At 50.7% G+C, this 134,428-nt stretch overlaps 47 non-coding genes across 47 annotated transcripts; 43 read left to right on the forward strand and 4 right to left on the reverse strand.

The window, feature by feature from the left end:
* Nucleotides 1-319: 319 nt before the first annotated feature.
* On the forward strand, nt 320-406 carry trnay-gua (transfer RNA tyrosine (anticodon GUA)). Its single transcript is given in 2 exon segments — nt 320-356; nt 371-406. It is a non-coding gene; the product is annotated as a tRNA-Tyr (tRNA).
* A 594-nt stretch (nt 407-1,000) lies between these two features.
* On the forward strand, nt 1,001-1,087 carry trnay-gua (transfer RNA tyrosine (anticodon GUA)). The gene is given in 2 exon segments: nt 1,001-1,037; nt 1,052-1,087. It is a non-coding gene; the product is annotated as a tRNA-Tyr (tRNA).
* A 595-nt stretch (nt 1,088-1,682) lies between these two features.
* On the forward strand, nt 1,683-1,769 carry trnay-gua (transfer RNA tyrosine (anticodon GUA)). Its single transcript is given in 2 exon segments — nt 1,683-1,719; nt 1,734-1,769. It is a non-coding gene; the product is annotated as a tRNA-Tyr (tRNA).
* Nucleotides 1,770-2,364: 595 nt separating this feature from the next.
* trnay-gua (transfer RNA tyrosine (anticodon GUA)) lies at nt 2,365-2,451 on the forward strand. Its single transcript is given in 2 exon segments — nt 2,365-2,401; nt 2,416-2,451. It is a non-coding gene; the product is annotated as a tRNA-Tyr (tRNA).
* Nucleotides 2,452-3,046: 595 nt separating this feature from the next.
* Nucleotides 3,047-3,133, forward strand: trnay-gua (transfer RNA tyrosine (anticodon GUA)). Its single transcript is given in 2 exon segments — nt 3,047-3,083; nt 3,098-3,133. It is a non-coding gene; the product is annotated as a tRNA-Tyr (tRNA).
* Nucleotides 3,134-3,728: 595 nt separating this feature from the next.
* trnay-gua (transfer RNA tyrosine (anticodon GUA)) lies at nt 3,729-3,815 on the forward strand. Its single transcript is given in 2 exon segments — nt 3,729-3,765; nt 3,780-3,815. It is a non-coding gene; the product is annotated as a tRNA-Tyr (tRNA).
* Nucleotides 3,816-4,410: 595 nt separating this feature from the next.
* On the forward strand, nt 4,411-4,497 carry trnay-gua (transfer RNA tyrosine (anticodon GUA)). Its single transcript is given in 2 exon segments — nt 4,411-4,447; nt 4,462-4,497. It is a non-coding gene; the product is annotated as a tRNA-Tyr (tRNA).
* A 594-nt stretch (nt 4,498-5,091) lies between these two features.
* On the forward strand, nt 5,092-5,178 carry trnay-gua (transfer RNA tyrosine (anticodon GUA)). The gene is given in 2 exon segments: nt 5,092-5,128; nt 5,143-5,178. It is a non-coding gene; the product is annotated as a tRNA-Tyr (tRNA).
* Nucleotides 5,179-5,773: 595 nt separating this feature from the next.
* trnay-gua (transfer RNA tyrosine (anticodon GUA)) lies at nt 5,774-5,860 on the forward strand. Its single transcript is given in 2 exon segments — nt 5,774-5,810; nt 5,825-5,860. It is a non-coding gene; the product is annotated as a tRNA-Tyr (tRNA).
* A 595-nt stretch (nt 5,861-6,455) lies between these two features.
* Nucleotides 6,456-6,542, forward strand: trnay-gua (transfer RNA tyrosine (anticodon GUA)). Its single transcript is given in 2 exon segments — nt 6,456-6,492; nt 6,507-6,542. It is a non-coding gene; the product is annotated as a tRNA-Tyr (tRNA).
* A 594-nt stretch (nt 6,543-7,136) lies between these two features.
* Nucleotides 7,137-7,223, forward strand: trnay-gua (transfer RNA tyrosine (anticodon GUA)). The gene is given in 2 exon segments: nt 7,137-7,173; nt 7,188-7,223. It is a non-coding gene; the product is annotated as a tRNA-Tyr (tRNA).
* Nucleotides 7,224-7,818: 595 nt separating this feature from the next.
* trnay-gua (transfer RNA tyrosine (anticodon GUA)) lies at nt 7,819-7,905 on the forward strand. Its single transcript is given in 2 exon segments — nt 7,819-7,855; nt 7,870-7,905. It is a non-coding gene; the product is annotated as a tRNA-Tyr (tRNA).
* Nucleotides 7,906-8,499: 594 nt separating this feature from the next.
* On the forward strand, nt 8,500-8,586 carry trnay-gua (transfer RNA tyrosine (anticodon GUA)). Its single transcript is given in 2 exon segments — nt 8,500-8,536; nt 8,551-8,586. It is a non-coding gene; the product is annotated as a tRNA-Tyr (tRNA).
* Nucleotides 8,587-9,181: 595 nt separating this feature from the next.
* On the forward strand, nt 9,182-9,268 carry trnay-gua (transfer RNA tyrosine (anticodon GUA)). Its single transcript is given in 2 exon segments — nt 9,182-9,218; nt 9,233-9,268. It is a non-coding gene; the product is annotated as a tRNA-Tyr (tRNA).
* A 595-nt stretch (nt 9,269-9,863) lies between these two features.
* Nucleotides 9,864-9,950, forward strand: trnay-gua (transfer RNA tyrosine (anticodon GUA)). The gene is given in 2 exon segments: nt 9,864-9,900; nt 9,915-9,950. It is a non-coding gene; the product is annotated as a tRNA-Tyr (tRNA).
* Nucleotides 9,951-11,227: 1,277 nt separating this feature from the next.
* trnay-gua (transfer RNA tyrosine (anticodon GUA)) lies at nt 11,228-11,314 on the forward strand. Its single transcript is given in 2 exon segments — nt 11,228-11,264; nt 11,279-11,314. It is a non-coding gene; the product is annotated as a tRNA-Tyr (tRNA).
* A 595-nt stretch (nt 11,315-11,909) lies between these two features.
* trnay-gua (transfer RNA tyrosine (anticodon GUA)) lies at nt 11,910-11,996 on the forward strand. Its single transcript is given in 2 exon segments — nt 11,910-11,946; nt 11,961-11,996. It is a non-coding gene; the product is annotated as a tRNA-Tyr (tRNA).
* A 1,959-nt stretch (nt 11,997-13,955) lies between these two features.
* trnay-gua (transfer RNA tyrosine (anticodon GUA)) lies at nt 13,956-14,042 on the forward strand. The gene is given in 2 exon segments: nt 13,956-13,992; nt 14,007-14,042. It is a non-coding gene; the product is annotated as a tRNA-Tyr (tRNA).
* A 595-nt stretch (nt 14,043-14,637) lies between these two features.
* trnay-gua (transfer RNA tyrosine (anticodon GUA)) lies at nt 14,638-14,724 on the forward strand. Its single transcript is given in 2 exon segments — nt 14,638-14,674; nt 14,689-14,724. It is a non-coding gene; the product is annotated as a tRNA-Tyr (tRNA).
* A 1,277-nt stretch (nt 14,725-16,001) lies between these two features.
* On the forward strand, nt 16,002-16,088 carry trnay-gua (transfer RNA tyrosine (anticodon GUA)). Its single transcript is given in 2 exon segments — nt 16,002-16,038; nt 16,053-16,088. It is a non-coding gene; the product is annotated as a tRNA-Tyr (tRNA).
* A 1,277-nt stretch (nt 16,089-17,365) lies between these two features.
* trnay-gua (transfer RNA tyrosine (anticodon GUA)) lies at nt 17,366-17,452 on the forward strand. Its single transcript is given in 2 exon segments — nt 17,366-17,402; nt 17,417-17,452. It is a non-coding gene; the product is annotated as a tRNA-Tyr (tRNA).
* A 1,959-nt stretch (nt 17,453-19,411) lies between these two features.
* On the forward strand, nt 19,412-19,498 carry trnay-gua (transfer RNA tyrosine (anticodon GUA)). The gene is given in 2 exon segments: nt 19,412-19,448; nt 19,463-19,498. It is a non-coding gene; the product is annotated as a tRNA-Tyr (tRNA).
* Nucleotides 19,499-20,093: 595 nt separating this feature from the next.
* On the forward strand, nt 20,094-20,180 carry trnay-gua (transfer RNA tyrosine (anticodon GUA)). The gene is given in 2 exon segments: nt 20,094-20,130; nt 20,145-20,180. It is a non-coding gene; the product is annotated as a tRNA-Tyr (tRNA).
* Nucleotides 20,181-22,139: 1,959 nt separating this feature from the next.
* Nucleotides 22,140-22,226, forward strand: trnay-gua (transfer RNA tyrosine (anticodon GUA)). The gene is given in 2 exon segments: nt 22,140-22,176; nt 22,191-22,226. It is a non-coding gene; the product is annotated as a tRNA-Tyr (tRNA).
* A 1,277-nt stretch (nt 22,227-23,503) lies between these two features.
* On the forward strand, nt 23,504-23,590 carry trnay-gua (transfer RNA tyrosine (anticodon GUA)). Its single transcript is given in 2 exon segments — nt 23,504-23,540; nt 23,555-23,590. It is a non-coding gene; the product is annotated as a tRNA-Tyr (tRNA).
* A 595-nt stretch (nt 23,591-24,185) lies between these two features.
* trnay-gua (transfer RNA tyrosine (anticodon GUA)) lies at nt 24,186-24,272 on the forward strand. The gene is given in 2 exon segments: nt 24,186-24,222; nt 24,237-24,272. It is a non-coding gene; the product is annotated as a tRNA-Tyr (tRNA).
* Nucleotides 24,273-24,867: 595 nt separating this feature from the next.
* On the forward strand, nt 24,868-24,954 carry trnay-gua (transfer RNA tyrosine (anticodon GUA)). The gene is given in 2 exon segments: nt 24,868-24,904; nt 24,919-24,954. It is a non-coding gene; the product is annotated as a tRNA-Tyr (tRNA).
* A 595-nt stretch (nt 24,955-25,549) lies between these two features.
* trnay-gua (transfer RNA tyrosine (anticodon GUA)) lies at nt 25,550-25,636 on the forward strand. The gene is given in 2 exon segments: nt 25,550-25,586; nt 25,601-25,636. It is a non-coding gene; the product is annotated as a tRNA-Tyr (tRNA).
* Nucleotides 25,637-26,231: 595 nt separating this feature from the next.
* trnay-gua (transfer RNA tyrosine (anticodon GUA)) lies at nt 26,232-26,318 on the forward strand. The gene is given in 2 exon segments: nt 26,232-26,268; nt 26,283-26,318. It is a non-coding gene; the product is annotated as a tRNA-Tyr (tRNA).
* A 595-nt stretch (nt 26,319-26,913) lies between these two features.
* Nucleotides 26,914-27,000, forward strand: trnay-gua (transfer RNA tyrosine (anticodon GUA)). Its single transcript is given in 2 exon segments — nt 26,914-26,950; nt 26,965-27,000. It is a non-coding gene; the product is annotated as a tRNA-Tyr (tRNA).
* A 595-nt stretch (nt 27,001-27,595) lies between these two features.
* On the forward strand, nt 27,596-27,682 carry trnay-gua (transfer RNA tyrosine (anticodon GUA)). The gene is given in 2 exon segments: nt 27,596-27,632; nt 27,647-27,682. It is a non-coding gene; the product is annotated as a tRNA-Tyr (tRNA).
* A 595-nt stretch (nt 27,683-28,277) lies between these two features.
* On the forward strand, nt 28,278-28,364 carry trnay-gua (transfer RNA tyrosine (anticodon GUA)). The gene is given in 2 exon segments: nt 28,278-28,314; nt 28,329-28,364. It is a non-coding gene; the product is annotated as a tRNA-Tyr (tRNA).
* A 595-nt stretch (nt 28,365-28,959) lies between these two features.
* On the forward strand, nt 28,960-29,046 carry trnay-gua (transfer RNA tyrosine (anticodon GUA)). The gene is given in 2 exon segments: nt 28,960-28,996; nt 29,011-29,046. It is a non-coding gene; the product is annotated as a tRNA-Tyr (tRNA).
* Nucleotides 29,047-29,641: 595 nt separating this feature from the next.
* Nucleotides 29,642-29,728, forward strand: trnay-gua (transfer RNA tyrosine (anticodon GUA)). The gene is given in 2 exon segments: nt 29,642-29,678; nt 29,693-29,728. It is a non-coding gene; the product is annotated as a tRNA-Tyr (tRNA).
* A 1,277-nt stretch (nt 29,729-31,005) lies between these two features.
* On the forward strand, nt 31,006-31,092 carry trnay-gua (transfer RNA tyrosine (anticodon GUA)). Its single transcript is given in 2 exon segments — nt 31,006-31,042; nt 31,057-31,092. It is a non-coding gene; the product is annotated as a tRNA-Tyr (tRNA).
* Nucleotides 31,093-31,687: 595 nt separating this feature from the next.
* On the forward strand, nt 31,688-31,774 carry trnay-gua (transfer RNA tyrosine (anticodon GUA)). The gene is given in 2 exon segments: nt 31,688-31,724; nt 31,739-31,774. It is a non-coding gene; the product is annotated as a tRNA-Tyr (tRNA).
* A 595-nt stretch (nt 31,775-32,369) lies between these two features.
* On the forward strand, nt 32,370-32,456 carry trnay-gua (transfer RNA tyrosine (anticodon GUA)). The gene is given in 2 exon segments: nt 32,370-32,406; nt 32,421-32,456. It is a non-coding gene; the product is annotated as a tRNA-Tyr (tRNA).
* A 1,277-nt stretch (nt 32,457-33,733) lies between these two features.
* Nucleotides 33,734-33,820, forward strand: trnay-gua (transfer RNA tyrosine (anticodon GUA)). Its single transcript is given in 2 exon segments — nt 33,734-33,770; nt 33,785-33,820. It is a non-coding gene; the product is annotated as a tRNA-Tyr (tRNA).
* A 595-nt stretch (nt 33,821-34,415) lies between these two features.
* Nucleotides 34,416-34,502, forward strand: trnay-gua (transfer RNA tyrosine (anticodon GUA)). Its single transcript is given in 2 exon segments — nt 34,416-34,452; nt 34,467-34,502. It is a non-coding gene; the product is annotated as a tRNA-Tyr (tRNA).
* A 595-nt stretch (nt 34,503-35,097) lies between these two features.
* Nucleotides 35,098-35,184, forward strand: trnay-gua (transfer RNA tyrosine (anticodon GUA)). The gene is given in 2 exon segments: nt 35,098-35,134; nt 35,149-35,184. It is a non-coding gene; the product is annotated as a tRNA-Tyr (tRNA).
* Nucleotides 35,185-36,461: 1,277 nt separating this feature from the next.
* Nucleotides 36,462-36,548, forward strand: trnay-gua (transfer RNA tyrosine (anticodon GUA)). The gene is given in 2 exon segments: nt 36,462-36,498; nt 36,513-36,548. It is a non-coding gene; the product is annotated as a tRNA-Tyr (tRNA).
* Nucleotides 36,549-37,143: 595 nt separating this feature from the next.
* Nucleotides 37,144-37,230, forward strand: trnay-gua (transfer RNA tyrosine (anticodon GUA)). Its single transcript is given in 2 exon segments — nt 37,144-37,180; nt 37,195-37,230. It is a non-coding gene; the product is annotated as a tRNA-Tyr (tRNA).
* Nucleotides 37,231-37,825: 595 nt separating this feature from the next.
* trnay-gua (transfer RNA tyrosine (anticodon GUA)) lies at nt 37,826-37,912 on the forward strand. Its single transcript is given in 2 exon segments — nt 37,826-37,862; nt 37,877-37,912. It is a non-coding gene; the product is annotated as a tRNA-Tyr (tRNA).
* Nucleotides 37,913-44,324: 6,412 nt separating this feature from the next.
* On the reverse strand, nt 44,325-44,396 carry trnae-cuc (transfer RNA glutamic acid (anticodon CUC)). The gene has a single exon. It is a non-coding gene; the product is annotated as a tRNA-Glu (tRNA).
* Nucleotides 44,397-44,997: 601 nt separating this feature from the next.
* On the reverse strand, nt 44,998-45,069 carry trnae-cuc (transfer RNA glutamic acid (anticodon CUC)). Its single transcript has one exon. It is a non-coding gene; the product is annotated as a tRNA-Glu (tRNA).
* Nucleotides 45,070-77,191: 32,122 nt separating this feature from the next.
* On the reverse strand, nt 77,192-77,263 carry trnae-cuc (transfer RNA glutamic acid (anticodon CUC)). The gene has a single exon. It is a non-coding gene; the product is annotated as a tRNA-Glu (tRNA).
* A 1,274-nt stretch (nt 77,264-78,537) lies between these two features.
* trnae-cuc (transfer RNA glutamic acid (anticodon CUC)) lies at nt 78,538-78,609 on the reverse strand. The gene has a single exon. It is a non-coding gene; the product is annotated as a tRNA-Glu (tRNA).
* Nucleotides 78,610-134,428: the final 55,819 nt, after the last annotated feature.

Raw genomic sequence — 134,428 nt, forward strand, 5'->3', positions numbered from 1 at the left:
CATTCCTTCAACCTACACAGCCCAGCATGTGGGTGGGGGGGGGACCTTCCAGAGTCTTGTAGTGGACTTGGTGTGCAAGAAAGCACACACTTCCCTGACCGGGAATCGAACCCGGCCGCAGCGGTGAGAGCGCCGAATCCTAGCCACTAGACCACCAGGGCCACCGTTTTCAGCTACGTCTGAAAGGAAGGAGATAGGATTAAGTTCAGGGGCTAGGGCTAGGCTTTTGCCGGATGTACTCGCTCTACAATCATAGGAGTGCATGAGAGTCTGTCCTAAACGCACTTGTCAGTTTTCAGTCCAACCCTTTAGCATAGCACCTTCGATAGCTCAGTTGGTAGAGCGGAGGACTGTAGTTGTTAATAAGGCGATCCTTAGGTCGCTGGTTCAAATCCGGCTCGAAGGAGACTTTTCTTTTCCCTCGTGCCACTGCGGGATATCATGGCCAGGTGCCTGCCTGCAGATGCACTGGCATGCCAGAGTGCAATATGCTGAAGGCAGTGACGGATCATTTACATTGTTCCATTCAAATTTCTCAAACTTTATCTTGCCTCCCTAAAAGACTTGCAGACTTGAAAACATAAAGCCACGCTGGTGTGGGTGTGTGGAGGTGGTGAATGAGGCAGCAACGTGTCGTTTAGAAGTTTGGCAAAAAAGGAAGTAGCAGAAGGAGGACGCTTTTCATTCCTTCAACCTACACAGCCCAGCATGTGGGTGGGGGGGGGGCCTTCCAGAGTCTTGTAGTGGACTTGGTGTGCAAGAAAGCACACACTTCCCTGACCGGGAATCGAACCCGGCCGCAGCGGTGAGAGCGCCGAATCCTAGCCACTAGACCACCAGGGCCACCGTTTTCAGCTACGTCTGAAAGGAAGGAGATAGGATTAAGTTCAGGGGCTAGGGCTAGGCTTTTGCCGGATGTACTCGCTCTACAATCATAGGAGTGCATGAGAGTCTGTCCTAAACGCACTTGTCAGTTTTCAGTCCAACCCTTAACATAGCACCTTCGATAGCTCAGTTGGTAGAGCGGAGGACTGTAGTTGTTAATAAGGCAATCCTTAGGTCGCTGGTTCAAATCCGGCTCGAAGGAGACTTTTCTTTTCCCTCGTGCCACTGCGGGATATCATGGCCAGGTGCCTGCCTGCAGATGCACTGGCATGCCAGAGTGCAATATGCTGAAGGCAGTGACGGATCATTTACACTGTTCCATTCAAATTTCTCAAACTTTATCTTGCCTCCCTAAAAGACTTGCAGACTTGAAAACATAAAGCCACGCTGGTGTGGGTGTGTGGAGGTGGTGAATGAGGCAGCAACGTGTCGTTTAGAAGTTTGGCAAAAAAGGAAGTAGCAGAAGGAGGACGCTTTACATTCCTTCAACCTACACAGCCCAGCATGTGGGTGGGGGGGGGACCTTCCAGAGTCTTGTAGTGGACTTGGTGTGCAAGAAAGCACACACTTCCCTGACCGGGAATCGAACCCGGCCGCAGCGGTGAGAGCGCCGAATCCTAGCCACTAGACCACCAGGGCCACCGTTTTCAGCTACGTCTGAAAGGAAGGAGATAGGATTAAGTTCAGGGGCTAGGGCTAGGCTTTTGCCGGATGTACTCGCTCTACAATCATAGGAGTGCATGAGAGTCTGTCCTAAACGCACTTGTCAGTTTTCAGTCCAACCCTTTAGCATAGCATCTTCGATAGCTCAGTTGGTAGAGCGGAGGACTGTAGTTGTTAATAAGGCGATCCTTAGGTCGCTGGTTCAAATCCGGCTCGAAGAAGACTTTTCTTTTCCCTCGCGCCACTGTGGGATATCATGGCCAGGTGCCTGCCTCCAGATGCACTGGCATGCCAGAGTGCAATATGCTGAAGGCAGTGACGGATCATTTACACTGTTCCATTCAAATTTCTCAAACTTTATCTTGCCTCCCTAAAAGACTTGCAGACTTGAAAACATAAAGCCACGCTGGTGTGGGTGTGTGGAGGTGGTGAATGAGGCAGCAACGTGTCGTTTAGAAGTTTGGCAAAAAAGGAAGTAGCAGAAGGAGGACGCTTTACATTCCTTCAACCTACACAGCCCAGCATGTGGGTGGGGGGGGGACCTTCCAGAGTCTTGTAGTGGACTTGGTGTGCAAGAAAGCACACACTTCCCTGACCGGGAATCGAACCCGGCCGCAGCGGTGAGAGCGCCGAATCCTAGCCACTAGACCACCAGGGCCACCGTTTTCAGCTACGTCTGAAAGGAAGGAGATAGGATTAAGTTCAGGGGCTAGGGCTAGGCTTTTGCCGGATGTACTCGCTCTACAATCATAGGAGTGCATGAGAGTCTGTCCTAAACGCACTTGTCAGTTTTCAGTCCAACCCTTTAGCATAGCACCTTCGATAGCTCAGTTGGTAGAGCGGAGGACTGTAGTTGTTAATAAGGCGATCCTTAGGTCGCTGGTTCAAATCCGGCTCGAAGGAGACTTTTCTTTTCCCTCGTGCCACTGCGGGATATCATGGCCAGGTGCCTGCCTGCAGATGCACTGGCATGCCAGAGTGCAATATGCTGAAGGCAGTGACGGATCATTTACATTGTTCCATTCAAATTTCTCAAACTTTATCTTGCCTCCCTAAAAGACTTGCAGACTTGAAAACATAAAGCCACGCTGGTGTGGGTGTGTGGAGGTGGTGAATGAGGCAGCAACGTGTCGTTTAGAAGTTTGGCAAAAAAGGAAGTAGCAGAAGGAGGACGCTTTTCATTCCTTCAACCTACACAGCCCAGCATGTGGGTGTGGGGGGGGCCTTCCAGAGTCTTGTAGTGGACTTGGTGTGCAAGAAAGCACACACTTCCCTGACCGGGAATCGAACCCGGCCGCAGCGGTGAGAGCGCCGAATCCTAGCCACTAGACCACCAGGGCCACCGTTTTCAGCTACGTCTGAAAGGAAGGAGATAGGATTAAGTTCAGGGGCTAGGGCTAGGCTTTTGCCGGATGTACTCGCTCTACAATCATAGGAGTGCATGAGAGTCTGTCCTAAACGCACTTGTCAGTTTTCAGTCCAACCCTTTAGCATAGCATCTTCGATAGCTCAGTTGGTAGAGCGGAGGACTGTAGTTGTTAATAAGGCGATCCTTAGGTCGCTGGTTCAAATCCGGCTCGAAGAAGACTTTTCTTTTCCCTCGCGCCACTGTGGGATATCATGGCCAGGTGCCTGCCTCCAGATGCACTGGCATGCCAGAGTGCAATATGCTGAAGGCAGTGACGGATCATTTACACTGTTCCATTCAAATTTCTCAAACTTTATCTTGCCTCCCTAAAAGACTTGCAGACTTGAAAACATAAAGCCACGCTGGTGTGGGTGTGTGGAGGTGGTGAATGAGGCAGCAACGTGTCGTTTAGAAGTTTGGCAAAAAAGGAAGTAGCAGAAGGAGGACGCTTTACATTCCTTCAACCTACACAGCCCAGCATGTGGGTGGGGGGGGGACCTTCCAGAGTCTTGTAGTGGACTTGGTGTGCAAGAAAGCACACACTTCCCTGACCGGGAATCGAACCCGGCCGCAGCGGTGAGAGCGCCGAATCCTAGCCACTAGACCACCAGGGCCACCGTTTTCAGCTACGTCTGAAAGGAAGGAGATAGGATTAAGTTCAGGGGCTAGGGCTAGGCTTTTGCCGGATGTACTCGCTCTACAATCATAGGAGTGCATGAGAGTCTGTCCTAAACGCACTTGTCAGTTTTCAGTCCAACCCTTTAGCATAGCACCTTCGATAGCTCAGTTGGTAGAGCGGAGGACTGTAGTTGTTAATAAGGCGATCCTTAGGTCGCTGGTTCAAATCCGGCTCGAAGGAGACTTTTCTTTTCCCTCGTGCCACTGCGGGATATCATGGCCAGGTGCCTGCCTGCAGATGCACTGGCATGCCAGAGTGCAATATGCTGAAGGCAGTGACGGATCATTTACATTGTTCCATTCAAATTTCTCAAACTTTATCTTGCCTCCCTAAAAGACTTGCAGACTTGAAAACATAAAGCCACGCTGGTGTGGGTGTGTGGAGGTGGTGAATGAGGCAGCAACGTGTCGTTTAGAAGTTTGGCAAAAAAGGAAGTAGCAGAAGGAGGACGCTTTTCATTCCTTCAACCTACACAGCCCAGCATGTGGGTGGGGGGGGGGCCTTCCAGAGTCTTGTAGTGGACTTGGTGTGCAAGAAAGCACACACTTCCCTGACCGGGAATCGAACCCGGCCGCAGCGGTGAGAGCGCCGAATCCTAGCCACTAGACCACCAGGGCCACCGTTTTCAGCTACGTCTGAAAGGAAGGAGATAGGATTAAGTTCAGGGGCTAGGGCTAGGCTTTTGCCGGATGTACTCGCTCTACAATCATAGGAGTGCATGAGAGTCTGTCCTAAACGCACTTGTCAGTTTTCAGTCCAACCCTTTAGCATAGCACCTTCGATAGCTCAGTTGGTAGAGCGGAGGACTGTAGTTGTTAATAAGGCGATCCTTAGGTCGCTGGTTCAAATCCGGCTCGAAGGAGACTTTTCTTTTCCCTCGTGCCACTGCGGGATATCATGGCCAGGTGCCTGCCTGCAGATGCACTGGCATGCCAGAGTGCAATATGCTGAAGGCAGTGACGGATCATTTACATTGTTCCATTCAAATTTCTCAAACTTTATCTTGCCTCCCTAAAAGACTTGCAGACTTGAAAACATAAAGCCACGCTGGTGTGGGTGTGTGGAGGTGGTGAATGAGGCAGCAACGTGTCGTTTAGAAGTTTGGCAAAAAAGGAAGTAGCAGAAGGAGGATGCTTTTCATTCCTTCAACCTACACAGCCCAGCATGTGGGTGGGGGGGGGGCCTTCCAGAGTCTTGTAGTGGACTTGGTGTGCAAGAAAGCACACACTTCCCTGACCGGGAATCGAACCCGGCCGCAGCGGTGAGAGCGCCGAATCCTAGCCACTAGACCACCAGGGCCACCGTTTTCAGCTACGTCTGAAAGGAAGGAGATAGGATTAAGTTCAGGGGCTAGGGCTAGGCTTTTGCCGGATGTACTCGCTCTACAATCATAGGAGTGCATGAGAGTCTGTCCTAAACGCACTTGTCAGTTTTCAGTCCAACCCTTAACATAGCACCTTCGATAGCTCAGTTGGTAGAGCGGAGGACTGTAGTTGTTAATAAGGCGATCCTTAGGTCGCTGGTTCAAATCCGGCTCGAAGGAGACTTTTCTTTTCCCTCGTGCCACTGCGGGATATCATGGCCAGGTGCCTGCCTGCAGATGCACTGGCATGCCAGAGTGCAATATGCTGAAGGCAGTGACGGATCATTTACACTGTTCCATTCAAATTTCTCAAACTTTATCTTGCCTCCCTAAAAGACTTGCAGACTTGAAAACATAAAGCCACGCTGGTGTGGGTGTGTGGAGGTGGTGAATGAGGCAGCAACGTGTCGTTTAGAAGTTTGGCAAAAAAGGAAGTAGCAGAAGGAGGACGCTTTACATTCCTTCAACCTACACAGCCCAGCATGTGGGTGGGGGGGGGACCTTCCAGAGTCTTGTAGTGGACTTGGTGTGCAAGAAAGCACACACTTCCCTGACCGGGAATCGAACCCGGCCGCAGCGGTGAGAGCGCCGAATCCTAGCCACTAGACCACCAGGGCCACCGTTTTCAGCTACGTCTGAAAGGAAGGAGATAGGATTAAGTTCAGGGGCTAGGGCTAGGCTTTTGCCGGATGTACTCGCTCTACAAACATAGGAGTGCATGAGAGTCTGTCCTAAACGCACTTGTCAGTTTTCAGTCCAACCCTTTAGCATAGCATCTTCGATAGCTCAGTTGGTAGAGCGGAGGACTGTAGTTGTTAATAAGGCGATCCTTAGGTCGCTGGTTCAAATCCGGCTCGAAGAAGACTTTTCTTTTCCCTCGCGCCACTGTGGGATATCATGGCCAGGTGCCTGCCTCCAGATGCACTGGCATGCCAGAGTGCAATATGCTGAAGGCAGTGACGGATCATTTACACTGTTCCATTCAAATTTCTCAAACTTTATCTTGCCTCCCTAAAAGACTTGCAGACTTGAAAACATAAAGCCACGCTGGTGTGGGTGTGTGGAGGTGGTGAATGAGGCAGCAACGTGTCGTTTAGAAGTTTGGCAAAAAAGGAAGTAGCAGAAGGAGGACGCTTTACATTCCTTCAACCTACACAGCCCAGCATGTGGGTGGGGGGGGGACCTTCCAGAGTCTTGTAGTGGACTTGGTGTGCAAGAAAGCACACACTTCCCTGACCGGGAATCGAACCCGGCCGCAGCGGTGAGAGCGCCGAATCCTAGCCACTAGACCACCAGGGCCACCGTTTTCAGCTACGTCTGAAAGGAAGGAGATAGGATTAAGTTCAGGGGCTAGGGCTAGGCTTTTGCCGGATGTACTCGCTCTACAATCATAGGAGTGCATGAGAGTCTGTCCTAAACGCACTTGTCAGTTTTCAGTCCAACCCTTTAGCATAGCACCTTCGATAGCTCAGTTGGTAGAGCGGAGGACTGTAGTTGTTAATAAGGCGATCCTTAGGTCGCTGGTTCAAATCCGGCTCGAAGGAGACTTTTCTTTTCCCTCGTGCCACTGCGGGATATCATGGCCAGGTGCCTGCCTGCAGATGCACTGGCATGCCAGAGTGCAATATGCTGAAGGCAGTGACGGATCATTTACATTGTTCCATTCAAATTTCTCAAACTTTATCTTGCCTCCCTAAAAGACTTGCAGACTTGAAAACATAAAGCCACGCTGGTGTGGGTGTGTGGAGGTGGTGAATGAGGCAGCAACGTGTCGTTTAGAAGTTTGGCAAAAAAGGAAGTAGCAGAAGGAGGACGCTTTTCATTCCTTCAACCTACACAGCCCAGCATGTGGGTGGGGGGGGGGCCTTCCAGAGTCTTGTAGTGGACTTGGTGTGCAAGAAAGCACACACTTCCCTGACCGGGAATCGAACCCGGCCGCAGCGGTGAGAGCGCCGAATCCTAGCCACTAGACCACCAGGGCCACCGTTTTCAGCTACGTCTGAAAGGAAGGAGATAGGATTAAGTTCAGGGGCTAGGGCTAGGCTTTTGCCGGATGTACTCGCTCTACAATCATAGGAGTGCATGAGAGTCTGTCCTAAACGCACTTGTCAGTTTTCAGTCCAAGCCTTAACATAGCACCTTTGATAGCTCAGTTGGTAGAGCGGAGGACTGTAGTTGTTAATAAGGCGATCCTTAGGTCGCTGGTTCAAATCCGGCTCGAAGGAGACTTTTCTTTTCCCTCGTGCCACTGCGGGATATCATGGCCAAGTGCCTGCCTGCAGATGCACTGGCATGCCAGAGTGCAATATGCTGAAGGCAGTGACGGATCATTTACACTGTTCCATTCAAATTTCTCAAACTTTATCTTGCCTCCCTAAAAGACTTGCAGACTTGAAAACATAAAGCCACGCTGGTGTGGGTGTGTGGAGGTGGTGAATGAGGCAGCAACGTGTCGTTTAGAAGTTTGGCAAAAAAGGAAGTAGCAGAAGGAGGACGCTTTACATTCCTTCAACCTACACAGCCCAGCATGTGGGTGGGGGGGGGACCTTCCAGAGTCTTGTAGTGGACTTGGTGTGCAAGAAAGCACACACTTCCCTGACCGGGAATCGAACCCGGCCGCAGCGGTGAGAGCGCCGAATCCTAGCCACTAGACCACCAGGGCCACCGTTTTCAGCTACGTCTGAAAGGAAGGAGATAGGATTAAGTTCAGGGGCTAGGGCTAGGCTTTTGCCGGATGTACTCGCTCTACAATCATAGGAGTGCATGAGAGTCTGTCCTAAACGCACTTGTCAGTTTTCAGTCCAACCCTTTAGCATAGCACCTTCGATAGCTCAGTTGGTAGAGCGGAGGACTGTAGTTGTTAATAAGGCGATCCTTAGGTCGCTGGTTCAAATCCGGCTCGAAGGAGACTTTTCTTTTCCCTCGTGCCACTGCGGGATATCATGGCCAGGTGCCTGCCTGCAGATGCACTGGCATGCCAGAGTGCAATATGCTGAAGGCAGTGACGGATCATTTACATTGTTCCATTCAAATTTCTCAAACTTTATCTTGCCTCCCTAAAAGACTTGCAGACTTGAAAACATAAAGCCACGCTGGTGTGGGTGTGTGGAGGTGGTGAATGAGGCAGCAACGTGTCGTTTAGAAGTTTGGCAAAAAAGGAAGTAGCAGAAGGAGGACGCTTTACATTCCTTCAACCTACACAGCCCAGCATGTGGGTGGGGGGGGGACCTTCCAGAGTCTTGTAGTGGACTTGGTGTGCAAGAAAGCACACACTTCCCTGACCGGGAATCGAACCCGGCCGCAGCGGTGAGAGCGCCGAATCCTAGCCACTAGACCACCAGGGCCACCATTTTCAGCTACGTCTGAAAGGAAGGAGATAGGATTAAGTTCAGGGGCTAGGGCTAGGCTTTTGCCGGATGTACTCGCTCTACAATCATAGGAGTGCATGAGAGTCTGTCCTAAACGCACTTGTCAGTTTTCAGTCCAACCCTTAACATAGCACCTTCGATAGCTCAGTTGGTAGAGCGGAGGACTGTAGTTGTTAATAAGGCGATCCTTAGGTCGCTGGTTCAAATCCGGCTCGAAGGAGACTTTTCTTTTCCCTCGTGCCACTGCGGGATATCATGGCCAGGTGCCTGCCTGCAGATGCACTGGCATGCCAGAGTGCAATATGCTGAAGGCAGTGACGGATCATTTACACTGTTCCATTCAAATTTCTCAAACTTTATCTTGCCTCCCTAAAAGACTTGCAGACTTGAAAACATAAAGCCACGCTGGTGTGGGTGTGTGGAGGTGGTGAATGAGGCAGCAACGTGTCGTTTAGAAGTTTGGCAAAAAAGGAAGTAGCAGAAGGAGGACGCTTTACATTCCTTCAACCTACACAGCCCAGCATGTGGGTGGGGGGGGGACCTTCCAGAGTCTTGTAGTGGACTTGGTGTGCAAGAAAGCACACACTTCCCTGACCGGGAATCGAACCCGGCCGCAGCGGTGAGAGCGCCGAATCCTAGCCACTAGACCACCAGGGCCACCGTTTTCAGCTACGTCTGAAAGGAAGGAGATAGGATTAAGTTCAGGGGCTAGGGCTAGGCTTTTGCCGGATGTACTCGCTCTACAATCATAGGAGTGCATGAGAGTCTGTCCTAAACGCACTTGTCAGTTTTCAGTCCAACCCTTTAGCATAGCACCTTCGATAGCTCAGTTGGTAGAGCGGAGGATTGTAGTTGTTAATAAGGCGATCCTTAGGTCGCTGGTTCAAATCCGGCTCGAAGGAGACTTTTCTTTTCCCTCGTGCCACTGCGGGATATCATGGCCAGGTGCCTGCCTGCAGATGCACTGGCATGCCAGAGTGCAATATGCTGAAGGCAGTGACGGATCATTTACATTGTTCCATTCAAATTTCTCAAACTTTATCTTGCCTCCCTAAAAGACTTGCAGACTTGAAAACATAAAGCCACGCTGGTGTGGGTGTGTGGAGGTGGTGAATGAGGCAGCAACGTGTCGTTTAGAAGTTTGGCAAAAAAGGAAGTAGCAGAAGGAGGACGCTTTACATTCCTTCAACCTACACAGCCCAGCATGTGGGTGGGGGGGGGACCTTCCAGAGTCTTGTAGTGGACTTGGTGTGCAAGAAAGCACACACTTCCCTGACCGGGAATCGAACCCGGCCGCAGCGGTGAGAGCGCCGAATCCTAGCCACTAGACCACCAGGGCCACCGTTTTCAGCTACGTCTGAAAGGAAGGAGATAGGATTAAGTTCAGGGGCTAGGGCTAGGCTTTTGCCGGATGTACTCACTCTACAATCATAGGAGTGCATGAGAGTCTGTCCTAAACGCACTTGTCAGTTTTCAGTCCAACCCTTTAGCATAGCACCTTTGATAGCTCAGTTGGTAGAGCGGAGGACTGTAGTTGTTAATAAGGCGATCCTTAGGTCGCTGGTTCAAATCCGGCTCGAAGGAGACTTTTCTTTTCCCTCGTGCCACTGCGGGATATCATGGCCAGGTGCCTGCCTGCAGATGCACTGGCATGCCAGAGTGCAATATGCTGAAGGCAGTGACGGATCATTTACACTTTTCCATTCAAATTTCTCAAACTTTATCTTGCCTCCCTAAAAGACTTGCAGACTTGAAAACATAAAGCCACGCTGGTGTGGGTGTGTGGAGGTGGTGAATGAGGCAGCAACGTGTCGTTTAGAAGTTTGGCAAAAAAGGAAGTAGCAGAAGGAGGACGCTTTACATTCCTTCAACCTACACAGCCCAGCATGTGGGTGGGGGGGGGACCTTCCAGAGTCTTGTAGTGGACTTGGTGTGCAAGAAAGCACACACTTCCCTGACCGGGAATCGAACCCGGCCGCAGCGGTGAGAGCGCCGAATCCTAGCCACTAGACCACCAGGGCCACCGTTTTCAGCTACGTCTGAAAGGAAGGAGATAGGATTAAGTTCAGGGGCTAGGGCTAGGCTTTTGCCGGATGTACTCGCTCTACAATCATAGGAGTGCATGAGAGTCTGTCCTAAACGCACTTGTCAGTTTTCAGTCCAACCCTTTAGCACAGCACCTTCGATAGCTCAGTTGGTAGAGCGGAGGACTGTAGTTGTTAATAAGGCGATCCTTAGGTCGTTGGTTCAAATCCGGCTCGAAGGAGACTTTTCTTTTCCCTCGTGCCACTGCGGGATATCATGGCCAGGTGCCTGCCTGCAGATGCACTGGCATGCCAGAGTGCAATATGCTGAAGGCAGTGACGGATCATTTACATTGTTCCATTCAAATTTCTCAAACTTTATCTTGCCTCCCTAAAAGACTTGCAGACTTGAAAACATAAAGCCATGCTGGTGTGGGTGTGTGGAGGTGGTGAATGAGGCAGCAACGTGTCGTTTAGAAGTTTGGCAAAAAAGGAAGTAGCAGAAGGAGGACGCTTTACATTCCTTCAACCTACACAGCCCAGCATGTGGGTGGGGGGGGGACCTTCCAGAGTCTTGTAGTGGACTTGGTGTGCAAGAAAGCACACACTTCCCTGACCGGGAATCGAACCCGGCCGCAGCGGTGAGAGCGCCGAATCCTAGCCACTAGACCACCAGGGCCGCCGTTTTCAGCTACGTCTGAAAGGAAGGAGATAGGATTAAGTTCAGGGGCTAGGGCTAGGCTTTTGCCGGATGTACTCGCTCTGCAATCATAGGAGTGCATGAGAGTCTGTCCTAAACGCACTTGTCAGTTTTCAGTCCAACCCTTTAGCATAGCACCTTCGATAGCTCAGTTGGTAGAGCGGAGGACTGTAGTTGTTAATAAGGCGATCCTTAGGTCGCTGGTTCAAATCCGGCTCGAAGGAGACTTTTCTTTTCCCTCGTGCCACTGCGGGATATCATGGCCAGGTGCCTGCCTGCAGATGCACTGGCATGCCAGAGTGCAATATGCTGAAGGCAGTGACGGATCATTTACATTGTTCCATTCAAATTTCTCAAACTTTATCTTGCCTCCCTAAAAGACTTGCAGACTTGAAAACATAAAGCCACGCTGGTGTGGGTGTGTGGAGGTGGTGAATGAGGCAGCAACGTGTCGTTTAGAAGTTTGGCAAAAAAGGAAGTAGCAGAAGGAGGACGCTTTACATTCCTTCAACCTACACAGCCCAGCATGTGGGTGGGGGGGGGACCTTCCAGAGTCTTGTAGTGGACTTGGTGTGCAAGAAAGCACACACTTCCCTGACCGGGAATCGAACCCGGCCGCAGCGGTGAGAGCGCCGAATCCTAGCCACTAGACCACCAGGGCCACCGTTTTCAGCTACGTCTGAAAGGAAGGAGATAGGATTAAGTTCAGGGGCTAGGGCTAGGCTTTTGCCGGATGTACTCGCTCTACAATCATAGGAGTGCATGAGAGTCTGTCCTAAACGCACTTGTCAGTTTTCAGTCCAACCTTTTAGCATAGCACCTTCGATAGCTCAGTTGGTAGAGCGGAGGACTGTAGTTGTTAATAAGGCCATCCTTAGGTCGCCGGTTCAAATCCGGCTCGAAGGAGACTTTTCTTTTCCCTCGTGCCACTGCGGGATATCATGGCCAGGTGCCTGCCTGCAGATGCACTGGCATGCCAGAGTGCAATATGCTGAAGGCAGTGACGGATCATTTACATTGTTCCATTCAAATTTCTCAAACTTTATCTTGCCTCCCTAAAAGACTTGCAGACTTGAAAACATAAAGCCACGCTGGTGTGGGTGTGTGGAGGTGGTGAATGAGGCAGCAACGTGTCGTTTAGAAGTTTGGCAAAAAAGGAAGTAGCAGAAGGAGGACGCTTTACATTCCTTCAACCTACACAGCCCAGCATGTGGGTGGGGGGGGGACCTTCCAGAGTCTTGTAGTGGACTTGGTGTGCAAGAAAGCACACACTTCCCTGACCGGGAATCGAACCCAGCCGCAGCGGTGAGAGCGCCGAATCCTAGCCACTAGACCACCAGGGCCACCGTTTTCAGCTACGTCTGAAAGGAAGGAGATAGGATTAAGTTCAGGGGCTAGGGCTAGGCTTTTGCCGGATGTACTCGCTCTACAATCATAGGAGTGCATGAGAGTCTGTCCTAAACGCACTTGTCAGTTTTCAGTCCAATCCCTTAGCATAGCACCTTCAATAGCTCAGTTGGTAGAGCGGAGGACTGTAGTTGTTAATAAGGCGATCCTTAGGTCGTTGGTTCAAATCCGGCTCGAAGGAGACTTTTCTTTTCCCTCGTGCCACTGCGGGATATCATGGCCAGGTGCCTGCCTGCAGATGCACTGGCATGCCAGAGTGCAATATGCTGAAGGCAGTGACGGATCATTTACATTGTTCCATTCAAATTTCTCAAACTTTATCTTGCCTCCCTAAAAGACTTGCAGACTTGAAAACATAAAGCCACGCTGGTGTGGGTGTGTGGAGGTGGTGAATGAGGCAGCAACGTGTCGTTTAGAAGTTTGGCAAAAAAGGAAGTAGCAGAAGGAGGACGCTTTACATTCCTTCAACCTACACAGCCCAGCATGTGGGTGGGGGGGGGACCTTCCAGAGTCTTGTAGTGGACTTGGTGTGCAAGAAAGCACACACTTCCCTGACCGGGAATCGAACCCGGCCGCAGCGGTGAGAGCGCCGAATCCTAGCCACTAGACCACCAGGGCCACCGTTTTCAGCTACGTCTGAAAGGAAGGAGATAGGATTAAGTTCAGGGGCTAGGGCTAGGCTTTTGCCGGATGTACTCGCTCTACAATCATAGGAGTGCATGAGAGTCTGTCCTAAACGCACTTGTCAGTTTTCAGTCCAACCCTTTAGCACAGCACCTTCGATAGCTCAGTTGGTAGAGCGGAGGACTGTAGTTGTTAATAAGGCGATCCTTAGGTCGTTGGTTCAAATCCGGCTCGAAGGAGACTTTTCTTTTCCCTCGTGCCACTGCGGGATATCATGGCCAGGTGCCTGCCTGCAGATGCACTGGCATGCCAGAGTGCAATATGCTGAAGGCAGTGACGGATCATTTACATTGTTCCATTCAAATTTCTCAAACTTTATCTTGCCTCCCTAAAAGACTTGCAGACTTGAAAACATAAAGCCACGCTGGTGTGGGTGTGTGGAGGTGGTGAATGAGGCAGCAACGTGTCGTTTAGAAGTTTGGCAAAAAAGGAAGTAGCAGAAGGAGGACGCTTTACATTCCTTCAACCTACACAGCCCAGCATGTGGGTGGGGGGGGGACCTTCCAGAGTCTTGTAGTGGACTTGGTGTGCAAGAAAGCACACACTTCCCTGACCGGGAATCGAACCCGGCCGCAGCGGTGAGAGCGCCGAATCCTAGCCACTAGACCACCAGGGCCACCGTTTTCAGCTACGTCTGAAAGGAAGGAGATAGGATTAAGTTCAGGGGCTAGGGCTAGGCTTTTGCCGGATGTACTCGCTCTACAATCATAGGAGTGCATGAGAGTCTGTCCTAAACGCACTTGTCAGTTTTCAGTCCAACCTTTTAGCATAGCACCTTCGATAGCTCAGTTGGTAGAGCGGAGGACTGTAGTTGTTAATAAGGCCATCCTTAGGTCGCCGGTTCAAATCCGGCTCGAAGGAGACTTTTCTTTTCCCTCGTGCCACTGCGGGATATCATGGCCAGGTGCCTGCCTGCAGATGCACTGGCATGCCAGAGTGCAATATGCTGAAGGCAGTGACGGATCATTTACATTGTTCCATTCAAATTTCTCAAACTTTATCTTGCCTCCCTAAAAGACTTGCAGACTTGAAAACATAAAGCCACGCTGGTGTGGGTGTGTGGAGGTGGTGAATGAGGCAGCAACGTGTCGTTTAGAAGTTTGGCAAAAAAGGAAGTAGCAGAAGGAGGACGCTTTACATTCCTTCAACCTACACAGCCCAGCATGTGGGTGGGGGGGGGACCTTCCAGAGTCTTGTAGTGGACTTGGTGTGCAAGAAAGCACACACTTCCCTGACCGGGAATCGAACCCGGCCGCAGCGGTGAGAGCGCCGAATCCTAGCCACTAGACCACCAGGGCCACCGTTTTCAGCTACGTCTGAAAGGAAGGAGATAGGATTAAGTTCAGGGGCTAGGGCTAGGCTTTTGCCGGATGTACTCGCTCTACAATCATAGGAGTGCATGAGAGTCTGTCCTAAACGCACTTGTCAGTTTTCAGTCCAACCTTTTAGCATAGCACCTTCGATAGCTCAGTTGGTAGAGCGGAGGACTGTAGTTGTTAATAAGGCCATCCTTAGGTCGCCGGTTCAAATCCGGCTCGAAGGAGACTTTTCTTTTCCCTCGTGCCACTGCGGGATATCATGGCCAGGTGCCTGCCTGCAGATGCACTGGCATGCCAGAGTGCAATATGCTGAAGGCAGTGACGGATCATTTACATTGTTCCATTCAAATTTCTCAAACTTTATCTTGCCTCCCTAAAAGACTTGCAGACTTGAAAACATAAAGCCACGCTGGTGTGGGTGTGTGGAGGTGGTGAATGAGGCAGCAACGTGTCGTTTAGAAGTTTGGCAAAAAAGGAAGTAGCAGAAGGAGGACGCTTTACATTCCTTCAACCTACACAGCCCAGCATGTGGGTGGGGGGGGGACCTTCCAGAGTCTTGTAGTGGACTTGGTGTGCAAGAAAGCACACACTTCCCTGACCGGGAATCGAACCCAGCCGCAGCGGTGAGAGCGCCGAATCCTAGCCACTAGACCACCAGGGCCACCGTTTTCAGCTACGTCTGAAAGGAAGGAGATAGGATTAAGTTCAGGGGCTAGGGCTAGGCTTTTGCCGGATGTACTCGCTCTACAATCATAGGAGTGCATGAGAGTCTGTCCTAAACGCACTTGTCAGTTTTCAGTCCAATCCCTTAGCATAGCACCTTCAATAGCTCAGTTGGTAGAGCGGAGGACTGTAGTTGTTAATAAGGCGATCCTTAGGTCGTTGGTTCAAATCCGGCTCGAAGGAGACTTTTCTTTTCCCTCGTGCCACTGCGGGATATCATGGCCAGGTGCCTGCCTGCAGATGCACTGGCATGCCAGAGTGCAATATGCTGAAGGCAGTGACGGATCATTTACATTGTTCCATTCAAATTTCTCAAACTTTATCTTGCCTCCCTAAAAGACTTGCAGACTTGAAAACATAAAGCCACGCTGGTGTGGGTGTGTGGAGGTGGTGAATGAGGCAGCAACGTGTCGTTTAGAAGTTTGGCAAAAAAGGAAGTAGCAGAAGGAGGACGCTTTACATTCCTTCAACCTACACAGCCCAGCATGTGGGTGGGGGGGGGACCTTCCAGAGTCTTGTAGTGGACTTGGTGTGCAAGAAAGCACACACTTCCCTGACCGGGAATCGAACCCGGCCGCAGCGGTGAGAGCGCCGAATCCTAGCCACTAGACCACCAGGGCCACCGTTTTCAGCTACGTCTGAAAGGAAGGAGATAGGATTAAGTTCAGGGGCTAGGGCTAGGCTTTTGCCGGATGTACTCGCTCTGCAATCATAGGAGTGCATGAGAGTCTGTCCTAAACGCACTTGTCAGTTTTCAGTCCAACCCTTTAGCATAGCACCTTCGATAGCTCAGTTGGTAGAGCGGAGGACTGTAGTTGTTAATAAGGCGATCCTTAGGTCGCTGGTTCAAATCCGGCTCGAAGGAGACTTTTCTTTTCCCTCGTGCCACTGCGGGATATCATGGCCAGGTGCCTGCCTGCAGATGCACTGGCATGCCAGAGTGCAATATGCTGAAGGCAGTGACGGATCATTTACATTGTTCCATTCAAATTTCTCAAACTTTATCTTGCCTCCCTAAAAGACTTGCAGACTTGAAAACATAAAGCCACGCTGGTGTGGGTGTGTGGAGGTGGTGAATGAGGCAGCAACGTGTCGTTTAGAAGTTTGGCAAAAAAGGAAGTAGCAGAAGGAGGACGCTTTACATTCCTTCAACCTACACAGCCCAGCATGTGGGTGGGGGGGGGACCTTCCAGAGTCTTGTAGTGGACTTGGTGTGCAAGAAAGCACACACTTCCCTGACCGGGAATCGAACCCGGCCGCAGCGGTGAGAGCGCCGAATCCTAGCCACTAGACCACCAGGGCCACCGTTTTCAGCTACGTCTGAAAGGAAGGAGATAGGATTAAGTTCAGGGGCTAGGGCTAGGCTTTTGCCGGATGTACTCGCTCTACAATCATAGGAGTGCATGAGAGTCTGTCCTAAACGCACTTGTCAGTTTTCAGTCCAACCCTTTAGCACAGCACCTTCGATAGCTCAGTTGGTAGAGCGGAGGACTGTAGTTGTTAATAAGGCGATCCTTAGGTCGTTGGTTCAAATCCGGCTCGAAGGAGACTTTTCTTTTCCCTCGTGCCACTGCGGGATATCATGGCCAGGTGCCTGCCTGCAGATGCACTGGCATGCCAGAGTGCAATATGCTGAAGGCAGTGACGGATCATTTACATTGTTCCATTCAAATTTCTCAAACTTTATCTTGCCTCCCTAAAAGACTTGCAGACTTGAAAACATAAAGCCACGCTGGTGTGGGTGTGTGGAGGTGGTGAATGAGGCAGCAACGTGTCGTTTAGAAGTTTGGCAAAAAAGGAAGTAGCAGAAGGAGGACGCTTTACATTCCTTCAACCTACACAGCCCAGCATGTGGGTGGGGGGGGGACCTTCCAGAGTCTTGTAGTGGACTTGGTGTGCAAGAAAGCACACACTTCCCTGACCGGGAATCGAACCCGGCCGCAGCGGTGAGAGCGCCGAATCCTAGCCACTAGACCACCAGGGCCACCGTTTTCAGCTACGTCTGAAAGGAAGGAGATAGGATTAAGTTCAGGGGCTAGGGCTAGGCTTTTGCCGGATGTACTCGCTCTACAATCATAGGAGTGCATGAGAGTCTGTCCTAAACGCACTTGTCAGTTTTCAGTCCAACCTTTTAGCATAGCACCTTCGATAGCTCAGTTGGTAGAGCGGAGGACTGTAGTTGTTAATAAGGCCATCCTTAGGTCGCCGGTTCAAATCCGGCTCGAAGGAGACTTTTCTTTTCCCTCGTGCCACTGCGGGATATCATGGCCAGGTGCCTGCCTGCAGATGCACTGGCATGCCAGAGTGCAATATGCTGAAGGCAGTGACGGATCATTTACATTGTTCCATTCAAATTTCTCAAACTTTATCTTGCCTCCCTAAAAGACTTGCAGACTTGAAAACATAAAGCCACGCTGGTGTGGGTGTGTGGAGGTGGTGAATGAGGCAGCAACGTGTCGTTTAGAAGTTTGGCAAAAAAGGAAGTAGCAGAAGGAGGACGCTTTACATTCCTTCAACCTACACAGCCCAGCATGTGGGTGGGGGGGGGACCTTCCAGAGTCTTGTAGTGGACTTGGTGTGCAAGAAAGCACACACTTCCCTGACCGGGAATCGAACCCGGCCGCAGCGGTGAGAGCGCCGAATCCTAGCCACTAGACCACCAGGGCCACCGTTTTCAGCTACGTCTGAAAGGAAGGAGATAGGATTAAGTTCAGGGGCTAGGGCTAGGCTTTTGCCGGATGTACTCGCTCTACAATCATAGGAGTGCATGAGAGTCTGTCCTAAACGCACTTGTCAGTTTTCAGTCCAATCCCTTAGCATAGCACCTTCGATAGCTCAGTTGGTAGAGCGGAGGACTGTAGTTGTTAATAAGGCGATCCTTAGGTCGTTGGTTCAAATCCGGCTCGAAGGAGACTTTTCTTTTCCCTCGTGCCACTGCGGGATATCATGGCCAGGTGCCTGCCTGCAGATGCACTGGCATGCCAGAGTGCAATATGCTGAAGGCAGTGACGGATCATTTACATTGTTCCATTCAAATTTCTCAAACTTTATCTTGCCTCCCTAAAAGACTTGCAGACTTGAAAACATAAAGCCACGCTGGTGTGGGTGTGTGGAGGTGGTGAATGAGGCAGCAACGTGTCGTTTAGAAGTTTGGCAAAAAAGGAAGTAGCAGAAGGAGGACGCTTTACATTCCTTCAACCTACACAGCCCAGCATGTGGGTGGGGGGGGGACCTTCCAGAGTCTTGTAGTGGACTTGGTGTGCAAGAAAGCACACACTTCCCTGACCGGGAATCGAACCCGGCCGCAGCGGTGAGAGCGCCGAATCCTAGCCACTAGACCACCAGGGCCACCGTTTTCAGCTACGTCTGAAAGGAAGGAGATAGGATTAAGTTCAGGGGCTAGGGCTAGGCTTTTGCCGGATGTACTCGCTCTACAATCATAGGAGTGCATGAGAGTCTGTCCTAAACGCACTTGTCAGTTTTCAGTCCAACCCTTTAGCACAGCACCTTCGATAGCTCAGTTGGTAGAGCGGAGGACTGTAGTTGTTAATAAGGCGATCCTTAGGTCGTTGGTTCAAATCCGGCTCGAAGGAGACTTTTCTTTTCCCTCGTGCCACTGCGGGATATCATGGCCAGGTGCCTGCCTGCAGATGCACTGGCATGCCAGAGTGCAATATGCTGAAGGCAGTGACGGATCATTTACATTGTTCCATTCAAATTTCTCAAACTTTATCTTGCCTCCCTAAAAGACTTGCAGACTTGAAAACATAAAGCCATGCTGGTGTGGGTGTGTGGAGGTGGTGAATGAGGCAGCAACGTGTCGTTTAGAAGTTTGGCAAAAAAGGAAGTAGCAGAAGGAGGACGCTTTACATTCCTTCAACCTACACAGCCCAGCATGTGGGTGGGGGGGGGACCTTCCAGAGTCTTGTAGTGGACTTGGTGTGCAAGAAAGCACACACTTCCCTGACCGGGAATCGAACCCGGCCGCAGCGGTGAGAGCGCCGAATCCTAGCCACTAGACCACCAGGGCCGCCGTTTTCAGCTACGTCTGAAAGGAAGGAGATAGGATTAAGTTCAGGGGCTAGGGCTAGGCTTTTGCCGGATTTACTCGCTCTGCAATCATAGGAGTGCATGAGAGTCTGTCCTAAACGCACTTGTCAGTTTTCAGTCCAACCCTTTAGCATAGCACCTTCGATAGCTCAGTTGGTAGAGCGGAGGACTGTAGTTGTTAATAAGGTGATCCTTAGGTCGCTGGTTCAAATCCGGCTCGAAGGAGACTTTTCTTTTCCCTCGTGCCACTGCGGGATATCATGGCCAGGTGCCTGCCTGCAGATGCACTGGCATGCCAGAGTGCAATATGCTGAAGGCAGTGACGGATCATTTACATTGTTCCATTCAAACTTCTCAAACTTTATCTTGCCTCCCTAAAAGACTTGCAGACTTGAAAACATAAAGCCACGCTGGTGTGGGTGTGTGGAGGTGGTGAATGAGGCAGCAACGTGTCGTTTAGAAGTTTGGCAAAAAAGGAAGTAGCAGAAGGAGGACGCTTTACATTCCTTCAACCTACACAGCCCAGCATGTGGGTGGGGGGGGGACCTTCCAGAGTCTTGTAGTGGACTTGGTGTGCAAGAAAGCACACACTTCCCTGACCGGGAATCGAACCCGGCCGCAGCGGTGAGAGCGCCGAATCCTAGCCACTAGATCACCAGGGCCACCGTTTTCAGCTACGTCTGAAAGGAAGGAGATAGGATTAAGTTCAGGGGCTAGGGCTAGGCTTTTGCCGGATGTACTCGCTCTACAATCATAGGAGTGCATGAGAGTCTGTCCTAAACGCACTTGTCAGTTTTCAGTCCAACCTTTTAGCATAGCACCTTCGATAGCTCAGTTGGTAGAGCGGAGGACTGTAGTTGTTAATAAGGCGATCCTTAGGTCGCTGGTTCAAATCCAGCTCGAAGGAGACTTTTCTTTTCCCTCGTGCCACTGCGGGATATCATGGCCAGGTGCCTGCCTGCAGATGCACTGGCATGCCAGAGTGCAATATGCTGAAGGCAGTGACGGATCATTTACATTGTTCCATTCAAATTTCTCAAACTTTATCTTGCCTCCCTAAAAGACTTGCAGACTTGAAAACATAAAGCCACGCTGGTGTGGGTGTGTGGAGGTGGTGAATGAGGCAGCAACGTGTCGTTTAGAAGTTTGGCAAAAAAGGAAGTAGCAGAAGGAGGACGCTTTACATTCCTTCAACCTACACAGCCCAGCATGTGGGTGGGGGGGGGACCTTCCAGAGTCTTGTAGTGGACTTGGTGTGCAAGAAAGCACACAATTCCCTGACCGGGAATCGAACCCGGCCGCAGCGGTGAGAGCGCCGAATCCTAGCCACTAGACCACCAGGGCCACCGTTTTCAGCTACGTCTGAAAGGAAGGAGATAGGATTAAGTTCAGGGGCTAGGGCTAGGCTTTTGCCGGATGTACTCGCTCTACAATCATAGGAGTGCATGAGAGTCTGTCCTAAACGCACTTGTCAGTTTTCAGTCCAATCCCTTAGCATAGCACCTTCGATAGCTCAGTTGGTAGAGTGGAGGACTGTAGTTGTTAATAAGGCGATCCTTATGTCGTTGGTTCAAATCCGGCTCGAAGGAGACTTTTCTTTTCCCTCGTGCCACTGCGGGATATCATGGCCAGGTGCCTGCCTGCAGATGCACTGGCATGCCAGAGTGCAATATGCTGAAGGCAGTGACGGATCATTTACATTGTTCCATTCAAATTTCTCAAACTTTATCTTGCCTCCCTAAAAGACTTGCAGACTTGAAAACATAAAGCCACGCTGGTGTGGGTGTGTGGAGGTGGTGAATGAGGCAGCAACGTGTCGTTTAGAAGTTTGGCAAAAAAGGAAGTAGCAGAAGGAGGACGCTTTACATTCCTTCAACCTACACAGCCCAGCATGTGGGTGGGGGGGGGACCTTCCAGAGTCTTGTAGTGGACTTGGTGTGCAAGAAAGCACACACTTCCCTGACCGGGAATCGAACCCGGCCGCAGCGGTGAGAGCGCCGAATCCTAGCCACTAGACCACCAGGGCCACCGTTTTCAGCTACGTCTGAAAGGAAGGAGATAGGATTAAGTTCAGGGGCTAGGGCTAGGCTTTTGCCGGATGTACTCGCTCTACAATCATAGGAGTGCATGAGAGTCTGTCCTAAACGCACTTGTCAGTTTTCAGTCCAATCCCTTAGCATAGCACCTTCGATAACTCAGTTGGTAGAGCGGAGGAATGTAGTTGTTAATAAGGCGATCCTTAGGTCGTTGGTTCAAATCCGGCTCGAAGGAGACTTTTCTTTTCCCTCGTGCCACTGCGGGATATCATGGCCAGGTGCCTGCCTGCAGATGCACTGGCATGCCAGAGTGCAATATGCTGAAGGCAGTGACGGATCATTTACATTGTTCCATTCAAATTTCTCAAACTTTATCTTGCCTCCCTAAAAGACTTGCAGACTTGAAAACATAAAGCCACGCTGGTGTGGGTGTGTGGAGGTGGTGAATGAGGCAGCAACGTGTCGTTTAGAAGTTTGGCAAAAAAGGAAGTAGCAGAAGGAGGACGCTTTACATTCCTTCAACCTACACAGCCCAGCATGTGGGTGGGGGGGGGACCTTCCAGAGTCTTGTAGTGGACTTGGTGTGCAAGAAAGCACACACTTCCCTGACCGGGAATCGAACCCGGCCGCAGCGGTGAGAGCGCCGAATCCTAGCCACTAGACCACCAGGGCCACCGTTTTCAGCTACGTCTGAAAGGAAGGAGATAGGATTAAGTTCAGGGGCTAGGGCTAGGCTTTTGCCGGATGTACTCGCTCTGCAATCATAGGAGTGCATGAGAGTCTGTCCTAAACGCACTTGTCAGTTTTCAGTCCAACCCTTTAGCATAGCACCTTCGATAGCTCAGTTGGTAGAGCGGAGGACTGTAGTTGTTAATAAGGCGATCCTTAGGTCGCTGGTTCAAATCCGGCTCGAAGGAGACTTTTCTTGTCCCTCGTGCCACTGCGGGATATCATGGCCAGGTGCCTGCCTGCAGATGCACTGGCATGCCAGAGTGCAATATGCTGAAGGCAGTGACGGATCATTTACATTGTTCCATTCAAATTTCTCAAACTTTATCTTGCCTCCCTAAAAGACTTGCAGACTTGAAAACATAAAGCCACGCTGGTGTGGGTGTGTGGAGGTGGTGAATGAGGCAGCAACGTGTCGTTTAGAAGTTTGGCAAAAAAGGAAGTAGCAGAAGGAGGACGCTTTACATTCCTTCAACCTACACAGCCCAGCATGTGGGTGGGGGGGGGACCTTCCAGAGTCTTGTAGTGGACTTGGTGTGCAAGAAAGCACACACTTCCCTGACCGGGAATCGAACCCGGCCGCAGCGGTGAGAGCGCCGAATCCTAGCCACTAGACCACCAGGGCCACCGTTTTCAGCTACGTCTGAAAGGAAGGAGATAGGATTAAGTTCAGGGGCTAGGGCTAGGCTTTTGCCGGATGTACTCGCTCTACAATCATAGGAGTGCATGAGAGTCTGTCCTAAACGCACTTGTCAGTTTTCAGTCCAACCCTTTAGCATAGCACCTTCGATAGCTCAGTTGGTAGAGCGGAGGACTGTAGTTGTTAATAAGGCGATCCTTAGGTCGCTGGTTCAAATCCGGCTCAAAGGAGACTTTTCTTTTCCCTCGTGCCACTGCGGGATATCATGGCCAGGTGCCTGCCTGCAGATGCACTGGCATGCCAGAGTGCAATATGCTGAAGGCAGTGACGGATCATTTACATTGTTCCATTCAAATTTCTCAAACTTTATCTTGCCTCCCTAAAAGACTTGCAGACTTGAAAACATAAAGCCACGCTGGTGTGGGTGTGTGGAGGTGGTGAATGAGGCAGCAACGTGTCGTTTAGAAGTTTGGCAAAAAAGGAAGTAGCAGAAGGAGGACGCTTTACATTCCTTCAACCTACACAGCCCAGCATGTGGGTGGGGGGGGGACCTTCCAGAGTCTTGTAGTGGACTTGGTGTGCAAGAAAGCACACACTTCCCTGACCGGGAATCGAACCCGGCCGCAGCGGTGAGAGCGCCGAATCCTAGCCACTAGACCACCAGGGCCACCGTTTTCAGCTACGTCTGAAAGGAAGGAGATAGGATTAAGTTCAGGGGCTAGGGCTAGGCTTTTGCCGGATGTACTCGCTCTACAATCATAGGAGTGCATGAGAGTCTGTCCTAAACGCACTTGTCAGTTTTCAGTCCAACCCTTTAGCATAGCACCTTCGATAGCTCAGTTGGTAGAGCGGAGGACTGTAGTTGTTAATAAGGCGATCCTTAGGTCGCTGGTTCAAATCCGGCTCGAAGGAGACTTTTCTTTTCCCTCGTGCCACTGCGGGATATCATGGCCAGGTGCCTGCCTGCAGATGCACTGGCATGCCAGAGTGCAATATGCTGAAGGCAGTGACGGATCATTTACATTGTTCCATTCAAATTTCTCAAACTTTATCTTGCCTCCCTAAAAGACTTGCAGACTTGAAAACATAAAGCCACGCTGGTGTGGGTGTGTGGAGGTGGTGAATGAGGCAGCAACGTGTCGTTTAGAAGTTTGGCAAAAAAGGAAGTAGCAGAAGGAGGACGCTTTACATTCCTTCAACCTACACAGCCCAGCATGTGGGTGGGGGGGGGACCTTCCAGAGTCTTGTAGTGGACTTGGTGTGCAAGAAAGCACACACTTCCCTGACCTGGAATCGAACCCGGCCGCAGCGGTGAGAGCGCCGAATCCTAGCCACTAGACCACCAGGGCCACCGTTTTCAGCTACGTCTGAAAGGAAGGAGATAGGATTAAGTTCAGGGGCTAGGGCTAGGCTTTTGCCGGATGTACTCGCTCTGCAATCATAGGAGTGCATGAGAGTCTGTCCTAAACGCACTTGTCAGTTTTCAGTCCAACCCTTTAGCATAGCACCTTCGATAGCTCAGTTGGTAGAGCGGAGGACTGTAGTTGTTAATAAGGCGATCCTTAGGTCGCTGGTTCAAATCCGGCTCGAAGGAGACTTTTCTTTTCCCTCGTGCCACTGCGGGATATCATGGCCAGGTGCCTGCCTGCAGATGCACTGGCATGCCAGAGTGCAATATGCTGAAGGCAGTGACGGATCATTTACATTGTTCCATTCAAATTTCTCAAACTTTATCTTGCCTCCCTAAAAGACTTGCAGACTTGAAAACATAAAGCCATGCTGGTGTGGGTGTGTGGAGGTGGTGAATGAGGCAGCAACGTGTCGTTTAGAAGTTTGGCAAAAAAGGAAGTAGCAGAAGGAGGACGCTTTACATTCCTTCAACCTACACAGCCCAGCATGTGGGTGGGGGGGGGACCTTCCAGAGTCTTGTAGTGGACTTGGTGTGCAAGAAAGCACACACTTCCCTGACCGGGAATCGAACCCGGCCGCAGCGGTGAGAGCGCCGAATCCTAGCCACTAGACCACCAGGGCCGCCGTTTTCAGCTACGTCTGAAAGGAAGGAGATAGGATTAAGTTCAGGGGCTAGGGCTAGGCTTTTGCCGGATGTACTCGCTCTGCAATCATAGGAGTGCATGAGAGTCTGTCCTAAACGCACTTGTCAGTTTTCAGTCCAACCCTTTAGCATAGCACCTTCGATAGCTCAGTTGGTAGAGCGGAGGACTGTAGTTGTTAATAAGGCGATCCTTAGGTCGCTGGTTCAAATCCGGCTCGAAGGAGACTTTTCTTTTCCCTCGTGCCACTGCGGGATATCATGGCCAGGTGCCTGCCTGCAGATGCACTGGCATGCCAGAGTGCAATATGCTGAAGGCAGTGACGGATCATTTACATTGTTCCATTCAAATTTCTCAAACTTTATCTTGCCTCCCTAAAAGACTTGCAGACTTGAAAACATAAAGCCACGCTGGTGTGGGTGTGTGGAGGTGGTGAATGAGGCAGCAACGTGTCGTTTAGAAGTTTGGCAAAAAAGGAAGTAGCAGAAGGAGGACGCTTTACATTCCTTCAACCTACACAGCCCAGCATGTGGGTGGGGGGGGGACCTTCCAGAGTCTTGTAGTGGACTTGGTGTGCAAGAAAGCACACACTTCCCTGACCGGGAATCGAACCCGGCCGCAGCGGTGAGAGCGCCGAATCCTAGCCACTAGACCACCAGGGCCGCCGTTTTCAGCTACGTCTGAAAGGAAGGAGATAGGATTAAGTTCAGGGGCTAGGGCTAGGCTTTTGCCGGATGTACTCGCTCTGCAATCATAGGAGTGCATGAGAGTCTGTCCTAAACGCACTTGTCAGTTTTCAGTCCAACCCTTTAGCATAGCACCTTCGATAGCTCAGTTGGTAGAGCGGAGGACTGTAGTTGTTAATAAGGCGATCCTTAGGTCGCTGGTTCAAATCCGGCTCGAAGGAGACTTTTCTTTTCCCTCGTGCCACTGCGGGATATCATGGCCAGGTGCCTGCCTGCAGATGCACTGGCATGCCAGAGTGCAATATGCTGAAGGCAGTGACGGATCATTTACATTGTTCCATTCAAATTTCTCAAACTTTATCTTGCCTCCCTAAAAGACTTGCAGACTTGAAAACATAAAGCCACGCTGGTGTGGGTGTGTGGAGGTGGTGAATGAGGCAGCAACGTGTCGTTTAGAAGTTTGGCAAAAAAGGAAGTAGCAGAAGGAGGACGCTTTACATTCCTTCAACCTACACAGCCCAGCATGTGGGTGGGGGGGGGACCTTCCAGAGTCTTGTAGTGGACTTGGTGTGCAAGAAAGCACACACTTCCCTGACCGGGAATCGAACCCGGCCGCAGCGGTGAGAGCGCCGAATCCTAGCCACTAGACCACCAGGGCCACCGTTTTCAGCTACGTCTGAAAGGAAGGAGATAGGATTAAGTTCAGGGGCTAGGGCTAGGCTTTTGCCGGATGTACTCGCTCTACAATCATAGGAGTGCATGAGAGTCTGTCCTAAACGCACTTGTCAGTTTTCAGTCCAACCTTTTAGCATAGCACCTTCGATAGCTCAGTTGGTAGAGCGGAGGACTGTAGTTGTTAATAAGGCGATCCTTAGGTCGCTGGTTCAAATCCGGCTCGAAGGAGACTTTTCTTTTCCCTCGTGCCACTGCGGGATATCATGGCCAGGTGCCTGCCTGCAGATGCACTGGCATGCCAGAGTGCAATATGCTGAAGGCAGTGACGGATCATTTACATTGTTCCATTCAAATTTCTCAAACTTTATCTTGCCTCCCTAAAAGACTTGCAGACTTGAAAACATAAAGCCACGCTGGTGTGGGTGTGTGGAGGTGGTGAATGAGGCAGCAACGTGTCGTTTAGAAGTTTGGCAAAAAAGGAAGTAGCAGAAGGAGGACGCTTTACATTCCTTCAACCTACACAGCCCAGCATGTGGGTGGGGGGGGGACCTTCCAGAGTCTTGTAGTGGACTTGGTGTGCAAGAAAGCACACACTTCCCTGACCGGGAATCGAACCCGGCCGCAGCGGTGAGAGCGCCGAATCCTAGCCACTAGACCACCAGGGCCACCGTTTTCAGCTACGTCTGAAAGGAAGGAGATAGGATTAAGTTCAGGGGCTAGGGCTAGGCTTTTGCCGGATGTACTCGCTCTACAATCATAGGAGTGCATGAGAGTCTGTCCTAAACGCACTTGTCAGTTTTCAGTCCAACCCTTTAGCATAGCACCTTCGATAGCTCAGTTGGTAGAGCGGAGGACTGTAGTTGTTAATAAGGCGATCCTTAGGTCGCTGGTTCAAATCCGGCTCGAAGGAGACTTTTCTTTTCCCTCGTGCCACTGCGGGATATCATGGCCAGGTGCCTGCCTGCAGATGCACTGGCATGCCAGAGTGCAATATGCTGAAGGCAGTGACGGATCATTTACATTGTTCCATTCAAATTTCTCAAACTTTATCTTGCCTCCCTAAAAGACTTGCAGACTTGAAAACATAAAGCCACGCTGGTGTGGGTGTGTGGAGGTGGTGAATGAGGCAGCAACGTGTCGTTTAGAAGTTTGGCAAAAAAGGAAGTAGCAGAAGGAGGACGCTTTACATTCCTTCAACCTACACAGCCCAGCATGTGGGTGGGGGGGGGACCTTCCAGAGTCTTGTAGTGGACTTGGTGTGCAAGAAAGCACACACTTCCCTGACCGGGAATCGAACCCGGCCGCAGCGGTGAGAGCGCCGAATCCTAGCCACTAGACCACCAGGGCCGCCGTTTTCAGCTACGTCTGAAAGGAAGGAGATAGGATTAAGTTCAGGGGCTAGGGCTAGGCTTTTGCCGGATGTACTCGCTCTGCAATCATAGGAGTGCATGAGAGTCTGTCCTAAACGCACTTGTCAGTTTTCAGTCCAACCCTTTAGCATAGCACCTTCGATAGCTCAGTTGGTAGAGCGGAGGACTGTAGTTGTTAATAAGGCGATCCTTAGGTCGCTGGTTCAAATCCGGCTCGAAGGAGACTTTTCTTTTCCCTCGTGCCACTGCGGGATATCATGGCCAGGTGCCTGCCTGCAGATGCACTGGCATGCCAGAGTGCAATATGCTGAAGGCAGTGACGGATCATTTACATTGTTCCATTCAAATTTCTCAAACTTTATCTTGCCTCCCTAAAAGACTTGCAGACTTGAAAACATAAAGCCACGCTGGTGTGGGTGTGTGGAGGTGGTGAATGAGGCAGCAACGTGTCGTTTAGAAGTTTGGCAAAAAAGGAAGTAGCAGAAGGAGGACGCTTTACATTCCTTCAACCTACACAGCCCAGCATGTGGGTGGGGGGGGGACCTTCCAGAGTCTTGTAGTGGACTTGGTGTGCAAGAAAGCACACACTTCCCTGACCGGGAATCGAACCCGGCCGCAGCGGTGAGAGCGCCGAATCCTAGCCACTAGACCACCAGGGCCACCGTTTTCAGCTACGTCTGAAAGGAAGGAGATAGGATTAAGTTCAGGGGCTAGGGCTAGGCTTTTGCCGGATGTACTCGCTCTACAATCATAGGAGTGCATGAGAGTCTGTCCTAAACGCACTTGTCAGTTTTCAGTCCAACCTTTTAGCATAGCACCTTCGATAGCTCAGTTGGTAGAGCGGAGGACTGTAGTTGTTAATAAGGCGATCCTTAGGTCGCTGGTTCAAATCCGGCTCGAAGGAGACTTTTCTTTTCCCTCGTGCCACTGCGGGATATCATGGCCAGGTGCCTGCCTGCAGATGCACTGGCATGCCAGAGTGCAATATGCTGAAGGCAGTGACGGATCATTTACATTGTTCCATTCAAATTTCTCAAACTTTATCTTGCCTCCCTAAAAGACTTGCAGACTTGAAAACATAAAGCCACGCTGGTGTGGGTGTGTGGAGGTGGTGAATGAGGCAGCAACGTGTCGTTTAGAAGTTTGGCAAAAAAGGAAGTAGCAGAAGGAGGACGCTTTACATTCCTTCAACCTACACAGCCCAGCATGTGGGTGGGGGGGGGACCTTCCAGAGTCTTGTAGTGGACTTGGTGTGCAAGAAAGCACACACTTCCCTGACCGGGAATCGAACCCGGCCGCAGCGGTGAGAGCGCCGAATCCTAGCCACTAGACCACCAGGGCCACCGTTTTCAGCTACGTCTGAAAGGAAGGAGATAGGATTAAGTTCAGGGGCTAGGGCTAGGCTTTTGCCGGATGTACTCGCTCTACAATCATAGGAGTGCATGAGAGTCTGTCCTAAACGCACTTGTCAGTTTTCAGTCCAACCCTTTAGCATAGCACCTTCGATAGCTCAGTTGGTAGAGCGGAGGACTGTAGTTGTTAATAAGGCGATCCTTAGGTCGCTGGTTCAAATCCGGCTCGAAGGAGACTTTTCTTTTCCCTCGTGCCACTGCGGGATATCATGGCCAGGTGCCTGCCTGCAGATGCACTGGCATGCCAGAGTGCAATATGCTGAAGGCAGTGACGGATCATTTACACTGTTCCATTCAAATTTCTCAAACTTTATCTTGCCTCCCTAAAAGACTTGCAGACTTGAAAACATAAAGCCACGCTGGTGTGGGTGTGTGGAGGTGGTGAATGAGGCAGCAACGTGTCGTTTAGAAGTTTGGCAAAAAAGGAAGTAGCAGAAGGAGGACGCTTTACATTCCTTCAACCTACACAGCCCAGCATGTGGGTGGGGGGGGGACCTTCCAGAGTCTTGTAGTGGACTTGGTGTGCAAGAAAGCACACACTTCCCTGACCGGGAATCGAACCCGGCCGCAGCGGTGAGAGCGCCGAATCCTAGCCACTAGACCACCAGGGCCGCCGTTTTCAGCTACGTCTGAAAGGAAGGAGATAGGATTAAGTTCAGGGGCTAGGGCTAGGCTTTTGCCGGATGTACTCGCTCTGCAATCATAGGAGTGCATGAGAGTCTGTCCTAAACGCACTTGTCAGTTTTCAGTCCAACCCTTTAGCATAGCACCTTCGATAGCTCAGTTGGTAGAGCGGAGGACTGTAGTTGTTAATAAGGCGATCCTTAGGTCGCTGGTTCAAATCCGGCTCGAAGGAGACTTTTCTTTTCCCTCGTGCCACTGCGGGATATCATGGCCAGGTGCCTGCCTGCAGATGCACTGGCATGCCAGAGTGCAATATGCTGAAGGCAGTGACGGATCATTTACACTGTTCCATTCAAATTTCTCAAACTTTATCTTGCCTCCCTAAAAGACTTGCAGACTTGAAAACATAAAGCCACGCTGGTGTGGGTGTGTGGAGGTGGTGAATGAGGCAGCAACGTGTCGTTTAGAAGTTTGGCAAAAAAGGAAGTAGCAGAAGGAGGACGCTTTACATTCCTTCAACCTACACAGCCCAGCATGTGGGTGGGGGGGGGACCTTCCAGAGTCTTGTAGTGGACTTGGTGTGCAAGAAAGCACACACTTCCCTGACCGGGAATCGAACCCGCCTGCAGCGGTGAGAGCGCCGAATCCTAGCCACTAGACCACCAGGGCCACCGTTTTCAGCTACGTCTGAAAGGAAGGAGATAGGATTAAGTTCAGGGGCTAGGGCTAGGCTTTTGCCGGATGTACTCGCTCTACAATCATAGGAGTGCATGAGAGTCTGTCCTAAACGCACTTGTCAGTTTTCAGTCCAACCCTTTAGCACAGCACCTTCGATAGCTCAGTTGGTAGAGCGGAGGACTGTAGTTGTTAATAAGGCGATCCTTAGGTCGTTGGTTCAAATCCGGCTCGAAGGAGACTTTTCTTTTCCCTCGTGCCACTGCGGGATATCATGGCCAGGTGCCTGCCTGCAGATGCACTGGCATGCCAGAGTGCAATATGCTGAAGGCAGTGACGGATCATTTACATTGTTCCATTCAAATTTCTCAAACTTTATCTTGCCTCCCTAAAAGACTTGCAGACTTGAAAACATAAAGCCATGCTGGTGTGGGTGTGTGGAGGTGGTGAATGAGGCAGCAACGTGTCGTTTAGAAGTTTGGCAAAAAAGGAAGTAGCAGAAGGAGGACGCTTTACATTCCTTCAACCTACACAGCCCAGCATGTGGGTGGGGGGGGGACCTTCCAGAGTCTTGTAGTGGACTTGGTGTGCAAGAAAGCACACACTTCCCTGACCGGGAATCGAACCCGGCCGCAGCGGTGAGAGCGCCGAATCCTAGCCACTAGACCACCAGGGCCGCCGTTTTCAGCTACGTCTGAAAGGAAGGAGATAGGATTAAGTTCAGGGGCTAGGGCTAGGCTTTTGCCGGATGTACTCGCTCTGCAATCATAGGAGTGCATGAGAGTCTGTCCTAAACGCACTTGTCAGTTTTCAGTCCAACCCTTTAGCATAGCACCTTCGATAGCTCAGTTGGTAGAGCGGAGGACTGTAGTTGTTAATAAGGCGATCCTTAGGTCGCTGGTTCAAATCCGGCTCGAAGGAGACTTTTCTTTTCCCTCGTGCCACTGCGGGATATCATGGCCAGGTGCCTGCCTGCAGATGCACTGGCATGCCAGAGTGCAATATGCTGAAGGCAGTGACGGATCATTTACATTGTTCCATTCAAATTTCTCAAACTTTATCTTGCCTCCCTAAAAGACTTGCAGACTTGAAAACATAAAGCCACGCTGGTGTGGGTGTGTGGAGGTGGTGAATGAGGCAGCAACGTGTCGTTTAGAAGTTTGGCAAAAAAGGAAGTAGCAGAAGGAGGACGCTTTACATTCCTTCAACCTACACAGCCCAGCATGTGGGTGGGGGGGGGACCTTCCAGAGTCTTGTAGTGGACTTGGTGTGCAAGAAAGCACACACTTCCCTGACCGGGAATCGAACCCGGCCGCAGCGGTGAGAGCGCCGAATCCTAGCCACTAGACCACCAGGGCCGCCGTTTTCAGCTACGTCTGAAAGGAAGGAGATAGGATTAAGTTCAGGGGCTAGGGCTAGGCTTTTGCCGGATGTACTCGCTCTGCAATCATAGGAGTGCATGAGAGTCTGTCCTAAACGCACTTGTCAGTTTTCAGTCCAACCCTTTAGCATAGCACCTTCGATAGCTCAGTTGGTAGAGCGGAGGACTGTAGTTGTTAATAAGGCGATCCTTAGGTCGCTGGTTCAAATCCGGCTCGAAGGAGACTTTTCTTTTCCCTCGTGCCACTGCGGGATATCATGGCCAGGTGCCTGCCTGCAGATGCACTGGCATGCCAGAGTGCAATATGCTGAAGGCAGTGACGGATCATTTACATTGTTCCATTCAAATTTCTCAAACTTTATCTTGCCTCCCTAAAAGACTTGCAGACTTGAAAACATAAAGCCACGCTGGTGTGGGTGTGTGGAGGTGGTGAATGAGGCAGCAACGTGTCGTTTAGAAGTTTGGCAAAAAAGGAAGTAGCAGAAGGAGGACGCATTACATTCCTTCAACCTACACAGCCCAGCATGTGGGTGGGGGGGGGACCTTCCAGAGTCTTGTAGTGGACTTGGTGTGCAAGAAAGCACACACTTCCCTGACCGGGAATCGAACCCGGCCGCAGCGGTGAGAGCGCCGAATCCTAGCCACTAGACCACCAGGGCCACCGTTTTCAGCTACGTCTGAAAGGAAGGAGATAGGATTAAGTTCAGGGGCTAGGGCTAGGCTTTTGCCGGATGTACTCGCTCTACAATCATAGGAGTGCATGAGAGTCTGTCCTAAACGCACTTGTCAGTTTTCAGTCCAACCTTTTAGCATAGCACCTTCGATAGCTCAGTTGGTAGAGCGGAGGACTGTAGTTGTTAATAAGGCGATCCTTAGGTCGCTGGTTCAAATCCGGCTCGAAGGAGACTTTTCTTTTCCCTCGTGCCACTGCGGGATATCATGGCCAGGTGCCTGCCTGCAGATGCACTGGCATGCCAGAGTGCAATATGCTGAAGGCAGTGACGGATCATTTACATTGTTCCATTCAAATTTCTCAAACTTTATCTTGCCTCCCTAAAAGACTTGCAGACTTGAAAACATAAAGCCACGCTGGTGTGGGTGTGTGGAGGTGGTGAATGAGGCAGCAACGTGTCGTTTAGAAGTTTGGCAAAAAAGGAAGTAGCAGAAGGAGGACGCTTTACATTCCTTCAACCTACACAGCCCAGCATGTGGGTGGGGGGGGGACCTTCCAGAGTCTTGTAGTGGACTTGGTGTGCAAGAAAGCACACACTTCCCTGACCGGGAATCGAACCCGGCCGCAGCGGTGAGAGCGCCGAATCCTAGCCACTAGACCACCAGGGCCACCGTTTTCAGCTACGTCTGAAAGGAAGGAGATAGGATTAAGTTCAGGGGCTAGGGCTAGGCTTTTGCCGGATGTACTCGCTCTACAATCATAGGAGTGCATGAGAGTCTGTCCTAAACGCACTTGTCAGTTTTCAGTCCAATCCCTTAGCATAGCACCTTCGATAGCTCAGTTGGTAGAGCGGAGGACTGTAGTTGTTAATAAGGCGATCCTTAGGTCGTTGGTTCAAATCCGGCTCGAAGGAGACTTTTCTTTTCCCTCGTGCCACTGCGGGATATCATGGCCAGGTGCCTGCCTGCAGATGCACTGGCATGCCAGAGTGCAATATGCTGAAGGCAGTGACGGATCATTTACATTGTTCCATTCAAATTTCTCAAACTTTATCTTGCCTCCCTAAAAGACTTGCAGACTTGAAAACATAAAGCCACGCTGGTGTGGGTGTGTGGAGGTGGTGAATGAGGCAGCAACGTGTCGTTTAGAAGTTTGGCAAAAAAGGAAGTAGCAGAAGGAGGACGCTTTACATTCCTTCAACCTACACAGCCCAGCATGTGGGTGGGGGGGGGACCTTCCAGAGTCTTGTAGTGGACTTGGTGTGCAAGAAAGCACACACTTCCCTGACCGGGAATCGAACCCGGCCGCAGCGGTGAGAGCGCCGAATCCTAGCCACTAGACCACCAGGGCCGCCGTTTTCAGCTACGTCTGAAAGGAAGGAGATAGGATTAAGTTCAGGGGCTAGGGCTAGGCTTTTGCCGGATGTACTCGCTCTGCAATCATAGGAGTGCATGAGAGTCTGTCCTAAACGCACTTGTCAGTTTTCAGTCCAACCCTTTAGCATAGCACCTTCGATAGCTCAGTTGGTAGAGCGGAGGACTGTAGTTGTTAATAAGGCGATCCTTAGGTCGCTGGTTCAAATCCGGCTCGAAGGAGACTTTTCTTTTCCCTCGTGCCACTGCGGGATATCATGGCCAGGTGCCTGCCTGCAGATGCACTGGCATGCCAGAGTGCAATATGCTGAAGGCAGTGACGGATCATTTACATTGTTCCATTCAAATTTCTCAAACTTTATCTTGCCTCCCTAAAAGACTTGCAGACTTGAAAACATAAAGCCACGCTGGTGTGGGTGTGTGGAGGTGGTGAATGAGGCAGCAACGTGTCGTTTAGAAGTTTGGCAAAAAAGGAAGTAGCAGAAGGAGGACGCTTTACATTCCTTCAACCTACACAGCCCAGCATGTGGGTGGGGGGGGGACCTTCCAGAGTCTTGTAGTGGACTTGGTGTGCAAGAAAGCACACACTTCCCTGACCGGGAATCGAACCCGGCCGCAGCGGTGAGAGCGCCGAATCCTAGCCACTAGACCACCAGGGCCGCCGTTTTCAGCTACGTCTGAAAGGAAGGAGATAGGATTAAGTTCAGGGGCTAGGGCTAGGCTTTTGCCGGATGTACTCGCTCTGCAATCATAGGAGTGCATGAGAGTCTGTCCTAAACGCACTTGTCAGTTTTCAGTCCAACCCTTTAGCATAGCACCTTCGATAGCTCAGTTGGTAGAGCGGAGGACTGTAGTTGTTAATAAGGCGATCCTTAGGTCGCTGGTTCAAATCCGGCTCGAAGGAGACTTTTCTTTTCCCTCGTGCCACTGCGGGATATCATGGCCAGGTGCCTGCCTGCAGATGCACTGGCATGCCAGAGTGCAATATGCTGAAGGCAGTGACGGATCATTTACATTGTTCCATTCAAATTTCTCAAACTTTATCTTGCCTCCCTAAAAGACTTGCAGACTTGAAAACATAAAGCCACGCTGGTGTGGGTGTGTGGAGGTGGTGAATGAGGCAGCAACGTGTCGTTTAGAAGTTTGGCAAAAAAGGAAGTAGCAGAAGGAGGACGCTTTACATTCCTTCAACCTACACAGCCCAGCATGTGGGTGGGGGGGGGACCTTCCAGAGTCTTGTAGTGGACTTGGTGTGCAAGAAAGCACACACTTCCCTGACCGGGAATCGAACCCGGCCGCAGCGGTGAGAGCGCCGAATCCTAGCCACTAGACCACCAGGGCCACCGTTTTCAGCTACGTCTGAAAGGAAGGAGATAGGATTAAGTTCAGGGGCTAGGGCTAGGCTTTTGCCGGATGTACTCGCTCTACAATCATAGGAGTGCATGAGAGTCTGTCCTAAACGCACTTGTCAGTTTTCAGTCCAACCTTTTAGCATAGCACCTTCGATAGCTCAGTTGGTAGAGCGGAGGACTGTAGTTGTTAATAAGGCGATCCTTAGGTCGCTGGTTCAAATCCGGCTCGAAGGAGACTTTTCTTTTCCCTCGTGCCACTGCGGGATATCATGGCCAGGTGCCTGCCTGCAGATGCACTGGCATGCCAGAGTGCAATATGCTGAAGGCAGTGACGGATCATTTACATTGTTCCATTCAAATTTCTCAAACTTTATCTTGCCTCCCTAAAAGACTTGCAGACTTGAAAACATAAAGCCACGCTGGTGTGGGTGTGTGGAGGTGGTGAATGAGGCAGCAACGTGTCGTTTAGAAGTTTGGCAAAAAAGGAAGTAGCAGAAGGAGGACGCTTTACATTCCTTCAACCTACACAGCCCAGCATGTGGGTGGGGGGGGGACCTTCCAGAGTCTTGTAGTGGACTTGGTGTGCAAGAAAGCACACACTTCCCTGACCGGGAATCGAACCCGGCCGCAGCGGTGAGAGCGCCGAATCCTAGCCACTAGACCACCAGGGCCACCGTTTTCAGCTACGTCTGAAAGGAAGGAGATAGGATTAAGTTCAGGGGCTAGGGCTAGGCTTTTGCCGGATGTACTCGCTCTACAATCATAGGAGTGCATGAGAGTCTGTCCTAAACGCACTTGTCAGTTTTCAGTCCAATCCCTTAGCATAGCACCTTCGATAGCTCAGTTGGTAGAGCGGAGGACTGTAGTTGTTAATAAGGCGATCCTTAGGTCGTTGGTTCAAATCCGGCTCGAAGGAGACTTTTCTTTTCCCTCGTGCCACTGCGGGATATCATGGCCAGGTGCCTGCCTGCAGATGCACTGGCATGCCAGAGTGCAATATGCTGAAGGCAGTGACGGATCATTTACATTGTTCCATTCAAATTTCTCAAACTTTATCTTGCCTCCCTAAAAGACTTGCAGACTTGAAAACATAAAGCCACGCTGGTGTGGGTGTGTGGAGGTGGTGAATGAGGCAGCAACGTGTCGTTTAGAAGTTTGGCAAAAAAGGAAGTAGCAGAAGGAGGACGCTTTACATTCCTTCAACCTACACAGCCCAGCATGTGGGTGGGGGGGGGACCTTCCAGAGTCTTGTAGTGGACTTGGTGTGCAAGAAAGCACACACTTCCCTGACCGGGAATCGAACCCGGCCGCAGCGGTGAGAGCGCCGAATCCTAGCCACTAGACCACCAGGGCCACCGTTTTCAGCTACGTCTGAAAGGAAGGAGATAGGATTAAGTTCAGGGGCTAGGGCTAGGCTTTTGCCGGATGTACTCGCTCTGCAATCATAGGAGTGCATGAGAGTCTGTCCTAAACGCACTTGTCAGTTTTCAGTCCAACCCTTTAGCATAGCACCTTCGATAGCTCAGTTGGTAGAGCGGAGGACTGTAGTTGTTAATAAGGCGATCCTTAGGTCGCTGGTTCAAATCCAGCTCGAAGGAGACTTTTCTTTTCCCTCGTGCCACTGCGGGATATCATGGCCAGGTGCCTGCCTGCAGATGCACTGGCATGCCAGAGTGCAATATGCTGAAGGCAGTGACGGATCATTTACATTGTTCCATTCAAATTTCTCAAACTTTATCTTGCCTCCCTAAAAGACTTGCAGACTTGAAAACATAAAGCCACGCTGGTGTGGGTGTGTGGAGGTGGTGAATGAGGCAGCAACGTGTCGTTTAGAAGTTTGGCAAAAAAGGAAGTAGCAGAAGGAGGACGCTTTACATTCCTTCAACCTACACAGCCCAGCATGTGGGTGGGGGGGGGACCTTCCAGAGTCTTGTAGTGGACTTGGTGTGCAAGAAAGCACACACTTCCCTGACCGGGAATCGAACCCGGCCGCAGCGGTGAGAGCGCCGAATCCTAGCCACTAGACCACCAGGGCCACCGTTTTCAGCTACGTCTGAAAGGAAGGAGATAGGATTAAGTTCAGGGGCTAGGGCTAGGCTTTTGCCGGATGTACTCGCTCTACAATCATAGGAGTGCATGAGAGTCTGTCCTAAACGCACTTGTCAGTTTTCAGTCCAACCCTTTAGCATAGCACCTTCGATAGCTCAGTTGGTAGAGCGGAGGACTGTAGTTGTTAATAAGGCGATCCTTAGGTCGCTGGTTCAAATCCGGCTCGAAGGAGACTTTTCTTTTCCCTCGTGCCACTGCGGGATATCATGGCCAGGTGCCTGCCTGCAGATGCACTGGCATGCCAGAGTGCAATATGCTGAAGGCAGTGACGGATCATTTACATTGTTCCATTCAAATTTCTCAAACTTTATCTTGCCTCCCTAAAAGACTTGCAGACTTGAAAACATAAAGCCACGCTGGTGTGGGTGTGTGGAGGTGGTGAATGAGGCAGCAACGTGTCGTTTAGAAGTTTGGCAAAAAAGGAAGTAGCAGAAGGAGGACGCTTTACATTCCTTCAACCTACACAGCCCAGCATGTGGGTGGGGGGGGGACCTTCCAGAGTCTTGTAGTGGACTTGGTGTGCAAGAAAGCACACACTTCCCTGACCGGGAATCGAACCCGGCCGCAGCGGTGAGAGCGCCGAATCCTAGCCACTAGACCACCAGGGCCACCGTTTTCAGCTACGTCTGAAAGGAAGGAGATAGGATTAAGTTCAGGGGCTAGGGCTAGGCTTTTGCCGGATGTACTCGCTCTACAATCATAGGAGTGCATGAGAGTCTGTCCTAAACGCACTTGTCAGTTTTCAGTCCAACCCTTTAGCATAGCACCTTCGATAGCTCAGTTGGTAGAGCGGAGGACTGTAGTTGTTAATAAGGCGATCCTTAGGTCGCTGGTTCAAATCCGGCTCGAAGGAGACTTTTCTTTTCCCTCGTGCCACTGCGGGATATCATGGCCAGGTGCCTGCCTGCAGATGCACTGGCATGCCAGAGTGCAATATGCTGAAGGCAGTGACGGATCATTTACATTGTTCCATTCAAATTTCTCAAACTTTATCTTGCCTCCCTAAAAGACTTGCAGACTTGAAAACATAAAGCCACGCTGGTGTGGGTGTGTGGAGGTGGTGAATGAGGCAGCAACGTGTCGTTTAGAAGTTTGGCAAAAAAGGAAGTAGCAGAAGGAGGACGCTTTACATTCCTTTAACCTACACAGCATGTGGGTGGGGGGCTTCCAGAGTCTTGTAGTGGACTTGGTGTGCAAGAAAGCACACGCTTCCCTGAGCGGGAATCGAACCCGGGCCGCGGCAGTGAGAGCGCCGAATCCTAGCCACTAGACCACCAGGGACACCGTTTTCAGCCACGTCTGAAAGGAAGGAGATAGGATTAAGTTCAGGGGCTAGGGCTAGGCTTTTGCCAGATGTACTCGTTCTACAATCATAGGAGAGCATCCGAGTCTGTCCTAAATGCACTTGTCAGTTTTCAGTCCAACTCTTTAGGCTAGCGCCTTTGATAGCTCACTTGGTAGAGCAGAGGACTGTAGTTGTTAATAAGGCAATCCTTAGGTCGCGGGTTCAAATCCGGCTCGAAGAAGACTTTTCTTTTCCCTCGCGCCACTGCCGGATATCATGGCCAGGTGCCTGCCTGCAGATGCGCTGGCATGCCAGAGTGCAATCTGCTGAAGGCAGTGACGGATCATTTACACTGTTCCATTCAAATTTCTCAAACATTATCTTGCCTCCCTAAAAGACTTGCAGACTTGAAAGCATAAAGCCACGCTGGTGTGGGTGTGTGGAGGTGGTGAATGAGGCAGCAACGTGTCGTTTAGAAGTTTGGCAAAAAAGGAAGTAGCAGAAGGAGGACGCTTTACATTCCTTTAACCTACACAGCATGTGGGTGGGGGGCTTCCAGAGTCTTGTAGTGGACTTGGTGTGCAAGAAAGCACACGCTTCCCTGAGCGGGAATCGAACCCGGGCCGCGGCAGTGAGAGCGCCGAATCCTAGCCACTAGACCACCAGGGACACCGTTTTCAGCCACGTCTGAAAGGAAGGAGATAGGATTAAGTTCAGGGGCTAGGGCTAGGCTTTTGCCAGATGTACTCGTTCTACAATCATAGGAGAGCATCCGAGTCTGTCCTAAATGCACTTGTCAGTTTTCAGTCCAACTCTTTAGGCTAGCGCCTTTGATAGCTCACTTGGTAGAGCAGAGGACTGTAGTTGTTAATAAGGCAATCCTTAGGTCGCGGGTTCAAATCCGGCTCGAAGAAGACTTTTCTTTTCCCTCGCGCCACTGCCGGATATCATGGCCAGGTGCCTGCCTGCAGATGCGCTGGCATGCCAGAGTGCAATCTGCTGAAGGCAGTGACGGATCATTTACACTGTTCCATTCAAATTTCTCAAACATTATCTTGCCTCCCTAAAAGACTTGCAGACTTGAAAGCATAAAGCCACGCTGGTGTGGGTGTGTGGAGGTGGTGAATGAGGCAGCAACGTGTCGTTTAGAAGTTTGGCAAAAAAGGAAGTAGCAGAAGGAGGACGCTTTACATTCCTTTAACCTACACAGCATGTGGGTGGGGGGCTTCCAGAGTCTTGTAGTGGACTTGGTGTGCAAGAAAGCACACGCTTCCCTGAGCGGGAATCGAACCCGGGCCGCGGCAGTGAGAGCGCCGAATCCTAGCCACTAGACCACCAGGGACACCGTTTTCAGCCACGTCTGAAAGGAAGGAGATAGGATTAAGTTCAGGGGCTAGGGCTAGGCTTTTGCCAGATGTACTCGTTCTACAATCATAGGAGAGCATCCGAGTCTGTCCTAAATGCACTTGTCAGTTTTCAGTCCAACTCTTTAGGCTAGCACCTTTGATAGCTCAGTTGGTAGAGCAGAGGACTGTAGTTGTTAATAAGGCGATCCTTAGGTCGCGGGTTCAAATCCGGCTCGAAGAAGACTTTTCTTTTCCCTCGCGCCACTGCCGGATATCATGGCCAGGTGCCTGCCTGCAGATGCGCTGGCATGCCAGAGTGCAATATGCTGAAGGCAGTGACGGATAATTTACACTGTTCCATTCAAATTTCTCAAACTTTATCTTGCCTCCCTAAAAGACTTGCAGACTTGAAAGCATAAAGCCACGCTGGTGTGGGTGTGTGGAGGTGGTGAATGAGGCAGCAACATGTCGTTTAGAAGTTTGGCAAAAAAGGAAGTAGCAGAAGGAGGACGCTTTACATTCCTTTAACCTACACAGCATGTGGGTGGGGGGCTTCCAGAGTCTTGTAGTGGACTTGGTGTGCAAGAAAGCACACGCTTCACTGAGCGGGAATCGAACCCGGGCCGCGGCGGTGAGAGCGCCGAATCCTAGCCACTAGACCACCAGGGACACCGTTTTTAGCCACGTCTGAAAGGAAGGAGATAGGATTAAGTTCAGGGGCTAGGGCTAGGCTTTTGCCAGATGTACTCGTTCTACAATCATAGGAGAGCATCCGAGTCTGTTCTAAATGCACTTGTCAGTTTTCAGTCCGACCCCTTAGCATAGCACCTTCGATAGCTCAGTTGGTAGAGCAGAGGACTGTAGTTGTTAATAAGGCGATCCTTAGGTCGCGGGTTCAAATCCGGCTCGAAGAAGACTTTTCTTTTCCCTCGCGCCACTGCCGGATATCATGGCCAGGTGCCTGCCTGCAGATGCGCTGGCATGCCAGAGTGCAATATGCTGAAGGCAGTGACGGATAATTTACACTGTTCCATTCAAATTTCTCAAACTTTATCTTGCCTCCCTAAAAGACTTGCAGACTTGAAAGCATAAAGCCACGCTGGTGTGGGTGTGTGGAGGTGGTGAATGAGGCAGCAACGTGTCGTTTAGAAGTTTGGCAAAAAAGGAAGTAGCAGAAGGAGGACGCTTTACATTCCTTTAACCTACACAGCATGTGGGTGGGGGGCTTCCAGAGTCTTGTAGTGGACTTGGTGTGCAAGAAAGCACACGCTTCCCTGACCGGGAATCGAACCCGGGCCGCGGCAGTGAGAGCGCCGAATCCTAGCCACTAGACCACCAGGGACACCGTTTTCAGCCACGTCTGAAAGGAAGGAGATAGGATTAAGTTCAGGGGCTAGGGCTAGGCTTTTGCCAGATGTACTCGTTCTACAATCATAGGAGAGCATCTGAGTCTGTCCTAAATGCACTTGTCAGTTTTCAGTCCAACTCTTTAGGCTAGCGCCTTTGATAGCTCACTTGGTAGAGCGGAGGACTGTAGTTGTTAATAAGGCAATCCTTAGGTCGCGGGTTCAAATCCGGCTCGAAGAAGACTTTTCTTTTCCCTCGCGCCACTGCCGGATATCATGGCCAGGTGCCTGCCTGCAGATGCGCTGGCATGCCAGAGTGCAATCTGCTGAAGGCAGTGACGGATCATTTACACTGTTCCATTCAAATTTCTCAAACATTATCTTGCCTCCCTAAAAGACTTGCAGACTTGAAAGCATAAAGCCACGCTGGTGTGGGTGTGTGGAGGTGGTGAATGAGGCAGCAACGTGTCGTTTAGATGTTTGGCAAAAAAGGAAGTAGCAGAAGGAGGACGCTTTACATTCCTTTAACCTACACAGCATGTGGGTGGGGGGCTTCCAGAGTCTTGTAGTGGACTTGGTGTGCAAGAAAGCACACGCTTCCCTGACCAGGAATCGAACCCGGGCCGCGGCAGTGAGAGCGCCGTATCCTAGCCACTAGACCACCAGGGACACCGTTTTCAGCCACGTCTGAAAGGAAGGAGATAGGATTAAGTTCAGGGGCTAGGGCTAGGCTTTTGCCAGATGTACTCGTTCTACAATCATAGGAGAGCATCCGAGTCTGTCCTAAATGCACTTGTCAGTTTTCAGTCCAACTCTTTAGGCTATTGCTTTGATAGCTCAGTTGGTAGAGCGGAGGACTGTAGTTGTTAATAAGTCAATCCTTAGGTCGCGGGTTCAAATCCGGCTCGAAGAAGACTTTTCTTTTCCCTCGCGCCACTGCCGGATATCATGGCCAGGTGCCTGCCTGCAGATGCGCTGGCATGCCAGAGTGCAATCTGCTGAAGGCAGTGACGGATCATTTACACTGTTCCATTCAAATTTCTCAAACATTATCTTGCCTCCCTAAAAGACTTGCAGACTTGAAAGCATAAAGCCACGCTGGTGTGGGTGTGTGGAGGTGGTGAATGAGGCAGCAACGTGTCGTTTAGATGTTTGGCAAAAAAGGAAGTAGCAGAAGGAGGACGCTTTACATTCCTTTAACCTACACAGCATGTGGGTGGGGGGCTTCCAGAGTCTTGTAGTGGACTTGACGTGCAAGAAAGCACACGCTTCCCTGAGCGGGAATCGAACCCGGGCCGCGGCAGTGAGAGCGCCGAACCCTAGCCACTAGACCACCAGGGACACCGTTTTCAGCCACGTCTGAAAGGAAGGAGATAGGATTAAGTTCAGGGGCTAGGGCTAGGCTTTTGCCAGATGTACTCGTTCTACAATCATAGGAGAGCATCCGAGTCTGTCCTAAATGCACTTGTCAGTTTTCAGTCCAACTCTTTAGGCTAGCACCTTTGATAGCTCAGTTGGTAGAGCAGAGGACTGTAGTTGTTAATAAGGCGATCCTTAGGTCGCGGGTTCAAATCCGGCTCGATGAAGACTTTTCTTTTCCCTCGCGCCACTGCCGGATATCATGGCCAGGTGCCTGCCTGCAGATGCGCTGGCATGCCAGAGTGCAATCTGCTGAAGGCAGTGACGGATCATTTACACTGTTCCATTCAAATTTCTCAAACATTATCTTGCCTCCCTAAAAGACTTGCAGACTTGAAAGCATAAAGCCACGCTGGTGTGGGTGTGTGGAGGTGGTGAATGAGGCAGCAACGTGTCGTTTAGAAGTTTGGCAAAAAAGGAAGTAGCAGAAGGAGGACGCTTTACATTCCTTTAACCTACACAGCATGTGGGTGGGGGGCTTCCAGAGTCTTGTAGTGGACTTGGTGTGCAAGAAAGCACACGCTTCCCTGAGCGGGAATCGAACCCGGGCCGCGGCAGTGAGAGCGCCGAATCCTAGCCACTAGACCACCAGGGACACCGTTTTCAGCCACGTCTGAAAGGAAGGAGATAGGATTAAGTTCAGGGGCTAGGGCTAGGCTTTTGCCAGATGTACTCGTTCTACAATCATAGGAGAGCATCCGAGTCTGTCCTAAATGCACTTGTCAGTTTTCAGTCCAACTCTTTAGGCTAGCGCCTTTGATAGCTCACTTGGTAGAGCGGAGGACTGTAGTTGTTAATAAGGCAATCCTTAGGTCGCGGGTTCAAATCCGGCTCGAAGAAGACTTTTCTTTTCCCTCGCGCCACTGCCGGATATCATGGCCAGGTGCCTGCCTGCAGATGCGCTGGCATGCCAGAGTGCAATCTGCTGAAGGCAGTGACGGATCATTTACACTGTTCCATTCAAATTTCTCAAACTTTATCTTGCCTCCCTAAAAGACTTGCAGACTTGAAAGCATAAAGCCACGCTGGTGTGGGTGTGTGGAGGTGGTGAATGAGGCAGCAACGTGTCGTTTAGAAGTTTGGCAAAAAAGGAAGTAGCAGAAGGAGGACGCTTTACATTCCTTTAACCTACACAGCATGTGGGTGGGGGGCTTCCAGAGTCTTGTAGTGGACTTGGTGTGCAAGAAAGCACACGTTTCCCTGACCGGGAATCGAACCCGGGCCGCGGCAGTGAGAGCGCCGAATCCTAGCCACTAGACCACCAGGAACACCGTTTTCAGCCACGTCTGAAAGGAAGGAGATAGGATTAAGTTCAGGGGCTAGGGCTAGGCTTTTGCCAGATGTACTCGTTCTACAATCATAGGAGAGCATCTGAGTCTGTCCTAAATGCACTTGTCAGTTTTCAGTCCAACTCTTTAGGCTAGCGCCTTTGATAGCTCACTTGGTAGAGCGGAGGACTGTAGTTGTTAATAAGGCAATCCTTAGGGCGTGGGTTCAAATCCGGCTCGAAGAAGACTTTTCTTTTCCCTCGCGCCACTGCCGGATATCATGGCCAGGTGCCTGCCTGCAGATGCGCTGGCATGCCAGAGTGCAATCTGCTGAAGGCAGTGACGGATCATTTACACTGTTCCATTCAAATTTCTCAAACATTATCTTGCCTCCCTAAAAGACTTGCAGACTTGAAAGCATAAAGCCATGCTGGTGTGGGTGTGTGGAGGTGGTGAATGAGGCAGCAACGTGTCGTTTAGATGTTTGGCAAAAAAGGAAGTAGCAGAAGGAGGACGCTTTACATTCCTTTAACCTACACAGCATGTGGGTGGGGGGCTTCCAGAGTCTTGTAGTGGACTTGGTGTGCAAGAAAGCACACGCTTCCCTGACCGGGAATCGAACCCGGGCCGCGGCGGTGAGAGCGCCGAATCCTAGCCACTAGACCACCAGGGACACCGTTTTCAGCCTAGTCTGAAAGGAAGGAGATAGGATTAAGTTCAGGGGCTAGGGCTAGGCTTTTGCCAGATGTACTCGTTCTACAATCATAGGAGAGCATCCGAGTCTGTCCTAAATGCACTTGTCAGTTTTCAGTCCAACTCTTTAGGCTAGCACCTTTGATAGCTCAGTTGGTAGAGCAGAGGACTGCAGTTGTTAATAAGGCGATCCTTAGGTCGCGGGTTCAAATCCGGCTCGAAGAAGACTTTTCTTTTCCCTCGCGCCACTGCCGGATATCATGGCCAGGTGCCTGCCTGCAGATGCGCTGGCATGCCAGAGTGCAATCTGCTGAAGGCAGTGACGGATCATTTACACTGTTCCATTCAAATTTCTCAAACATTATCTTGCCTCCCTAAAAGACTTGCAGACTTGAAAGCATAAAGCCACGCTGGTGTGGGTGTGTGGAGGTGGTGAATGAGGCAGCAACGTGTCGTTTAGAAGTTTGGCAAAAAAGGAAGTAGCAGAAGGAGGACGCTTTACATTCCTTTAACCTACACAGCATGTGGGTGGGGGGCTTCCAGAGTCTTGTAGTGGACTTGGTGTGCAAGAAAGCAGACGCTTCCCTGACCGGGAATCGAACCCGGGCCGCGGCGGTGAGAGCGCCGAATCCTAGCCACTAGACCACCAGGGACACCGTTTTCAGCCACGTCTGAAAGGAAGGAGATAGGATTAAGTTCAGGGGCTAGGGCTAGGCTTTTGCCAGATGTACTCGTTCTACAATCATAGGAGAGCATCCGAGTCTGTCCTAAATGCACTTGTCAGTTTTCAGTCCAACTCTTTAGGCTAGCGCCTTTGATAGCTCAGTTGGTAGAGCGGAGGACTGTAGTTGTTAATAAGGCGATCCTTAGGTCGCGGGTTCAAATCCGGCTTGAAGAAGACTTTTCTTTTCCCTCGCGCCACTGCCGGATATCATGGCCAGGTGCCTGCCTGCAGATGCGCTGCCATGCCAGAGTGCAATCTGCTGAAGGCAGTGACGGATCATTTACACTGTTCCATTCAAATTTCTCAAACATTATCTTGCCTCCCTAAAAGACTTGCAGACTTGAAAGCATGAAGCCACGCTGGTGTGGGTGTGTGGAGGTGGTGAATGAGGCAGCAACATGTCGTTTATAAGTTTGGCAAAAAAGGAAGTAGCAGAAGGAGGACGCTTTACATTCCTTTAACCTACACAGCATGTGGGTGGGGGGCTTCCAGAGTCTTGTAGTGGACTTGGTGTGCAAGAAAGCACACGCTTCCCTGAGCGGGAATCGAACCCGGGCCGCGGCGGTGAGAGCGCCGAATCCTAGCCACTAGACCACCAGGGACACCGTTTTCAGCCACGTTTGAAAGGAAGGAGATAGGATTAAGTTCAGGGGCTAGGGCTAGGCTTTTGCCAGATGTACTCGTTCTACAATCATAGGAGAGCATCCGAGTCTGTCCTAAATGCACTTGTCAGTTTTCAGTCCAACTCTTTAGGCTAGCACCTTTGATAGCTCAGTTGGTAGAGCGGAGGACTGTAGTTGTTAATAAGGCGATCCTTAGGTCGCGGGTTCAAATCCGGCTCGAAGAAGACTTTTCTTTTCCCTCGCGCCACTGCGGGATATCATGGCCAGGTGCCTGCCTGCAGATGCGCTGGCATGCCAGAGTGCAATCTGCTGAAGGCAGTGACGGATCATTTACACTGTTCCATTCAAATTTCTCAAACATTATCTTGCCTCCCTAAAAGACTTGCAGAATTGAAAGCATAAAGCCACGCTGGTGTGGGTGTGTGGAGGTGGTGAATGAGGCAGCAACGTGTCGTTTAGAAGTTTGGCAATAAAGGAAGTAGCAGAAGGAGGACGCTTTACATTCCTTTAACCTACACAGCATGTGGGTGGGGGGCTTCCAGAATCTTGTAGTGGACTTGGTGTGCAAGAAAGCAGACGCTTCCCTGAGCGGGACTCGAACCCGGGCTGCGGCGGTGAGAGCGCCGAATCCTAGCCACTAGACCACCAGGGACACCGTTTTCAGCCACGTCTGAAAGGAAGGAGATAGGATTAAGTTCAGGGGCTAGGGCTAGGCTGTTGCCAGATGTACTCGTTCTACAATCATAGGAGAGCATCCGAGTCTGTCCTAAATGCACTTGTCAGTTTTCAGTCCAACTCTTTAGGCTAGCGCCTTTGATAGCTCAGTTGGTAGAGCGGAGGACTGTAGTTGTTAATAAGGCGATCCTTAGGTCGCGGGTTCAAATCCGGCTTGAAGAAGACTTTTCTTTTCCCTCGCGCCACTGCCGGATATCATGGCCAGGTGCCTGCCTGCAGATGCGCTGGCATGCCAGAGTGCAATCTGCTGAAGGCAGTGACGGATCATTTACACTGTTCCATTCAAATTTCTCAAACATTATCTTGCCTCCCTAAAAGACTTGCAGACTTGAAAGCATGAAGCCACGCTGGTGTGGGTGTGTGGAGGTGGTGAATGAGGCAGCAACATGTCGTTTATAAGTTTGGCAAAAAAGGAAGTAGCAGAAGGAGGACGCTTTACATTCCTTTAACCTACACAGCATGTGGGTGGGGGGCTTCCAGAGTCTTGTAGTGGACTTGGTGTGCAAGAAAGCACACGCTTCCCTGACCGGGAATCGAACCCAGGCCGCGGCAGTGAGAGCGCCGAATCCTAGCCACTAGACCACCAGGGACACCGTTTTCAACCACGTCTGAAAGGAAGGAGATAGGATTAAGTTCAGGGGCTAGGGCTAGGCTTTTGCCAGATGTACTCGTTCTACAATCATAGGAGAGCATCTGAGTCTGTCCTAAATGCACTTGTCAGTTTTCAGTCCAACTCTTTAGGCTAGCGCCTTTGATAGCTCACTTGGTAGAGCGTAGGACTGTAGTTGTTAATAAGGCAATCCTTAGGTCGCGGGTTCAAATCCGGCTCGAAGAAGACTTTTCTTTTCCCTCGCGCCACTGCCGGATATCATGGCCAGGTGCCTGCCTGCAGATGCGCTGGCATGCCAGAGTGCAATCTGCTGAAGGCAGTGACGGATCATTTACACTGTTCCATTCAAATTTCTCAAACATTATCTTGCCTCCCTAAAAGACTTGCAGACTTGAAAGCATAAAGCCACGCTGGTGTGGGTGTGTGGAGGTGGTGAATGAGGCAGCAACGTGTCGTTTAGAAGTTTGGCAAAAAAGGAAGTAGCAGAAGGAGGACGCTTTACATTCCTTTAACCTACACAGCATGTGGGTGGGGGGCTTCCAGAGTCTTGTAGTGGACTTGGTGTGCAAGAAAGCAGACGCTTCCCTGAGCGGGAATCGAACCCGGGCCGCGGCGGTGAGAGCGCCGAATCCTAGCCACTAGACCACCAGGGACACCGTTTTCAGCCACGTCTGAAAGGAAGGAGATAGGATTAAGTTCAGGGGCTAGGGCTAGGCTTTTGCCAGATGTACTCGTTCTACAATCATAGGAGAGCATCCGAGTCTGTCCTAAATGCACTTGTCAGTTTTCAGTCCAACTCTTTAGGCTAGCACCTTTGATAGCTCAGTTGGTAGAGCAGAGGACTGTAGTTGTTAATAAGGCGATCCTTAGGTCGCGGGTTCAAATCCGGCTCGAAGAAGACTTTTCTTTTCCCTCGCGCCACTGCCGGATATCATGGCCAGGTGCCTGCCTGCAGATGCGCTGGCATGCCAGAGTGCAATCTGCTGAAGGCAGTGACAGATCATTTACACTGTTCCATTCAAATTTCTCAAACATTATCTTGCCTCCCTAAAAGACTTGCAGACTTGAAAGCATAAAGCCACGCTGGTGTGGGTGTGTGGAGGTGGTGAATGAGGCAGCAACGTGTCGTTTAGAAGTTTGGCAAAAAAGGAAGTAGCAGAAGGAGGACGCTTTACATTCCTTTAACCTACACAGCATGTGGGTGGGGGGCTTCCAGAGTCTTGTAGTGGACTTGGTGTGCAAGAAAGCAGACGCTTCCCTGAGCGGGAATCGAACCCGGGCCGCGGCAGTGAGAGCGCCGAATCCTAGCCACTAGACCACCAGGGACACCGTTTTCAGCCACGTCTGAAAGGAAGGAGATAGGATTAAGTTCAGGGGCTAGGGCTAGGCTTTTGCCAGATGTACTCGTTCTACAATCATAGGAGAGCATCCGAGTCTGTCCTAAATGCACTTGTCAGTTTTCAGTCCAACTCTTTAGGCTAGCGCCTTTGATAGCTCAGTTGGTAGAGCGGAGGACTGTAGTTGTTAATAAGGCAATCCTTAGGTCGCGGGCTCGAAGAAGACTTTTCTTTTCCCTCGCGCCACTGCCGGATATCATGGCCAGGTGCCTGCCTGCAGATGCGCTGGCATGCCAGAGTGCAATCTGCTGAAGGCAGTGACGGATCATTTACACTGTTCCATTCAAATTTCTCAAACATTATCTTGCCTCCCTAAAAGACTTGCAGACTTGAAAGCATAAAGCCACGCTGGTGTGGGTGTGTGGAGGTGGTGAATGAGGCAGCAACGTGTCGTTTAGAAGTTTGGCAAAAAAGGAAGTAGCAGAAGGAGGAAGCTTTACATTCCCTTAACCTACACAGCATGTGGGTGGGGGGCTTCCAGAGTCTTGTAGTGGACTTGGTGTGCAAGAAAGCAGACGCTTCCCTGAGCGGGAATCGAACCCGGGCCGCGGCGGTGAGAGCGCCGAATCCTAGCCATTAGACCACCAGGGACACCGTTTTCAGCCACGTCTGAAAGGAAGGAGATAGGATTAAGTACAGGGGCTAGGGCTAGGCTTTTGCCAGATGTACTCGTTCTACAATCATAGGAGAGCATCCGAGTCTGTCCTAAATGCACTTGTCAGTTTTCAGTCCAACTCTTTAGGCTAGCACCTTTGATAGCTCAGTTGGTAGAGCAGAGAACTGTAGTTGTTAATAAGGCGATCCTTAGGTCGCGGGTTCAAATCCGGCTCGAAGAAGACTTTTCTTTTCCCTCGCGCCACTGCCGGATATCATGGCCAGGTGCCTGCCTGCAGATGCGCTGGCATGCCAGAGTGCAATCTGCTGAGGGCAGTGACAGATCATTTACACTGTTCCATTCAAATTTCTCAAACATTATCTTGCCTCCCTAAAAGACTTGCAGACTTGAAAGCATAAAGCCACGCTGGTGTGGGTGTGTGGAGGTGGTGAATGAGGCAGCAACGTGTCGTTTAGAAGTTTGGCAAAAAAGGAAGTAGCAGAAGGAGGACGCTTTACATTCCTTTAACCTACACAGCATGTGGGTGGGGGGCTTCCAGAGTCTTGTAGTGGACTTGGTGTGCAAGAAAGCAGACGCTTCCCTGACCGGGAATCGAACCCGGGCCACGGCGGTGAGAGCGCCTAATCCTAGCCACTAGACCACCAGGGACACCGTTTTCAGCCACGTCTGAAAGGAAGGAGATAGGATTAAGTTCAGGGGCTAGGGCTAGGCTTTTGCCAGATGTACTCGTTCTACAATCATAGGAGAGCATCCGAGTCTGTCCTAAATGCACTTGTCAGTTTTCAGTCCAACTCTTTAGGCTAGCACCTTTGATAGCTCAGTTGGTAGAGCAGAGGACTGTAGTTGTTAATAAGGCGATCCTTAGGTCGCGGGTTCAAATCCGGCTCGAAGAAGACTTTTCTTTTCCCTCGCGCCACTGCCGGATATCATGGCCAGGTGCCTGCCTGCAGATGCGCTGGCATGCCAGAGTGCAATCTGCTGAAGGCAGTGACGGATCATTTACACTGTTCCATTCAAATTTCTCAAACATTATCTTGCCTCCCTAAAAGACTTGCAGACTTGAAAGCATAAAGCCACGCTGGTGTGGGTGTGTGGAGGTGGTGAATGAGGCAGCAACGTGTCGTTTAGAAGTTTGGCAAAAAAGGAAGTAGCAGAAGGAGGAAGCTTTACATTCCTTTAACCTACACAGCATGTGGGTGGGGGGCTTCCAGAGTCTTGTAGTGGACTTGGTGTGCAAGAAAGCACACGCTTCCCTGACCGGGAATCGAACCCGGGCCACGACAGTGAGAGCGCCGAATCCTAGCCACTAGACCACCAGGGACACCGTTTTCAGCCACGTCTGAAAGGAAGGAGATAGGATTAAGTTCAGGGGCTAGGGCTAGGCTTTTGCCAGATGTACTCGTTCTACAATCATAGGAGAGCATCCGAGTCTGTCCTAAATGCACTTGTCAGTTTTCAGTCCAACTCTTTAGGCTAGCGCCTTTGATAGCTCAGTTGGTAGAGCGGAGGACTGTAGTTGTTAATAAGGCAATCCTTAGGTCGCGGGCTCGAAGAAGACTTTTCTTTTCCCTCGCGCCACTGCCGGATATCATGGCCAGGTGCCTGCCTGCAGATGCGCTGGCATGCCAGAGTGCAATCTGCTGAAGGCAGTGACGGATCATTTACACTGTTCCATTCAAATTTCTCAAACATTATCTTGCCTCCCTAAAAGACTTGCAGACTTGAAAGCATAAAGCCACGCTGGTGTGGGTGTGTGGAGGTGGTGAATGAGGCAGCAACGTGTCGTTTAGAAGTTTGGCAAAAAAGGAAGTAGCAGAAGGAGGACGCTTTACATTCCTTTAACCTACACAGCATGTGGGTGGGGGGCTTCCAGAGTCTTGTAGTGGACTTGGTGTGCAAGAAAGCAGACGCTTCCCTGAGCGGGAATCGAACCCGGGCCGCGGCGGTGAGAGCGCCGAATCCTAGCCACTAGACCACCAGGGACACCGTTTTCAGCCACGTCTGAAAGGAAGGAGATAGGATTAAGTTCAGGGGCTAGGGCTAGGCTTTTGCCAGATGTACTCGTTCTACAATCATAGGAGAGCATCCGAGTCTGTCCTAAATGCACTTGTCAGTTTTCAGTCCAACTCTTTAGGCTAGCACCTTTGATAGCTCAGTTGGTAGAGCAGAGGACTGTAGTTGTTAATAAGGCGATCCTTAGGTCGCGGGTTCAAATCCGGCTCGAAGAAGACTTTTCTTTTCCCTCGCGCCACTGCCGGATATCATGGCCAGGTGCCTGCCTGCAGATGCGCTGGCATGCCAGAGTGCAATCTGCTGAAGGCAGTGACAGATCATTTACACTGTTCCATTCAAATTTCTCAAACATTATCTTGCCTCCCTAAAAGACTTGCAGACTTGAAAGCATAAAGCCACGCTGGTGTGGGTGTGTGGAGGTGGTGAATGAGGCAGCAACGTGTCGTTTAGAAGTTTGGCAAAAAAGGAAGTAGCAGAAGGAGGACGCTTTACATTCCTTTAACCTACACAGCATGTGGGTGGGGGGCTTCCAGAGTCTTGTAGTGGACTTGGTGTGCAAGAAAGCAGACGCTTCCCTGAGCGGGAATCGAACCCGGGCCGCGGCAGTGAGAGCGCCGAATCCTAGCCACTAGACCACCAGGGACACCGTTTTCAGCCACGTCTGAAAGGAAGGAGATAGGATTAAGTTCAGGGGCTAGGGCTAGGCTTTTGCCAGATGTACTCGTTCTACAATCATAGGAGAGCATCCGAGTCTGTCCTAAATGCACTTGTCAGTTTTCAGTCCAACTCTTTAGGCTAGCGCCTTTGATAGCTCAGTTGGTAGAGCGGAGGACTGTAGTTGTTAATAAGGCAATCCTTAGGTCGCGGGCTCGAAGAAGACTTTTCTTTTCCCTCGCGCCACTGCCGGATATCATGGCCAGGTGCCTGCCTGCAGATGCGCTGGCATGCCAGAGTGCAATCTGCTGAAGGCAGTGACGGATCATTTACACTGTTCCATTCAAATTTCTCAAACATTATCTTGCCTCCCTAAAAGACTTGCAGACTTGAAAGCATAAAGCCACGCTGGTGTGGGTGTGTGGAGGTGGTGAATGAGGCAGCAACGTGTCGTTTAGAAGTTTGGCAAAAAAGGAAGTAGCAGAAGGAGGAAGCTTTACATTCCCTTAACCTACACAGCATGTGGGTGGGGGGCTTCCAGAGTCTTGTAGTGGACTTGGTGTGCAAGAAAGCAGACGCTTCCCTGAGCGGGAATCGAACCCGGGCCGCGGCGGTGAGAGCGCCGAATCCTAGCCATTAGACCACCAGGGACACCGTTTTCAGCCACGTCTGAAAGGAAGGAGATAGGATTAAGTACAGGGGCTAGGGCTAGGCTTTTGCCAGATGTACTCGTTCTACAATCATAGGAGAGCATCCGAGTCTGTCCTAAATGCACTTGTCAGTTTTCAGTCCAACTCTTTAGGCTAGCACCTTTGATAGCTCAGTTGGTAGAGCAGAGAACTGTAGTTGTTAATAAGGCGATCCTTAGGTCGCGGGTTCAAATCCGGCTCGAAGAAGACTTTTCTTTTCCCTCGCGCCACTGCCGGATATCATGGCCAGGTGCCTGCCTGCAGATGCGCTGGCATGCCAGAGTGCAATCTGCTGAGGGCAGTGACAGATCATTTACACTGTTCCATTCAAATTTCTCAAACATTATCTTGCCTCCCTAAAAGACTTGCAGACTTGAAAGCATAAAGCCACGCTGGTGTGGGTGTGTGGAGGTGGTGAATGAGGCAGCAACGTGTCGTTTAGAAGTTTGGCAAAAAAGGAAGTAGCAGAAGGAGGACGCTTTACATTCCTTTAACCTACACAGCATGTGGGTGGGGGGCTTCCAGAGTCTTGTAGTGGACTTGGTGTGCAAGAAAGCAGACGCTTCCCTGACCGGGAATCGAACCCGGGCCACGGCGGTGAGAGCGCCTAATCCTAGCCACTAGACCACCAGGGACACCGTTTTCAGCCACGTCTGAAAGGAAGGAGATAGGATTAAGTTCAGGGGCTAGGGCTAGGCTTTTGCCAGATGTACTCGTTCTACAATCATAGGAGAGCATCCGAGTCTGTCCTAAATGCACTTGTCAGTTTTCAGTCCAACTCTTTAGGCTAGCACCTTTGATAGCTCAGTTGGTAGAGCAGAGGACTGTAGTTGTTAATAAGGCGATCCTTAGGTCGCGGGTTCAAATCCGGCTCGAAGAAGACTTTTCTTTTCCCTCGCGCCACTGCCGGATATCATGGCCAGGTGCCTGCCTGCAGATGCGCTGGCATGCCAGAGTGCAATCTGCTGAAGGCAGTGACGGATCATTTACACTGTTCCATTCAAATTTCTCAAACATTATCTTGCCTCCCTAAAAGACTTGCAGACTTGAAAGCATAAAGCCACGCTGGTGTGGGTGTGTGGAGGTGGTGAATGAGGCAGCAACGTGTCGTTTAGAAGTTTGGCAAAAAAGGAAGTAGCAGAAGGAGGAAGCTTTACATTCCTTTAACCTACACAGCATGTGGGTGGGGGGCTTCCAGAGTCTTGTAGTGGACTTGGTGTGCAAGAAAGCACACGCTTCCCTGACCGGGAATCGAACCCGGGCCACGACAGTGAGAGCGCCGAATCCTAGCCACTAGACCACCAGGGACACCGTTTTCAGCCACGTCTGAAAGGAAGGAGATAGGATTAAGTTCAGGGGCTAGGGCTAGGCTTTTGCCAGATGTACTCGTTCTACAATCATAGGAGAGCATCCGAGTCTGTCCTAAATGCACTTGTCAGTTTTCAGTCCAACTCTTTAGGCTAGCGCCTTTGATAGCTCAGTTGGTAGAGCGGAGGACTGTAGTTGTTAATAAGGCAATCCTTAGGTCGCGGGCTCGAAGAAGACTTTTCTTTTCCCTCGCGCCACTGCCGGATATCATGGCCAGGTGCCTGCCTGCAGATGCGCTGGCATGCCAGAGTGCAATCTGCTGAAGGCAGTGACGGATCATTTACACTGTTCCATTCAAATTTCTCAAACATTATCTTGCCTCCCTAAAAGACTTGCAGACTTGAAAGCATAAAGCCACGCTGGTGTGGGTGTGTGGAGGTGGTGAATGAGGCAGCAACGTGTCGTTTAGAAGTTTGGCAAAAAAGGAAGTAGCAGAAGGAGGACGCTTTACATTCCTTTAACCTACACAGCATGTGGGTGGGGGGCTTCCAGAGTCTTGTAGTGGACTTGGTGTGCAAGAAAGCAGACGCTTCCCTGAGCGGGAATCGAACCCGGGCCGCGGCGGTGAGAGCGCCGAATCCTAGCCACTAGACCACCAGGGACACCGTTTTCAGCCACGTCTGAAAGGAAGGAGATAGGATTAAGTTCAGGGGCTAGGGCTAGGCTTTTGCCAGATGTACTCGTTCTACAATCATAGGAGAGCATCCGAGTCTGTCCTAAATGCACTTGTCAGTTTTCAGTCCAACTCTTTAGGCTAGCACCTTTGATAGCTCAGTTGGTAGAGCAGAGGACTGTAGTTGTTAATAAGGCGATCCTTAGGTCGCGGGTTCAAATCCGGCTCGAAGAAGACTTTTCTTTTCCCTCGCGCCACTGCCGGATATCATGGCCAGGTGCCTGCCTGCAGATGCGCTGGCATGCCAGAGTGCAATCTGCTGAAGGCAGTGACAGATCATTTACACTGTTCCATTCAAATTTCTCAAACATTATCTTGCCTCCCTAAAAGACTTGCAGACTTGAAAGCATAAAGCCACGCTGGTGTGGGTGTGTGGAGGTGGTGAATGAGGCAGCAACGTGTCGTTTAGAAGTTTGGCAAAAAAGGAAGTAGCAGAAGGAGGACGCTTTACATTCCTTTAACCTACACAGCATGTGGGTGGGGGGCTTCCAGAGTCTTGTAGTGGACTTGGTGTGCAAGAAAGCAGACGCTTCCCTGAGCGGGAATCGAACCCGGGCCGCGGCGGTGAGAGCGCCGAATCCTAGCCACTAGACCACCAGGGACACCGTTTTCAGCCACGTCTGAAAGGAAGGAGATAGGATTAAGTTCAGGGGCTAGGGCTAGGCTTTTGCCAGATGTACTCGTTCTACAATCATAGGAGAGCATCCGAGTCTGTCCTAAATGCACTTGTCAGTTTTCAGTCCAACTCTTTAGGCTAGCGCCTTTGATAGCTCAGTTGGTAGAGCGGAGGACTGTAGTTGTTAATAAGGCAATCCTTAGGTCGCGGGCTCGAAGAAGACTTTTCTTTTCCCTCGCGCCACTGCCGGATATCATGGCCAGGTGCCTGCCTGCAGATGCGCTGGCATGCCAGAGTGCAATCTGCTGAAGGCAGTGACGGATCATTTACACTGTTCCATTCAAATTTCTCAAACATTATCTTGCCTCCCTAAAAGACTTGCAGACTTGAAAGCATAAAGCCACGCTGGTGTGGGTGTGTGGAGGTGGTGAATGAGGCAGCAACGTGTCGTTTAGAAGTTTGGCAAAAAAGGAAGTAGCAGAAGGAGGAAGCTTTACATTCCTTTAACCTACACAGCATGTGGGTGGGGGGCTTCCAGAGTCTTGTAGTGGACTTGGTGTGCAAGAAAGCACACGCTTCCCTGACCGGGAATCGAACCCGGGCCACGACAGTGAGAGCGCCGAATCCTAGCCACTAGACCACCAGGGACACCGTTTTCAGCCACGTCTGAAAGGAAGGAGATAGGATTAAGTTCAGGGGCTAGGGCTAGGCTTTTGCCAGATGTACTCGTTCTACAATCATAGGAGAGCATCCGAGTCTGTCCTAAATGCACTTGTCAGTTTTCAGTCCAACTCTTTAGGCTAGCGCCTTTGATAGCTCAGTTGGTAGAGCGGAGGACTGTAGTTGTTAATAAGGCAATCCTTAGGTCGCGGGCTCGAAGAAGACTTTTCTTTTCCCTCGCGCCACTGCCGGATATCATGGCCAGGTGCCTGCCTGCAGATGCGCTGGCATGCCAGAGTGCAATCTGCTGAAGGCAGTGACGGATCATTTACACTGTTCCATTCAAATTTCTCAAACATTATCTTGCCTCCCTAAAAGACTTGCAGACTTGAAAGCATAAAGCCACACTGGTGTGGGTGTGTGGAGGTGGTGAATTAGGCAGCAACGTGTCGTTTAGAAGTTTGGCAAAAAAGGAAGTAGCAGAAGGAGGACGCTTTACATTCCTTTAACCTACACAGCATGTGGGTGGGGGGCTTCCAGAGTCTTGTAGTGGACTTGGTGTGCAAGAAAGCAGACGCTTCCCTGAGCGGGAATCGAACCCGGGCCGCGGCGGTGAGAGCGCCGAATCCTAGCCATTAGACCACCAGGGACACCGTTTTCAGCCACGTCTGAAAGGAAGGAGATAGGATTAAGTACAGGGGCTAGGGCTAGGCTTTTGCCAGATGTACTCGTTCTACAATCATAGGAGAGCATCCGAGTCTGTCCTAAATGCACTTGTCAGTTTTCAGTCCAACTCTTTAGGCTAGCACCTTTGATAGCTCAGTTGGTAGAGCAGAGAACTGTAGTTGTTAATAAGGCGATCCTTAGGTCGCGGGTTCAAATCCGGCTCGAAGAAGACTTTTCTTTTCCCTCGCGCCACTGCCGGATATCATGGCCAGGTGCCTGCCTGCAGATGCGCTGGCATGCCAGAGTGCAATCTGCTGAGGGCAGTGACAGATCATTTACACTGTTCCATTCAAATTTCTCAAACATTATCTTGCCTCCCTAAAAGACTTGCAGACTTGAAAGCATAAAGCCACGCTGGTGTGGGTGTGTGGAGGTGGTGAATGAGGCAGCAACGTGTCGTTTAGAAGTTTGGCAAAAAAGGAAGTAGCAGAAGGAGGAAGCTTTACATTCCTTTAACCTACACAGCATGTGGGTGGGGGGCTTCCAGAGTCTTGTAGTGGACTTGGTGTGCAAGAAAGCAGACGCTTCCCTGACCGGGAATCGAACCCGGGCCGCGGCAGTGAGAGCGCCGAATCCTAGCCACTAGACCACCAGGGACACCGTTTTCAGCCACGTCTGAAAGGAAGGAGATAGGATTAAGTTCAGGGGCTAGGGCTAGGCCTTTGCCAGATGTACTCGTTCTACAATCATAGGAGAGCATCCGAGTCTGTCCTAAATGCACTTGTCAGTTTTCAGTCCAACTCTTTAGGCTAGCGCCTTTGATAGCTCAGTTGGTAGAGCAGAGGACTGTAGTTGTTAATAAGGCGATCCTTAGGTCGCGGGTTCAAATCCGGCTCGAAGAAGACTTTTCTTTTCCCTCGCGCCACTGCCGGATATCATGGCCAGGTGCCTGCCTGCAGATGCGCTGGCATGCCAGAGTGCAATCTGCTGAAGGCAGTGACAGATCATTTACACTGTTCCATTCAAATTTCTCAAACATTATCTTGCCTCCCTAAAAGACTTGCAGACTTGAAAGCATAAAGCCACGCTGGTGTGGGTGTGTGGAGGTGGTGAATGAGGCAGCAACGTGTCGTTTAGAAGTTTGGCAAAAAAGGAAGTAGCAGAAGGAGGACGCTTTACATTCCTTTAACCTACACAGCATGTGGGTGGGGGGCTTCCAGAGTCTTGTAGTGGACTTGGTGTGCAAGAAAGCAGACGCTTCCCTGAGCGGGAATCGAACCCGGGCCGCGGCGGTGAGAGCGCCGAATCCTAGCCACTAGACCACCAGGGACACCGTTTTCAGCCACGTCTGAAAGGAAGGAGATAGGATTAAGTTCAGGGGCTAGGGCTAGGCTTTTGCCAGATGTACTCGTTCTACAATCATAGGAGAGCATCCGAGTCTGTCCTAAATGCACTTGTCAGTTTTCAGTCCAACTCTTTAGGCTAGCGCCTTTGATAGCTCAGTTGGTAGAGCGGAGGACTGTAGTTGTTAATAAGGCAATCCTTAGGTCGCGGGCTCGAAGAAGACTTTTCTTTTCCCTCGCGCCACTGCCGGATATCATGGCCAGGTGCCTGCCTGCAGATGCGCTGGCATGCCAGAGTGCAATCTGCTGAAGGCAGTGACGGATCATTTACACTGTTCCATTCAAATTTCTCAAACATTATCTTGCCTCCCTAAAAGACTTGCAGACTTGAAAGCATAAAGCCACGCTGGTGTGGGTGTGTGGAGGTGGTGAATGAGGCAGCAACGTGTCGTTTAGAAGTTTGGCAAAAAAGGAAGTAGCAGAAGGAGGAAGCTTTACATTCCTTTAACCTACACAGCATGTGGGTGGGGGGCTTCCAGAGTCTTGTAGTGGACTTGGTGTGCAAGAAAGCACACGCTTCCCTGACCGGGAATCGAACCCGGGCCGCGGCAGTGAGAGCGCCGAATCCTAGCCACTAGACCACCAGGGACACCGTTTTCAGCCACGTCTGAAAGGAAGGAGATAGGATTAAGATCAGGGGCTAGGGCTAGGCTTTTGCCAGATGTACTCGTTCTACAATCATAGGAGAGCATCCGAGTCTGTCCTAAATGCACTTGTCAGTTTTCAGTCCAACTCTTTAGGCTAGCACCTTTGATAGCTCAGTTGGTAGAGCGGAGGACTGTAGTTGTTAATAAGGCAATCCTTAGGTCGCGGGCTCGAAGAAGACTTTTCTTTTCCCTCGCGCCACTGCGGGATATCATGGCCAGGTGCCTGCCTGCAGATGCGCTGGCATGCCAGAGTGCAATCTGCTGAAGGCAGTGACGGATCATTTACACTGTTCCATTCAAATTTCTCAAACATTATCTTGCCTCCCTAAAAGACTTGCAGACTTGAAAGCATAAAGCCACGCTGGTGTGGGTGTGTGGAGGTGGTGAATTAGGCAGCAACGTGTCGTTTAGAAGTTTGGCAAAAAAGGAAGTAGCAGAAGGAGGACGCTTTACATTCCTTTAACCTACACAGCATGTGGGTGGGGGGCTTCCAGAGTCTTGTAGTGGACTTGGTGTGCAAGAAAGCAGACGCTTCCCTGAGCGGGAATCGAACCCGGGCCGCGGCGGTGAGAGCGCCGAATCCTAGCCACTAGACCACCAGGGACACCGTTTTCAGCCACGTCTGAAAGGAAGGAGATAGGATTAAGTTCAGGGGCTAGGGCTAGGCTTTTGCCAGATGTACTCGTTCTACAATCATAGGAGAGCATCCGAGTCTGTCCTAAATGCACTTGTCAGTTTTCAGTCCAACTCTTTAGGCTAGCACCTTTGATAGCTCAGTTGGTAGAGCAGAGGACTGTAGTTGTTAATAAGGCGATCCTTAGGTCGCGGGTTCAAATCCGGCTCGAAGAAGACTTTTCTTTTCCCTCGCGCCACTGCCGGATATCATGGCCAGGTGCCTGCCTGCAGATGCGCTGGCATGCCAGAGTGCAATCTGCTGAAGGCAGTGACGGATCATTTACACTGTTCCATTCAAATTTCTCAAACATTATCTTGCCTCCCTAAAAGACTTGCAGACTTGAAAGCATAAAGCCACGCTGGTGTGGGTGTGTGGAGGTGGTGAATGAGGCAGCAACGTGTCGTTTAGAAGTTTGGCAAAAAAGGAAGTAGCAGAAGGAGGAAGCTTTACATTCCTTTAACCTACACAGCATGTGGGTGGGGGGCTTCCAGAGTCTTGTAGTGGACTTGGTGTGCAAGAAAGCAGACGCTTCCCTGACCGGGAATCGAACCCGGGCCGCGGCAGGGAGAGTGCCGAATCCTAGCCACTAGACCACCAGGGACACCGTTTTCAGCCACGTCTGAAAGGAAGTAGATAGGATTAAGTTCAGGGGCTAGGGCTAGGGTTTTGCCAGATGTACTCGTTCTACAATCATAGGAGAGCATCCGAGTCTGTCCTAAATGCACTTGTCAGTTTTCAGTCCAACTCTTTAGGCTAGCACCTTTGATAGCTCAGTTGGTAGAGCAGAGGACTGTAGTTGTTAATAAGGCGATCCTTAGGTCGCGGGTTCAAATCCGGCTCGAAGAAGACTTTTCTTTTCCCTCGCGCCACTGCCGGATATCATGGCCAGGTGCCTGCCTGCAGATGCGCTGGCATGCCAGAGTGCAATCTGCTGAAGGCAGTGACGGTTCATTTACACTGTTCCATTCAAATTTCTCAAACATTATCTTGCCTCCCTAAAAGACTTGCAGACTTGAAAGCATAAAGCCACGCTGGTGTGGGTGTGTGGAGGTGGTGAATGAGGCAGCAACATGTCGTTTAGAAGTTTGGCAAAAAAGGAAGTAGCAGAAGGAGGAAGCTTTACATTCCTTTAACCTACACAGCATGTGGGTGGGGGGCTTCCAGAGTCTTGTAGTGGACTTGGTGTGCAAGAAAGCACACGCTTCCCTGACCGGGAATCGAACCCGGGCCGCGGCAATGAGAACGCCGAATCCTAGCCACTAGACCACCAGGGACACCGTTTTCAGCCATGTCTGAAAGGAAGGAGATAGGATTAAGTTCAGGGGCTAGGGCTAGGCTTTTGCCAGATGTACTCGTTCTACAATCATAGGAGAGCATCCGAGTCTGTCCTAAATGCACTTGTCAGTTTTCAGTCCAACTCTTTAGGCTAGCGCCTTTGATTGCTCAGTTGGTAGAGCGGAGGACTGTAGTTGTTAATAAGGCAATCCTTATGTCGCGGGTTCAAATCCGGCTCGAAGAAGACTTTTCTTTTCCCTCGCGCCACTGCCGGATATCATGGCCAGGTGCCTGCCTGCAGATGCGCTGGCATGCCAGAGTGCAATCTGCTGAAGGCAGTGACGGATCATTTACACTGTTCCATTCAAATTTCTCAAACATTATCTTGCCTCCCTAAAAGACTTGCAGACTTGAAAGCATAAAGCCACGCTGGTGTGGGTGTGTGGAGGTGGTGAATGAGGCAGCAACGTGTCGTTTAGAAGTTTGGCAAAAAAGGAAGTAGCAGAAGGAGGAAGCTTTACATTCCTTTAACCTACACAGCATGTGGGTGGGGGGCTTCCAGAGTCTTGTAGTGGACTTGGTGTGCAAGAAAGCAGACGCTTCCCTGACCGGGAATCGAACCCGGGCCGCGGCAGGGAGAGTGCCGAATCCTAGCCACTAGACCACCAGGGACACCGTTTTCAGCCACGTCTGAAAGGAAGTAGATAGGATTAAGTTCAGGGGCTAGGGCTAGGGTTTTGCCAGATGTACTCGTTCTACAATCATAGGAGAGCATCCGAGTCTGTCCTAAATGCACTTGTCAGTTTTCAGTCCAACTCTTTAGGCTAGCACCTTTGATAGCTCAGTTGGTAGAGCAGAGGACTGTAGTTGTTAATAAGGCGATCCTTAGGTCGCGGTTTCAAATCCGGCTCGAAGAAGACTTTTCTTTTCCCTCGCGCCACTGCCGGATATCATGGCCAGGTGCCTGCCTGCAGATGCGCTGGCATGCCAGAGTGCAATCTGCTGAAGGCAGTGACGGATCATTTACACTGTTCCATTCAAATTTCTCAAACATTATCTTGCCTCCCTAAAAGACTTGCAGACTTGAAAGCATAAAGCCACGCTGGTGTGGGTGTGTGGAGGTGGTGAATGAGGCAGCAACGTGTCGTTTAGAAGTTTGGCAAAAAAGGAAGTAGCAGAAGGAGGAAGCTTTACATTCCTTTAACCTACACAGCATGTGGGTGGGGGGCTTCCAGAGTCTTGTAGTGGACTTGGTGTGCAAGAAAGCACACGCTTCCCTGACCGGGAATCGAACCCGGGCCGCGGCAGTGAGAGCGCCGAATCCTAGCCACTAGACCACCAGGGACACCGTTTTCAGCCACGTCTGAAAGGAAGGAGATAGGATTAAGATCAGGGGCTAGGGCTAGGCTTTTGCCAGATGTACTCGTTCTACAATCATAGGAGAGCATCCGAGTCTGTCCTAAATGCACTTGTCAGTTTTCAGTCCAACTCTTTAGGCTAGCACCTTTGATAGCTCAGTTGGTAGAGCGGAGGACTGTAGTTGTTAATAAGGCAATCCTTAGGTCGCGGGCTCGAAGAAGACTTTTCTTTTCCCTCGCGCCACTGCGGGATATCATGGCCAGGTGCCTGCCTGCAGATGCGCTGGCATGCCAGAGTGCAATCTGCTGAAGGCAGTGACGGATCATTTACACTGTTCCATTCAAATTTCTCAAACATTATCTTGCCTCCCTAAAAGACTTGCAGACTTGAAAGCATAAAGCCACGCTGGTGTGGGTGTGTGGAGGTGGTGAATTAGGCAGCAACGTGTCGTTTAGAAGTTTGGCAAAAAAGGAAGTAGCAGAAGGAGGACGCTTTACATTCCTTTAACCTACACAGCATGTGGGTGGGGGGCTTCCAGAGTCTTGTAGTGGACTTGGTGTGCAAGAAAGCAGACGCTTCCCTGAGCGGGAATCGAACCCGGGCCGCGGCGGTGAGAGCGCCGAATCCTAGCCACTAGACCACCAGGGACACCGTTTTCAGCCACGTCTGAAAGGAAGGAGATAGGATTAAGTTCAGGGGCTAGGGCTAGGCTTTTGCCAGATGTACTCGTTCTACAATCATAGGAGAGCATCCGAGTCTGTCCTAAATGCACTTGTCAGTTTTCAGTCCAACTCTTTAGGCTAGCACCTTTGATAGCTCAGTTGGTAGAGCAGAGGACTGTAGTTGTTAATAAGGCGATCCTTAGGTCGCGGGTTCAAATCCGGCTCGAAGAAGACTTTTCTTTTCCCTCGCGCCACTGCCGGATATCATGGCCAGGTGCCTGCCTGCAGATGCGCTGGCATGCCAGAGTGCAATCTGCTGAAGGCAGTGACGGATCATTTACACTGTTCCATTCAAATTTCTCAAACATTATCTTGCCTCCCTAAAAGACTTGCAGACTTGAAAGCATAAAGCCACGCTGGTGTGGGTGTGTGGAGGTGGTGAATGAGGCAGCAACGTGTCGTTTAGAAGTTTGGCAAAAAAGGAAGTAGCAGAAGGAGGAAGCTTTACATTCCTTTAACCTACACAGCATGTGGGTGGGGGGCTTCCAGAGTCTTGTAGTGGACTTGGTGTGCAAGAAAGCAGACGCTTCCCTGACCGGGAATCGAACCCGGGCCGCGGCAGGGAGAGTGCCGAATCCTAGCCACTAGACCACCAGGGACACCGTTTTCAGCCACGTCTGAAAGGAAGTAGATAGGATTAAGTTCAGGGGCTAGGGCTAGGGTTTTGCCAGATGTACTCGTTCTACAATCATAGGAGAGCATCCGAGTCTGTCCTAAATGCACTTGTCAGTTTTCAGTCCAACTCTTTAGGCTAGCACCTTTGATAGCTCAGTTGGTAGAGCAGAGGACTGTAGTTGTTAATAAGGCGATCCTTAGGTCGCGGGTTCAAATCCGGCTCGAAGAAGACTTTTCTTTTCCCTCGCGCCACTGCCGGATATCATGGCCAGGTGCCTGCCTGCAGATGCGCTGGCATGCCAGAGTGCAATCTGCTGAAGGCAGTGACGGTTCATTTACACTGTTCCATTCAAATTTCTCAAACATTATCTTGCCTCCCTAAAAGACTTGCAGACTTGAAAGCATAAAGCCACGCTGGTGTGGGTGTGTGGAGGTGGTGAATGAGGCAGCAACATGTCGTTTAGAAGTTTGGCAAAAAAGGAAGTAGCAGAAGGAGGAAGCTTTACATTCCTTTAACCTACACAGCATGTGGGTGGGGGGCTTCCAGAGTCTTGTAGTGGACTTGGTGTGCAAGAAAGCACACGCTTCCCTGACCGGGAATCGAACCCGGGCCGCGGCAATGAGAACGCCGAATCCTAGCCACTAGACCACCAGGGACACCGTTTTCAGCCATGTCTGAAAGGAAGGAGATAGGATTAAGTTCAGGGGCTAGGGCTAGGCTTTTGCCAGATGTACTCGTTCTACAATCATAGGAGAGCATCCGAGTCTGTCCTAAATGCACTTGTCAGTTTTCAGTCCAACTCTTTAGGCTAGCGCCTTTGATTGCTCAGTTGGTAGAGCGGAGGACTGTAGTTGTTAATAAGGCAATCCTTATGTCGCGGGTTCAAATCCGGCTCGAAGAAGACTTTTCTTTTCCCTCGCGCCACTGCCGGATATCATGGCCAGGTGCCTGCCTGCAGATGCGCTGGCATGCCAGAGTGCAATCTGCTGAAGGCAGTGACGGATCATTTACACTGTTCCATTCAAATTTCTCAAACATTATCTTGCCTCCCTAAAAGACTTGCAGACTTGAAAGCATAAAGCCACGCTGGTGTGGGTGTGTGGAGGTGGTGAATGAGGCAGCAACGTGTCGTTTAGAAGTTTGGCAAAAAAGGAAGTAGCAGAAGGAGGAAGCTTTACATTCCTTTAACCTACACAGCATGTGGGTGGGGGGCTTCCAGAGTCTTGTAGTGGACTTGGTGTGCAAGAAAGCAGACGCTTCCCTGACCGGGAATCGAACCCGGGCCGCGGCAGGGAGAGTGCCGAATCCTAGCCACTAGACCACCAGGGACACCGTTTTCAGCCACGTCTGAAAGGAAGTAGATAGGATTAAGTTCAGGGGCTAGGGCTAGGGTTTTGCCAGATGTACTCGTTCTACAATCATAGGAGAGCATCCGAGTCTGTCCTAAATGCACTTGTCAGTTTTCAGTCCAACTCTTTAGGCTAGCACCTTTGATAGCTCAGTTGGTAGAGCAGAGGACTGTAGTTGTTAATAAGGCGATCCTTAGGTCGCGGTTTCAAATCCGGCTCGAAGAAGACTTTTCTTTTCCCTCGCGCCACTGCCGGATATCATGGCCAGGTGCCTGCCTGCAGATGCGCTGGCATGCCAGAGTGCAATCTGCTGAAGGCAGTGACGGATCATTTACACTGTTCCATTCAAATTTCTCAAACATTATCTTGCCTCCCTAAAAGACTTGCAGACTTGAAAGCATAAAGCCACGCTGGTGTGGGTGTGTGGAGGTGGTGAATGAGGCAGCAACGTGTCGTTTAGAAGTTTGGCAAAAAAGGAAGTAGCAGAAGGAGGAAGCTTTACATTCCTTTAACCTACACAGCATGTGGGTGGGGGGCTTCCAGAGTCTTGTAGTGGACTTGGTGTGCAAGAAAGCACACGCTTCCCTGACCGGGAATCGAACCCGGGCCGCGGCAGTGAGAGCGCCGAATCCTAGCCACTAGACCACCAGGGACACCGTTTTCAGCCACGTCTGAAAGGAAGGAGATAGGATTAAGTTCAGGGGCTAGGGCTAGGCTTTTGCCAGATGTACTCGTTCTACAATCATAGGAGAGCATCCGAGTCTGTCCTAAATGCACTTGTCAGTTTTCAGTCCAACTCTTTAGGCTAGCGCCTTTGATAGCTCAGTTGGTAGAGCGGAGGACTGTAGTTGTTAATAAGGCAATCCTTAGGTCGCGGGCTCGAAGAAGACTTTTCTTTTCCCTCGCGCCACTGCGGGATATCATGGCCAGGTGCCTGCCTGCAGATGCGCTGGCATGCCAGAGTGCAATCTGCTGAAGGCAGTGACGGATCATTTACACTGTTCCATTCAAATTTCTCAAACATTATCTTGCCTCCCTAAAAGACTTGCAGACTTGAAAGCATAAAGCCACGCTGGTGTGGGTGTGTGGAGGTGGTGAATTAGGCAGCAACGTGTCGTTTAGAAGTTTGGCAAAAAAGGAAGTAGCAGAAGGAGGACGCTTTACATTCCTTTAACCTACACAGCATGTGGGTGGGGGGCTTCCAGAGTCTTGTAGTGGACTTGGTGTGCAAGAAAGCAGACGCTTCCCTGAGCGGGAATCGAACCCGGGCCGCGGCGGTGAGAGCGCCGAATCCTAGCCACTAGACCACCAGGGACACCGTTTTCAGCCACGTCTGAAAGGAAGGAGATAGGATTAAGTTCAGGGGCTAGGGCTAGGCTTTTGCCAGATGTACTCGTTCTACAATCATAGGAGAGCATCCGAGTCTGTCCTAAATGCACTTGTCAGTTTTCAGTCCAACTCTTTAGGCTAGCACCTTTGATAGCTCAGTTGGTAGAGCAGAGGACTGTAGTTGTTAATAAGGCGATCCTTAGGTCGCGGGTTCAAATCCGGCTCGAAGAAGACTTTTCTTTTCCCTCGCGCCACTGCCGGATATCATGGCCAGGTGCCTGCCTGCAGATGCGCTGGCATGCCAGAGTGCAATCTGCTGAAGGCAGTGACGGATCATTTACACTGTTCCATTCAAATTTCTCAAACATTATCTTGCCTCCCTAAAAGACTTGCAGACTTGAAAGCATAAAGCCACGCTGGTGTGGGTGTGTGGAGGTGGTGAATGAGGCAGCAACGTGTCGTTTAGAAGTTTGGCAAAAAAGGAAGTAGCAGAAGGAGGACGCTTTACATTCCTTTAACCTACACAGCATGTGGGTGGGGGGCTTCCAGAGTCTTGTAGTGGACTTGGTGTGCAAGAAAGCAGACGCTTCCCTGAGCGGGAATCGAACCCGGGCCGCGGCGGTGAGAGCGCCGAAGCCTAGCCACTAGACCACCAGGGACACCGTTTTCAGCCACGTCTGAAAGGAAGGAGATAGGATTAAGTTCAGGGGCTAGGGCTAGGCTTTTGCCAGATGTACTCGTTCTACAATCATAGGAGAGCATCCGAGTCTGTCCTAAATGCACTTGTCAGTTTTCAGTCCAACTCTTTAGGCTAGCGCCTTTGATAGCTCAGTTGGTAGAGCGGAGGACTGTAGTTGTTAATAAGGCGATCCTTATGTCGCGGGTTCAAATCCGGCTCGAAGAAGACTTTTCTTTTCCCTCGCGCCACTGCCGGATATCATGGCCAGGTGCCTGCCTGCAGATGCGCTGGCATGCCAGAGTGCAATCTGCTGAAGGCAGTGACGGATCATTTACACTGTTCCATTCAAATTTCTCAAACATTATCTTGCCTCCCTAAAAGACTTGCAGACTTGAAAGCATAAAGCCACGCTGGTGTGGGTGTGTGGAGGTGGTGAATGAGGCAGCAACGTGTCGTTTAGAAGTTTGGCAATAAAGGAAGTAGCAGAAGGAGGACGCTTTACATTCCTTTAACCTACACAGCATGTGGGTGGGGGGCTTCCAGAGTCTTGTAGTGGACTTGGTGTGCAAGAAAGCAGACGCTTCCCTGAGCGGGAATCGAACCCGGGCCGCGGCGGTGAGAGCGCCGAATCCTAGCCACTAGACCACCAGGGACACCGTTTTCAGCCACGTCTGAAAGGAAGGAGATAGGATTAAGTTCAGGGGCTAGGGCTAGGCTTTTGCCAGATGTACTCGTTCTACAATCATAGGAGAGCATCCGAGTCTGTCCTAAATGCACTTGTCAGTTTTCAGTCCAACTCTTTAGGCTAGCACCTTTGATAGCTCAGTTGGTAGAGCAGAGGACTGTAGTTGTTAATAAGGCGATCCTTAGGTCGCGGGTTCAAATCCGGCTCGAAGAAGACTTTTCTTTTCCCTCGCGCCACTGCGGGATATCATGGCCAGGTGCCTGCCTGCAGATGCGCTGGCATGCCAGAGTGCAATCTGCTGAAGGCAGTGACGGATCATTTACACTGTTCCATTCAAATTTCTCAAACATTATCTTGCCTCCCTAAAAGACTTGCAGACTTGAAAGCATAAAGCCACGCTGGTGTGGGTGTGTGGAGGTGGTGAATGAGGCAGCAACGTGTCGTTTAGAAGTTTGGCAATAAAGGAAGTAGCAGAAGGAGGACGCTTTACATTCCTTTAACCTACACAGCATGTGGGTGGGGGGCTTCCAGAGTCTTGTAGTGGACTTGGTGTGCAAGAAAGCAGACGCTTCCCTGAGCGGGAATCGAACCCGGGCCGCGGCGGTGAGAGCGCCGAATCCTAGCCACTAGACCACCAGGGACACCGTTTTCAGCCATGTCTGAAAGGAAGGAGATAGGATTAAGTTCAGGGGCTAGGGCTAGGCTTTTGCCAGATGTACTCGTTCTACAATCATAGGAGAGCATCCGAGTCTGTCCTAAATGCACTTGTCAGTTTTCAGTCCAACTCTTTAGGCTAGCACCTTTGATAGCTCAGTTGGTAGAGCGGAGGACTGTAGTTGTTAATAAGGCGATCCTTAGGTCGCGGGTTCAAATCCGGCTCGAAGAAGACTTTTCTTTTCCCTCGCGCCACTGCGGGATATCATGGCCAGGTGCCTGCCTGCAGATGCGCTGGCATGCCAGAGTGCAATCTGCTGAAGGCAGTGACGGTTCATTTACACTGTTCCATTCAAATTTCTCAAACATTATCTTGCCTCCCTAAAAGACTTGCAGACTTGAAAGCATAAAGCCACGCTGGTGTGGGTGTGTGGAGGTGGTGAATGAGGCAGCAACGTGTCGTTTAGAAGTTTGGCAATAAAAGAAGTAGCAGAAGGAGGACGCTTTACATTCCTTTAACCTACACAGCATGTGGGTGGGGGGCTTCCAGAGTCTTGTAGTGGACTTGGTGTGCAAGAAAGCAGACGCTTCCCTGAGCGGGAATCGAACCCGGGCCGCGGCGGTGAGAGCGCCGAATCCTAGCCACTAGACCACCAGGGACACCGTTTTCAGCCATGTCTGAAAGGAAGGAGATAGGATTAAGTTCAGGGGCTAGGGCTAGGCTTTTGCCAGATGTACTCGTTCTACAATCATAGGAGAGCATCCGAGTCTGTCCTAAATGCACTTGTCAGTTTTCAGTCCAACTCTTTAGGCTAGCACCTTTGATAGCTCAGTTGGTAGAGCAGAGGACTGTAGTTGTTAATAAGGCGATCCTTAGGTCGCGGGTTCAAATCCGGCTCGAAGAAGACTTTTCTTTTCCCTCGCGCCACTGCGGGATATCATGGCCAGGTGCCTGCCTGCAGATGCGCTGGCATGCCAGAGTGCAATCTGCTGAAGGCAGTGACGGATCATTTACACTGTTCCATTCAAATTTCTCAAACATTATCTTGCCTCCCTAAAAGACTTGCAGACTTGAAAGCATAAAGCCACGCTGGTGTGGGTGTGTGGAGGTGGTGAATGAGGCAGCAACGTGTCGTTTAGAAGTTTGGCAAAAAAGGAAGTAGCAGAAGGAGGACGCTTTACATTCCTTTAACCTACACAGCATGTGGGTGGGGGGCTTCCAGAGTCTTGTAGTGGACTTGGTGTGCAAGAAAGCAGACGCTTCCCTGAGCGGGAATCGAACCCGGGCCGCGGCGGTGAGAGCGCCGAATCCTAGCCACTAGACCACCAGGGACACCGTTTTCAGCCATGTCTGAAAGGAAGGAGATAGGATTAAGTTCAGGGGCTAGGGCTAGGCTTTTGCCAGATGTACTCGTTCTACAATCATAGGAGAGCATCCGAGTCTGTCCTAAATGCACTTGTCAGTTTTCAGTCCAACTCTTTAGGCTAGCGCCTTTGATTGCTCAGTTGGTAGAGCGGAGGACTGTAGTTGTTAATAAGGCAATCCTTATGTCGCGGGTTCAAATCCGGCTCGAAGAAGACTTTTCTTTTCCCTCGCGCCACTGCCGGATATCATGGCCAGGTGCCTGCCTGCAGATGCGCTGGCATGCCAGAGTGCAATCTGCTGAAGGCAGTGACGGATCATTTACACTGTTCCATTCAAATTTCTCAAACATTATCTTGCCTCCCTAAAAGACTTGCAGACTTGAAAGCATAAAGCCACGCTGGTGTGGGTGTGTGGAGGTGGTGAATGAGGCAGCAACGTGTCGTTTAGAAGTTTGGCAAAAAAGGAAGTAGCAGAAGGAGGACGCTTTACATTCCTTTAACCTACACAGCATGTGGGTGGGGGGCTTCCAGAGTCTTGTAGTGGACTTGGTGTGCAAGAAAGCAGACGCTTCCCTGAGCGGGAATCGAACCCGGGCCGCGGCGGTGAGAGCGCCGAAGCCTAGCCACTAGACCACCAGGGACACCGTTTTCAGCCACGTCTGAAAGGAAGGAGATAGGATTAAGTTCAGGGGCTAGGGCTAGGCTTTTGCCAGATGTACTCGTTCTACAATCATAGGAGAGCATCCGAGTCTGTCCTAAATGCACTTGTCAGTTTTCAGTCCAACTCTTTAGGCTAGCACCTTTGATAGCTCAGTTGGTAGAGCAGAGGACTGTAGTTGTTAATAAGGCGATCCTTAGGTCGCGGGTTCAAATCCGGCTCGAAGAAGACTTTTCTTTTCCCTCGCGCCACTGCGGGATATCATGGCCAGGTGCCTGCCTGCAGATGCGCTGGCATGCCAGAGTGCAATCTGCTGAAGGCAGTGACGGATCATTTACACTGTTCCATTCAAATTTCTCAAACATTATCTTGCCTCCCTAAAAGACTTGCAGACTTGAAAGCATAAAGCCACGCTGGTGTGGGTGTGTGGAGGTGGTGAATGAGGCAGCAACGTGTCGTTTAGAAGTTTGGCAATAAAGGAAGTAGCAGAAGGAGGACGCTTTACATTCCTTTAACCTACACAGCATGTGGGTGGGGGGCTTCCAGAGTCTTGTAGTGGACTTGGTGTGCAAGAAAGCAGACGCTTCCCTGAGCGGGAATCGAACCCGGGCCGCGGCGGTGAGAGCGCCGAATCCTAGCCACTAGACCACCAGGGACACCGTTTTCAGCCACGTCTGAAAGGAAGGAGATAGGATTAAGTTCAGGGGCTAGGGCTAGGCTTTTGCCAGATGTACTCGTTCTACAATCATAGGAGAGCATCCGAGTCTGTCCTAAATGCACTTGTCAGTTTTCAGTCCAACTCTTTAGGCTAGCACCTTTGATAGCTCAGTTGGTAGAGCAGAGGACTGTAGTTGTTAATAAGGCGATCCTTAGGTCGCGGGTTCAAATCCGGCTCGAAGAAGACTTTTCTTTTCCCTCGCGCCACTGCGGGATATCATGGCCAGGTGCCTGCCTGCAGATGCGCTGGCATGCCAGAGTGCAATCTGCTGAAGGCAGTGACGGATCATTTACACTGTTCCATTCAAATTTCTCAAACATTATCTTGCCTCCCTAAAAGACTTGCAGACTTGAAAGCATAAAGCCACGCTGGTGTGGGTGTGTGGAGGTGGTGAATGAGGCAGCAACGTGTCGTTTAGAAGTTTGGCAATAAAGGAAGTAGCAGAAGGAGGACGCTTTACATTCCTTTAACCTACACAGCATGTGGGTGGGGGGCTTCCAGAGTCTTGTAGTGGACTTGGTGTGCAAGAAAGCAGACGCTTCCCTGAGCGGGAATCGAACCCGGGCCGCGGCGGTGAGAGCGCCGAATCCTAGCCACTAGACCACCAGGGACACCGTTTTCAGCCATGTCTGAAAGGAAGGAGATAGGATTAAGTTCAGGGGCTAGGGCTAGGCTTTTGCCAGATGTACTCGTTCTACAATCATAGGAGAGCATCCGAGTCTGTCCTAAATGCACTTGTCAGTTTTCAGTCCAACTCTTTAGGCTAGCACCTTTGATAGCTCAGTTGGTAGAGCGGAGGACTGTAGTTGTTAATAAGGCGATCCTTAGGTCGCGGGTTCAAATCCGGCTCGAAGAAGACTTTTCTTTTCCCTCGCGCCACTGCGGGATATCATGGCCAGGTGCCTGCCTGCAGATGCGCTGGCATGCCAGAGTGCAATCTGCTGAAGGCAGTGACGGTTCATTTACACTGTTCCATTCAAATTTCTCAAACATTATCTTGCCTCCCTAAAAGACTTGCAGACTTGAAAGCATAAAGCCACGCTGGTGTGGGTGTGTGGAGGTGGTGAATGAGGCAGCAACGTGTCGTTTAGAAGTTTGGCAATAAAAGAAGTAGCAGAAGGAGGACGCTTTACATTCCTTTAACCTACACAGCATGTGGGTGGGGGGCTTCCAGAGTCTTGTAGTGGACTTGGTGTGCAAGAAAGCAGACGCTTCCCTGAGCGGGAATCGAACCCGGGCCGCGGCGGTGAGAGCGCCGAATCCTAGCCACTAGACCACCAGGGACACCGTTTTCAGCCATGTCTGAAAGGAAGGAGATAGGATTAAGTTCAGGGGCTAGGGCTAGGCTTTTGCCAGATGTACTCGTTCTACAATCATAGGAGAGCATCCGAGTCTGTCCTAAATGCACTTGTCAGTTTTCAGTCCAACTCTTTAGGCTAGCACCTTTGATAGCTCAGTTGGTAGAGCAGAGGACTGTAGTTGTTAATAAGGCGATCCTTAGGTCGCGGGTTCAAATCCGGCTCGAAGAAGACTTTTCTTTTCCCTCGCGCCACTGCGGGATATCATGGCCAGGTGCCTGCCTGCAGATGCGCTGGCATGCCAGAGTGCAATCTGCTGAAGGCAGTGACGGATCATTTACACTGTTCCATTCAAATTTCTCAAACATTATCTTGCCTCCCTAAAAGACTTGCAGACTTGAAAGCATAAAGCCACGCTGGTGTGGGTGTGTGGAGGTGGTGAATGAGGCAGCAACGTGTCGTTTAGAAGTTTGGCAAAAAAGGAAGTAGCAGAAGGAGGACGCTTTACATTCCTTTAACCTACACAGCATGTGGGTGGGGGGCTTCCAGAGTCTTGTAGTGGACTTGGTGTGCAAGAAAGCAGACGCTTCCCTGAGCGGGAATCGAACCCGGGCCGCGGCGGTGAGAGCGCCGAATCCTAGCCACTAGACCACCAGGGACACCGTTTTCAGCCATGTCTGAAAGGAAGGAGATAGGATTAAGTTCAGGGGCTAGGGCTAGGCTTTTGCCAGATGTACTCGTTCTACAATCATAGGAGAGCATCCGAGTCTGTCCTAAATGCACTTGTCAGTTTTCAGTCCAACTCTTTAGGCTAGCGCCTTTGATAGCTCAGTTGGTAGAGCGGAGGACTGTAGTTGTTAATAAGGCAATCCTTATGTCGCGGGTTCAAATCCGGCTCGAAGAAGACTTTTCTTTTCCCTCGCGCCACTGCCGGATATCATGGCCAGGTGCCTGCCTGCAGATGCGCTGGCATGCCAGAGTGCAATCTGCTGAAGGCAGTGACGGATCATTTACACTGTTCCATTCAAATTTCTCAAACATTATCTTGCCTCCCTAAAAGACTTGCAGACTTGAAAGCATAAAGCCACGCTGGTGTGGGTGTGTGGAGGTGGTGAATGAGGCAGCAACGTGTCGTTTAGAAGTTTGGCAAAAAAGGAAGTAGCAGAAGGAGGACGCTTTACATTCCTTTAACCTACACAGCATGTGGGTGGGGGGCTTCCAGAGTCTTGTAGTGGACTTGGTGTGCAAGAAAGCAGACGCTTCCCTGAGCGGGAATCGAACCCGGGCCGCGGCGGTGAGAGCGCCGAAGCCTAGCCACTAGACCACCAGGGACACCGTTTTCAGCCACGTCTGAAAGGAAGGAGATAGGATTAAGTTCAGGGGCTAGGGCTAGGCTTTTGCCAGATGTACTCGTTCTACAATCATAGGAGAGCATCCGAGTCTGTCCTAAATGCACTTGTCAGTTTTCAGTCCAACTCTTTAGGCTAGCACCTTTGATAGCTCAGTTGGTAGAGCAGAGGACTGTAGTTGTTAATAAGGCGATCCTTAGGTCGCGGGTTCAAATCCGGCTCGAAGAAGACTTTTCTTTTCCCTCGCGCCACTGCGGGATATCATGGCCAGGTGCCTGCCTGCAGATGCGCTGGCATGCCAGAGTGCAATCTGCTGAAGGCAGTGACGGATCATTTACACTGTTCCATTCAAATTTCTCAAACATTATCTTGCCTCCCTAAAAGACTTGCAGACTTGAAAGCATAAAGCCACGCTGGTGTGGGTGTGTGGAGGTGGTGAATGAGGCAGCAACGTGTCGTTTAGAAGTTTGGCAATAAAGGAAGTAGCAGAAGGAGGACGCTTTACATTCCTTTAACCTACACAGCATGTGGGTGGGGGGCTTCCAGAGTCTTGTAGTGGACTTGGTGTGCAAGAAAGCAGACGCTTCCCTGAGCGGGAATCGAACCCGGGCCGCGGCGGTGAGAGCGCCGAATCCTAGCCACTAGACCACCAGGGACACCGTTTTCAGCCACGTCTGAAAGGAAGGAGATAGGATTAAGTTCAGGGGCTAGGGCTAGGCTTTTGCCAGATGTACTCGTTCTACAATCATAGGAGAGCATCCGAGTCTGTCCTAAATGCACTTGTCAGTTTTCAGTCCAACTCTTTAGGCTAGCACCTTTGATAGCTCAGTTGGTAGAGCAGAGGACTGTAGTTGTTAATAAGGCGATCCTTAGGTCGCGGGTTCAAATCCGGCTCGAAGAAGACTTTTCTTTTCCCTCGCGCCACTGCGGGATATCATGGCCAGGTGCCTGCCTGCAGATGCGCTGGCATGCCAGAGTGCAATCTGCTGAAGGCAGTGACGGATCATTTACACTGTTCCATTCAAATTTCTCAAACATTATCTTGCCTCCCTAAAAGACTTGCAGACTTGAAAGCATAAAGCCACGCTGGTGTGGGTGTGTGGAGGTGGTGAATGAGGCAGCAACGTGTCGTTTAGAAGTTTGGCAATAAAGGAAGTAGCAGAAGGAGGACGCTTTACATTCCTTTAACCTACACAGCATGTGGGTGGGGGGCTTCCAGAGTCTTGTAGTGGACTTGGTGTGCAAGAAAGCAGACGCTTCCCTGAGCGGGAATCGAACCCGGGCCGCGGCGGTGAGAGCGCCGAATCCTAGCCACTAGACCACCAGGGACACCGTTTTCAGCCATGTCTGAAAGGAAGGAGATAGGATTAAGTTCAGGGGCTAGGGCTAGGCTTTTGCCAGATGTACTCGTTCTACAATCATAGGAGAGCATCCGAGTCTGTCCTAAATGCACTTGTCAGTTTTCAGTCCAACTCTTTAGGCTAGCACCTTTGATAGCTCAGTTGGTAGAGCGGAGGACTGTAGTTGTTAATAAGGCGATCCTTAGGTCGCGGGTTCAAATCCGGCTCGAAGAAGACTTTTCTTTTCCCTCGCGCCACTGCGGGATATCATGGCCAGGTGCCTGCCTGCAGATGCGCTGGCATGCCAGAGTGCAATCTGCTGAAGGCAGTGACGGTTCATTTACACTGTTCCATTCAAATTTCTCAAACATTATCTTGCCTCCCTAAAAGACTTGCAGACTTGAAAGCATAAAGCCACGCTGGTGTGGGTGTGTGGAGGTGGTGAATGAGGCAGCAACGTGTCGTTTAGAAGTTTGGCAATAAAAGAAGTAGCAGAAGGAGGACGCTTTACATTCCTTTAACCTACACAGCATGTGGGTGGGGGGCTTCCAGAGTCTTGTAGTGGACTTGGTGTGCAAGAAAGCAGACGCTTCCCTGAGCGGGAATCGAACCCGGGCCGCGGCGGTGAGAGCGCCGAATCCTAGCCACTAGACCACCAGGGACACCGTTTTCAGCCATGTCTGAAAGGAAGGAGATAGGATTAAGTTCAGGGGCTAGGGCTAGGCTTTTGCCAGATGTACTCGTTCTACAATCATAGGAGAGCATCCGAGTCTGTCCTAAATGCACTTGTCAGTTTTCAGTCCAACTCTTTAGGCTAGCACCTTTGATAGCTCAGTTGGTAGAGCAGAGGACTGTAGTTGTTAATAAGGCGATCCTTAGGTCGCGGGTTCAAATCCGGCTCGAAGAAGACTTTTCTTTTCCCTCGCGCCACTGCGGGATATCATGGCCAGGTGCCTGCCTGCAGATGCGCTGGCATGCCAGAGTGCAATCTGCTGAAGGCAGTGACGGATCATTTACACTGTTCCATTCAAATTTCTCAAACATTATCTTGCCTCCCTAAAAGACTTGCAGACTTGAAAGCATAAAGCCACGCTGGTGTGGGTGTGTGGAGGTGGTGAATGAGGCAGCAACGTGTCGTTTAGAAGTTTGGCAAAAAAGGAAGTAGCAGAAGGAGGACGCTTTACATTCCTTTAACCTACACAGCATGTGGGTGGGGGGCTTCCAGAGTCTTGTAGTGGACTTGGTGTGCAAGAAAGCAGACGCTTCCCTGAGCGGGAATCGAACCCGGGCCGCGGCGGTGAGAGCGCCGAATCCTAGCCACTAGACCACCAGGGACACCGTTTTCAGCCATGTCTGAAAGGAAGGAGATAGGATTAAGTTCAGGGGCTAGGGCTAGGCTTTTGCCAGATGTACTCGTTCTACAATCATAGGAGAGCATCCGAGTCTGTCCTAAATGCACTTGTCAGTTTTCAGTCCAACTCTTTAGGCTAGCGCCTTTGATAGCTCAGTTGGTAGAGCGGAGGACTGTAGTTGTTAATAAGGCAATCCTTAGGTCGCGGGTTCAAATCCGGCTCGAAGAAGACTTTTCTTTTCCCTCGCGCCACTGCCGGATATCATGGCCAGGTGCCTGCCTGCAGATGCGCTGGCATGCCAGAGTGCAATCTGCTGAAGGCAGTGACGGATCATTTACACTGTTCCATTCAAATTTCTCAAACATTATCTTGCCTCCCTAAAAGACTTGCAGACTTGAAAGCATAAAGCCACGCTGGTGTGGGTGTGTGGAGGTGGTGAATGAGGCAGCAACGTGTCGTTTAGAAGTTTGGCAAAAAAGGAAGTAGCAGAAGGAGGACGCTTTACATTCCTTTAACCTACACAGCATGTGGGTGTGGGGCTTCCAGAGTCTTGTAGTGGACTTGGTGTGCAAGAAAGCAGACGCTTCCCTGAGCGGGAATCGAACCCGGGCCGCGGCGGTGAGAGCGCCGAAGCCTAGCCACTAGACCACCAGGGACACCGTTTTCAGCCATGTCTGAAAGGAAGGAGATAGGATTAAGTTCAGGGGCTAGGGCTAGGCTTTTGCCAGATGTACTCGTTCTACAATCATAGGAGAGCATCCGAGTCTGTCCTAAATGCACTTGTCAGTTTTCAGTCCAACTCTTTTGGCTAGCACCTTTGATAGCTCAGTTGGTAGAGCAGAGGACTGTAGTTGTTAATAAGGCGATCCTTAGGTCGCGGGTTCAAATCCGGCTCGAAGAAGACTTTTCTTTTCCCTCGCGCCACTGCGGGATATCATGGCCAGGTGCCTGCCTGCAGATGCGCTGGCATGCCAGAGTGCAATCTGCTGAAGGCAGTGACGGATCATTTACACTGTTCCATTCAAATTTCTCAAACATTATCTTGCCTCCCTAAAAGACTTGCAGACTTGAAAGCATAAAGCCACGCTGGTGTGGGTGTGTGGAGGTGGTGAATGAGGCAGCAACGTGTCGTTTAGAAGTTTGGCAAAAAAGGAAGTAGCAGAAGGAGGACGCTTTACATTCCTTTAACCTACACAGCATGTGGGTGGGGGGCTTCCAGAGTCTTGTAGTGGACTTGGTGTGCAAGAAAGCAGACGCTTCCCTGACCGGGAATCGAACCCGGGCCGCGGCGGTGAGAGCGCCGAATCCTAGCCACTAGACCACCAGGGACACCGTTTTCAGCCATGTCTGAAAGGAAGGAGATAGGATTAAGTTCAGGGGCTAGGGCTAGGCTTTTGCCAGATGTACTCGTTCTACAATCATAGGAGAGCATCCGAGTCTGTCCTAAATGCACTTGTCAGTTTTCAGTCCAACTCTTTAGGCTAGCACCTTTGATAGCTCAGTTGGTAGAGCAGAGGACTGTAGTTGTTAATAAGGCGATCCTTAGGTCGCGGGTTCAAATCCGGCTCGAAGAAGACTTTTCTTTTCCCTCGCGCCACTGCCGGATATCATGGCCAGGTGCCTGCCTGCAGATGCGCTGGCATGCCAGAGTGCAATCTGCTGAAGGCAGTGACAGATCATTTACACTGTTCCATTCAAATTTCTCAAACATTATCTTGCCTCCCTAAAAGACTTGCAGACTTGAAAGCATAAAGCCACGCTGGTGTGGGTGTGTGGAGGTGGTGAATGAGGCAGCAACGTGTCGTTTAGAAGTTTGGCAAAAAAGGAAGTAGCAGAAGGAGGACGCTTTACATTCCTTTAACCTACACAGCATGTGGGTGGGGGGCTTCCAGAGTCTTGTAGTGGACTTGGTGTGCAAGAAAGCACACGCTTCCCTGACCGGGAATCGAACACGGGCCGCGGCGGTGAGAGCGCCGAATCCTAGCCACTAGACCACCAGGGACACCGTTTTCAGCCACGTCTGAAAGGAAGGAGATAGGATTAAGTTCAGGGGCTAGGGCTAGGCTTTTGCCAGATGTACTCGTTCTACAATCATAGGAGAGCATCCGAGTCTGTCCTAAATGCACTTGTCAGTTTTCAGTCCAACTCTTTAGGCTAGCACCTTTGATAGCTCAGTTGGTAGAGCAGAGGACTGTAGTTGTTAATAAGGCGATCCTTAGGTCGCGGGTTCAAATCCGGCTCGAAGAAGACTTTTCTTTTCCCTCGCGCCACTGCCGGATATCATGGCCAGGTGCCTGCCTGCAGATGCGCTGGCATGCCAGAGTGCAATCTGCTGAAGGCAGTGACGGATCATTTACACTGTTCCATTCAAATTTCTCAAACATTATCTTGCCTCCCTAAAAGACTTGCAGACTTGAAAGCATAAAGCCACGCTGGTGTGGGTGTGTGGAGGTGGTGAATGAGGCAGCAACGTGTCGTTTAGAAGTTTGGCAAAAAAGGAAGTAGCAGAAGGAGGACGCTTTACATTCCTTTAACCTACACAGCATGTGGGTGGGGGGCTTCCAGAGTCTTGTAGTGGACTTGGTGTGCAAGAAAGCACACGCTTCCCTGACCGGGAATCGAACCCGGGCCGCGGCGGTGAGAGCGCCGAATCCTAGCCACTAGACCACCAGGGACACCGTTTTCAGCCACGTCTGAAAGGAAGGAGATAGGATTAAGTTCAGGGGCTAGGGCTAGGCTTTTGCCAGATGTACTCGTTCTACAATCATAGGAGAGCATCCGAGTCTGTCCTAAATGCACTTGTCAGTTTTCAGTCCAACTCTTTAGGCTAGCGCCTTTGATAGCTCAGTTGGTAGAGCAGAGCACTGTCGTTGTTAATAAGGCGATCCTTAGGTCGCGGGTTCAAATCCGGCTCGAAGAAGACTTTTCTTTTCCCTCGCGCCACTGCCGGATATCATGGCCAGGTGCCTGCCTGCAGATGCGCTGGCATGCCAGAGTGCAATCTGCTGAAGGCAGTGACGGATCATTTACACTGTTCCATTCAAATTTCTCAAACATTATCTTGCCTCCCTAAAAGACTTGCAGACTTGAAAGCATAAAGCCACGCTGGTGTGGGTGTGTGGAGGTGGTGAATGAGGCAGCAACGTGTCGTTTAGAAGTTTGGCAAAAAAGGAAGTAGCAGAAGGAGGACGCTTTACATTCCTTTAACCTACACAGCATGTGGGTGGGGGGCTTCCAGAGTCTTGTAGTGGACTTGGTGTGCAAGAAAGCAGACGCTTCCCTGACCGGGAATCGAACCCAGGCCGCGGCGGTGAGAGCGCCGAATCCTAGCCACCAGACCACCAGGGACACCGTTTTCAGCCACGTCTGAAAGGAAGGAGATAGGATTAAGTTCAGGGGCTAGGGCTAGGCTTTTGCCAGATGTACTCGTTCTACAATCATAGGAGAGCATCCGAGTCTGTCCTAAATGCACTTGTCAGTTTTCAGTCCAACTCTTTAGGCTAGCGCATTTGATAGCTCAGTTGGTAGAGCGGAGGACTGTAGTTGTTAATAAGGTAATCCTTAGGTCGCGGGTTCAAATCCGGCTTGAAGAAGACTTCTCTTTTCCCTCGCGCCACTGCCGGATATCATGGCCAGGTGCCTGCCTGCAGATGCGCTGGCATGCCAGAGTGCAATATGCTGAAGGCAGTGACGGATCATTTACACTGTTCCATTCAAATTTCTCAAACATTATCTTGCCTCCCTAAAAGACTTGCAGACTTGAAAGCATAAAGCCACGCTGGTGTGGGTGTGTGGAGGTGGTGAATGAGGCAGCAACGTGTCGTTTAGAAGTTTGGCAAAAAAGGAAGTAGCAGAAGGAGGACGCTTTACATTCCTTTAACCTACACAGCATGTGGGTGGGGGGCTTCCAGAGTCTTGTAGTGGACTTGGTGTGCAAGAAAGCAGACGCTTCCCTGACCGGGAATCGAACCCAGGCCGCGGCGGTGAGAGCGCCGAATCCTAGCCACCAGACCACCAGGGACACCGTTTTCAGCCACGTCTGAAAGGAAGGAGATAGGATTAAGTTCAGGGGCTAGGGCTAGGCTTTTGCCAGATGTACTCGTTCTACAATCATAGGAGAGCATCCGAGTCTGTCCTAAATGCACTTGTCAGTTTTCAGTCCAACTCTTTAGGCTAGCGCCTTTGATAGCTCAGTTGGTAGAGCGGAGGACTGTAGTTGTTAATAAGGTAATCCTTAGGTCGCGGGTTCAAATCCGGCTTGAAGAAGACTTCTCTTTTCCCTCGCGCCACTGCCGGATATCATGGCCAGGTGCCTGCCTGCAGATGCGCTGGCATGCCAGAGTGCAATATGCTGAAGGCAGTGACGGATCATTTACACTGTTCCATTCAAATTTCTCAAACATTATCTTGCCTCCCTAAAAGACTTGCAGACTTGAAAGCATAAAGCCACGCTGGTGTGGGTGTGTGGAGGTGGTGAATGAGGCAGCAACGTGTCGTTTAGAAGTTTGGCAAAAAAGGAAGTAGCAGAAGGAGGACGCTTTACATTCCTTTAACCTACACAGCATGTGGGTGGGGGGCTTCCAGAGTCTTGTAGTGGACTTGGTGTGCAAGAAAGCAGACGCTTCCCTGACCGGGAATCGAACCCAGGCCGCAGCGGTGAGAGCGCCGAATCCTAGCCACTAGACCACCAGGGACACCGCTTTCAGCCACGTCTGAAAGGAAGTAGATAGGATTAAGTTCAGGGGCTAGGGCTAGGCATTTGCCAGATGTACTCGTTCTACAATCATAGGAGAGCATCCGAGTCTGTCCTAAATGCACTTGTCAGTTTTCAGTCCAACTCTTTAGGCTAGCACCTTTGATAGCTCAGTTGGTAGAGCAGAGCACTGTCGTTGTTAATAAGGCGATCCTTAGGTCGCGGGTTCAAATCCGGCTCGAAGAAGACTTTTCTTTTCCCTCGCGCCACTGCGGGATATCATGGCCAGGTGCCTGCCTGCAGATGCGCTGGCATGCCAGAGTGCAATCTGCTGAAGGCAGTGACGGATCATTTACACTGTTCCATTCAAATTTCTCAAACATTATCTTGCCTCCCTAAAAGACTTGCAGACTTGAAAGCATAAAGCCACGCTGGTGTGGGTGTGTGGAGGTGGTGAATGAGGCAGCAACGTGTCGTTTAGAAGTTTGGCAAAAAAGGAAGTAGCAGAAGGAGGACGCTTTACATTCCTTTAACCTACACAGCATGTGGGTGGGGGGCTTCCAGAGTCTTGTAGTGGACTTGGTGTGCAAGAAAGCACACGCTTCCCTGAGCGGGAATCGAACCCGGGCCGCGGCGGTGAGAGCACCGAATCCTAGCCACTAGACCACCAGGGACACCGTTTTCAGCCACGTCTGAAAGGAAGGAGATAGGATTAAGTTCAGGGGCTAGGGCTAGGCTTTTGCCAGATGTACTCGTTCTACAATCATAGGAGAGCATCCGAGTCTGTCCTAAATGCACTTGTCAGTTTTCAGTCCAACTCTTTAGGCTAGCGCCTTTGATAGCTCAGTTGGTAGAGCGGAGGACTGTAGTTGTTAATAAGGCAATCCTTAGGTCGCGGGTTCAAATCCGGCTCGAAGAAGACTTTTCTTTTCCCTCGCGCCACTGCCGGATATCATGGCCAGGTGCCTGCCTGCAGATGCGCTGGCATGCCAGAGTGCAATATGCTGAAGGCAGTGACGGATCATTTACACTGTTCCATTCAAATTTCTCAAACATTATCTTGCCTCCCTAAAAGACTTGCAGACTTGAAAGCATAAAGCCACGCTGGTGTGGGTGTGTGGAGGTGGTGAATGAGGCAGCAACGTGTCGTTTAGAAGTTTGGCAAAAAAGGAAGTAGCAGAAGGAGGACGCTTTACATTCCTTTAACCTACACAGCATGTGGGTGGGGGGCTTCCAGAGTCTTGTAGTGGACTTGGTGTGCAAGAAAGCAGACGCTTCCCTGACCGGGAATCGAACCCAGGCCGCGGCGGTGAGAGCGCCGAATCCTAGCCACCAGACCACCAGGGACACCGTTTTCAGCCACGTCTGAAAGGAAGGAGATAGGATTAAGTTCAGGGGCTAGGGCTAGGCTTTTGCCAGATGTACTCGTTCTACAATCATAGGAGAGCATCCGAGTCTGTCCTAAATGCACTTGTCAGTTTTCAGTCCAACTCTTTAGGCTAGCGCCTTTGATAGCTCAGTTGGTAGAGCAGAGCACTGTCGTTGTTAATAAGGCGATCCTTAGGTCGCGGGTTCAAATCCGGCTCGAAGAAGACTTTTCTTTTCCCTCGCGCCACTGCGGGATATCATGGCCAGGTGCCTGCCTGCAGATGCGCTGGCATGCCAGAGTGCAATCTGCTGAAGGCAGTGACGGATCATTTACACTGTTCCATTCAAATTTCTCAAACATTATCTTGCCTCCCTAAAAGACTTGCAGACTTGAAAGCATAAAGCCACGCTGGTGTGGGTGTGTGGAGGTGGTGAATGAGGCAGCAACGTGTCGTTTAGAAGTTTGGCAAAAAAGGAAGTAGCAGAAGGAGGACGCTTTACATTCCTTTAACCTACACAGCATGTGGGTGGGGGGCTTCCAGAGTCTTGTAGTGGACTTGGTGTGCAAGAAAGCAGACGCTTCCCTGACCGGGAATCGAACCCAGGCCGCGGCGGTGAGAGCGCCGAATCCTAGCCACCAGACCACCAGGGACACCGTTTTCAGCCACGTCTGAAAGGAAGGAGATAGGATTAAGTTCAGGGGCTAGGGCTAGGCTTTTGCCAGATGTACTCGTTCTACAATCATAGGAGAGCATCCGAGTCTGTCCTAAATGCACTTGTCAGTTTTCAGTCCAACTCTTTAGGCTAGCGCATTTGATAGCTCAGTTGGTAGAGCGGAGGACTGTAGTTGTTAATAAGGTAATCCTTAGGTCGCGGGTTCAAATCCGGCTTGAAGAAGACTTCTCTTTTCCCTCGCGCCACTGCCGGATATCATGGCCAGGTGCCTGCCTGCAGATGCGCTGGCATGCCAGAGTGCAATATGCTGAAGGCAGTGACGGATCATTTACACTGTTCCATTCAAATTTCTCAAACATTATCTTGCCTCCCTAAAAGACTTGCAGACTTGAAAGCATAAAGCCACGCTGGTGTGGGTGTGTGGAGGTGGTGAATGAGGCAGCAACGTGTCGTTTAGAAGTTTGGCAAAAAAGGAAGTAGCAGAAGGAGGACGCTTTACATTCCTTTAACCTACACAGCATGTGGGTGGGGGGCTTCCAGAGTCTTGTAGTGGACTTGGTGTGCAAGAAAGCAGACGCTTCCCTGACCGGGAATCGAACCCAGGCCGCGGCGGTGAGAGCGCCGAATCCTAGCCACCAGACCACCAGGGACACCGTTTTCAGCCACGTCTGAAAGGAAGGAGATAGGATTAAGTTCAGGGGCTAGGGCTAGGCTTTTGCCAGATGTACTCGTTCTACAATCATAGGAGAGCATCCGAGTCTGTCCTAAATGCACTTGTCAGTTTTCAGTCCAACTCTTTAGGCTAGCGCCTTTGATAGCTCAGTTGGTAGAGCGGAGGACTGTAGTTGTTAATAAGGCAATCCTTAGGTCGCGGGTTCAAATCCGGCTCGAAGAAGACTTTTCTTTTCCCTCGCGCCACTGCCGGATATCATGGCCAGGTGCCTGCCTGCAGATGCGCTGGCATGCCAGAGTGCAATATGCTGAAGGCAGTGACGGATCATTTACACTGTTCCATTCAAATTTCTCAAACATTATCTTGCCTCCCTAAAAGACTTGCAGACTTGAAAGCATAAAGCCACGCTGGTGTGGGTGTGTGGAGGTGGTGAATGAGGCAGCAACGTGTCGTTTAGAAGTTTGGCAAAAAAGGAAGTAGCAGAAGGAGGACGCTTTACATTCCTTTAACCTACACAGCATGTGGGTGGGGGGCTTCCAGAGTCTTGTAGTGGACTTGGTGTGCAAGAAAGCAGACGCTTCCCTGACCGGGAATCGAACCCAGGCCGCGGCGGTGAGAGCGCCGAATCCTAGCCACCAGACCACCAGGGACACCGTTTTCAGCCACGTCTGAAAGGAAGGAGATAGGATTAAGTTCAGGGGCTAGGGCTAGGCTTTTGCCAGATGTACTCGTTCTACAATCATAGGAGAGCATCCGAGTCTGTCCTAAATGCACTTGTCAGTTTTCAGTCCAACTCTTTAGGCTAGCGCCTTTGATAGCTCAGTTGGTAGAGCAGAGCACTGTCGTTGTTAATAAGGCGATCCTTAGGTCGCGGGTTCAAATCCGGCTCGAAGAAGACTTTTCTTTTCCCTCGCGCCACTGCGGGATATCATGGCCAGGTGCCTGCCTGCAGATGCGCTGGCATGCCAGAGTGCAATCTGCTGAAGGCAGTGACGGATCATTTACACTGTTCCATTCAAATTTCTCAAACATTATCTTGCCTCCCTAAAAGACTTGCAGACTTGAAAGCATAAAGCCACGCTGGTGTGGGTGTGTGGAGGTGGTGAATGAGGCAGCAACGTGTCGTTTAGAAGTTTGGCAAAAAAGGAAGTAGCAGAAGGAGGACGCTTTACATTCCTTTAACCTACACAGCATGTGGGTGGGGGGCTTCCAGAGTCTTGTAGTGGACTTGGTGTGCAAGAAAGCAGACGCTTCCCTGAGCGGGAATCGAACCCAGGCCGCGGCGGTGAGAGCGCCGAATCCTAGCCACCAGACCACCAGGGACACCGTTTTCAGCCACGTCTGAAAGGAAGGAGATAGGATTAAGTTCAGGGGCTAGGGCTAGGCTTTTGCCAGATGTACTCGTTCTACAATCATAGGAGAGCATCCGAGTCTGTCCTAAATGCACTTGTCAGTTTTCAGTCCAACTCTTTAGGCTAGCGCCTTTGATAGCTCAGTTGGTAGAGCGGAGGACTGTAGTTGTTAATAAGGTAATCCTTAGGTCGCGGGTTCAAATCCGGCTTGAAGAAGACTTCTCTTTTCCCTCGCGCCACTGCCGGATATCATGGCCAGGTGCCTGCCTGCAGATGCGCTGGCATGCCAGAGTGCAATATGCTGAAGGCAGTGACGGATCATTTACACTGTTCCATTCAAATTTCTCAAACATTATCTTGCCTCCCTAAAAGACTTGCAGACTTGAAAGCATAAAGCCACGCTGGTGTGGGTGTGTGGAGGTGGTGAATGAGGCAGCAACGTGTCGTTTAGAAGTTTGGCAAAAAAGGAAGTAGCAGAAGGAGGACGCTTTACATTCCTTTAACCTACACAGCATGTGGGTGGGGGGCTTCCAGAGTCTTGTAGTGGACTTGGTGTGCAAGAAAGCAGACGCTTCCCTGACCGGGAATCGAACCCAGGCCGCGGCAGTGAGAGCGCCGAATCCTAGCCACTAGACCACCAGGGACACCGCTTTCAGCCACGTCTGAAAGGAAGTAGATAGGATTAAGTTCAGGGGCTAGGGCTAGGCATTTGCCAGATGTACTCGTTCTACAATCATAGGAGAGCATCCGAGTCTGTCCTAAATGCACTTGTCAGTTTTCAGTCCAACTCTTTAGGCTAGCACCTTTGATAGCTCAGTTGGTAGAGCAGAGCACTGTCGTTGTTAATAAGGCGATCCTTAGGTCGCGGGTTCAAATCCGGCTCGAAGAAGACTTTTCTTTTCCCTCGCGCCACTGCGGGATATCATGGCCAGGTGCCTGCCTGCAGATGCGCTGGCATGCCAGAGTGCAATCTGCTGAAGGCAGTGACGGATCATTTACACTGTTCCATTCAAATTTCTCAAACATTATCTTGCCTCCCTAAAAGACTTGCAGACTTGAAAGCATAAAGCCACGCTGGTGTGGGTGTGTGGAGGTGGTGAATGAGGCAGCAACGTGTCGTTTAGAAGTTTGGCAAAAAAGGAAGTAGCAGAAGGAGGACGCTTTACATTCCTTTAACCTACACAGCATGTGGGTGGGGGGCTTCCAGAGTCTTGTAGTGGACTTGGTGTGCAAGAAAGCACACGCTTCCCTGAGCGGGAATCGAACCCGGGCCGCGGCGGTGAGAGCACCGAATCCTAGCCACTAGACCACCAGGGACACCGTTTTCAGCCACGTCTGAAAGGAAGGAGATAGGATTAAGTTCAGGGGCTAGGGCTAGGCTTTTGCCAGATGTACTCGTTCTACAATCATAGGAGAGCATCCGAGTCTGTCCTAAATGCACTTGTCAGTTTTCAGTCCAACTCTTTAGGCTAGCGCCTTTGATAGCTCAGTTGGTAGAGCGGAGGACTGTAGTTGTTAATAAGGCAATCCTTAGGTCGCGGGTTCAAATCCGGCTCAAAGAAGACTTTTCTTTTCCCTCGCGCCACTGCCGGATATCATGGCCAGGTGCCTGCCTGCAGATGCGCTGGCATGCCAGAGTGCAATATGCTGAAGGCAGTGACGGATCATTTACACTGTTCCATTCAAATTTCTCAAACATTATCTTGCCTCCCTAAAAGACTTGCAGACTTGAAAGCATAAAGCCACGCTGGTGTGGGTGTGTGGAGGTGGTGAATGAGGCAGCAACGTGTCGTTTAGAAGTTTGGCAAAAAAGGAAGTAGCAGAAGGAGGACGCTTTACATTCCTTTAACCTACACAGCATGTGGGTGGGGGGCTTCCAGAGTCTTGTAGTGGACTTGGTGTGCAAGAAAGCAGACGCTTCCCTGAGCGGGAATCGAACCCAGGCCGCGGCGGTGAGAGCGCCGAATCCTAGCCACCAGACCACCAGGGACACCGTTTTCAGCCACGTCTGAAAGGAAGGAGATAGGATTAAGTTCAGGGGCTAGGGCTAGGCTTTTGCCAGATGTACTCGTTCTACAATCATAGGAGAGCATCCGAGTCTGTCCTAAATGCACTTGTCAGTTTTCAGTCCAACTCTTTAGGCTAGCGCCTTTGATAGCTCAGTTGGTAGAGCGGAGGACTGTAGTTGTTAATAAGGTAATCCTTAGGTCGCGGGTTCAAATCCGGCTTGAAGAAGACTTCTCTTTTCCCTCGCGCCACTGCCGGATATCATGGCCAGGTGCCTGCCTGCAGATGCGCTGGCATGCCAGAGTGCAATATGCTGAAGGCAGTGACGGATCATTTACACTGTTCCATTCAAATTTCTCAAACATTATCTTGCCTCCCTAAAAGACTTGCAGACTTGAAAGCATAAAGCCACGCTGGTGTGGGTGTGTGGAGGTGGTGAATGAGGCAGCAACGTGTCGTTTAGAAGTTTGGCAAAAAAGGAAGTAGCAGAAGGAGGACGCTTTACATTCCTTTAACCTACACAGCATGTGGGTGGGGGGCTTCCAGAGTCTTGTAGTGGACTTGGTGTGCAAGAAAGCAGACGCTTCCCTGACCGGGAATCGAACCCAGGCCGCGGCGGTGAGAGCGCCGAATCCTAGCCACTAGACCACCAGGGACACCGTTTTCAGCCACGTCTGAAAGGAAGGAGATAGGATTAAGTTCAGGGGCTAGGGCTAGGCTTTTGCCAGATGTACTCGTTCTACAATCATAGGAGAGCATCCGAGTCTGTCCTAAATGCACTTGTCAGTTTTCAGTCCAACTCTTTAGGCTAGCGCCTTTGATAGCTCAGTTGGTAGAGCAGAGCACTGTCGTTGTTAATAAGGCGATCCTTAGGTCGCGGGTTCAAATCCGGCTCGAAGAAGACTTTTCTTTTCCCTCGCGCCACTGCGGGATATCATGGCCAGGTGCCTGCCTGCAGATGCGCTGGCATGCCAGAGTGCAATCTGCTGAAGGCAGTGACGGATCATTTACACTGTTCCATTCAAATTTCTCAAACATTATCTTGCCTCCCTAAAAGACTTGCAGACTTGAAAGCATAAAGCCACGCTGGTGTGGGTGTGTGGAGGTGGTGAATGAGGCAGCAACGTGTCGTTTAGAAGTTTGGCAAAAAAGGAAGTAGCAGAAGGAGGACGCTTTACATTCCTTTAACCTACACAGCATGTGGGTGGGGGGCTTCCAGAGTCTTGTAGTGGACTTGGTGTGCAAGAAAGCAGACGCTTCCCTGACCGGGAATCGAACCCAGGCCGCGGCGGTGAGAGCGCCGAATCCTAGCCACCAGACCACCAGGGACACCGTTTTCAGCCACGTCTGAAAGGAAGGAGATAGGATTAAGTTCAGGGGCTAGGGCTAGGCTTTTGCCAGATGTACTCGTTCTACAATCATAGGAGAGCATCCGAGTCTGTCCTAAATGCACTTGTCAGTTTTCAGTCCAACTCTTTAGGCTAGCGCATTTGATAGCTCAGTTGGTAGAGCGGAGGACTGTAGTTGTTAATAAGGTAATCCTTAGGTCGCGGGTTCAAATCCGGCTCGAAGAAGACTTCTCTTTTCCCTCGCGCCACTGCCGGATATCATGGCCAGGTGCCTGCCTGCAGATGCGCTGGCATGCCAGAGTGCAATATGCTGAAGGCAGTGACGGATCATTTACACTGTTCCATTCAAATTTCTCAAACATTATCTTGCCTCCCTAAAAGACTTGCAGACTTGAAAGCATAAAGCCACGCTGGTGTGGGTGTGTGGAGGTGGTGAATGAGGCAGCAACGTGTCGTTTAGAAGTTTGGCAAAAAAGGAAGTAGCAGAAGGAGGACGCTTTACATTCCTTTAACCTACACAGCATGTGGGTGGGGGGCTTCCAGAGTCTTGTAGTGGACTTGGTGTGCAAGAAAGCAGACGCTTCCCTGACCGGGAATCGAACCCAGGCCGCGGCGGTGAGAGCGCCGAATCCTAGCCACCAGACCACCAGGGACACCGTTTTCAGCCACGTCTGAAAGGAAGGAGATAGGATTAAGTTCAGGGGCTAGGGCTAGGCTTTTGCCAGATGTACTCGTTCTACAATCATAGGAGAGCATCCGAGTCTGTCCTAAATGCACTTGTCAGTTTTCAGTCCAACTCTTTAGGCTAGCGCCTTTGATAGCTCAGTTGGTAGAGCGGAGGACTGTAGTTGTTAATAAGGTAATCCTTAGGTCGCGGGTTCAAATCCGGCTTGAAGAAGACTTCTCTTTTCCCTCGCGCCACTGCCGGATATCATGGCCAGGTGCCTGCCTGCAGATGCGCTGGCATGCCAGAGTGCAATATGCTGAAGGCAGTGACGGATCATTTACACTGTTCCATTCAAATTTCTCAAACATTATCTTGCCTCCCTAAAAGACTTGCAGACTTGAAAGCATAAAGCCACGCTGGTGTGGGTGTGTGGAGGTGGTGAATGAGGCAGCAACGTGTCGTTTAGAAGTTTGGCAAAAAAGGAAGTAGCAGAAGGAGGACGCTTTACATTCCTTTAACCTACACAGCATGTGGGTGGGGGGCTTCCAGAGTCTTGTAGTGGACTTGGTGTGCAAGAAAGCAGACGCTTCCCTGACCGGGAATCGAACCCAGGCCGCGGCGGTGAGAGCGCCGAATCCTAGCCACCAGACCACCAGGGACACCGTTTTCAGCCACGTCTGAAAGGAAGGAGATAGGATTAAGTTCAGGGGCTAGGGCTAGGCTTTTGCCAGATGTACTCGTTCTACAATCATAGGAGAGCATCCGAGTCTGTCCTAAATGCACTTGTCAGTTTTCAGTCCAACTCTTTAGGCTAGCGCCTTTGATAGCTCAGTTGGTAGAGCGGAGGACTGTAGTTGTTAATAAGGTAATCCTTAGGTCGCGGGTTCAAATCCGGCTTGAAGAAGACTTCTCTTTTCCCTCGCGCCACTGCCGGATATCATGGCCAGGTGCCTGCCTGCAGATGCGCTGGCATGCCAGAGTGCAATATGCTGAAGGCAGTGACGGATCATTTACACTGTTCCATTCAAATTTCTCAAACATTATCTTGCCTCCCTAAAAGACTTGCAGACTTGAAAGCATAAAGCCACGCTGGTGTGGGTGTGTGGAGGTGGTGAATGAGGCAGCAACGTGTCGTTTAGAAGTTTGGCAAAAAAGGAAGTAGCAGAAGGAGGACGCTTTACATTCCTTTAACCTACACAGCATGTGGGTGGGGGGCTTCCAGAGTCTTGTAGTGGACTTGGTGTGCAAGAAAGCAGACGCTTCCCTGACCGGGAATCGAACCCAGGCCGCGGCGGTGAGAGCGCCGAATCCTAGCCACCAGACCACCAGGGACACCGTTTTCAGCCACGTCTGAAAGGAAGGAGATAGGATTAAGTTCAGGGGCTAGGGCTAGGCTTTTGCCAGATGTACTCGTTCTACAATCATAGGAGAGCATCCGAGTCTGTCCTAAATGCACTTGTCAGTTTTCAGTCCAACTCTTTAGGCTAGCGCCTTTGATAGCTCAGTTGGTAGAGCGGAGGACTGTAGTTGTTAATAAGGTAATCCTTAGGTCGCGGGTTCAAATCCGGCTTGAAGAAGACTTCTCTTTTCCCTCGCGCCACTGCCGGATATCATGGCCAGGTGCCTGCCTGCAGATGCGCTGGCATGCCAGAGTGCAATATGCTGAAGGCAGTGACGGATCATTTACACTGTTCCATTCAAATTTCTCAAACATTATCTTGCCTCCCTAAAAGACTTGCAGACTTGAAAGCATAAAGCCACGCTGGTGTGGGTGTGTGGAGGTGGTGAATGAGGCAGCAACGTGTCGTTTAGAAGTTTGGCAAAAAAGGAAGTAGCAGAAGGAGGACGCTTTACATTCCTTTAACCTACACAGCATGTGGGTGGGGGGCTTCCAGAGTCTTGTAGTGGACTTGGTGTGCAAGAAAGCAGACGCTTCCCTGACCGGGAATCGAACCCAGGCCGCGGCGGTGAGAGCGCCGAATCCTAGCCACTAGACCACCAGGGACACCGCTTTCAGCCACGTCTGAAAGGAAGTAGATAGGATTAAGTTCAGGGGCTAGGGCTAGGCATTTGCCAGATGTACTCGTTCTACAATCATAGGAGAGCATCCGAGTCTGTCCTAAATGCACTTGTCAGTTTTCAGTCCAACTCTTTAGGCTAGCACCTTTGATAGCTCAGTTGGTAGAGCAGAGCACTGTCGTTGTTAATAAGGCGATCCTTAGGTCGCGGGTTCAAATCCGGCTCGAAGAAGACTTTTCTTTTCCCTCGCGCCACTGCGGGATATCATGGCCAGGTGCCTGCCTGCAGATGCGCTGGCATGCCAGAGTGCAATCTGCTGAAGGCAGTGACGGATCATTTACACTGTTCCATTCAAATTTCTCAAACATTATCTTGCCTCCCTAAAAGACTTGCAGACTTGAAAGCATAAAGCCACGCTGGTGTGGGTGTGTGGAGGTGGTGAATGAGGCAGCAACGTGTCGTTTAGAAGTTTGGCAAAAAAGGAAGTAGCAGAAGGAGGACGCTTTACATTCCTTTAACCTACACAGCATGTGGGTGGGGGGCTTCCAGAGTCTTGTAGTGGACTTGGTGTGCAAGAAAGCACACGCTTCCCTGAGCGGGAATCGAACCCGGGCCGCGGCGGTGAGAGCACCGAATCCTAGCCACTAGACCACCAGGGACACCGTTTTCAGCCACGTCTGAAAGGAAGGAGATAGGATTAAGTTCAGGGGCTAGGGCTAGGCTTTTGCCAGATGTACTCGTTCTACAATCATAGGAGAGCATCCGAGTCTGTCCTAAATGCACTTGTCAGTTTTCAGTCCAACTCTTTAGGCTAGCGCCTTTGATAGCTCAGTTGGTAGAGCGGAGGACTGTAGTTGTTAATAAGGCAATCCTTAGGTCGCGGGTTCAAATCCGGCTCGAAGAAGACTTTTCTTTTCCCTCGCGCCACTGCCGGATATCATGGCCAGGTGCCTGCCTGCAGATGCGCTGGCATGCCAGAGTGCAATATGCTGAAGGCAGTGACGGATCATTTACACTGTTCCATTCAAATTTCTCAAACATTATCTTGCCTCCCTAAAAGACTTGCAGACTTGAAAGCATAAAGCCACGCTGGTGTGGGTGTGTGGAGGTGGTGAATGAGGCAGCAACGTGTCGTTTAGAAGTTTGGCAAAAAAGGAAGTAGCAGAAGGAGGACGCTTTACATTCCTTTAACCTACACAGCATGTGGGTGGGGGGCTTCCAGAGTCTTGTAGTGGACTTGGTGTGCAAGAAAGCAGACGCTTCCCTGACCGGGAATCGAACCCAGGCCGCGGCGGTGAGAGCGCCGAATCCTAGCCACCAGACCACCAGGGACACCGTTTTCAGCCACGTCTGAAAGGAAGGAGATAGGATTAAGTTCAGGGGCTAGGGCTAGGCTTTTGCCAGATGTACTCGTTCTACAATCATAGGAGAGCATCCGAGTCTGTCCTAAATGCACTTGTCAGTTTTCAGTCCAACTCTTTAGGCTAGCGCATTTGATAGCTCAGTTGGTAGAGCGGAGGACTGTAGTTGTTAATAAGGTAATCCTTAGGTCGCGGGTTCAAATCCGGCTCGAAGAAGACTTCTCTTTTCCCTCGCGCCACTGCCGGATATCATGGCCAGGTGCCTGCCTGCAGATGCGCTGGCATGCCAGAGTGCAATATGCTGAAGGCAGTGACGGATCATTTACACTGTTCCATTCAAATTTCTCAAACATTATCTTGCCTCCCTAAAAGACTTGCAGACTTGAAAGCATAAAGCCACGCTGGTGTGGGTGTGTGGAGGTGGTGAATGAGGCAGCAACGTGTCGTTTAGAAGTTTGGCAAAAAAGGAAGTAGCAGAAGGAGGACGCTTTACATTCCTTTAACCTACACAGCATGTGGGTGGGGGGCTTCCAGAGTCTTGTAGTGGACTTGGTGTGCAAGAAAGCAGACGCTTCCCTGACCGGGAATCGAACCCAGGCCGCGGCGGTGAGAGCGCCGAATCCTAGCCACCAGACCACCAGGGACACCGTTTTCAGCCACGTCTGAAAGGAAGGAGATAGGATTAAGTTCAGGGGCTAGGGCTAGGCTTTTGCCAGATGTACTCGTTCTACAATCATAGGAGAGCATCCGAGTCTGTCCTAAATGCACTTGTCAGTTTTCAGTCCAACTCTTTAGGCTAGCGCCTTTGATAGCTCAGTTGGTAGAGCGGAGGACTGTAGTTGTTAATAAGGTAATCCTTAGGTCGCGGGTTCAAATCCGGCTTGAAGAAGACTTCTCTTTTCCCTCGCGCCACTGCCGGATATCATGGCCAGGTGCCTGCCTGCAGATGCGCTGGCATGCCAGAGTGCAATATGCTGAAGGCAGTGACGGATCATTTACACTGTTCCATTCAAATTTCTCAAACATTATCTTGCCTCCCTAAAAGACTTGCAGACTTGAAAGCATAAAGCCACGCTGGTGTGGGTGTGTGGAGGTGGTGAATGAGGCAGCAACGTGTCGTTTAGAAGTTTGGCAAAAAAGGAAGTAGCAGAAGGAGGACGCTTTACATTCCTTTAACCTACACAGCATGTGGGTGGGGGGCTTCCAGAGTCTTGTAGTGGACTTGGTGTGCAAGAAAGCAGACGCTTCCCTGACCGGGAATCGAACCCAGGCCGCGGCGGTGAGAGCGCCGAATCCTAGCCACTAGACCACCAGGGACACCGCTTTCAGCCACGTCTGAAAGGAAGTAGATAGGATTAAGTTCAGGGGCTAGGGCTAGGCATTTGCCAGATGTACTCATTCTACAATCATAGGAGAGCATCCGAGTCTGTCCTAAATGCACTTGTCAGTTTTCAGTCCAACTCTTTAGGCTAGCACCTTTGATAGCTCAGTTGGTAGAGCAGAGCACTGTCGTTGTTAATAAGGCGATCCTTAGGTCGCGGGTTCAAATCCGGCTCGAAGAAGACTTTTCTTTTCCCTCGCGCCACTGCGGGATATCATGGCCAGGTGCCTGCCTGCAGATGCGCTGGCATGCCAGAGTGCAATCTGCTGAAGGCAGTGACGGATCATTTACACTGTTCCATTCAAATTTCTCAAACATTATCTTGCCTCCCTAAAAGACTTGCAGACTTGAAAGCATAAAGCCACGCTGGTGTGGGTGTGTGGAGGTGGTGAATGAGGCAGCAACGTGTCGTTTAGAAGTTTGGCAAAAAAGGAAGTAGCAGAAGGAGGACGCTTTACATTCCTTTAACCTACACAGCATGTGGGTGGGGGGCTTCCAGAGTCTTGTAGTGGACTTGGTGTGCAAGAAAGCACACGCTTCCCTGAGCGGGAATCGAACCCGGGCCGCGGCGGTGAGAGCACCGAATCCTAGCCACTAGACCACCAGGGACACCGTTTTCAGCCACGTCTGAAAGGAAGGAGATAGGATTAAGTTCAGGGGCTAGGGCTAGGCTTTTGCCAGATGTACTCGTTCTACAATCATAGGAGAGCATCCGAGTCTGTCCTAAATGCACTTGTCAGTTTTCAGTCCAACTCTTTAGGCTAGCGCCTTTGATAGCTCAGTTGGTAGAGCGGAGGACTGTAGTTGTTAATAAGGCAATCCTTAGGTCGCGGGTTCAAATCCGGCTCGAAGAAGACTTTTCTTTTCCCTCGCGCCACTGCCGGATATCATGGCCAGGTGCCTGCCTGCAGATGCGCTGGCATGCCAGAGTGCAATATGCTGAAGGCAGTGACGGATCATTTACACTGTTCCATTCAAATTTCTCAAACATTATCTTGCCTCCCTAAAAGACTTGCAGACTTGAAAGCATAAAGCCACGCTGGTGTGGGTGTGTGGAGGTGGTGAATGAGGCAGCAACGTGTCGTTTAGAAGTTTGGCAAAAAAGGAAGTAGCAGAAGGAGGACGCTTTACATTCCTTTAACCTACACAGCATGTGGGTGGGGGGCTTCCAGAGTCTTGTAGTGGACTTGGTGTGCAAGAAAGCAGACGCTTCCCTGACCGGGAATCGAACCCAGGCCGCGGCGGTGAGAGCGCCGAATCCTAGCCACCAGACCACCAGGGACACCGTTTTCAGCCACGTCTGAAAGGAAGGAGATAGGATTAAGTTCAGGGGCTAGGGCTAGGCTTTTGCCAGATGTACTCGTTCTACAATCATAGGAGAGCATCCGAGTCTGTCCTAAATGCACTTGTCAGTTTTCAGTCCAACTCTTTAGGCTAGCGCCTTTGATAGCTCAGTTGGTAGAGCGGAGGACTGTAGTTGTTAATAAGGTAATCCTTAGGTCGCGGGTTCAAATCCGGCTCGAAGAAGACTTCTCTTTTCCCTCGCGCCACTGCCGGATATCATGGCCAGGTGCCTGCCTGCAGATGCGCTGGCATGCCAGAGTGCAATATGCTGAAGGCAGTGACGGATCATTTACACTGTTCCATTCAAATTTCTCAAACATTATCTTGCCTCCCTAAAAGACTTGCAGACTTGAAAGCATAAAGCCACGCTGGTGTGGGTGTGTGGAGGTGGTGAATGAGGCAGCAACGTGTCGTTTAGAAGTTTGGCAAAAAAGGAAGTAGCAGAAGGAGGACGCTTTACATTCCTTTAACCTACACAGCATGTGGGTGGGGGGCTTCCAGAGTCTTGTAGTGGACTTGGTGTGCAAGAAAGCAGACGCTTCCCTGACCGGGAATCGAACCCAGGCCGCGGCGGTGAGAGCGCCGAATCCTAGCCACTAGACCACCAGGGACACCGTTTTCAGCCACGTCTGAAAGGAAGGAGATAGGATTAAGTTCAGGGGCTAGGGCTAGGCTTTTGCCAGATGTACTCGTTCTACAATCATAGGAGAGCATCCGAGTCTGTCCTAAATGCACTTGTCAGTTTTCAGTCCAACTCTTTAGGCTAGCGCCTTTGATAGCTCAGTTGGTAGAGCAGAGCACTGTCGTTGTTAATAAGGCGATCCTTAGGTCGCGGGTTCAAATCCGGCTCGAAGAAGACTTTTCTTTTCCCTCGCGCCACTGCGGGATATCATGGCCAGGTGCCTGCCTGCAGATGCGCTGGCATGCCAGAGTGCAATCTGCTGAAGGCAGTGACGGATCATTTACACTGTTCCATTCAAATTTCTCAAACATTATCTTGCCTCCCTAAAAGACTTGCAGACTTGAAAGCATAAAGCCACGCTGGTGTGGGTGTGTGGAGGTGGTGAATGAGGCAGCAACGTGTCGTTTAGAAGTTTGGCAAAAAAGGAAGTAGCAGAAGGAGGACGCTTTACATTCCTTTAACCTACACAGCATGTGGGTGGGGGGCTTCCAGAGTCTTGTAGTGGACTTGGTGTGCAAGAAAGCAGACGCTTCCCTGACCGGGAATCGAACCCAGGCCGCGGCGGTGAGAGCGCCGAATCCTAGCCACCAGACCACCAGGGACACCGTTTTCAGCCACGTCTGAAAGGAAGGAGATAGGATTAAGTTCAGGGGCTAGGGCTAGGCTTTTGCCAGATGTACTCGTTCTACAATCATAGGAGAGCATCCGAGTCTGTCCTAAATGCACTTGTCAGTTTTCAGTCCAACTCTTTAGGCTAGCGCATTTGATAGCTCAGTTGGTAGAGCGGAGGACTGTAGTTGTTAATAAGGTAATCCTTAGGTCGCGGGTTCAAATCCGGCTTGAAGAAGACTTCTCTTTTCCCTCGCGCCACTGCCGGATATCATGGCCAGGTGCCTGCCTGCAGATGCGCTGGCATGCCAGAGTGCAATATGCTGAAGGCAGTGACGGATCATTTACACTGTTCCATTCAAATTTCTCAAACATTATCTTGCCTCCCTAAAAGACTTGCAGACTTGAAAGCATAAAGCCACGCTGGTGTGGGTGTGTGGAGGTGGTGAATGAGGCAGCAACGTGTCGTTTAGAAGTTTGGCAAAAAAGGAAGTAGCAGAAGGAGGACGCTTTACATTCCTTTAACCTACACAGCATGTGGGTGGGGGGCTTCCAGAGTCTTGTAGTGGACTTGGTGTGCAAGAAAGCAGACGCTTCCCTGACCGGGAATCGAACCCAGGCCGCGGCGGTGAGAGCGCCGAATCCTAGCCACCAGACCACCAGGGACACCGTTTTCAGCCACGTCTGAAAGGAAGGAGATAGGATTAAGTTCAGGGGCTAGGGCTAGGCTTTTGCCAGATGTACTCGTTCTACAATCATAGGAGAGCATCCGAGTCTGTCCTAAATGCACTTGTCAGTTTTCAGTCCAACTCTTTAGGCTAGCGCCTTTGATAGCTCAGTTGGTAGAGCGGAGGACTGTAGTTGTTAATAAGGTAATCCTTAGGTCGTGGGTTCAAATCCGGCTTGAAGAAGACTTCTCTTTTCCCTCGCGCCACTGCCGGATATCATGGCCAGGTGCCTGCCTGCAGATGCGCTGGCATGCCAGAGTGCAATATGCTGAAGGCAGTGACGGATCATTTACACTGTTCCATTCAAATTTCTCAAACATTATCTTGCCTCCCTAAAAGACTTGCAGACTTGAAAGCATAAAGCCACGCTGGTGTGGGTGTGTGGAGGTGGTGAATGAGGCAGCAACGTGTCGTTTAGAAGTTTGGCAAAAAAGGAAGTAGCAGAAGGAGGACGCTTTACATTCCTTTAACCTACACAGCATGTGGGTGGGGGGCTTCCAGAGTCTTGTAGTGGACTTGGTGTGCAAGAAAGCACACGCTTCCCTGAGCGGGAATCGAACCCGGGCCGCGGCGGTGAGAGCACCGAATCCTAGCCACTAGACCACCAGGGACACCGTTTTCAGCCACGTCTGAAAGGAAGGAGATAGGATTAAGTTCAGGGGCTAGGGCTAGGCTTTTGCCAGATGTACTCGTTCTACAATCATAGGAGAGCATCCGAGTCTGTCCTAAATGCACTTGTCAGTTTTCAGTCCAACTCTTTAGGCTAGCGCCTTTGATAGCTCAGTTGGTAGAGCGGAGGACTGTAGTTGTTAATAAGGCAATCCTTAGGTCGCGGGTTCAAATCCGGCTCGAAGAAGACTTTTCTTTTCCCTCGCGCCACTGCCGGATATCATGGCCAGGTGCCTGCCTGCAGATGCGCTGGCATGCCAGAGTGCAATATGCTGAAGGCAGTGACGGATCATTTACACTGTTCCATTCAAATTTCTCAAACATTATCTTGCCTCCCTAAAAGACTTGCAGACTTGAAAGCATAAAGCCACGCTGGTGTGGGTGTGTGGAGGTGGTGAATGAGGCAGCAACGTGTCGTTTAGAAGTTTGGCAAAAAAGGAAGTAGCAGAAGGAGGACGCTTTACATTCCTTTAACCTACACAGCATGTGGGTGGGGGGCTTCCAGAGTCTTGTAGTGGACTTGGTGTGCAAGAAAGCAGACGCTTCCCTGACCGGGAATCGAACCCAGGCCGCGGCGGTGAGAGCGCCGAATCCTAGCCACCAGACCACCAGGGACACCGTTTTCAGCCACGTCTGAAAGGAAGGAGATAGGATTAAGTTCAGGGGCTAGGGCTAGGCTTTTGCCAGATGTACTCGTTCTACAATCATAGGAGAGCATCCGAGTCTGTCCTAAATGCACTTGTCAGTTTTCAGTCCAACTCTTTAGGCTAGCGCATTTGATAGCTCAGTTGGTAGAGCGGAGGACTGTAGTTGTTAATAAGGTAATCCTTAGGTCGCGGGTTCAAATCCGGCTCGAAGAAGACTTCTCTTTTCCCTCGCGCCACTGCCGGATATCATGGCCAGGTGCCTGCCTGCAGATGCGCTGGCATGCCAGAGTGCAATATGCTGAAGGCAGTGACGGATCATTTACACTGTTCCATTCAAATTTCTCAAACATTATCTTGCCTCCCTAAAAGACTTGCAGACTTGAAAGCATAAAGCCACGCTGGTGTGGGTGTGTGGAGGTGGTGAATGAGGCAGCAACGTGTCGTTTAGAAGTTTGGCAAAAAAGGAAGTAGCAGAAGGAGGACGCTTTACATTCCTTTAACCTACACAGCATGTGGGTGGGGGGCTTCCAGAGTCTTGTAGTGGACTTGGTGTGCAAGAAAGCAGACGCTTCCCTGACCGGGAATCGAACCCAGGCCGCGGCGGTGAGAGCGCCGAATCCTAGCCACCAGACCACCAGGGACACCGTTTTCAGCCACGTCTGAAAGGAAGGAGATAGGATTAAGTTCAGGGGCTAGGGCTAGGCTTTTGCCAGATGTACTCGTTCTACAATCATAGGAGAGCATCCGAGTCTGTCCTAAATGCACTTGTCAGTTTTCAGTCCAACTCTTTAGGCTAGCGCCTTTGATAGCTCAGTTGGTAGAGCGGAGGACTGTAGTTGTTAATAAGGTAATCCTTAGGTCGCGGGTTCAAATCCGGCTTGAAGAAGACTTCTCTTTTCCCTCGCGCCACTGCCGGATATCATGGCCAGGTGCCTGCCTGCAGATGCGCTGGCATGCCAGAGTGCAATATGCTGAAGGCAGTGACGGATCATTTACACTGTTCCATTCAAATTTCTCAAACATTATCTTGCCTCCCTAAAAGACTTGCAGACTTGAAAGCATAAAGCCACGCTGGTGTGGGTGTGTGGAGGTGGTGAATGAGGCAGCAACGTGTCGTTTAGAAGTTTGGCAAAAAAGGAAGTAGCAGAAGGAGGACGCTTTACATTCCTTTAACCTACACAGCATGTGGGTGGGGGGCTTCCAGAGTCTTGTAGTGGACTTGGTGTGCAAGAAAGCAGACGCTTCCCTGACCGGGAATCGAACCCAGGCCGCGGCGGTGAGAGCGCCGAATCCTAGCCACTAGACCACCAGGGACACCGCTTTCAGCCACGTCTGAAAGGAAGTAGATAGGATTAAGTTCAGGGGCTAGGGCTAGGCATTTGCCAGATGTACTCGTTCTACAATCATAGGAGAGCATCCGAGTCTGTCCTAAATGCACTTGTCAGTTTTCAGTCCAACTCTTTAGGCTAGCACCTTTGATAGCTCAGTTGGTAGAGCAGAGCACTGTCGTTGTTAATAAGGCGATCCTTAGGTCGCGGGTTCAAATCCGGCTCGAAGAAGACTTTTCTTTTCCCTCGCGCCACTGCGGGATATCATGGCCAGGTGCCTGCCTGCAGATGCGCTGGCATGCCAGAGTGCAATCTGCTGAAGGCAGTGACGGATCATTTACACTGTTCCATTCAAATTTCTCAAACATTATCTTGCCTCCCTAAAAGACTTGCAGACTTGAAAGCATAAAGCCACGCTGGTGTGGGTGTGTGGAGGTGGTGAATGAGGCAGCAACGTGTCGTTTAGAAGTTTGGCAAAAAAGGAAGTAGCAGAAGGAGGACGCTTTACATTCCTTTAACCTACACAGCATGTGGGTGGGGGGCTTCCAGAGTCTTGTAGTGGACTTGGTGTGCAAGAAAGCACACGCTTCCCTGAGCGGGAATCGAACCCGGGCCGCGGCGGTGAGAGCACCGAATCCTAGCCACTAGACCACCAGGGACACCGTTTTCAGCCACGTCTGAAAGGAAGGAGATAGGATTAAGTTCAGGGGCTAGGGCTAGGCTTTTGCCAGATGTACTCGTTCTACAATCATAGGAGAGCATCCGAGTCTGTCCTAAATGCACTTGTCAGTTTTCAGTCCAACTCTTTAGGCTAGCGCCTTTGATAGCTCAGTTGGTAGAGCGGAGGACTGTAGTTGTTAATAAGGCAATCCTTAGGTCGCGGGTTCAAATCCGGCTCGAAGAAGACTTTTCTTTTCCCTCGCGCCACTGCCGGATATCATGGCCAGGTGCCTGCCTGCAGATGCGCTGGCATGCCAGAGTGCAATATGCTGAAGGCAGTGACGGATCATTTACACTGTTCCATTCAAATTTCTCAAACATTATCTTGCCTCCCTAAAAGACTTGCAGACTTGAAAGCATAAAGCCACGCTGGTGTGGGTGTGTGGAGGTGGTGAATGAGGCAGCAACGTGTCGTTTAGAAGTTTGGCAAAAAAGGAAGTAGCAGAAGGAGGACGCTTTACATTCCTTTAACCTACACAGCATGTGGGTGGGGGGCTTCCAGAGTCTTGTAGTGGACTTGGTGTGCAAGAAAGCAGACGCTTCCCTGACCGGGAATCGAACCCAGGCCGCGGCGGTGAGAGCGCCGAATCCTAGCCACCAGACCACCAGGGACACCGTTTTCAGCCACGTCTGAAAGGAAGGAGATAGGATTAAGTTCAGGGGCTAGGGCTAGGCTTTTGCCAGATGTACTCATTCTACAATCATAGGAGAGCATCCGAGTCTGTCCTAAATGCACTTGTCAGTTTTCAGTCCAACTCTTTAGGCTAGCGCCTTTGATAGCTCAGTTGGTAGAGCGGAGGACTGTAGTTGTTAATAAGGTAATCCTTAGGTCGCGGGTTCAAATCCGGCTTGAAGAAGACTTCTCTTTTCCCTCGCGCCACTGCCGGATATCATGGCCAGGTGCCTGCCTGCAGATGCGCTGGCATGCCAGAGTGCAATATGCTGAAGGCAGTGACGGATCATTTACACTGTTCCATTCAAATTTCTCAAACATTATCTTGCCTCCCTAAAAGACTTGCAGACTTGAAAGCATAAAGCCACGCTGGTGTGGGTGTGTGGAGGTGGTGAATGAGGCAGCAACGTGTCGTTTAGAAGTTTGGCAAAAAAGGAAGTAGCAGAAGGAGGACGCTTTACATTCCTTTAACCTACACAGCATGTGGGTGGGGGGCTTCCAGAGTCTTGTAGTGGACTTGGTGTGCAAGAAAGCAGACGCTTCCCTGACCGGGAATCGAACCCAGGCCGCGGCGGTGAGAGCGCCGAATCCTAGCCACTAGACCACCAGGGACACCGTTTTCAGCCACGTCTGAAAGGAAGGAGATAGGATTAAGTTCAGGGGCTAGGGCTAGGCTTTTGCCAGATGTACTCGTTCTACAATCATAGGAGAGCATCCGAGTCTGTCCTAAATGCACTTGTCAGTTTTCAGTCCAACTCTTTAGGCTAGCGCCTTTGATAGCTCAGTTGGTAGAGCAGAGCACTGTCGTTGTTAATAAGGCGATCCTTAGGTCGCGGGTTCAAATCCGGCTCGAAGAAGACTTTTCTTTTCCCTCGCGCCACTGCGGGATATCATGGCCAGGTGCCTGCCTGCAGATGCGCTGGCATGCCAGAGTGCAATCTGCTGAAGGCAGTGACGGATCATTTACACTGTTCCATTCAAATTTCTCAAACATTATCTTGCCTCCCTAAAAGACTTGCAGACTTGAAAGCATAAAGCCACGCTGGTGTGGGTGTGTGGAGGTGGTGAATGAGGCAGCAACGTGTCGTTTAGAAGTTTGGCAAAAAAGGAAGTAGCAGAAGGAGGACGCTTTACATTCCTTTAACCTACACAGCATGTGGGTGGGGGGCTTCCAGAGTCTTGTAGTGGACTTGGTGTGCAAGAAAGCAGACGCTTCCCTGACCGGGAATCGAACCCAGGCCGCGGCGGTGAGAGCGCCGAATCCTAGCCACCAGACCACCAGGGACACCGTTTTCAGCCACGTCTGAAAGGAAGGAGATAGGATTAAGTTCAGGGGCTAGGGCTAGGCTTTTGCCAGATGTACTCGTTCTACAATCATAGGAGAGCATCCGAGTCTGTCCTAAATGCACTTGTCAGTTTTCAGTCCAACTCTTTAGGCTAGCGCATTTGATAGCTCAGTTGGTAGAGCGGAGGACTGTAGTTGTTAATAAGGTAATCCTTAGGTCGCGGGTTCAAATCCGGCTTGAAGAAGACTTCTCTTTTCCCTCGCGCCACTGCCGGATATCATGGCCAGGTGCCTGCCTGCAGATGCGCTGGCATGCCAGAGTGCAATATGCTGAAGGCAGTGACGGATCATTTACACTGTTCCATTCAAATTTCTCAAACATTATCTTGCCTCCCTAAAAGACTTGCAGACTTGAAAGCATAAAGCCACGCTGGTGTGGGTGTGTGGAGGTGGTGAATGAGGCAGCAACGTGTCGTTTAGAAGTTTGGCAAAAAAGGAAGTAGCAGAAGGAGGACGCTTTACATTCCTTTAACCTACACAGCATGTGGGTGGGGGGCTTCCAGAGTCTTGTAGTGGACTTGGTGTGCAAGAAAGCAGACGCTTCCCTGACCGGGAATCGAACCCAGGCCGCGGCGGTGAGAGCGCCGAATCCTAGCCACCAGACCACCAGGGACACCGTTTTCAGCCACGTCTGAAAGGAAGGAGATAGGATTAAGTTCAGGGGCTAGGGCTAGGCTTTTGCCAGATGTACTCGTTCTACAATCATAGGAGAGCATCCGAGTCTGTCCTAAATGCACTTGTCAGTTTTCAGTCCAACTCTTTAGGCTAGCGCCTTTGATAGCTCAGTTGGTAGAGCGGAGGACTGTAGTTGTTAATAAGGTAATCCTTAGGTCGTGGGTTCAAATCCGGCTTGAAGAAGACTTCTCTTTTCCCTCGCGCCACTGCCGGATATCATGGCCAGGTGCCTGCCTGCAGATGCGCTGGCATGCCAGAGTGCAATATGCTGAAGGCAGTGACGGATCATTTACACTGTTCCATTCAAATTTCTCAAACATTATCTTGCCTCCCTAAAAGACTTGCAGACTTGAAAGCATAAAGCCACGCTGGTGTGGGTGTGTGGAGGTGGTGAATGAGGCAGCAACGTGTCGTTTAGAAGTTTGGCAAAAAAGGAAGTAGCAGAAGGAGGACGCTTTACATTCCTTTAACCTACACAGCATGTGGGTGGGGGGCTTCCAGAGTCTTGTAGTGGACTTGGTGTGCAAGAAAGCAGACGCTTCCCTGACCGGGAATCGAACCCAGGCCGCGGCGGTGAGAGCGCCGAATCCTAGCCACTAGACCACCAGGGACACCGCTTTCAGCCACGTCTGAAAGGAAGTAGATAGGATTAAGTTCAGGGGCTAGGGCTAGGCATTTGCCAGATGTACTCGTTCTACAATCATAGGAGAGCATCCGAGTCTGTCCTAAATGCACTTGTCAGTTTTCAGTCCAACTCTTTAGGCTAGCACCTTTGATAGCTCAGTTGGTAGAGCAGAGCACTGTCGTTGTTAATAAGGCGATCCTTAGGTCGCGGGTTCAAATCCGGCTCGAAGAAGACTTTTCTTTTCCCTCGCGCCACTGCGGGATATCATGGCCAGGTGCCTGCCTGCAGATGCGCTGGCATGCCAGAGTGCAATATGCTGAAGGCAGTGACGGATCATTTACACTGTTCCATTCAAATTTCTCAAACATTATCTTGCCTCCCTAAAAGACTTGCAGACTTGAAAGCATAAAGCCACGCTGGTGTGGGTGTGTGGAGGTGGTGAATGAGGCAGCAACGTGTCGTTTAGAAGTTTGGCAAAAAAGGAAGTAGCAGAAGGAGGACGCTTTACATTCCTTTAACCTACACAGCATGTGGGTGGGGGGCTTCCAGAGTCTTGTAGTGGACTTGGTGTGCAAGAAAGCAGACGCTTCCCTGACCGGGAATCGAACCCAGGCCGCGGCGGTGAGAGCGCCGAATCCTAGCCACTAGACCACCAGGGACACCGTTTTCAGCCACGTCTGAAAGGAAGGAGATAGGATTAAGTTCAGGGGCTAGGGCTAGGCTTTTGCCAGATGTACTCGTTCTACAATCATAGGAGAGCATCCGAGTCTGTCCTAAATGCACTTGTCAGTTTTCAGTCCAACTCTTTAGGCTAGCGCCTTTGATAGCTCAGTTGGTAGAGCAGAGCACTGTCGTTGTTAATAAGGCGATCCTTAGGTCGCGGGTTCAAATCCGGCTCGAAGAAGACTTTTCTTTTCCCTCGCGCCACTGCGGGATATCATGGCCAGGTGCCTGCCTGCAGATGCGCTGGCATGCCAGAGTGCAATCTGCTGAAGGCAGTGACGGATCATTTACACTGTTCCATTCAAATTTCTCAAACATTATCTTGCCTCCCTAAAAGACTTGCAGACTTGAAAGCATAAAGCCACGCTGGTGTGGGTGTGTGGAGGTGGTGAATGAGGCAGCAACGTGTCGTTTAGAAGTTTGGCAAAAAAGGAAGTAGCAGAAGGAGGACGCTTTACATTCCTTTAACCTACACAGCATGTGGGTGGGGGGCTTCCAGAGTCTTGTAGTGGACTTGGTGTGCAAGAAAGCACACGCTTCCCTGACCGGGAATCGAACCCAGGCCGCGGCGGTGAGAGCGCCGAATCCTAGCCACCAGACCACCAGGGACACCGTTTTCAGCCACGTCTGAAAGGAAGGAGATAGGATTAAGTTCAGGGGCTAGGGCTAGGCTTTTGCCAGATGTACTCGTTCTACAATCATAGGAGAGCATCCGAGTCTGTCCTAAATGCACTTGTCAGTTTTCAGTCCAACTCTTTAGGCTAGCGCATTTGATAGCTCAGTTGGTAGAGCGGAGGACTGTAGTTGTTAATAAGGTAATCCTTAGGTCGCGGGTTCAAATCCGGCTCGAAGAAGACTTCTCTTTTCCCTCGCGCCACTGCCGGATATCATGGCCAGGTGCCTGCCTGCAGATGCGCTGGCATGCCAGAGTGCAATATGCTGAAGGCAGTGACGGATCATTTACACTGTTCCATTCAAATTTCTCAAACATTATCTTGCCTCCCTAAAAGACTTGCAGACTTGAAAGCATAAAGCCACGCTGGTGTGGGTGTGTGGAGGTGGTGAATGAGGCAGCAACGTGTCGTTTAGAAGTTTGGCAAAAAAGGAAGTAGCAGAAGGAGGACGCTTTACATTCCTTTAACCTACACAGCATGTGGGTGGGGGGCTTCCAGAGTCTTGTAGTGGACTTGGTGTGCAAGAAAGCAGACGCTTCCCTGACCGGGAATCGAACCCAGGCCGCGGCGGTGAGAGCGCCGAATCCTAGCCACCAGACCACCAGGGACACCGTTTTCAGCCACGTCTGAAAGGAAGGAGATAGGATTAAGTTCAGGGGCTAGGGCTAGGCTTTTGCCAGATGTACTCGTTCTACAATCATAGGAGAGCATCCGAGTCTGTCCTAAATGCACTTGTCAGTTTTCAGTCCAACTCTTTAGGCTAGCGCCTTTGATAGCTCAGTTGGTAGAGCGGAGGACTGTAGTTGTTAATAAGGTAATCCTTAGGTCGCGGGTTCAAATCCGGCTTGAAGAAGACTTCTCTTTTCCCTCGCGCCACTGCCGGATATCATGGCCAGGTGCCTGCCTGCAGATGCGCTGGCATGCCAGAGTGCAATATGCTGAAGGCAGTGACGGATCATTTACACTGTTCCATTCAAATTTCTCAAACATTATCTTGCCTCCCTAAAAGACTTGCAGACTTGAAAGCATAAAGCCACGCTGGTGTGGGTGTGTGGAGGTGGTGAATGAGGCAGCAACGTGTCGTTTAGAAGTTTGGCAAAAAAGGAAGTAGCAGAAGGAGGACGCTTTACATTCCTTTAACCTACACAGCATGTGGGTGGGGGGCTTCCAGAGTCTTGTAGTGGACTTGGTGTGCAAGAAAGCAGACGCTTCCCTGACCGGGAATCGAACCCAGGCCGCGGCGGTGAGAGCGCCGAATCCTAGCCACTAGACCACCAGGGACACCGCTTTCAGCCACGTCTGAAAGGAAGTAGATAGGATTAAGTTCAGGGGCTAGGGCTAGGCATTTGCCAGATGTACTCGTTCTACAATCATAGGAGAGCATCCGAGTCTGTCCTAAATGCACTTGTCAGTTTTCAGTCCAACTCTTTAGGCTAGCACCTTTGATAGCTCAGTTGGTAGAGCAGAGCACTGTCGTTGTTAATAAGGCGATCCTTAGGTCGCGGGTTCAAATCCGGCTCGAAGAAGACTTTTCTTTTCCCTCGCGCCACTGCGGGATATCATGGCCAGGTGCCTGCCTGCAGATGCGCTGGCATGCCAGAGTGCAATCTGCTGAAGGCAGTGACGGATCATTTACACTGTTCCATTCAAATTTCTCAAACATTATCTTGCCTCCCTAAAAGACTTGCAGACTTGAAAGCATAAAGCCACGCTGGTGTGGGTGTGTGGAGGTGGTGAATGAGGCAGCAACGTGTCGTTTAGAAGTTTGGCAAAAAAGGAAGTAGCAGAAGGAGGACGCTTTACATTCCTTTAACCTACACAGCATGTGGGTGGGGGGCTTCCAGAGTCTTGTAGTGGACTTGGTGTGCAAGAAAGCACACGCTTCCCTGAGCGGGAATCGAACCCGGGCCGCGGCGGTGAGAGCACCGAATCCTAGCCACTAGACCACCAGGGACACCGTTTTCAGCCACGTCTGAAAGGAAGGAGATAGGATTAAGTTCAGGGGCTAGGGCTAGGCTTTTGCCAGATGTACTCGTTCTACAATCATAGGAGAGCATCCGAGTCTGTCCTAAATGCACTTGTCAGTTTTCAGTCCAACTCTTTAGGCTAGCGCCTTTGATAGCTCAGTTGGTAGAGCGGAGGACTGTAGTTGTTAATAAGGCAATCCTTAGGTCGCGGGTTCAAATCCGGCTCGAAGAAGACTTTTCTTTTCCCTCGCGCCACTGCCGGATATCATGGCCAGGTGCCTGCCTGCAGATGCGCTGGCATGCCAGAGTGCAATATGCTGAAGGCAGTGACGGATCATTTACACTGTTCCATTCAAATTTCTCAAACATTATCTTGCCTCCCTAAAAGACTTGCAGACTTGAAAGCATAAAGCCACGCTGGTGTGGGTGTGTGGAGGTGGTGAATGAGGCAGCAACGTGTCGTTTAGAAGTTTGGCAAAAAAGGAAGTAGCAGAAGGAGGACGCTTTACATTCCTTTAACCTACACAGCATGTGGGTGGGGGGCTTCCAGAGTCTTGTAGTGGACTTGGTGTGCAAGAAAGCAGACGCTTCCCTGACCGGGAATCGAACCCAGGCCGCGGCGGTGAGAGCGCCGAATCCTAGCCACCAGACCACCAGGGACACCGTTTTCAGCCACGTCTGAAAGGAAGGAGATAGGATTAAGTTCAGGGGCTAGGGCTAGGCTTTTGCCAGATGTACTCGTTCTACAATCATAGGAGAGCATCCGAGTCTGTCCTAAATGCACTTGTCAGTTTTCAGTCCAACTCTTTAGGCTAGCGCCTTTGATAGCTCAGTTGGTAGAGCGGAGGACTGTAGTTGTTAATAAGGTAATCCTTAGGTCGCGGGTTCAAATCCGGCTTGAAGAAGACTTCTCTTTTCCCTCGCGCCACTGCCGGATATCATGGCCAGGTGCCTGCCTGCAGATGCGCTGGCATGCCAGAGTGCAATATGCTGAAGGCAGTGACGGATCATTTACACTGTTCCATTCAAATTTCTCAAACATTATCTTGCCTCCCTAAAAGACTTGCAGACTTGAAAGCATAAAGCCACGCTGGTGTGGGTGTGTGGAGGTGGTGAATGAGGCAGCAACGTGTCGTTTAGAAGTTTGGCAAAAAAGGAAGTAGCAGAAGGAGGACGCTTTACATTCCTTTAACCTACACAGCATGTGGGTGGGGGGCTTCCAGAGTCTTGTAGTGGACTTGGTGTGCAAGAAAGCAGACGCTTCCCTGACCGGGAATCGAACCCAGGCCGCGGCGGTGAGAGCGCCGAATCCTAGCCACCAGACCACCAGGGACACCGTTTTCAGCCACGTCTGAAAGGAAGGAGATAGGATTAAGTTCAGGGGCTAGGGCTAGGCTTTTGCCAGATGTACTCGTTCTACAATCATAGGAGAGCATCCGAGTCTGTCCTAAATGCACTTGTCAGTTTTCAGTCCAACTCTTTAGGCTAGCGCCTTTGATAGCTCAGTTGGTAGAGCAGAGCACTGTCGTTGTTAATAAGGCGATCCTTAGGTCGCGGGTTCAAATCCGGCTCGAAGAAGACTTTTCTTTTCCCTCGCGCCACTGCGGGATATCATGGCCAGGTGCCTGCCTGCAGATGCGCTGGCATGCCAGAGTGCAATCTGCTGAAGGCAGTGACGGATCATTTACACTGTTCCATTCAAATTTCTCAAACATTATCTTGCCTCCCTAAAAGACTTGCAGACTTGAAAGCATAAAGCCACGCTGGTGTGGGTGTGTGGAGGTGGTGAATGAGGCAGCAACGTGTCGTTTAGAAGTTTGGCAAAAAAGGAAGTAGCAGAAGGAGGACGCTTTACATTCCTTTAACCTACACAGCATGTGGGTGGGGGGCTTCCAGAGTCTTGTAGTGGACTTGGTGTGCAAGAAAGCAGACGCTTCCCTGACCGGGAATCGAACCCAGGCCGCGGCGGTGAGAGCGCCGAATCCTAGCCACCAGACCACCAGGGACACCGTTTTCAGCCACGTCTGAAAGGAAGGAGATAGGATTAAGTTCAGGGGCTAGGGCTAGGCTTTTGCCAGATGTACTCGTTCTACAATCATAGGAGAGCATCCGAGTCTGTCCTAAATGCACTTGTCAGTTTTCAGTCCAACTCTTTAGGCTAGCGCATTTGATAGCTCAGTTGGTAGAGCGGAGGACTGTAGTTGTTAATAAGGTAATCCTTAGGTCGCGGGTTCAAATCCGGCTTGAAGAAGACTTCTCTTTTCCCTCGCGCCACTGCCGGATATCATGGCCAGGTGCCTGCCTGCAGATGCGCTGGCATGCCAGAGTGCAATATGCTGAAGGCAGTGACGGATCATTTACACTGTTCCATTCAAATTTCTCAAACATTATCTTGCCTCCCTAAAAGACTTGCAGACTTGAAAGCATAAAGCCACGCTGGTGTGGGTGTGTGGAGGTGGTGAATGAGGCAGCAACGTGTCGTTTAGAAGTTTGGCAAAAAAGGAAGTAGCAGAAGGAGGACGCTTTACATTCCTTTAACCTACACAGCATGTGGGTGGGGGGCTTCCAGAGTCTTGTAGTGGACTTGGTGTGCAAGAAAGCAGACGCTTCCCTGACCGGGAATCGAACCCAGGCCGCGGCGGTGAGAGCGCCGAATCCTAGCCACCAGACCACCAGGGACACCGTTTTCAGCCACGTCTGAAAGGAAGGAGATAGGATTAAGTTCAGGGGCTAGGGCTAGGCTTTTGCCAGATGTACTCGTTCTACAATCATAGGAGAGCATCCGAGTCTGTCCTAAATGCACTTGTCAGTTTTCAGTCCAACTCTTTAGGCTAGCGCCTTTGATAGCTCAGTTGGTAGAGCGGAGGACTGTAGTTGTTAATAAGGTAATCCTTAGGTCGTGGTTTCAAATCCGGCTTGAAGAAGACTTCTCTTTTCCCTCGCGCCACTGCCGGATATCATGGCCAGGTGCCTGCCTGCAGATGCGCTGGCATGCCAGAGTGCAATATGCTGAAGGCAGTGACGGATCATTTACACTGTTCCATTCAAATTTCTCAAACATTATCTTGCCTCCCTAAAAGACTTGCAGACTTGAAAGCATAAAGCCACGCTGGTGTGGGTGTGTGGAGGTGGTGAATGAGGCAGCAACGTGTCGTTTAGAAGTTTGGCAAAAAAGGAAGTAGCAGAAGGAGGACGCTTTACATTCCTTTAACCTACACAGCATGTGGGTGGGGGGCTTCCAGAGTCTTGTAGTGGACTTGGTGTGCAAGAAAGCAGACGCTTCCCTGACCGGGAATCGAACCCAGGCCGCGGCGGTGAGAGCGCCGAATCCTAGCCACTAGACCACCAGGGACACCGCTTTCAGCCACGTCTGAAAGGAAGTAGATAGGATTAAGTTCAGGGGCTAGGGCTAGGCATTTGCCAGATGTACTCGTTCTACAATCATAGGAGAGCATCCGAGTCTGTCCTAAATGCACTTGTCAGTTTTCAGTCCAACTCTTTAGGCTAGCACCTTTGATAGCTCAGTTGGTAGAGCAGAGCACTGTCGTTGTTAATAAGGCGATCCTTAGGTCGCGGGTTCAAATCCGGCTCGAAGAAGACTTTTCTTTTCCCTCGCGCCACTGCGGGATATCATGGCCAGGTGCCTGCCTGCAGATGCGCTGGCATGCCAGAGTGCAATCTGCTGAAGGCAGTGACGGATCATTTACACTGTTCCATTCAAATTTCTCAAACATTATCTTGCCTCCCTAAAAGACTTGCAGACTTGAAAGCATAAAGCCACGCTGGTGTGGGTGTGTGGAGGTGGTGAATGAGGCAGCAACGTGTCGTTTAGAAGTTTGGCAAAAAAGGAAGTAGCAGAAGGAGGACGCTTTACATTCCTTTAACCTACACAGCATGTGGGTGGGGGGCTTCCAGAGTCTTGTAGTGGACTTGGTGTGCAAGAAAGCACACGCTTCCCTGAGCGGGAATCGAACCCGGGCCGCGGCGGTGAGAGCACCGAATCCTAGCCACTAGACCACCAGGGACACCGTTTTCAGCCACGTCTGAAAGGAAGGAGATAGGATTAAGTTCAGGGGCTAGGGCTAGGCTTTTGCCAGATGTACTCGTTCTACAATCATAGGAGAGCATCCGAGTCTGTCCTAAATGCACTTGTCAGTTTTCAGTCCAACTCTTTAGGCTAGAGCCTTTGATAGCTCAGTTGGTAGAGCGGAGGACTGTAGTTGTTAATAAGGCAATCCTTAGGTCGCGGGTTCAAATCCGGCTCGAAGAAGACTTTTCTTTTCCCTCGCGCCACTGCCGGATATCATGGCCAGGTGCCTGCCTGCAGATGCGCTGGCATGCCAGAGTGCAATATGCTGAAGGCAGTGACGGATCATTTACACTGTTCCATTCAAATTTCTCAAACATTATCTTGCCTCCCTAAAAGACTTGCAGACTTGAAAGCATAAAGCCACGCTGGTGTGGGTGTGTGGAGGTGGTGAATGAGGCAGCAACGTGTCGTTTAGAAGTTTGGCAAAAAAGGAAGTAGCAGAAGGAGGACGCTTTACATTCCTTTAACCTACACAGCATGTGGGTGGGGGGCTTCCAGAGTCTTGTAGTGGACTTGGTGTGCAAGAAAGCAGACGCTTCCCTGACCGGGAATCGAACCCAGGCCGCGGCGGTGAGAGCGCCGAATCCTAGCCACCAGACCACCAGGGACACCGTTTTCAGCCACGTCTGAAAGGAAGGAGATAGGATTAAGTTCAGGGGCTAGGGCTAGGCTTTTGCCAGATGTACTCGTTCTACAATCATAGGAGAGCATCCGAGTCTGTCCTAAATGCACTTGTCAGTTTTCAGTCCAACTCTTTAGGCTAGCGCCTTTGATAGCTCAGTTGGTAGAGCGGAGGACTGTAGTTGTTAATAAGGTAATCCTTAGGTCGCGGGTTCAAATCCGGCTTGAAGAAGACTTCTCTTTTCCCTCGCGCCACTGCCGGATATCATGGCCAGGTGCCTGCCTGCAGATGCGCTGGCATGCCAGAGTGCAATATGCTGAAGGCAGTGACGGATCATTTACACTGTTCCATTCAAATTTCTCAAACATTATCTTGCCTCCCTAAAAGACTTGCAGACTTGAAAGCATAAAGCCACGCTGGTGTGGGTGTGTGGAGGTGGTGAATGAGGCAGCAACGTGTCGTTTAGAAGTTTGGCAAAAAAGGAAGTAGCAGAAGGAGGACGCTTTACATTCCTTTAACCTACACAGCATGTGGGTGGGGGGCTTCCAGAGTCTTGTAGTGGACTTGGTGTGCAAGAAAGCACACGCTTCCCTGAGCGGGAATCGAACCCGGGCCGCGGCGGTGAGAGCACCGAATCCTAGCCACTAGACCACCAGGGACACCGTTTTCAGCCACGTCTGAAAGGAAGGAGATAGGATTAAGTTCAGGGGCTAGGGCTAGGCTTTTGCCAGATGTACTCGTTCTACAATCATAGGAGAGCATCCGAGTCTGTCCTAAATGCACTTGTCAGTTTTCAGTCCAACTCTTTAGGCTAGCGCCTTTGATAGCTCAGTTGGTAGAGCGGAGGACTGTAGTTGTTAATAAGGCAATCCTTAGGTCGCGGGTTCAAATCCGGCTCGAAGAAGACTTTTCTTTTCCCTCGCGCCACTGCCGGATATCATGGCCAGGTGCCTGCCTGCAGATGCGCTGGCATGCCAGAGTGCAATATGCTGAAGGCAGTGACGGATCATTTACACTGTTCCATTCAAATTTCTCAAACATTATCTTGCCTCCCTAAAAGACTTGCAGACTTGAAAGCATAAAGCCACGCTGGTGTGGGTGTGTGGAGGTGGTGAATGAGGCAGCAACGTGTCGTTTAGAAGTTTGGCAAAAAAGGAAGTAGCAGAAGGAGGACGCTTTACATTCCTTTAACCTACACAGCATGTGGGTGGGGGGCTTCCAGAGTCTTGTAGTGGACTTGGTGTGCAAGAAAGCAGACGCTTCCCTGACCGGGAATCGAACCCAGGCCGCGGCGGTGAGAGCGCCGAATCCTAGCCACCAGACCACCAGGGACACCGTTTTCAGCCACGTCTGAAAGGAAGGAGATAGGATTAAGTTCAGGGGCTAGGGCTAGGCTTTTGCCAGATGTACTCGTTCTACAATCATAGGAGAGCATCCGAGTCTGTCCTAAATGCACTTGTCAGTTTTCAGTCCAACTCTTTAGGCTAGCGCCTTTGATAGCTCAGTTGGTAGAGCGGAGGACTGTAGTTGTTAATAAGGTAATCCTTAGGTCGCGGGTTCAAATCCGGCTTGAAGAAGACTTCTCTTTTCCCTCGCGCCACTGCCGGATATCATGGCCAGGTGCCTGCCTGCAGATGCGCTGGCATGCCAGAGTGCAATATGCTGAAGGCAGTGACGGATCATTTACACTGTTCCATTCAAATTTCTCAAACATTATCTTGCCTCCCTAAAAGACTTGCAGACTTGAAAGCATAAAGCCACGCTGGTGTGGGTGTGTGGAGGTGGTGAATGAGGCAGCAACGTGTCGTTTAGAAGTTTGGCAAAAAAGGAAGTAGCAGAAGGAGGACGCTTTACATTCCTTTAACCTACACAGCATGTGGGTGGGGGGCTTCCAGAGTCTTGTAGTGGACTTGGTGTGCAAGAAAGCAGACGCTTCCCTGACCGGGAATCGAACCCAGGCCGCGGCGGTGAGAGCGCCGAATCCTAGCCACCAGACCACCAGGGACACCGTTTTCAGCCACGTCTGAAAGGAAGGAGATAGGATTAAGTTCAGGGGCTAGGGCTAGGCTTTTGCCAGATGTACTCGTTCTACAATCATAGGAGAGCATCCGAGTCTGTCCTAAATGCACTTGTCAGTTTTCAGTCCAACTCTTTAGGCTAGCGCCTTTGATAGCTCAGTTGGTAGAGCAGAGCACTGTCGTTGTTAATAAGGCGATCCTTAGGTCGCGGGTTCAAATCCGGCTCGAAGAAGACTTTTCTTTTCCCTCGCGCCACTGCGGGATATCATGGCCAGGTGCCTGCCTGCAGATGCGCTGGCATGCCAGAGTGCAATCTGCTGAAGGCAGTGACGGATCATTTACACTGTTCCATTCAAATTTCTCAAACATTATCTTGCCTCCCTAAAAGACTTGCAGACTTGAAAGCATAAAGCCACGCTGGTGTGGGTGTGTGGAGGTGGTGAATGAGGCAGCAACGTGTCGTTTAGAAGTTTGGCAAAAAAGGAAGTAGCAGAAGGAGGACGCTTTACATTCCTTTAACCTACACAGCATGTGGGTGGGGGGCTTCCAGAGTCTTGTAGTGGACTTGGTGTGCAAGAAAGCAGACGCTTCCCTGACCGGGAATCGAACCCAGGCCGCGGCGGTGAGAGCGCCGAATCCTAGCCACCAGACCACCAGGGACACCGTTTTCAGCCACGTCTGAAAGGAAGGAGATAGGATTAAGTTCAGGGGCTAGGGCTAGGCTTTTGCCAGATGTACTCGTTCTACAATCATAGGAGAGCATCCGAGTCTGTCCTAAATGCACTTGTCAGTTTTCAGTCCAACTCTTTAGGCTAGCGCATTTGATAGCTCAGTTGGTAGAGCGGAGGACTGTAGTTGTTAATAAGGTAATCCTTAGGTCGCGGGTTCAAATCCGGCTTGAAGAAGACTTCTCTTTTCCCTCGCGCCACTGCCGGATATCATGGCCAGGTGCCTGCCTGCAGATGCGCTGGCATGCCAGAGTGCAATATGCTGAAGGCAGTGACGGATCATTTACACTGTTCCATTCAAATTTCTCAAACATTATCTTGCCTCCCTAAAAGACTTGCAGACTTGAAAGCATAAAGCCACGCTGGTGTGGGTGTGTGGAGGTGGTGAATGAGGCAGCAACGTGTCGTTTAGAAGTTTGGCAAAAAAGGAAGTAGCAGAAGGAGGACGCTTTACATTCCTTTAACCTACACAGCATGTGGGTGGGGGGCTTCCAGAGTCTTGTAGTGGACTTGGTGTGCAAGAAAGCAGACGCTTCCCTGACCGGGAATCGAACCCAGGCCGCGGCGGTGAGAGCGCCGAATCCTAGCCACCAGACCACCAGGGACACCGTTTTCAGCCACGTCTGAAAGGAAGGAGATAGGATTAAGTTCAGGGGCTAGGGCTAGGCTTTTGCCAGATGTACTCGTTCTACAATCATAGGAGAGCATCCGAGTCTGTCCTAAATGCACTTGTCAGTTTTCAGTCCAACTCTTTAGGCTAGCGCCTTTGATAGCTCAGTTGGTAGAGCAGAGCACTGTCGTTGTTAATAAGGCGATCCTTAGGTCGCGGGTTCAAATCCGGCTCGAAGAAGACTTTTCTTTTCCCTCGCGCCACTGCGGGATATCATGGCCAGGTGCCTGCCTGCAGATGCGCTGGCATGCCAGAGTGCAATCTGCTGAAGGCAGTGACGGATCATTTACACTGTTCCATTCAAATTTCTCAAACATTATCTTGCCTCCCTAAAAGACTTGCAGACTTGAAAGCATAAAGCCACGCTGGTGTGGGTGTGTGGAGGTGGTGAATGAGGCAGCAACGTGTCGTTTAGAAGTTTGGCAAAAAAGGAAGTAGCAGAAGGAGGACGCTTTACATTCCTTTAACCTACACAGCATGTGGGTGGGGGGCTTCCAGAGTCTTGTAGTGGACTTGGTGTGCAAGAAAGCAGACGCTTCCCTGACCGGGAATCGAACCCAGGCCGCGGCGGTGAGAGCGCCGAATCCTAGCCACCAGACCACCAGGGACACCGTTTTCAGCCACGTCTGAAAGGAAGGAGATAGGATTAAGTTCAGGGGCTAGGGCTAGGCTTTTGCCAGATGTACTCGTTCTACAATCATAGGAGAGCATCCGAGTCTGTCCTAAATGCACTTGTCAGTTTTCAGTCCAACTCTTTAGGCTAGCGCATTTGATAGCTCAGTTGGTAGAGCGGAGGACTGTAGTTGTTAATAAGGTAATCCTTAGGTCGCGGGTTCAAATCCGGCTTGAAGAAGACTTCTCTTTTCCCTCGCGCCACTGCCGGATATCATGGCCAGGTGCCTGCCTGCAGATGCGCTGGCATGCCAGAGTGCAATATGCTGAAGGCAGTGACGGATCATTTACACTGTTCCATTCAAATTTCTCAAACATTATCTTGCCTCCCTAAAAGACTTGCAGACTTGAAAGCATAAAGCCACGCTGGTGTGGGTGTGTGGAGGTGGTGAATGAGGCAGCAACGTGTCGTTTAGAAGTTTGGCAAAAAAGGAAGTAGCAGAAGGAGGACGCTTTACATTCCTTTAACCTACACAGCATGTGGGTGGGGGGCTTCCAGAGTCTTGTAGTGGACTTGGTGTGCAAGAAAGCAGACGCTTCCCTGACCGGGAATCGAACCCAGGCCGCGGCGGTGAGAGCGCCGAATCCTAGCCACCAGACCACCAGGGACACCGTTTTCAGCCACGTCTGAAAGGAAGGAGATAGGATTAAGTTCAGGGGCTAGGGCTAGGCTTTTGCCAGATGTACTCGTTCTACAATCATAGGAGAGCATCCGAGTCTGTCCTAAATGCACTTGTCAGTTTTCAGTCCAACTCTTTAGGCTAGCGCCTTTGATAGCTCAGTTGGTAGAGCGGAGGACTGTAGTTGTTAATAAGGTAATCCTTAGGTCGTGGTTTCAAATCCGGCTTGAAGAAGACTTCTCTTTTCCCTCGCGCCACTGCCGGATATCATGGCCAGGTGCCTGCCTGCAGATGCGCTGGCATGCCAGAGTGCAATATGCTGAAGGCAGTGACGGATCATTTACACTGTTCCATTCAAATTTCTCAAACATTATCTTGCCTCCCTAAAAGACTTGCAGACTTGAAAGCATAAAGCCACGCTGGTGTGGGTGTGTGGAGGTGGTGAATGAGGCAGCAACGTGTCGTTTAGAAGTTTGGCAAAAAAGGAAGTAGCAGAAGGAGGACGCTTTACATTCCTTTAACCTACACAGCATGTGGGTGGGGGGCTTCCAGAGTCTTGTAGTGGACTTGGTGTGCAAGAAAGCAGACGCTTCCCTGACCGGGAATCGAACCCAGGCCGCGGCGGTGAGAGCGCCGAATCCTAGCCACTAGACCACCAGGGACACCGCTTTCAGCCACGTCTGAAAGGAAGTAGATAGGATTAAGTTCAGGGGCTAGGGCTAGGCATTTGCCAGATGTACTCGTTCTACAATCATAGGAGAGCATCCGAGTCTGTCCTAAATGCACTTGTCAGTTTTCAGTCCAACTCTTTAGGCTAGCACCTTTGATAGCTCAGTTGGTAGAGCAGAGCACTGTCGTTGTTAATAAGGCGATCCTTAGGTCGCGGGTTCAAATCCGGCTCGAAGAAGACTTTTCTTTTCCCTCGCGCCACTGCGGGATATCATGGCCAGGTGCCTGCCTGCAGATGCGCTGGCATGCCAGAGTGCAATCTGCTGAAGGCAGTGACGGATCATTTACACTGTTCCATTCAAATTTCTCAAACATTATCTTGCCTCCCTAAAAGACTTGCAGACTTGAAAGCATAAAGCCACGCTGGTGTGGGTGTGTGGAGGTGGTGAATGAGGCAGCAACGTGTCGTTTAGAAGTTTGGCAAAAAAGGAAGTAGCAGAAGGAGGACGCTTTACATTCCTTTAACCTACACAGCATGTGGGTGGGGGGCTTCCAGAGTCTTGTAGTGGACTTGGTGTGCAAGAAAGCACACGCTTCCCTGAGCGGGAATCGAACCCGGGCCGCGGCGGTGAGAGCACCGAATCCTAGCCACTAGACCACCAGGGACACCGTTTTCAGCCACGTCTGAAAGGAAGGAGATAGGATTAAGTTCAGGGGCTAGGGCTAGGCTTTTGCCAGATGTACTCGTTCTACAATCATAGGAGAGCATCCGAGTCTGTCCTAAATGCACTTGTCAGTTTTCAGTCCAACTCTTTAGGCTAGCGCCTTTGATAGCTCAGTTGGTAGAGCGGAGGACTGTAGTTGTTAATAAGGCAATCCTTAGGTCGCGGGTTCAAATCCGGCTCGAAGAAGACTTTTCTTTTCCCTCGCGCCACTGCCGGATATCATGGCCAGGTGCCTGCCTGCAGATGCGCTGGCATGCCAGAGTGCAATATGCTGAAGGCAGTGACGGATCATTTACACTGTTCCATTCAAATTTCTCAAACATTATCTTGCCTCCCTAAAAGACTTGCAGACTTGAAAGCATAAAGCCACGCTGGTGTGGGTGTGTGGAGGTGGTGAATGAGGCAGCAACGTGTCGTTTAGAAGTTTGGCAAAAAAGGAAGTAGCAGAAGGAGGACGCTTTACATTCCTTTAACCTACACAGCATGTGGGTGGGGGGCTTCCAGAGTCTTGTAGTGGACTTGGTGTGCAAGAAAGCAGACGCTTCCCTGACCGGGAATCGAACCCAGGCCGCGGCGGTGAGAGCGCCGAATCCTAGCCACCAGACCACCAGGGACACCGTTTTCAGCCACGTCTGAAAGGAAGGAGATAGGATTAAGTTCAGGGGCTAGGGCTAGGCTTTTGCCAGATGTACTCGTTCTACAATCATAGGAGAGCATCCGAGTCTGTCCTAAATGCACTTGTCAGTTTTCAGTCCAACTCTTTAGGCTAGCGCCTTTGATAGCTCAGTTGGTAGAGCGGAGGACTGTAGTTGTTAATAAGGTAATCCTTAGGTCGCGGGTTCAAATCCGGCTTGAAGAAGACTTCTCTTTTCCCTCGCGCCACTGCCGGATATCATGGCCAGGTGCCTGCCTGCAGATGCGCTGGCATGCCAGAGTGCAATATGCTGAAGGCAGTGACGGATCATTTACACTGTTCCATTCAAATTTCTCAAACATTATCTTGCCTCCCTAAAAGACTTGCAGACTTGAAAGCATAAAGCCACGCTGGTGTGGGTGTGTGGAGGTGGTGAATGAGGCAGCAACGTGTCGTTTAGAAGTTTGGCAAAAAAGGAAGTAGCAGAAGGAGGACGCTTTACATTCCTTTAACCTACACAGCATGTGGGTGGGGGGCTTCCAGAGTCTTGTAGTGGACTTGGTGTGCAAGAAAGCAGACGCTTCCCTGACCGGGAATCGAACCCAGGCCGCGGCGGTGAGAGCGCCGAATCCTAGCCACTAGACCACCAGGGACACCGCTTTCAGCCACGTCTGAAAGGAAGTAGATAGGATTAAGTTCAGGGGCTAGGGCTAGGCATTTGCCAGATGTACTCGTTCTACAATCATAGGAGAGCATCCGAGTCTGTCCTAAATGCACTTGTCAGTTTTCAGTCCAACTCTTTAGGCTAGCACCTTTGATAGCTCAGTTGGTAGAGCAGAGCACTGTCGTTGTTAATAAGGCGATCCTTAGGTCGCGGGTTCAAATCCGGCTCGAAGAAGACTTTTCTTTTCCCTCGCGCCACTGCGGGATATCATGGCCAGGTGCCTGCCTGCAGATGCGCTGGCATGCCAGAGTGCAATCTGCTGAAGGCAGTGACGGATCATTTACACTGTTCCATTCAAATTTCTCAAACATTATCTTGCCTCCCTAAAAGACTTGCAGACTTGAAAGCATAAAGCCACGCTGGTGTGGGTGTGTGGAGGTGGTGAATGAGGCAGCAACGTGTCGTTTAGAAGTTTGGCAAAAAAGGAAGTAGCAGAAGGAGGACGCTTTACATTCCTTTAACCTACACAGCATGTGGGTGGGGGGCTTCCAGAGTCTTGTAGTGGACTTGGTGTGCAAGAAAGCACACGCTTCCCTGAGCGGGAATCGAACCCGGGCCGCGGCGGTGAGAGCACCGAATCCTAGCCACTAGACCACCAGGGACACCGTTTTCAGCCACGTCTGAAAGGAAGGAGATAGGATTAAGTTCAGGGGCTAGGGCTAGGCTTTTGCCAGATGTACTCGTTCTACAATCATAGGAGAGCATCCGAGTCTGTCCTAAATGCACTTGTCAGTTTTCAGTCCAACTCTTTAGGCTAGCACCTTTGATAGCTCAGTTGGTAGAGCAGAGCACTGTCGTTGTTAATAAGGCGATCCTTAGGTCGCGGGTTCAAATCCGGCTCGAAGAAGACTTTTCTTTTCCCTCGCGCCACTGCGGGATATCATGGCCAGGTGCCTGCCTGCAGATGCGCTGGCATGCCAGAGTGCAATCTGCTGAAGGCAGTGACGGATCATTTACACTGTTCCATTCAAATTTCTCAAACATTATCTTGCCTCCCTAAAAGACTTGCAGACTTGAAAGCATAAAGCCACGCTGGTGTGGGTGTGTGGAGGTGGTGAATGAGGCAGCAACGTGTCGTTTAGAAGTTTGGCAAAAAAGGAAGTAGCAGAAGGAGGACGCTTTACATTCCTTTAACCTACACAGCATGTGGGTGGGGGGCTTCCAGAGTCTTGTAGTGGACTTGGTGTGCAAGAAAGCACACGCTTCCCTGAGCGGGAATCGAACCCAGGCCGCGGCGGTGAGAGCACCGAATCCTAGCCACTAGACCACCAGGGACACCGTTTTCAGCCACGTCTGAAAGGAAGGAGATAGGATTAAGTTCAGGGGCTAGGGCTAGGCTTTTGCCAGATGTACTCGTTCTACAATCATAGGAGAGCATCCGAGTCTGTCCTAAATGCACTTGTCAGTTTTCAGTCCAACTCTTTAGGCTAGCGCCTTTGATAGCTCAGTTGGTAGAGCGGAGGACTGTAGTTGTTAATAAGGCAATCCTTAGGTCGCGGGTTCAAATCCGGCTCGAAGAAGACTTTTCTTTTCCCTCGCGCCACTGCCGGATATCATGGCCAGGTGCCTGCCTGCAGATGCGCTGGCATGCCAGAGTGCAATATGCTGAAGGCAGTGACGGATCATTTACACTGTTCCATTCAAATTTCTCAAACATTATCTTGCCTCCCTAAAAGACTTGCAGACTTGAAAGCATAAAGCCACGCTGGTGTGGGTGTGTGGAGGTGGTGAATGAGGCAGCAACGTGTCGTTTAGAAGTTTGGCAAAAAAGGAAGTAGCAGAAGGAGGACGCTTTACATTCCTTTAACCTACACAGCATGTGGGTGGGGGGCTTCCAGAGTCTTGTAGTGGACTTGGTGTGCAAGAAAGCAGACGCTTCCCTGACCGGGAATCGAACCCAGGCCGCGGCGGTGAGAGCGCCGAATCCTAGCCACCAGACCACCAGGGACACCGTTTTCAGCCACGTCTGAAAGGAAGGAGATAGGATTAAGTTCAGGGGCTAGGGCTAGGCTTTTGCCAGATGTACTCGTTCTACAATCATAGGAGAGCATCCGAGTCTGTCCTAAATGCACTTGTCAGTTTTCAGTCCAACTCTTTAGGCTAGCGCCTTTGATAGCTCAGTTGGTAGAGCGGAGGACTGTAGTTGTTAATAAGGTAATCCTTAGGTCGCGGGTTCAAATCCGGCTTGAAGAAGACTTCTCTTTTCCCTCGCGCCACTGCCGGATATCATGGCCAGGTGCCTGCCTGCAGATGCGCTGGCATGCCAGAGTGCAATATGCTGAAGGCAGTGACGGATCATTTACACTGTTCCATTCAAATTTCTCAAACATTATCTTGCCTCCCTAAAAGACTTGCAGACTTGAAAGCATAAAGCCACGCTGGTGTGGGTGTGTGGAGGTGGTGAATGAGGCAGCAACGTGTCGTTTAGAAGTTTGGCAAAAAAGGAAGTAGCAGAAGGAGGACGCTTTACATTCCTTTAACCTACACAGCATGTGGGTGGGGGGCTTCCAGAGTCTTGTAGTGGACTTGGTGTGCAAGAAAGCAGACGCTTCCCTGACCGGGAATCGAACCCAGGCCGCGGCGGTGAGAGCGCCAAATCCTAGCCACTAGACCACCAGGGACACCGTTTTCAGCCACGTCTGAAAGGAAGGAGATAGGATTAAGTTCAGGGGCTAGGGCTAGGCTTTTGCCAGATGTACTCGTTCTACAATCATAGGAGAGCATCCGAGTCTGTCCTAAATGCACTTGTCAGTTTTCAGTCCAACTCTTTAGGCTAGCGCCTTTGATAGCTCAGTTGGTAGAGCAGAGCACTGTCGTTGTTAATAAGGCGATCCTTAGGTCGCGGGTTCAAATCCGGCTCGAAGAAGACTTCTCTTTTCCCTCGCGCCACTGCCGGATATCATGGCCAGGTGCCTGCCTGCAGATGCGCTGGCATGCCAGAGTGCAATATGCTGAAGGCAGTGACGGATCATTTACACTGTTCCATTCAAATTTCTCAAACATTATCTTGCCTCCCTAAAAGACTTGCAGACTTGAAAGCATAAAGCCACGCTGGTGTGGGTGTGTGGAGGTGGTGAATGAGGCAGCAACGTGTCGTTTAGAAGTTTGGCAAAAAAGGAAGTAGCAGAAGGAGGACGCTTTACATTCCTTTAACCTACACAGCATGTGGGTGGGGGGCTTCCAGAGTCTTGTAGTGGACTTGGTGTGCAAGAAAGCAGACGCTTCCCTGACCGGGAATCGAACCCAGGCCGCGGCGGTGAGAGCGCCAAATCCTAGCCACTAGACCACCAGGGACACCGTTTTCAGCCACGTCTGAAAGGAAGGAGATAGGATTAAGTTCAGGGGCTAGGGCTAGGCTTTTGCCAGATGTACTCGCTCTACAATCATAGGAGAGCATCCGAGTCTGTCCTAAATGCACTTGTCAGTTTTCAGTCCAACTCTTTAGGCTAGCGCCTTTGATAGCTCAGTTGGTAGAGCAGAGCACTGTCGTTGTTAATAAGGCGATCCTTAGGTCGCGGGTTCAAATCCGGCTCGAAGAAGACTTTTCTTTTCCCTCGCGCCACTGCGGGATATCATGGCCAGGTGCCTGCCTGCAGATGCGCTGGCATGCCAGAGTGCAATCTGCTGAAGGCAGTGACGGATCATTTACACTGTTCCATTCAAATTTCTCAAACATTATCTTGCCTCCCTAAAAGACTTGCAGACTTGAAAGCATAAAGCCACGCTGGTGTGGGTGTGTGGAGGTGGTGAATGAGGCAGCAACGTGTCGTTTAGAAGTTTGGCAAAAAAGGAAGTAGCAGAAGGAGGACGCTTTACATTCCTTTAACCTACACAGCATGTGGGTGGGGGGCTTCCAGAGTCTTGTAGTGGACTTGGTGTGCAAGAAAGCAGACGCTTCCCTGACCGGGAATCGAACCCAGGCCGCGGCGGTGAGAGCGCCGAATCCTAGCCACCAGACCACCAGGGACACCGTTTTCAGCCACGTCTGAAAGGAAGGAGATAGGATTAAGTTCAGGGGCTAGGGCTAGGCTTTTGCCAGATGTACTCGTTCTACAATCATAGGAGAGCATCCGAGTCTGTCCTAAATGCACTTGTCAGTTTTCAGTCCAACTCTTTAGGCTAGCGCATTTGATAGCTCAGTTGGTAGAGCGGAGGACTGTAGTTGTTAATAAGGTAATCCTTAGGTCGCGGGTTCAAATCCGGCTTGAAGAAGACTTCTCTTTTCCCTCGCGCCACTGCCGGATATCATGGCCAGGTGCCTGCCTGCAGATGCGCTGGCATGCCAGAGTGCAATATGCTGAAGGCAGTGACGGATCATTTACACTGTTCCATTCAAATTTCTCAAACATTATCTTGCCTCCCTAAAAGACTTGCAGACTTGAAAGCATAAAGCCACGCTGGTGTGGGTGTGTGGAGGTGGTGAATGAGGCAGCAACGTGTCGTTTAGAAGTTTGGCAAAAAAGGAAGTAGCAGAAGGAGGACGCTTTACATTCCTTTAACCTACACAGCATGTGGGTGGGGGGCTTCCAGAGTCTTGTAGTGGACTTGGTGTGCAAGAAAGCAGACGCTTCCCTGACCGGGAATCGAACCCAGGCCGCGGCGGTGAGAGCGCCGAATCCTAGCCACTAGACCACCAGGGACACCGCTTTCAGCCACGTCTGAAAGGAAGTAGATAGGATTAAGTTCAGGGGCTAGGGCTAGGCATTTGCCAGATGTACTCGTTCTACAATCATAGGAGAGCATCCGAGTCTGTCCTAAATGCACTTGTCAGTTTTCAGTCCAACTCTTTAGGCTAGCACCTTTGATAGCTCAGTTGGTAGAGCAGAGCACTGTCGTTGTTAATAAGGCGATCCTTAGGTCGCGGGTTCAAATCCGGCTCGAAGAAGACTTTTCTTTTCCCTCGCGCCACTGCGGGATATCATGGCCAGGTGCCTGCCTGCAGATGCGCTGGCATGCCAGAGTGCAATCTGCTGAAGGCAGTGACGGATCATTTACACTGTTCCATTCAAATTTCTCAAACATTATCTTGCCTCCCTAAAAGACTTGCAGACTTGAAAGCATAAAGCCACGCTGGTGTGGGTGTGTGGAGGTGGTGAATGAGGCAGCAACGTGTCGTTTAGAAGTTTGGCAAAAAAGGAAGTAGCAGAAGGAGGACGCTTTACATTCCTTTAACCTACACAGCATGTGGGTGGGGGGCTTCCAGAGTCTTGTAGTGGACTTGGTGTGCAAGAAAGCACACGCTTCCCTGAGCGGGAATCGAACCCGGGCCGCGGCGGTGAGAGCACCGAATCCTAGCCACTAGACCACCAGGGACACCGTTTTCAGCCACGTCTGAAAGGAAGGAGATAGGATTAAGTTCAGGGGCTAGGGCTAGGCTTTTGCCAGATGTACTCGTTCTACAATCATAGGAGAGCATCCGAGTCTGTCCTAAATGCACTTGTCAGTTTTCAGTCCAACTCTTTAGGCTAGCGCCTTTGATAGCTCAGTTGGTAGAGCGGAGGACTGTAGTTGTTAATAAGGCAATCCTTAGGTCGCGGGTTCAAATCCGGCTCGAAGAAGACTTTTCTTTTCCCTCGCGCCACTGCCGGATATCATGGCCAGGTGCCTGCCTGCAGATGCGCTGGCATGCCAGAGTGCAATATGCTGAAGGCAGTGACGGATCATTTACACTGTTCCATTCAAATTTCTCAAACATTATCTTGCCTCCCTAAAAGACTTGCAGACTTGAAAGCATAAAGCCACGCTGGTGTGGGTGTGTGGAGGTGGTGAATGAGGCAGCAACGTGTCGTTTAGAAGTTTGGCAAAAAAGGAAGTAGCAGAAGGAGGACGCTTTACATTCCTTTAACCTACACAGCATGTGGGTGGGGGGCTTCCAGAGTCTTGTAGTGGACTTGGTGTGCAAGAAAGCAGACGCTTCCCTGACCGGGAATCGAACCCAGGCCGCGGCGGTGAGAGCGCCGAATCCTAGCCACCAGACCACCAGGGACACCGTTTTCAGCCACGTCTGAAAGGAAGGAGATAGGATTAAGTTCAGGGGCTAGGGCTAGGCTTTTGCCAGATGTACTCGTTCTACAATCATAGGAGAGCATCCGAGTCTGTCCTAAATGCACTTGTCAGTTTTCAGTCCAACTCTTTAGGCTAGCGCCTTTGATAGCTCAGTTGGTAGAGCGGAGGACTGTAGTTGTTAATAAGGCAATCCTTAGGTCGCGGGTTCAAATCCGGCTCGAAGAAGACTTTTCTTTTCCCTCGCGCCACTGCCGGATATCATGGCCAGGTGCCTGCCTGCAGATGCGCTGGCATGCCAGAGTGCAATATGCTGAAGGCAGTGACGGATCATTTACACTGTTCCATTCAAATTTCTCAAACATTATCTTGCCTCCCTAAAAGACTTGCAGACTTGAAAGCATAAAGCCACGCTGGTGTGGGTGTGTGGAGGTGGTGAATGAGGCAGCAACGTGTCGTTTAGAAGTTTGGCAAAAAAGGAAGTAGCAGAAGGAGGACGCTTTACATTCCTTTAACCTACACAGCATGTGGGTGGGGGGCTTCCAGAGTCTTGTAGTGGACTTGGTGTGCAAGAAAGCAGACGCTTCCCTGACCGGGAATCGAACCCAGGCCGCGGCGGTGAGAGCGCCGAATCCTAGCCACCAGACCACCAGGGACACCGTTTTCAGCCACGTCTGAAAGGAAGGAGATAGGATTAAGTTCAGGGGCTAGGGCTAGGCTTTTGCCAGATGTACTCGTTCTACAATCATAGGAGAGCATCCGAGTCTGTCCTAAATGCACTTGTCAGTTTTCAGTCCAACTCTTTAGGCTACCGCCTTTGATAGCTCAGTTGGTAGAGCGGAGGACTGTAGTTGTTAATAAGGTAATCCTTAGGTCGCGGGTTCAAATCCGGCTTGAAGAAGACTTCTCTTTTCCCTCGCGCCACTGCCGGATATCATGGCCAGGTGCCTGCCTGCAGATGCGCTGGCATGCCAGAGTGCAATATGCTGAAGGCAGTGACGGATCATTTACACTGTTCCATTCAAATTTCTCAAACATTATCTTGCCTCCCTAAAAGACTTGCAGACTTGAAAGCATAAAGCCACGCTGGTGTGGGTGTGTGGAGGTGGTGAATGAGGCAGCAACGTGTCGTTTAGAAGTTTGGCAAAAAAGGAAGTAGCAGAAGGAGGACGCTTTACATTCCTTTAACCTACACAGCATGTGGGTGGGGGGCTTCCAGAGTCTTGTAGTGGACTTGGTGTGCAAGAAAGCAGACGCTTCCCTGACCGGGAATCGAACCCAGGCCGCGGCGGTGAGAGCGCCGAATCCTAGCCACTAGACCACCAGGGACACCGTTTTCATCCACGTCTGAAAGGAAGGAGATAGGATTAAGTTCAGGGGCTAGGGCTAGGCTTTTGCCAGATGTACTCGTTCTACAATCATAGGAGAGCATCCGAGTCTGTCCTAAATGCACTTGTCAGTTTTCAGTCCAACTCTTTAGGCTAGCACCTTTGATAGCTCAGTTGGTAGAGCAGAGCACTGTCGTTGTTAATAAGGCGATCCTTAGGTCGCGGGTTCAAATCCGGCTCGAAGAAGACTTTTCTTTTCCCTCGCGCCACTGCGGGATATCATGGCCAGGTGCCTGCCTGCAGATGCGCTGGCATGCCAGAGTGCAATCTGCTGAAGGCAGTGACGGATCATTTACACTGTTCCATTCAAATTTCTCAAACATTATCTTGCCTCCCTAAAAGACTTGCAGACTTGAAAGCATAAAGCCACGCTGGTGTGGGTGTGTGGAGGTGGTGAATGAGGCAGCAACGTGTCGTTTAGAAGTTTGGCAAAAAAGGAAGTAGCAGAAGGAGGACGCTTTACATTCCTTTAACCTACACAGCATGTGGGTGGGGGGCTTCCAGAGTCTTGTAGTGGACTTGGTGTGCAAGAAAGCACACGCTTCCCTGAGCGGGAATCGAACCCGGGCCGCGGCGGTGAGAGCACCGAATCCTAGCCACTAGACCACCAGGGACACCGTTTTCAGCCACGTCTGAAAGGAAGGAGATAGGATTAAGTTCAGGGGCTAGGGCTAGGCTTTTGCCAGATGTACTCGTTCTACAATCATAGGAGAGCATCCGAGTCTGTCCTAAATGCACTTGTCAGTTTTCAGTCCAACTCTTTAGGCTAGCGCCTTTGATAGCTCAGTTGGTAGAGCGGAGGACTGTAGTTGTTAATAAGGCAATCCTTAGGTCGCGGGTTCAAATCCGGCTCGAAGAAGACTTTTCTTTTCCCTCGCGCCACTGCCGGATATCATGGCCAGGTGCCTGCCTGCAGATGCGCTGGCATGCCAGAGTGCAATATGCTGAAGGCAGTGACGGATCATTTACACTGTTCCATTCAAATTTCTCAAACATTATCTTGCCTCCCTAAAAGACTTGCAGACTTGAAAGCATAAAGCCACGCTGGTGTGGGTGTGTGGAGGTGGTGAATGAGGCAGCAACGTGTCGTTTAGAAGTTTGGCAAAAAAGAAAGTAGCAGAAGGAGGACGCTTTACATTCCTTTAACCTACACAGCATGTGGGTGGGGGGCTTCCAGAGTCTTGTAGTGGACTTGGTGTGCAAGAAAGCAGACGCTTCCCTGACCGGGAATCGAACCCAGGCCGCGGCGGTGAGAGCGCCGAATCCTAGCCACCAGACCACCAGGGACACCGTTTTCAGCCACGTCTGAAAGGAAGGAGATAGGATTAAGTTCAGGGGCTAGGGCTAGGCTTTTGCCAGATGTACTCGTTCTACAATCATAGGAGAGCATCCGAGTCTGTCCTAAATGCACTTGTCAGTTTTCAGTCCAACTCTTTAGGCTAGCGCCTTTGATAGCTCAGTTGGTAGAGCGGAGGACTGTAGTTGTTAATAAGGTAATCCTTAGGTCGCGGGTTCAAATCCGGCTTGAAGAAGACTTCTCTTTTCCCTCGCGCCACTGCCGGATATCATGGCCAGGTGCCTGCCTGCAGATGCGCTGGCATGCCAGAGTGCAATATGCTGAAGGCAGTGACGGATCATTTACACTGTTCCATTCAAATTTCTCAAACATTATCTTGCCTCCCTAAAAGACTTGCAGACTTGAAAGCATAAAGCCACGCTGGTGTGGGTGTGTGGAGGTGGTGAATGAGGCAGCAACGTGTCGTTTAGAAGTTTGGCAAAAAAGGAAGTAGCAGAAGGAGGACGCTTTACATTCCTTTAACCTACACAGCATGTGGGTGGGGGGCTTCCAGAGTCTTGTAGTGGACTTGGTGTGCAAGAAAGCAGACGCTTCCCTGACCGGGAATCGAACCCAGGCCGCGGCGGTGAGAGCACCGAATCCTAGCCACTAGACCACCAGGGACACCGTTTTCAGCCACGTCTGAAAGGAAGGAGATAGGATTAAGTTCAGGGGCTAGGGCTAGGCTTTTGCCAGATGTACTCGTTCTACAATCATAGGAGAGCATCCGAGTCTGTCCTAAATGCACTTGTCAGTTTTCAGTCCAACTCTGTTGGCTAGCACCTTTGATAGCTCAGTTGGTAGAGCAGAGGACTGTAGTTGTTAATAAGGCGATCCTTAGGTCGCGGGTTCAAATCCGGCTCGAAGAAGACTTTTCTTTTCCCTCGCGCCACTGCGGGATATCATGGCCAGGTGCCTGCCTGCAGATGCGCTGGCATGCCAGAGTGCAATATGCTGAAGGCAGTGACGGATAATTTACACTGTTCCATTCAAATTTCTCAAACTTTATCTTGCCTCCCTAAAAGACTTGCAGACTTGAAAGCATAAAGCCACGCTGGTGTGGGTGTGTGGAGGTGGTGAATGAGGCAGCAACGTGTCGTTTAGAAGTTTGGCAAAAAAGGAAGTAGCAGAAGGAGGACGCTTTACATTCCTTTAACCTACACAGCATGTGGGTGGGGGGCTTCCAGAGTCTTGTAGTGGACTTGGTGTGCAAGAAAGCACACGCTTCCCTGAGCGGGAATCGAACCCGGGCCGTGGCGGTGAGAGCGCCGAATCCTAGCCACTAGACCACCAGGGACACCGTTTTCAGCCACGTCTGAAAGGAAGGAGATAGGATTAAGTTCAGGGGCTAGGGCTAGGCTTTTGCCAGATGTACTCGTTCTACAATCATAGGAGAGCATCCGAGTCTGTCCTAAATGCACTTGTCAGTTTTCAGTCCAACTCTTTAGGCTAGCGCCTTTGATAGCTCAGTTGGTAGAGCGGAGGACTGTAGTTGTTAATAAGGCAATCCTTAGGTCGCGGGTTCAAATCCGGCTCGAAGAAGACTTTTCTTTTCCCTCGCGCCACTGCCGGATATCATGGCCAGGTGCCTGCCTGCAGATGCGCTGGCATGCCAGAGTGCAATATGCTGAAGGCAGTGACGGATAATTTACACTGTTCCATTCAAATTTCTCAAACTTTATCTTGCCTCCCTAAAAGACTTGCAGACTTGAAAGCATAAAGCCATGCTGGTGTGGGTGTGTGGAGGTGGTGAATGAGGCAGCAACGTGTCGTTTAGAAGTTTGGCAAAAAAGGAAGTAGCAGAAGGAGGACGCTTTACATTCCTTTAACCTACACAGCATGTGGGTGGGGGGCTTCCAGAGTCTTGTAGTGGACTTGGTGTGCAAGAAAGCACACGCTTCCCTGACCAAAATCGAACCCAGGCCGCGGCGGAGAGGGCGCCGAAACCTAGCCACTAGACCACCAGGGACACCGTTTTCAGCCACGTCTGAAAGGAAGGAGATAGGATTAAGATCAGGGGCTAGGGCTAGGCTTTTGCCAGATGTACTCGTTCTACAATCATAGGAGAGCATCCGAGTCTGTCCTAAATGCACTTGTCAGTTTTCAGTCCAACTCTTTAGGCTAGCACCTTTGATAGCTCAGTTGGTAGAGCAGAGCACTGTTGTTGTTAATAAGGCGATCCTTAGGTCGCGGGTTCAAATCCGGCTCGAAGAAGACTTTTCTTTTCCCTCGCGCCACTGCGGGATATCATGGCCAGGTGCCTGCCTGCAGATGCGCTGGCATGCCAGAGTGCAATATGCTGAAGGCAGTGACGGATAATTTACACTGTTCCATTCAAATTTCTCAAACTTTATCTTGCCTCCCTAAAAGACTTGCAGACTTGAAAGCATAAAGCCACGCTGGTGTGGGTGTGTGGAGGTGGTGAATGAGGCAGCAACGTGTCGTTTAGAAGTTTGGCAAAAAAGGAAGTAGCAGAAGGAAGACGCTTTACATTCCTTTAACCTACACAGCATGTGGGTGGGGGGCTTCCAGAGTCTTGTAGTGGACTTGGTGTGCAAGAAAGCACACGCTTCCCTGACCGGGAATCGAACCCAGGCCGCGGCGGAGAGAGCGCCGAATCCTAGCCACTAGACCACCAGGGACACCGTTTTCAGCCACGTCTGAAAGGAAGGAGATAGGATTAAGTTCAGGGGCTAGGGCTAGGCTTTTGCCAGATGTACTCGTTCTACAATCATAGGAGAGCATCCGAGTCTGTCCTAAATGCACTTGTCAGTTTTCAGTCCAACTCTTTAGGCTAGCACCTTTGATAGCTCAGTTGGTAGAGCAGAGCGCTGTTGTTGTTAATAAGGCGATCCTTAGGTCGCGGGTTCAAATCCGGCTCGAAGAAGACTTTTCTTTTCCCTCGCGCCACTGCGGGATATCATGGCCAGGTGCCTGCCTGCAGATGCGCTGGCATGCCAGAGTGCAATATGCTGAAGGCAGTGACGGATAATTTACACTGTTCCATTCAAATTTCTCAAACTTTATCTTGCCTCCCTAAAAGACTTGCAGACTTGAAAGCATAAAGCCACGCTGGTGTGGGTGTGTGGAGGTGGTGAATGAGGCAGCAACGTGTCGTTTAGAAGTTTGGCAAAAAAGGAAGTAGCAGAAGGAGGACGCTTTACATTCCTTTAACCTACACAGCATGTGGGTGGGGGGCTTCCAGAGTCTTGTAGTGGACTTGGTGTGCAAGAAAGCACACGCTTCCCTGAGCGGGAATCGAACCCGGGCCGTGGCGGTGAGAGCGCCGAATCCTAGCCACTAGACCACCAGGGACACCATTTTCAGCCACGTCTGAAAGGAAGGAGATAGGATTAAGTTCAGGGGCTAGGGCTAGGCTTTTGCCAGATGTACTCGTTCTACAATCATAGGAGAGCATCCGAGTCTGTCCTAAATGCACTTGTCAGTTTTCAGTCCAACTCTTTAGGCTAGCGCCTTTGATAGCTCAGTTGGTAGAGCGGAGGACTGTAGTTGTTAATAAGGCAATCCTTAGGTCGCGGGTTCAAATCCGGCTCGAAGAAGACTTTTCTTTTCCCTCGCGCCACTGCCGGATATCATGGCCAGGTGCCTGCCTGCAGATGCGCTGGCATGCCAGAGTGCAATCTGCTGAAGGCAGTGACGGATCATTTACACTGTTCCATTCAAATTTCTCAAACATTATCTTGCCTCCCTAAAAGACTTGCAGACTTGAAAGCATAAAGCCACGCTGGTGTGGGTGTGTGGAGGTGGTGAATGAGGCAGCAACGTGTCGTTTAGAAGTTTGGCAAAAAAGGAAGTAGCAGAAGGAGGACGCTTTACATTCCTTTAACCTACACAGCATGTGGGTGGGGGGCTTCCAGAGTCTTGTAGTGGACTTGGTGTGCAAGAAAGCACACGCTTCCCTGAGCGGGAATCGAACCCGGGCCGCGGCTGTGAGAGCGCCGAATCCTAGCCACTAGACCACCAGGGACACCGTTTTCAGCCACGTCTGAAAGGAAGGAGATAGGATTAAGTTCAGGGGCTAGGGCTAGGCTTTTGCCAGATGTACTCGTTCTACAATCATAGGAGAGCATCCGAGTCTGTCCTAAATGCACTTGTCAGTTTTCAGTCCAACTCTGTTGGCTAGCACCTTTGATAGCTCAGTTGGTAGAGCAGAGGACTGTAGTTGTTAATAAGGCGATCCTTAGGTCGCGGGTTCAAATCCGGCTCGAAGAAGACTTTTCTTTTCCCTCGCGCCACTGCGGGATATCATGGCCAGGTGCCTGCCTGCAGATGCGCTGGCATGCCAGAGTGCAATATGCTGAAGGCAGTGACGGATAATTTACACTGTTCCATTCAAATTTCTCAAACTTTATCTTGCCTCCCTAAAAGACTTGCAGACTTGAAAGCATAAAGCCACGCTGGTGTGGGTGTGTGGAGGTGGTGAATGAGGCAGCAACGTGTCGTTTAGAAGTTTGGCAAAAAAGGAAGTAGCAGAAGGAGGACGCTTTACATTCCTTTAACCTACACAGCATGTGGGTGGGGGGCTTCCAGAGTCTTGTAGTGGACTTGGTGTGCAAGAAAGCACACGCTTCCCTGAGCGGGAATCGAACCCGGGCCGTGGCGGTGAGAGCGCCGAATCCTAGCCACTAGACCACCAGGGACACCGTTTTCAGCCACGTCTGAAAGGAAGGAGATAGGATTAAGTTCAGGGGCTAGGGCTAGGCTTTTGCCAGATGTACTCGTTCTACAATCATAGGAGAGCATCCGAGTCTGTCCTAAATGCACTTGTCAGTTTTCAGTCCAACTCTTTTGGCTAGCACCTTTGATAGCTCAGTTGGTAGAGCAGAGCACTGTTGTTGTTAATAAGGCGATCCTTAGGTCGCGGGTTCAAATCCGGCTCGAAGAAGACTTTTCTTTTCCCTCGCGCCACTGCGGGATATCATGGCCAGGTGCCTGCCTGCAGATGCGCTGGCATGCCAGAGTGCAATATGCTGAAGGCAGTGACGGATAATTTACACTGTTCCATTCAAATTTCTCAAACTTTATCTTGCCTCCCTAAAAGACTTGCAGACTTGAAAGCATAAAGCCACGCTGGTGTGGGTGTGTGGAGGTGGTGAATGAGGCAGCAACGTGTCGTTTAGAAGTTTGGCAAAAAAGGAAGTAGCAGAAGGAGGACGCTTTACATTCCTTTAACCTACACAGCATGTGGGTGGGGGGCTTCCAGAGTCTTGTAGTGGACTTGGTGTGCAAGAAAGCACACGCTTCCCTGAGCGGGAATCGAACCCGGGCCATGGCGGTGAGAGCGCCGAATCCTAGCCACTAGACCACCAGGGACACCGTTTTCAGCCACGTCTGAAAGGAAGGAGATAGGATTAAGTTCAGGGGCTAGGGCTAGGCTTTTGCCAGATGTACTCGTTCTACAATCATAGGAGAGCATCCGAGTCTGTCCTAAATGCACTTGTCAGTTTTCAGTCCAACTCTTTAGGCTAGCGCCTTTGATAGCTCAGTTGGTAGAGCGGAGGACTGTAGTTGTTAATAAGGCAATCCTTAGGTCGCGGGTTCAAATCCGGCTCGAAGAAGACTTTTCTTTTCCCTCGCGCCACTGCCGGATATCATGGCCAGGTGCCTGCCTGCAGATGCGCTGGCATGCCAGAGTGCAATCTGCTGAAGGCAGTGACGGATCATTTACACTGTTCCATTCAAATTTCTCAAACATTATCTTGCCTCCCTAAAAGACTTGCAGACTTGAAAGCATAAAGCCACGCTGGTGTGGGTGTGTGGAGGTGGTGAATGAGGCAGCAACGTGTCGTTTAGAAGTTTGGCAAAAAAGGAAGTAGCAGAAGGAGGACGCTTTACATTCCTTTAACCTACACAGCATGTGGGTGGGGGGCTTCCAGAGTCTTGTAGTGGACTTGGTGTGCAAGAAAGCACACGCTTCCCTGAGCGGGAATCGAACCCGGGCCGCGGCGGTGAGAGCGCCGAATCCTAGCCACTAGACCACCAGGGACACCGTTTTCAGCCACGTCTGAAAGGAAGGAGATAGGATTAAGTTCAGGGGCTAGGGCTAGGCTTTTGCCAGATGTACTCGTTCTACAATCATAGGAGAGCATCCGAGTCTGTCCTAAATGCACTTGTCAGTTTTCAGTCCAACTCTTTAGGCTAGCGCCTTTGATAGCTCAGTTGGTAGAGCGGAGGACTGTAGTTGTTAATAAGGCAATCCTTAGGTCGCGGGTTCAAATCCGGCTCGAAGAAGACTTTTCTTTTCCCTCGCGCCACTGCCGGATATCATGGCCAGGTGCCTGCCTGCAGATGCGCTGGCATGCCAGAGTGCAATATGCTGAAGGCAGTGACGGATAATTTACACTGTTCCATTCAAATTTCTCAAACTTTATCTTGCCTCCCTAAAAGACTTGCAGACTTGAAAGCATAAAGCCACGCTGGTGTGGGTGTGTGGAGGTGGTGAATGAGGCAGCAACGTGTCGTTTAGAAGTTTGGCAAAAAAGGAAGTAGCAGAAGGAGGACGCTTTACATTCCTTTAACCTACACAGCATGTGGGTGGGGGGCTTCCAGAGTCTTGTAGTGGACTTGGTGTGCAAGAAAGCACACGCTTCCCTGAGCGGGAATCGAACCCGGGCCGCGGC

This window comes from Hoplias malabaricus, unplaced genomic scaffold (genome assembly GCF_029633855.1).
Source record: "Hoplias malabaricus isolate fHopMal1 unplaced genomic scaffold, fHopMal1.hap1 scaffold_100, whole genome shotgun sequence".
Taxonomy (NCBI): Eukaryota; Metazoa; Chordata; class Actinopteri; order Characiformes; family Erythrinidae; genus Hoplias; species Hoplias malabaricus.